The following is a 144,179-nucleotide window of genomic DNA, read 5'->3' as shown; positions in this document are numbered from 1 at the left end:
GTAACCAAAAATGCAGTGTCTTAACACCACAGAAGTTTATTTCTTGCTTGTGTAAGCTCTTGGGAGGGTTCTCTGGTCTGCGTGAGCAGCTCTCTCCCAGTCTTTCAAGGACCCAGGCTGCTTCTGTCCTGTGGCTCTGACATGCTCTGAGGCTTCATTCCCCTAGGGTTGGTGAAAGAGGAAAAGAAAATGGCCTGGAACGGACACAGTACACTCCTATGTTCCCAGGAAAAGTCTTGGCTTACATATGATGAGTTCAGCTCACTTTACTTCTAGTTTCTGTTTAAGGTTGAGTAGGTAATCAAGGAAAAGGAAGACTAAGTATGTCACTTATCTTCCTTGGATTGGATTGGACTGGATTGGATTGGACTGGACTGGACTGGACTGGATTGGATTGGATTGGATTGGATTGGATTGGATTGGACTGCATTGGATTGGACTGGATTGGATTGACTTGGCGCGGCTTGGCTTGGCTGGGCTGGTTAGTACATGAGTGGTACCTCAGCTGCCCACCCCACCCCAGGCTTGACTAAGTATGGAGATCTTCATTGGTTCCAGTGTGAGAAAAGGGTGTAGTCATTGCCTGCAGGGTGCTGTTCCACCTGGGCCTGGCTACTTTATTATTCCCCTCTCCTTCCTCCTCCCTCACCATAATTCAGCCCCCACAGCAGCCATATCCAGCTCCTGCTGCTCCCTTAGCCCACCATGCTGGAGCTCAGTAATGCCTTTGCAACTTACACACTCTTCCTTCTGCATACAATGCCCTTTCCTCTTTGCTGTGCCTATCAAACTTCAAGGTGCAGCTCACATGTCCCCTGTTCCCTCCTTTCTCATCCCATAACCCATGGAGCGTGCATCCATTAAAGCACATTGCTCTGTGTAAGGTGTGTCTGCCTTCAATTAGACAAGCAGTTCTCAACCAGAGGTGATTTTTGCCCCCAAGGGACAGTGTCTGGAGACATTTTTTATTGTCACAACTCAGGGTGAAGTGGGGGGAGAGGGAGTTACCGGCTCCTGGTACAGGCCAGGAATGCTGCTAAACATCCTACAATACACAGGACGGCCACTGAAAACAAAGAATTTTCTGGGCCAAAACATCAATAGTATGGAGGTTGAGAAATTCTGAATTACAGGGTGGGTTCCTCAGGTGAGGGCATTCCATATCTTTGGAATCACCTTCACAATGTCACAATGCTACTACATAATGCACACAGTAGGCTCCCTAAAAATGTTAAGTGGAAGGAGAGACAGATTCGTGGGTCAGCAGACAGTGTAGGCTAAAGAACAGCAAAGCTAAGCTTATCCCCTGAATTGTCCTTGGCAGGCAAAGAACCTCCAAATGCGAAGCTCCTGTGGTCCAAGAACAACTGGCCAAACTGCAGGAGCTGCCAAAAAGAGACCCCAGGAGGACAAGGACTCTTCCTGGAGGTGACCTCTAAATTAGGCATTTAGCACAATACATAAGCCGCTATTTTAATATACAGTTGAAACTGATGTTTTGGGGGTGTTTGGGCTTTTGTTTTGGTTGTTTTTTTTTTCTTTTTTTTTTTTGCAACTTATATTCTGCTAATTGATTTGTATAAATTATGTTTATCAATGTAAATAATTTGCTGGCTGAACTTGTTTGTTTTGCTTTATGCATCTTCACGCCCTTTAGTCCCTAGGAACCCTAAGGGACAAAGTGTTACATAAATTGGTTTAAAAGTGTATGATTAGCAATAACATAGTTTTTAAACCAGATGTATTTAATTGTTGTTTGCCTGCTGCTACTCAGGCAAGAACTAAGTAGGTGATTATTAGACCCTGCCTCACGTCACTCCCAGGGTGTCCCCTCTCCCAGGCCCTGCAGAACCTCCAGTCAGAAAAGCAGCGACTGCAGGGCACACCTGCAGCACAGGGGTAATCCCCTCCCTCTCCCCTCCTTGTCCCACGGACCCCAGCTGTCCCTCCTCTGTCGCCAAATGGGCCAACTTCCACAGCTGAGCACAGGTTTCAAGCGCAGCCCCTGCCCGCTGGTTACTCCAGGACTGTGGCCCAAGAACTCAACAGATACAGACTCAGAGGTCTTGCAAGGCTCTCTCCCTGTGTGTGCCCCAAATGCCACCAGGCCCAGTGAAATCTTCGGGCTTTTGACAAGCATGTTCAGCTGAGTTCAGTTCAGGCCAATTCCAAAAGTTTTATTGAACAAACGCTCTGTGCCAGGCACTGTTCTAGGAGCTAGAGACTTAAAATAAAGAACAGAACTACTGCGGGGGGGGGGGGGGGGGGGGGGTGTGGACACGGACATGCTGATAAACAGTTGCAGGGCTGTGTGTAAGGGCAGTGAGGGCAGGAAGTGTGAAGGGCTACGTGAACAGAGCCCAGCCCTGGCCATGCCCATCAGAGAAAATGTCGGCTAGCTGTAAGGGAGAAGGGGAGGGGAGGGCAGATGCTGACCTACAGCCTCCTAAGTCCCCAGGCTTAGGTTCCCGACAACTTTGATGACAGCCGTGCACATGGTCCTCCCTCTTGGACTTCAGAGTGAGCCAGCTTCCTCCATACAAACCCCCACGATTCCATTTCACGGGAGGGGGTGGGGGGTAGATGGCTAAGTCAGGCCTATCAGGAGTTGAGCCCGCTGGGGCCTGGGGGTCTTATGCAGACTAAACATTTAAAACCCTGAACTCCCACAGATGTCAGTCTGGCTGGACGGCACAGTCGGACACCTCCAAAAGGCCGTCCACTCACTGTCTGAGAATAAACAGGACCACAAACTGTTGGAATTTTTTCTTTTTTGGTGTGTGTGTGTGTGTGTGGCTTTTTTCTTAAAGGAAAGAAAGAAAATGGCATTTCCTTAACCCAGAGGTCAGAGGTTCAGCCCTTCCCACCTCAGCCCACACACACACCAATTCCCTCAGCCCCACGAGTGACTGCAGGAGACAGACTTTCCCATGACTCTGTCCCTCCTCACTCGCACCCATCCAGATGCTATCAGTGCCTCTGATCCTTCTCTTCCATGAAGACTGACCCTCACATGTCTGGCTGCCAGGACCTCCTCCCTCCAGGAGTTATTATCTCAATGTTTCAGATTTGTTCAAAATCACATAGCCTGAGTGACGAGCTGCAGTGACCATCCCTGACTGTGCCTGGAGCCGAGGTCTGTCTCCTCAGCATCACTCTGGGTGGGACAGCCCTGGGAAAGTGGGGGTTCAAGTTTTCCACATGAGGCAAAAAAAGTGGCCCCCTCAGTCCCTGCGGCAGCCTCCTTTTGTAGAGCTGTTGTTCCAGAAGTGTCCGTGTGGCTTTTACGCAGACTTTCCCACAAGACCACCCCAGTCCCCAAGTAAATCACTGCATTAGTAATCCTTTATATGCTCACATTTCTCTCAGGTTAGGGGAGGGATCTAACAAATAAGGACCCAGAGGACCCAGGATCCCAAAAGCTCCAACCCCATCCCGTAAACCTCTGTCTGACCCCCTACAGCCTTTCCCTCTCACTGCCAAGTAGCACAGCCACCTCGGCCCCTGCCCAGGGCCTTCTCTTTCTTTGCCTCTCCTTCTCCCAAAGGAGATGTTAACCTGTGACAGCTTGAGGAGTCCATGCGGGAGCTCCCGTGATGCCTCCTTCAGCTCAGAACCACCAGAACATCCTCAGTGAGGGTCTTAATTATGATGAAGTGTGAGTCCATTTTCAAACTTCCTGGAATTTAGAGGGGCCAGTGTGCACATCCTTAATTTAATTACTATTTCTTATTTATCATCCTTTCATAAGCCTAGGAGATTTGAGCCTTTAAAGAATTAGACATGTGTACCACTAAGATCTGCAACTCAGAGTGTAACAGATTAATCACTGGCCTTTCCCCTTTAAAAAAAAATTTTTTAATGTCTTTATCATTCCTCCTTCTCCCTAAAATGCATTTACCCTGAATTAACCTTACAGAAAAAAATCCCTCCCTTAGAGAGCAAGAGGAGGGCAGGTATATTAACAGTCAACTCAAAGCCAACCTTTAACCCCCAGCTCTTTCATCGGAAGATTGACCATATATTAAGCAAAAGGGCCAGGCCGAGGGCAGCTGCAGCCACCTTTGGCCTCTCGTCCTTATCACAGATCAGGTGCCTCTTCTCCCAGGCTGGCTTCGGTCCAGAAGACCAGCTCAGCCAGCACAGACAGTCCCCCGTGTCCAGGCTGGTTCCAGAATCCAGAAACTTTCCCGTGGCCTTCAAAAACAGGGCTACCACCAACACCCCAGACAGCAAAGCCACCAAGGGCACTTGCTCTGCCATAGGTGGAGAGGCTGTGGGGTGGATGGACAAACGCTTATGGGATGAGGTTGGAGCTACTGGATCCTGGGTCCTCCAGGTTAGAATTGATCAGATCTCTACCCCTTACTTGAGAGAACTGTGGGTATGTAAAGGATTGCTAATGCAGTGAAACTGAGTAATCCATTTAAGATTGGGATAGTTACCTAGACAAATCCATATAAATTAGCAATAGTTCTAAACTGTCCCCCACATGGGTGATGAGGCAGTCACCCCTCAGGGTGATTTTAAGGCTCAGGGAAGATTGGCACACTTTCCTAATTCCCTCTCCCCCAAAACATTTCTCATCTTTTAATTTGATGCCCAAAATCCTTTCTGTAAGTTAGAAAACTTTTTATTCCACTATTGGAGCTGAGGCTATAACATGCCCCAAGAGGTAACCCCTCGAAGGCTTTGGTTCATGCCTCCAAGGCCTAGATAACGTCTAGATCTGGTCTCTGAGGAGCTTTCAGAGTGAGGGCCAGAGGGCATGGGGGCAGCAACCTCCGATGGGAAGTGTCTGGTATTTGACAAGCCTGGACTGAAATCCTGGCTTCACCCTGTACCAGCTGTGTGATCTTGACTGAGTTAACCTCTCTGAAGGTCAGTTCCTCCATGTGTAAAATATTTAACTCCCTGGTTTATCATGAAAAGTAAAGGTAATGGCATAATTAAAGTGTCTGGCACATAGATGGTTAATTTTCTTCTGTCTCTTGTGGGAGGAAACTTCCAAAAAAGGGAAAAAGCAAAGAAAATGATACTTGTTTCCCCATTGAGCCCAGAACCAGTATGAACTCCCCTGAGATATAAATAGGAATTCATTAGTGCATAAGCTAAATAACTGGGGAAATCACACATTCCTAGGAGGCTCGTGTGATAGCCTACTTAGATCTATATGCTATACCAGGGGTCAGCATAAAGAGCCAGGTAGGAAATATTTCTGGTTTTGAGGGTCAGTCTCTGTGACACCTACTCAACTCTGCCATTGAAAGCAGCCACGGACTTAAGCAGACACAGATCCACAAAAGAACAACTGTGTTCCAACAAAACAGTATTTACAAAAGTAGGAGGTGCTCCACGTACTCCAGGTTTGGCCCCTGGGCTGTAGTTTGCCAACCCCTATTCTATACCAAGTCCTGCATTCTGCGACTCCTTCTGAGCATCACAGGGCTGCCTCTGAAGATCTTACCATCTTCCATGCTACAGTGTCAAGGAGGACTGAAGTCTTGGGCATGGTCACCAGTCTGTCAAGCCCTCCAGACAGCCAGAGGGTTGAGTGAGTTGGACCTTGTTAGGGTTTTTGGTGACTACTGCTAATATTCAGGGAAATACACTGAGTTTGAACCACAGACTGACTGCCCGTGTGAAGCTGGGTTTAGCTTCTTTAAGGAAGAATCACAGGGTAAGGGGCCAAACAATATGCAGAGCCCTTTGTTCCCTTCCCATCCACTCTCTCAGTGCATATCAAAACAAAGCCAGAAGATGGTGCAGGAACCATCGCTCCCATTTTACAGGTCAAAAAACTGAGAGAGCAAGGGTGAGGAGATTTACCTGCCCAAGATCTTATGCCTAATTGTGGCTAATTAGTATCAGAGCCAGAGATGAAATCCAGTTCTTGGTCTCTCTACCATATCACAATATCTCCCTCTGCCCAGTTTTTCCTGCTTTTTCCTTGATTTTAGGACTTGCAAAATTGGCAGTGAGCAGATATCTCCCACACTGAAAGGCACTGAATTTTTTAATGAATTAAGAAGCTTATATAGATAGGAACTAATGGCTTGCTGTGTGTGATTTGTGGTGTCTCAGGCATAATTTCAAAGATTATATCTTATTTTGAATAGCAACCTTAGCAGTCTGGAAGCAGGGCTTGGCAGATGGGAGCAGAGAAAAGGATGGGGGAGGGGGCAGGCACGCTGCTAGGACTTTTCTGCACAGTATCAATGTCCAGTCTCCCCCACGTGGTTCCTGGCATCTTCTTTCCTCATCCAGGCAGATCATTAAGCAGGTAAAACTGACCTTGATCCATTTATGAAAAGCTCTCAAAATAGCAGCTGGTCTAAACAGGGCACTGAGCTTCACGCGCATCCTGGGGGTACCACTGGGCTGCTGCTTGGATTCTTCCTACCACAGCACATCAAGGAGAGGAGGATTCTCCAGCTGCCAAAGTAAGGCAAATGTGATTTCTGTCAGGAATATTGGTTGATCAAAGAATGCAAACCTCATTCTTGAGCAAGATTCCTTTCCCTCTCCAAATGCCCATCTCAAACGTCTGCCTCGCCCCATAGATACATGCACAAACTGCCTCTAACTCTTTGAAATAAGAGCTAGATACAAATCTTAAGAAATGACTGATGACTAACATAGACTGAGAGCCAAAGCTACACCAGACGCTTTGTGTGCCCTAACTCATCAGTGCTCATGGTCACCTCACACTGAGTGATTATCATCCCCATTTCCAAGATGAGGAAGGAGGATCTCAGAGAAGGTGCAGCTTCAACCGACACTTGGGATTTGAACCCAGGTCTTTGTACCTCCAAAGTCCTTCTGCCTTTGGTGATCTGTGCTCATTAATGGAACACTCTCTCTTTCATACAGCTCAGATAAAGTTTCACTGGGAAACTGCTATTTCTGGTGGCTCATCCTCCCTCTCCCTGGTCTTCAAACCTCTCTCTGGTCTTAAAAGCGAAGGAGGAAAGCAACTACAATAATCCATTCATGTTACCCCCTTTTATAGAGCATCCTTGGAAAGACCCAGAGATGCTAGACACAGAGAGGTGTGTCACTGCACCATCCCAGCCAGGGTCTCATCTAGAGCAGCAGTGTTTATGCGGGGACTGCAGTGATAGGGACAGAAGTCCACAGGGGCTTAGGTGAAGATCAAAGCCAGAGACGAACTCTGGTCCAAGGGGAACGGTAGGCCATTAGCCCACACTCCCCTGTTCCCCCCATTACTAGAGCATGGCAACAGACAGTCCCAGAAACCAGAGCCAGAATCACTGCTCGCCGAGGCGATTTTGAATGCATCTGACTGCCCAGGTTTCACTCATCTCCTCTGAGGTTTCAGAAGATGACCCAACCCCAGGGTTGCAGACCCAAGGCTCACCTTCAAGGCTGCGGGTACGAAATATAACACCACTCCCTCTCTACCGGCCGCCGGTCAATCCCCAAGGCCTCAGACAGCCCACAGGAGCCCAGGAGGGGGCTGCACACAGGCCTGACCAGCAAGAGAAGGGAGCACATGACACTTCGGGGCTTCTCACACCACCACGTTAAAAAAAATCATGTGATAGGTCAAATTTCATTCATTTCATCTGGTTTATGGAAAGCAAGTCTGAGGGTTTGGGCAGGAAGACAACACAGAGGAAGGTCCCTTAGGTACAGAAACCCAGACAGCCTCTGTGCACGGAGGGGTGGGGGTGACATACTGTTTGACAAAGGTGTCATGTGATATTAAACATGGTCTCAGACCTGCGAACACTGACCTTTGCCCCCATTCAGCCCCACCCCTTCTCCCCCCAGCTCCCCCTCGTTTCAAATCTGAAATGTAGATTTGGCTTGAATACCAAATACCTTCCTCCTACCAGAACTGAACATTTGCACACCCGACTGCATTGAAATGATACAATGCCGGGGTCAGAGTAACACAAAATACTAGGACCACTAGACATAACACAGACTCTTTATTTCTAAACACCATTCTAGCAGTTGGCAGTCCACAACCCCCACCCTCAACCTCAGGCTCAAATGTAAGAGAATTTTCACTTTATCTCTTCAGGTTTGTTTTGCCTTCACTTTCATTATTCATTCAGTGCCTTGGTGCTTTCTTTTCGCTTTCATAAAAAAATATTGGGACCTGATCTAGAGCTTCAGCCAGCCTTTTGAAAACAGCCACAGTGTAGGGGAAGGCACCTTCAGATAGGGTGTAGAAACCTGTTTGCAACTTTGTAGAGTGTAATTCTAAACCACAGGGAAGAATATCCTTCCTCCCTGTGCAGCTAAAAACTTTAACAAACCACAACTGCTTTTCCCACTCAGAGGCCAGATACCCCCTCCAGCTAAAAAACTGGATTCTGAAGATTTACAGGAAGATTAATCACAAAGAGGATATTTTCTCCAAAGCACTCACTTTTGAGTTCTGAGTGTCTAGTTGTGTGTGTGTGTATGAGTATGCAGACATGTGTATGCATGAGTACATATTTATGTGAGTGTATATAAGTGAGTAAGTATATGTAGAGTGAATTAAGCATGTGCAAGTGTGTATACATGTGTATAGGAGTGTATGTGTGGATGTCTGTATGTGTGGGAGTGCATGTAATATATGTGTATATGTGTTGGTGTGTGTTCACGTATGTGAGATTATGAATGAGTGTGTGAATGTATGGTAGTTCATGTTGGTGCGAGTGCAAGTGGGTGTGAAAGAGTGTGTATCAGTGTGAGAGTATGTATTAGTGGGTGTGTGTCTGGGTTTTTAATGGAGAAACCCAACATCTGATTAATCAGCAGGACTAGGGGTCTATTGACTCCATCTGGAATCTGCCCTCCCCTTGCTCCTTGGGCAAGGTTGGGGTTGAAGTACCTGGAGGTGTGTGATGGGCCAACAGTCAAAGAAACACAAAGCAGTGAGCACTTCAGGGAGACAGTTCTGTTGTTGAAGACATGCTGATGTTTGTGGACTTGACCCTGAGTCCCGGGAAAAGCCTACTTCAGAAGGGAAAGCCTATGACAGGGTGGAGCCACGCCCTAGAACGAAGCAGTAGAGAGGGTGGGACTCAGCACAACTGTTTGCCTGCCAGCTCCTTGGTTGATCTATCTGCCCCAAGTGTATGGGACCTTCTGCCGGAAAAGACCTCTCTGAATTAGCAGAAAGATGCAGGCCTAGGGCCTCCTGCAGTCTTCATTTGTGGGGCAAAAGACTGATACACCCTGATACATCCAAACTGGTTCAACCTCCTAAAACCCTCCTCATTCTGCCTCTACCTCAGCATTCCCTCCAAGCTTCTGGGTCCCCAGCACTCTACCCACCAAGTGACAAAAGACTCTGGAATTAAATTTTCCTTTTTTCCCCACAAATTTATGCTCTTCACACCCCCTTATATTTCTAATTTTCTAAACTCATTTAATTATGTCCAGAGTAATTAAACTTGCTATCAGGGGGCATCTGGAAGGAAAGTTAATACATTTTAATTTGACTTATACAATGAATATTAGATCCCACATACAGCGTGGGGGGAGGTGCTTGTACACACACATTCTTGCATAATATGCTCCTGGGGCTCGAGGGTTGCAGGAGTTTTCAGCTCAAGGGTTGCAGGAGGTTTTCAAGGTGAGCGCTGGGAGGATTCACCCAGACATGCTAGGAGACCATGGATGCCAGTGTGGCAAGGCCCCGGGTGAGAAGGGATTAGTGGGGAGTATTAAAACTGGGCGGGGTGGGGCTTCTGGAATCTTAAACAGCCTTTGGACAATACAAAGTCCCTGTGATTTAAAGGAGACAAGATCTTCCTCACTAAGAATGGAGGATTTGTATTTCCTTTTAAAAGCAGAAAGGGGTGGGGCTAAAAAAAGAAAAAAGAAAAAGATGGGGCCTGTACTGGTCTCCCTTTCAAACTGAAATTTTCCTGGGGGCTCTTTTCCTGAACTAGCCTGGCAGGGAAAGATGGGCAACAGCAAATGTTCCCACATTCCCCTTCAGAGAAGGGGTAGGAGATGGGGTACTTGCCCACCATAAGTATACACCTTGTTTCTGTCTACACACAGCCCACACTCCTTGTAAACCAAGAGGAATGAGTCCTTATGACCTAGAGAAAACCACAGGCTAGAGGCACCAGGTCTTGCTCGACACTTAACAGGCTGTGTGACATTGAGCAAGTCCCTATCCTGTAGGTTCCCTGTGCCCAGCTAGCCTCAGTTTTGTTACCTGTGATGTGCAGAGTTGAACGGAGATGCTTGCCCAAGTCCCTCTAGTCAGAATATTAGATGATTCCGTGCCTTCTTGCTTCAGACCTCCTCCAGGGAATGTACCTCCTGGAGAGAAGGGGTTATAGGCCAAGATATGCTGGCAATAGAGTTCCCCAGCAAGGGACACTAATCCACATGGGGACAGTTAGCATAACTGGAATTTAATCAAATAAATGGCTAAAACTTAATTGTTAAGTGGGAGGCTGCCTATGCCATCTGACAGATGGCACACACCCTAATCCTACAGCTTACTGTGCTGCTGGATGCCATCTGAGGGACAGGGTGGGACCCAAGCGGTTCCTGCTCACCTCCCAGTTGGCCCCAGACCACTCAAGTTCACGTACTGCTGAGGCCACTTGGTACCAGAAGGCCCCTTTATGCTAACACGCAACCCAGACAAAGCATGAGAGGGGTGAGAGATCCCTGGTGGGAAAGACTCATGGTAAGAGAACACACCTCCCTGGAAACAGATGTCCTGATCCCATAGCACAAATTGCAGTATCACATCCCCAAAATACAAGCCCTCCCATAAATCATTCAGGGGAGCCTGTTTCGTTTTCCTGTTCTGATGAAAGTGACGCGTGTGTGGGGCTCAAGGCCAAAAGTGCCGCCACACTCGAGCACCTCCACACTTCCCCACAGCTTACTGTAAAGGGGCTGACCAAAACCGCAGCGGCTGGAACCGCTTCCCCGCCTGCCCTTTAGAAGCTGGCATTCCCCAGGGTTCTGTCCTTCCCCTCCTCCTGTGCCAGCCCGACAGAGCCCTCAGGGCCCATCCTTCCTCCCCACCTTCCCAGGATCAACCCACATAAAGCTGGGAGCTACGTCTCAGCTTTAAATTTCTAGTGCTCCTTCTGCCCTTCTTTGAGCATTCTCTCCTATTCTACCTGGCATTGTTCGTTTAAGCCAACGTTTCCTCTCTCCTCACCGTATTTTCTTTAACCAACTTTATTGAGGTGTGATTTTATATAATTAAAACTTTCATCAATTTTCAGTGTACAATTCAATATATTCTGACAAGTGTATTCAGTCATGTAAGCACCACCACCACCATGCACAGAACACTTACTTACATTCTCTCGCATCCTTTTGCAGTCAACCTCCTACCCAGGCCCCCTGATTCCTGGCATTGTGTGATCTCTTTTCTATCACAACTGTTTTGTCTTTTCTAGGATTTCATTTAAACAGAATCACTCTGCAAGTACTCTTTTGTCTGGCTTCTTTCACTTAGCATAGTGTCTTCGAGATTCATTCATATTGTTGCAGGCATCAGTACTTCAGCTCTTTTTATTACTGAGTAGTATTCCACTGTGCAGCTACATCTCATTTTGTCTGCCTAGTTGATGGCTATTCCAGTTCTTTCTAGTTTTTCACTATTACAAATAATGCTGCCATGAATTCTGAAGTACAGGTCTTTGTGTGGATGTAGTCTCTCATTTCTCATTAGCAGAAAAACTGCTGGGTCATACGGTCAGTATATCTTTAACTTTATAAGAAATTACCAAACTCTTTTCCAAAGTGATTGTACCATCTTGCACTCCTATGAAAGAGTTCCAGTTGCTCTGCATCTTTGCCAAATCTTGATATTTTTTATCTTTTTAATTTTAGTCATTTGAGCGTGTATGTAGTGGTATCTCCTTATGGTTTTAATTTGCATTTCCCTAATGACTAATGATGTTAAGCATATTTCCATGTGTTTATTTTCCATTTGCATATCTCCTTTGGTGAACTGTCTGTTGTTCAAATCCTTTGCGCATTTTATTGAGTTGTTTGTTTTCTCATTAAGTTGTAAGAATTCTTTATTCCAGATATAAGTTCTTAATCAGATATAAAGTATGCAATATTTTTTGCAAACATTTCCTCCCATTTCCTCCCAAACATTTCTGTCTCGTCTTTACATTTTAACAGTCTTTTGAAAAGCAAAAGTTTTCAATTTTCATAATGCTCAATTTATCAATATTTTATCTTATAGTTTGATCTGTGTGTGTATGTGTGTGTGTGTGTGTGTCCTATTTAAAAAGTATTTGTCTAACCCAAGGTCACATAGATTTTCTCCCATGTTTTCTTTTATAGTTTTAGCTCCTCCATTTAGGTCTTTGATCCATTTCAAGTTAATTTTTGTCTATGGTGTGAGATGGAGATTGAAGAGTTTTTTTGCACATGGACTCTAATTACTCCAGTTCATTTGATGAAAAGATTATGTTTTTCTAATAACTGCCTTTGCATCTTTGTAAAAATTCAGCTGATCATATATGTGTGGATCTATTTTGAAGTCTCTTCTGTTCTATTGATCTACATATCTATCTGTACACCAACACTATAATGTCTTGGTTATTCTAACTTTACACTGAGTCTTAAAATCAGGTAGTATAAGTCCTCCAACTTGGTTTTTCTCTTTCAAAATTGTTTTAAATATTCTAGGCATTTGCATTTTTATATAAACTTTAGACTCAATTTGTCAGTTTCACCAAAAAACCTGCTGATCAATCAATCAATTTCTTCTCCCATTATGTTTTAAGCTCCTGGAGGACAAGGAACCTATCTTACATTTCCACATGGTTCCTGAGTAATGCTCATTCATCTGCCTCTCTGGGGAAATATGGCTATAACTGGGGGCAGGGGAGGCTGAGGGCAGAATGGGAGGAGGTAGATCTGAAGGAACACAGGCAAGGAATGGTGTGGCATCAAATGCCGATACGGGAACAAAGAATGGGAACTCTTGGGTGGTGTCAAGAGTGACTACTGTCACTCCTAGTGTGTCACTCTAGGAGTGGCACAGGAAAGCGGTGACTAGAAAGAAGGGAAGGTGTCTCTCATAACCCTAGGTCACTGTGCTTCACAGTCAGGGAAAGTTCCAAGAGGCTTAGAACTTAAAATTCTAGAAGGGGGAAACTATGGTTTCTGGAGGCTGGAATCTGGTGATCAGTCACCAAGAGATGGAATGGAAGTTGACTGCATTTCTGATTTCCCTTAGAAAAAGTTGGAAAGGTCTTAGAGATCATCTAGTACATGTTTTACAAGTGATCAAAACAAGAACTGGAGAGACTGAGGTCATGGAGTTAAACAGTGAATTAGCTAGGACTAGAAAACAATACAGGTCTTCTGTCCCCCGGGGTCAACAACCTTTCCACTATATCGCAACCACTTTTTTTTTTTTTTCTTTTGAACTGCATATCCTCTCCTGTCAACTAACAGAGCCATTTGCATCCACAACTGGAACTCTACGAAGTTAATCAGCTCTAAGCTGTTTCAGAAATCTAGAGGCTGGTCTACAGGTCTCCCCTGATGCTTCCTCCCTTTCTGGTCACCCATCAGCATAAGCCATTTTCAAGAAACCTTAGTGGTTTCTCCTCAAAATCCCCACTGGGACCAAGCTCCCTTTCTCTGCCATTCATTTCAAACCAACTTTGGCTTTCTCAGGTACTTTGGTGAAATGGGAAGGGCTCTGAACCAGAAGTCAGGAGACCTGGTCTCTGGACTACCTACTTCAAATTCACCAGACAATCACTGAACTTTTCCAAGCCATGGGTTTTTCTCCTCTGTCAAAGGAGGATGATAACACCCACCCTATCTGCTTGAAGGCATTGTCAGGATACGGTGGAAATAGACCAGAAGTACCCTCAAATGTCTAGAAGGTGGCATACAGTGGAAGGCTTAGGGATGAAGATAACACACTCCAAAAACATGCTTTTTCTGAAAACTCATTGCCAGAAGCAGGAATAACAAAGGAGGTTTAGGAACTTGTCCTGCATGCACACTCTCTTCCCTCATTGAGCTCCCTTCCCACTGCAGGAAAACCTGATTCCTTTCATTCTCAACGTACGTAGAGGTTTGGGGTAGAGGAGAGTGGACATTGCAATCTCTGCCAATCTCTCCATCTCCCTCTCTCCTTCTGGAAAGAGGCCTCTCCCAGAGATATTTGAGCTCACCTTTGCTTTGGTCTCGGGAGCTCCCTCCCACTTCCAAGTAATTGTGCAGCTCAAGTTCTCAACTTGCAGCACCCTTACTCCACCTCCCAAGTCAGTCCAGCGTCCTGGCCCATCTCTCAAGAGGCCTCCAATTGTACCTCTGATTTACCTCCTCAACAGCTGCCTCAGACAACACAGGGTTAAATTCCCCATAAGCCTGCCATGCCGAAACGGAGGTTGCTCACTCACTGAACAGAGTTTTGAGTGCACCCCCTGACCCTCTAAGTATTATTTAATGGGAAAGAACTGTAACATTATCAACAATCACCTCCTTGATACCAAGCACAGACCATCCTAAAATATCCCAGATAAAACTCCATCTAGCCCCCAGAGACATGCTGCTTTTGTTTGCCTTTCTCTCCCCAGAAAAGAGATTCCCCCATCTCCACTGAGACTGAACACTGGTCTTGTAGAATAGCTTTCTTTCTGGTGATGCAGGATTCGACTTCCATTCCTGGAAGGTCCCAAATTCAGTGTGCCTGAAACTGACCCTAGACTTTGCTTATCTCTAGTGCTTGGAGCAATTTAATCACTAAATTAAGGTAATATCATTGTTTTTCTAACCACAAATGGTGTTAAAATGATCAGTGTCACTAATGAATAGCTGCATCTCCCTCCAGCCACCTCCTCCCCTCAACATCCTAACACCCCCCTCCCTACCAAGGAGAACCAAACTGTCTCTTTTCCTAGAGAGAGTGCCACATTTCCATGCAAATTGAGTGTCCAGAGTGAATGGGATGGGGGCGGTGCCGGGATTTTCTCCTCGGTTGAGTTGCTGGAGTATTTGCATAATAAAATGCATTAACAGCTTGGAAATAATCCTCTACCCTGGATGGCCTAAAGAACTACTTTCCAGGCCCTCCTGTGTGAAAACCCTGGATGGCATTTGTAGGTAACGGAGCCTCTGTATATTTTTCTAACTATCATTATATTTTTCTGTCTCCAAAACGTGCCCCCAACCTAGAATATCATAAAATGTTGTAGGTTTCTTAGGATATTTTTGTTATAAGAAAATCCTTAAGCACTCAGTAAATTACACCATGCATGCCTTTATGCATGAGGATTACACTGGGATGAGTAGAGGTTTGCATGAGTGGACAGAGTACAAGCTTTGGAAACCAAAAGACCCTGTTTTGAGTCTTCTTTCGTGGATGAGTTAGGGAAAGTCATACATCCTTGCTAAGCCTTGGTTTCCTCTGCTGTAAAAAGGGGATGTGGTAGGCTACCTTCTAAAATGACCCCAATGCCCCAGCCTTCTGGTATCCATGCCCTTGTGTAATCCCCACCCCTTGAGCTTGGGCTGGACCTTGTGGCTTGCTTCTAACAAAAAAGAAAATGGCAAAAATAATAGACGTCAATTTCAAGATTAGATTACTAACGACTGTGACTTTCTTTCTCTTTCTCAACTCGCTTACTCTGATGGAACTGGCTGCCATGTTGTAGCTGCCCTGCAGAGGACCACATAGCAAGGACCTTAAGGCAGCCTCCAGTCAATAACCAGTGAGGAACCGAGGCCCTCAGTCCAACAGCTCACGAGGAACTGAATCCTGCCAAAAGCCACTGAGTGAGCTTGCCCAGCTGGTCCTCCGGAAGACTGCAGATCTGTCCTTACCTTGACTGCAGCCCATGACAGACCCTCAGCCCAGCTAAGCTGCACCCAGATTCCTGATCCATAGGAACTATGAGATAATAAATGTGTGTTCACGTAAGTGCTAAGTGCTGGGGTGATCTGTTATCTAGCAATGGATAATTAATACAGGAGATCAAACCATAGAAGCTACTTCACAGGAATGCTTCCTCCTATGAGATAATAGGACTTTAAACAGTAAAGCACCATGCAGACCATATATTATCATATGTTTTCAAACTAATAAGTAAGTCATTTTCCTAAATGCTTAACTTACTTTGTTCGAACAACCAAAGGAAGTTCTGCTCTCCCCCAAATGTCCCCATCCGTATATTTTCCAGGAGGTTTTATCCCTGTGACAATGTCCACTTTGGGGCTTGGGGTTTGTTTTGTCCGGACTGTGGGCAGTACCACCTCACAGAAGATAGTGGGTAGACAACGGTGGGAAGTGAGTTGAGAGCAACAGGAAGGCTGTCACACAAAACTGCTCTTACCGGAGCTTTGTCACTGACAAACTCCTACCGTTAATAAATAATAGTGATAAGAATCATAACAACAACAGCTACTACCATTTACTGAGCAACCACTATGTGCAAGGAACTTTGCAAACATTCTTTCACATCCTCACCACAACCCTGAAAAAAAATTCACAGGGTTTAAATCGCTTGTTCCACACTAAGCAGTTAGAAGACATCAGAGTTGAGGTTAGGAGGAGACTCATCTTGTTTGTATTTATTCCTTGTCTTTTATGTATGTGTTCCTCAATAAACTATTTATTAATAAGGTGAGAACTTGTTTTGCAAACTTTTTTTCCCCACTTGACACTGTATCAGGAACATTTTCCCACATCCTTAAGTTTTTGGTGAGAAAACAGTATTTTTAAAGGCAGCATAGTATTCCATTATGGAGCAGACTTACCCTACTTTATTATTCAGCATTTAGGCTGTTTCCAGGTCTTTTGCTATCATAAATTACACTGTGAAAGCATCCATGTACCTACATCTGTCATCACATCTCTGATTATTTCCTTAGGATAAGGCCCTAGAAATCGGACTACAGGGTCAAATAAGACAACGTTTTTAAGGCTCTTTTTTGTGCATTGCCAAACTGCTTTCCCGAAAGGTTGTACTAATTCATATTCCCAAGGAGATAAACACTTAAGTTAGAAAGCAAAGGGAGTTTTAAAATGTGAGATAAGCCTGCACCTTGTTTAAAGGAACAACTCCTTAGGTTCCCTGCAAAGGCCCTCTGAAAACCCCCGTGAACCGCTGGCTGAGGAAACATTGTTCCACCTTTCTAACTGGCTGGTTAAACTCCCAACGTCCCAGATGTCATTTCATTCATGGTTATAGGAGGGGATTGGGTGGGGTAAAAGGGGAAATGGAAACATTTGCATGATAATAAACCTGAAACTTAATAATCATGCTTTTACAAAACGTGTATATGGTCCTTTCTTGAGGCGGCTTTTCCAGAATTGGATGACCTTCTCCAAGGGGATAAGGATATTTTTCTCTGCCAGATCTTAAGCTAGGGCATTGAAATTATTTCTATATACATACACAAAAAGGAGGGAGCTGAGGTGCAAATATTTAGTCACCCAAAGAGAGGAGAAAAGATACCACAGTGGCATTAATTATCTAGATAGTACTCAAGACCAAAAGAAGATTCAGGGAAAAAACATTTTAATTGTTAAAATTCTCTACCCCACTTTGTTATGCGTTGACATAGCCAAAGAATCACTGGCCTATTTTAACCTTTGAACATTTCCATTTTGCTTTTGTAAATTGGAAGAGAGAAAGGAAAAGACTATTCAGAAAGACAATGGGGGAAGGATGGCTATGGGAGAGAGACAGAAACAGAGGAGGGGGAAAAGGCTATTTCAATTCTCCGTAGTTACTTGGATTTTCAAACCATAGGCTAGGTCTTATGAAATGGAAGTCAGTTTCACCACATACAGGCCAGGTAGGTCAGGGCCTGGCTGGTGTGGTTTTAAGGGGACAAGAAGGTTTCAGTATTCTGCTCTTATTTGAAACGCTTTGCCTCGGTCCGGGCAGGCCAACTGCTATAGAAAACGACCCCAATATCAGTGGCCTAACATAGTAAAACAGTATTTTTCACTTATATCACAGTCTGATGTGGGTTATCCAGAGGGTGGAGGAGGAAGGAGGGCCTACTTCACACTGTCATTCAAGGACCCAAGGAAACGTTGAACTGAACCAAGACCACACCGTTCTCATCCATCCGCCTGAAAAAATTTGAATTTTTACAACAAAAAATATAACTGTATATAAACTGTATGATTCAAATAGATTTTAGAAATTATAAAATGGCTGCTCAGAGTACTGTGCCAACAAAGCATAGAGAGAAGGAAGGCCCAAGTAAGAGAAGCTAGGAGTAGGAGTAGAATTAAGTAAAAGGGAAGAGACTTGAGGGAACCACCTGCACTGCTCCCCAATTCAGAAGAAGTTTAGAAGAAAGGGGAAAATGAGTTCAAGCCCTAGAAAGAAGTTGTCATATCCCTACAAAGAGTAGATATTGGCAACAGAGAATAGTTGTGCCACTATAGGCTCTTTTAGACTCTTAGACCCACTCTCAGAACCGTCCCTCTAAGAATAAATCACCTAACTCAGGACATCTAGGATCCTGGGCATGAAACATACACACTCATCTCTTAAGGCTTCTGCTTTCTATGGTCACATGTTTCACACTTAGCAGCCCAGTCAGAGCATCAGTTGGAAGGGAGGTTACTTACTCATCCCAGGCCTAGAGTGAGGGATTGGAGAGGATGCGAGAACTGGGGCAGAGGCCAACCACAGTCCCAGCAGACTTGCACAGATCATGCCTCCTGCACTGGGCAGGTGAATGCTGGACGGGGAGGCCGTGGGGAGCAAGAGGTGGTTTCAGGGACATCAGGTGCAAGATCAGTTAGACCAGGGCCAAAATAGCCTCTGGATAGGAAGTTCCTTAGCTACACAGGCCTGGGGACTGTGGGGAGAAGACAGTTCATCGTTTAAATTTCAATATTTGTCTAACAGAGACCTAAAGAGACTTCCAGCAAATACATAATTGCCAAGAGAAACTGGAGCTTTCTAGCATGTTTCTGTATCTCTCGGTGATGCCTTCACTGGCCCTGGCTGAGCAGCACCTTTACACTAAGTTGGTGGACACTGTCCCTCTCAGGGTGACCACCTCGTCCCAATTTGCCCAGGACTTTGCCAGTTTTAAAACTGTCTCAGTCTCAGGCAAATCAGCATAGTTGGTCACCCTAGTTCTTCTACACAATTTTGCTGACTGATCAACTGGGAGCTGTTTTACCTAAAATGACAAAGGATTTGGACTGAACCACTGACATCCTCACCTAGAGTCCAGATAAGGGCAGGTGAGGGCTACTGTCTCTGACTGCGGCACACAGGAGCATTATCTATACCCTGAGGAGGGGAGACTGGATTTACAATTTCAGCCTCTTGTCACAGACTTGAGAGGCGCCTGAAGATAATCCAGTACAACCGTCTTAGATGGCAAATAAGGAAACGGAGATGGAGAAATCTTAAGGAACTCACTTAAGCCTGCCCAGCAGAACTGTCCGGGGCCAAGGCTTCTTTTGCAACCTGGCACTCTTTCCACCACACCACCACGAGTCTGTCACTAGAACACCCAAGCAACCGAATTAATGGGTCCCAAGAGATGAACCTGGACATCCCTCCCAAATCCTATGAGAAATATTCCCAATAGTCACCACCAGGGATAAAGGAGAAGATGGTGGAGGCAGCCTTCCCCTGGGGAGAAGAGTGATGGATAAGATGCGACACAACCTTGAGCCCCCTTGTCCTTCTGGGGCTCCACCCCCAGCCTCCAACCTCTCCTGACCAAGGTCAGAGCCCCACAGCACCCTGTACTCTCCTCCCATCCTAACGCCTCCAGGTTATTCAGGGATGGTAAACAGGTGAAAAAAGGGGGATGGGGTGGGAGTAATAAGTCAATCACCACAACCACCTCCCTGAGAATCTCTTTTAGTTTATTGGCAAATTTTGAGAAGCCGAACAAAATACCTTGCTCAGGTTGGCTCCACAGAAACGTCATTTTTGTTTTCAAAAATCAAGCCAGCAGCCAAGCAACTACTTCTTCAACCAACGAAGCACCTTCTTACAAATGTCTTATTTTTAAAGGGAACTAAAAAGGTTTTGATCACTTGCAGAAAGGAGTCTGTGCAGCTGGTAACACATGCCCCTGGGGAACATGGGGCTTTTAAAATCATTACTCTTATGGCTTTTCCCGTTATTATTTCAGATTTATTAAGCCTCAGCTGTCTAAGATGTACCTGTAGAAAGGTAATTTGGGTTGGGTATCGTTTTAGGAAGTATGTGGAAATTGCCGTCAAAGCGTAATTATTTTATATTCTCACTCCTCCCAGGTCTCCTTCTGGACTCAGAGACAGGCACTGTTAGACAGATGGGAGTAACACAACACAGGTTACTTCTACCCCTTCCAATTCTGGGGGATTGAAAGGCCACTTCAGGTAGATATGTTTCAACCCAAAAGGCTGTGACACTGCAAAGTTAAACCACCTATGCCTGTTTACCTCTGCACCTCACTCCCTCCCAAGGCACACCTCGTTCTAATTCTCCTCTCTATTCTCTGTCCCTGCAAATCTTCTCCATGCTCCGAGACCCAACTTAAGATCCCCCCCCCAGACATCTTGCCAAGACTCTCTAACCCACATCATTCTCCCTTCTCTGAAATCATGTAGCTCTTAAAGTAGCACTTAATTGCAAAATGTGTTATACTGTGCTTTGTTTCATGAGTTGAGTATACAGAATGCCCCATGTGAAGGCAGCGTGTTAATGGGAAATGCTCAGGATTTGTTGAACAAATGAGTGAATAAGAACTTGACTTTTGGAATCAGAAAGACCTGACTTTACCTCTTACTAGCTAGATGATCTTTATCAAGTCACTTAACAAGTTCAAGCCTCAGTTTCTTTATCTGGAGAATGGCAATAATACTACATGGCTCAGAGAAGCAAATGAAATACACATAAGAGGTGCTCAAAAACAGAGCATGCCCTTTGCCTTCACCAAGTACCCAGCTGGGTGGCATTCATTTATTGTCTTAACTGATTTGTATTCCAGAATCTTCTTTCTTTAAACAGTGTTCATGCACTATTTTAAACAGTGTTCTACCATATTTTGATTAGGACAAAGTGTGGCCTACCAATTGTGGAAAACTTTCCAGAAACCAAAACTAAGTCTTGTAACAAAAAGACACGTGGAGGTCATGGTGTAGGTGTGTGCTGATGTGCCTTCTTATACTAGAAGGACCATTCCCAAAACTTATTACAGGAAAATGTTTGAGTCACCTGTCATGGCTCTACTGTAGTTCATTGTTATTTTCCTCGAAATACCTTGTACTGTATCCTGCACACAGGAAGACGTGTGTGCACTCCATTTGTATTTGTAAACTGAATTATAGCCATGGTTGCAAAGTGTTGGGAATTTAACTAGTTGGGGTGGGATGGAAATGTTTTCAAAAGCCGTTTAATTCACTATGCTCTAAACTATATTTCAGCAAAACAGAACTCCAAAAGATCACCCAATGCTGCAGCCAAAACAGCCCTGGGCCAAGCAGTGTTGAATGGTGTCCTTTAAGCCCTGCCTCATAAATACTCCCAGCCTAATGAACTCATGCCCCTACACAGCCCCTGACCTGGTCTACTAACCCCAATACATGTTAAATTTATGATTTCTAAACAAGATAAAAGACCCGGTTGGATTTATTTCCTTTAAAAAAAAAAAAAAAAAAAAAAGACACTCCATTCCTGACCAAATTGAGACCCTGAGCTGGTTTATGTGCTACTAGCACCTACTTGCCCATCATTTAGGCAAAACTTCCTTCTATAACTTCCCTGGTGTTTTTTGGAGTCGCCTTCCTTCCCTGACTGGCCTGAGCCTACTCCTCTCACCACGGATTGTTCACGGCTGACTCCGGCCCTCACGGATTCTTCCTACGGCTATGCCAGGTGACGCCCCACCTGGCAACCACGGAGCTGTGTTCTCTCGGGTTACCCTCCCAAGTCCTCCCCTCCGGGGGGAGTCACACTGAATCTTAGAGTCAGAAGTGACTTTGGAATTCATCGAGTCATTTTATAGATGAGAAAACTAAGGCCCAGAGAAGAAAATGAACCAAAAGAGCAGAGACTAGAGCCCGGTGTCTTGGCTCTGAATCCAGTGCTGTGCCACCAAGCACCCAGCCTGAAGGCGTCCTCAGCAGCCCCTCCCCCAGCACACATTCCAGCGGGATCACTTGTGAGGCCCAGGGATGTGGCCTTCAGTGCCAGCCCAGCCTCTAAACTGTCTGCCCAGATAGGCTTCGTGGGCCTGCCATCTCCCGCCCATCGCCCTGCAGCCTCCAGGCTTGTCTCAACCGACTTCCCTGCACCTCGGCTTCTCAAGGTCAGACTCCTTGCTTCTAGAATACTTAAAGTGAGATGTACGAAATCTGACAAACTAATCCACCTGGGGAAAGGAGACTAACCACTCCTCCCAGATAATCTGAGAATGTTAAAACAAAGGCTTTCTTGGATTTAAAAAAAAAAAGCCTCTGAAGAAAATGGCTTTGCTGTCCCAACCAGCCCAGTAACTTTCAAAGAAGGCACTTGAAACTCTGGGGGTGATGGAGCAAGCTGCCTACCCTCTTAAGGGTAAGAGGTAGGAGCTGGCCAGGCCCAAAAGTGGCCCAGAGGATGCAGGTGGTATGTAAATCCACCCGCTCTCTCAGCCTGACTGTGTCACTGGCAAAGACCATTAACAATAGAATCTGGGTAACAAAATAAAGTCTAACCTTGTTTTCCTTTGTGCTTTGTCTAGTTTCACTTGCTCAAAGAGGTCTGTGTGTAGAGGCCTTGGACTGGGCCCTTCAGACCAGAGCTCCTGGTTGGAAACGGCTGCAACACCTCAGCTCCGAGAGCCGCGTGCAGATGCGCTGCGCGCGCCACTCCGTTCAAGATGGCGGCGGCGAGCAGAGACGCTGCGCCCAGCACTGAGATCTGGAGCCCTGAGCGGCGCAGGGGCCCCGCCCCAGGAGAACTCCGCCCCCTCCTGGCTGGCCAGATCCCTGCAAAGCAGCCCCACCATGGCTTTTTGGGGAGAGCACGTGCTCCAGAGCCTGAGCGAGCACCTCTCCGTTTTCCAATCAAAGAACAAAACTTCTGAACCAAACTCCGTCTCCTTCTATCGGCTAGACCCACATCTGGTAGGAGGACCCTTGTTGGGGTCCAACTCGAAAGGGTCAGTAACAAATGGAATCACGGAGAACCACAAATCAGCACCATGACCCCAGTGCTCACAGTTCTCCCTTCCAGGAAAGGGTCTGTCCTCAATTCCCATCACCTCACCACGGCAGCCTGAGCACATTAGCACTTTCAGGAGCCACCCCCTACCCAACACTTATCACACTGCACCCAACATCCTCCCACCAAGCACCTAGCATGAGTCTAAACCCAGGAGGGGGCATGTCCAGAAAGGACAAGATTAAAAACCCCAAGGAAAGTCTGCAGGATGAGTCCCAATCCCTGCCTATTCTCCTAACCAGTTCTGTGGCCCCTAACCAACACTGGACTTCTCTGTGCCTCGGTTTACTCATTGGAGAGATGAGTCTAATGTCAATACCTGGGTAGCATGAGGACAAAATAAGAAAAACTCTTCAACAAAGGTAAAAATAGTTTTCAAAGGTATGATTTTCTCATTATGTTATTAGTAATAATATAATTACTTCCTTGCCCTCCTCCCAGGTAAATACATTTATTTGGAATCCTTTCAGGGAAATCCCAGATTTACCAGGTAGCTCATATGAATTGGCCTCCCCTCCTGCTTAAATTCTCCTGCAGTTAAGCCCAGCCTGTACCAATTGATGTTTTTATAAATAAGATAAAAAGGGAAGAAGATCTGACCAGGACTCAGGACTCAGACAATGAAATCATTTGGTGAAAAACAAATTCCAATAATCTGCCTCCATCACCAAGCAAATACATGCTGAGTACCACCTGAGAGCAGGTTACAGCAAGATCTCAAGGTGTGGGGTCCTGTGCCTTGGTCTCAGAATGTAACTTCAAGTCCCTTACGTTCCTTTGTTTTTTTTTTTTTTTCCCCCTGTGGCTCTAAGAAAATGAGAAGGAATTATTGTGTGTGTGTGTGTGTGTGTGTGTGTTTTATATATTTTTAAAGCATATATTGACTTTGCCTCATATTTTTTTCTTTTTTCCAGGTGCAAAACACAGAATTTGACATTTTTATGGATTACAAAATGATCACCACTCCTTTGCTTTTGAGGCCAGTTCTTGGCCTTCAAGTTCTGAAAGCCCAGTGGTGACCAGACAAAACTCTTGCCCATACTCTGTTTTAGCTCAGTACTCACACCTCTTCTGTCCACAGATTTGACCTTCAGGGCCTGACAGGTGTGGGGTTCTTCGGGCAAAGGCTGTGATTATACTATCTGTGGCTTAAAGGCAAAAAAAGAGGGAATTCTAAATAAAAAAGAAATGACCACACAAATTAACAGACCAGGCATGATTTAGAATTTGTCTTCCCCAATCCAGCCTGAGCACATATTTGAGAGCCTGATCTGCTTTTCCTAAAGGGCAGTGTGGGCAACGTGAAACTTTTATAACGGTAAAAGTTGATTTCATAAACTAACAGTAAAGGGCCAGGCCCCAGTAGGGTACATTTTACCTGTCCTTGGAATGCCCCCATAACTTGAAGAGACCCTACTTCTTACACTTCCTTAATTCTCAGAAATTATTCAAAGGTGGGAATACAATTAGAGGGAACGGCAAGCACGAAATTTGATGATTTTTCCCAGTCTCCTCTCCAACAGAAATCTACCAAAGCAAATGGCTGAGGGCGCAGTTCATCCTGAAAGCACTCCTATCAACCACCAGCCTTAAAATGGACATAAACGTCAGGTCGGTTTCACAACCATTTATCCCACTCCTGGGATAAAACACATAAATAAACTGGAAATGGACACTTCTCCTACCCCAGGGAGGCGATCCCGCCCTGGGGCTTCAGGCACACTCCCTTGTAGTAAAAGAAAACCAGCCCTCCTCTGGCTGAACCTGTCTGGGATGGTTTCCTACTGTAGCCTCAGGCCCCAGAGATCAACCTTTTGCCCCCACAGGCTGCAGACCCCTGGGTAGAGCACTTGCTTCTGGGCTCTTTCCTTTCCCTCTGCCCTCCTCCATTTCCGTGCCCTTGTCTCTCCCACACCAGCCCTGCCCTTTACCCTGTGCTTTCTCTACTTGCCTTGCTACCTCTTTTATTTCTTCTTATTTTGCTGTTGTTGTTTATTCTTCTTGTTGTTTTATATTTGGGTTTTGTTTGCCTGCTTTTTTTTAAACAGTTTTTTTTAATTGTGGTAAAATATATATAACATATTTAATCTTTATCATTTTAACCATGTGTAAGTGTACAATTCAGCGGCATTAACTACATTCACAATTCTGTGGACCCATCACCACCATCCATCTCCAGAATTTGTTCATCAACTCCAGTCTAAACCCTGTGCCCATTAAACAACTCTCCTCTCCCCTCTCCCCAGCCCCTGGTAACTTGTATTCTGCTTTCTGTCTCTATGATTTTGCCTGTTGTAGGTACCTCATATAAGGGGAATCATACAACATTTGTCCTTCTGTAACTGCCTTATTTCACTAAGCATAATGTTTTCAAGGTCCATTCACACTGTAGCATGTGTCAAAATTTTATTTCTTTCTATGGCTGAACAGTGTTCTATTGTGTGTATACAACAAACTTTGTTTATCGATTCATCTGCTGATGGACACTTGGGTTTCCACTTTTTAGCTATGCTGAGTAGTGCTGCTATGAACATGGAGTACAGATATCTGTTTGAGTTCCTGCTTTCAATTCTTTTGGATATATGCATAGGAGTAGAATTGCTGAACCAAATGGTAGCTACCTAGTACTGATGAGATATTTCCAAAGTTTGTTCCAGGAGAGGGCACTGAACGAACTTACTGCCTTGGAGGGAGGATGAAGCAAAGCAGAGAACTTGAACTTGTTAGAGAAACAGTGGTCTACAGATCGCACTTTATGCCATTCTCACACAATACTGAAACGTCTACCCTAGGACCTGATTTCACTTCTACCTAGCTGGGTAATCTCAGAAGGGCTCCCCAAACCACTCTGAGCCTCAGCTTCCCAGTCAATGAAATGGAGGTAACAGCACCTGTCCTGCTTGTATCATACTACTGTGTTGCTATGAGCATCAAATGAGAGAATGCTGGTGAACTGTTTTGTAGGCCAATAATTACACAAATGTAGCAGTAACAGTAATAAGAAAATGACTGGGAATCTAAGCAGAATTACAGACCTTCATGAACTACTTGTGCCTCCTCCAAAAACCTAGGGCTGCTTCCCCAGCAATTCACTGCTATCATTTAAGCATTTCTTTTAGGTGCAAGAATCGTTCCTTCTGATTCCACGTGGCAGAGTAAGCACCTAGGGCTCTCCCTTCCAAAGGAAGCACCTGGAGAGATGGAGCCTCAAAGGCCAAACCGGAAACTGACTAGAGCCTGGATCTGAGCTATCTGAAAAACACAAGCATTTTAATCTGCACACTTGAAAACATTAATTAACGATCCCACCCCCACCCCTTCCTCAATCCCCTGACCATCTGAAAGCACTTAGATCAATCTGATGGTGTCATCTGAATTTTGAGAGCCTTATGAAAAATATTCTCTTTGCTTTTAAAAAATAGAAGAAAAAAATAAGTAAGGTACTCACTCCAGAGACCTTGATGTAGGTGGGCTGTCCTGGTGAGTAAAATCCATCCTGGGAGAGGAAATTATCCCACCAGAGGTCTTGTTGGCTTTTGCAAAGAGCCACTTACATCTGGGCATCTCTACAGATAATTGTGTGCAGGCACTGTGCTTGCTCCAGGGAAAGTCACAAGTGTGGGACAGGGACAAGTGGAGAGATAAGACATTTAAATGTAATGCTCCAATTAATAAAGCCCTAGGAGACAGACTCCTGGTATATGAAATAACCTGGGTTTAAAAACAAAAAACAAAACCGTCGTTGAATAATGCAAAGTTGTGCTGTGGCCTCTGCAGCTGCAGGACTAAAATACTTCCTTAGATGCTTCCACTCCTCTCGCTCAGGGTGAAGTAAACTAGGCTCCACTCATAGCTGAGAGTGGAATCTCCAAAATTCATATTCTGCACAGAGCCCTCTTCTCTGTTTTAGTTGAGTTTAGATGAGTCTGCCAGCCAAACCAAGACAGGCCCATCTCTTTACCTGTCCAGACTTGAGGACCGATCAGCTGGCTATTCTTTAACTCATTCACACTTAAGTGTTACCTCAACCCAGACTTTGCAGTGTAAGCATTTTCTCCTAATTGTGTTAGGAAAAGATTTTCATCTTATTAAAGGAATTTCAGGCATCGCAGGTTAGTGGCAGCAAAGTTAGTCCAAGAAGCCCCTAAAACTCACAGAAGTCTTACCTGGCCTGCCTCAGGGTCAGCAAGTTTAATCACCTAAGGTGGCCAGGGGGGTCCCTATCCTCCTCCCCTTCCGTCTCTTCCCTGCTTCCCTAACTTCTGCTCTCAAGGAAGTTGCTGGCAACATATTTCTGGAGAGGGCTAGGCAGGGGCAGACCACCCTTATGGTCAAAGCTTCTTCTAGGGCTTCAGCTAATACTCTCAGAGCAAATGTATCCCCTCAACAGACCCACCATGCCTCCATGTGCTGGTCACCCGTTCCATCTCCAGCCAACATCACGGTGACCTCAATAGTATCTAAGGGAGTATTTAACAGTGTGTCATGCTTGTGCCCTGACAACCTCCAATGTATCCCTATGCTTCCTATGATATTTTTTCCCTTTAATCACAAAGACTTAACTCTTTCTGCCCCCACAAAAAAATAAATAAATGTTTGGAGGACCCTTTCTTCATTATAGAAACCCTAAATGGTAGATGCAAAATGAGGGGCTTATACAACAAGTCGAAGTGTGGAGTTGGCCATACTTCTTAAAAGTTAATGCAGAACATAACTCAGTATCCCTGGGGAGGGGCTGCAGGGTATGTAGTTCTAATGGGCTCCCAGGTGATGCCTACTCTCCATAACAGCACTTTGATCCACTGATAGCACTTTGAGGGGAGAGATCTCTTCCTGCAGAGACTCCAGGTGAGGAAGGTGGTGAGAGAAGGGGAGAGCTGAGGATCAGTTTTCCCGTCTATTGAGCCCCACAGGAATGGCCACCTGGGAGATGCAGGGTACAACCTCACCATGTCAGCTTGGGAGGGAAACATAATTCACCTCCTGGGGGGGTGGAAGCAGTGGCAGGAAGTCCAAGTACACCCTGCAGGCTGTTTGTGCCACCCGAGGAAAGAGGAACTGACCTTTTTCTCATGGGGAAGTGCATCTTCTCTGCTCCAAACCACAGGCTCACAACCATACTAGCTCGAGTGAAGTTCCTGCAATGACCATTGGGCGTGGGCCTGCCTCTTCTGGCCTCCACCCACAGGCGCTCCCTCCCCACCGGCTTGGCTGGCCCATTCCACGGCCCTGCTGCAGGACCCAGGCTCCCCACCCAGGAGCACAGCCCCACTTGCCTTCCCATGCCTCTAAGTGTTGTGCCTCTAAGCCCAGGCCAGGAAAGAAAGCTGTGTACACTGACACTTAAATTAGATCCTTGCAATTTTCTCTCAATCCTGGTTTGCCCTGTGCTTCTTTGTCACTTTTTTTGTAATAGCTAAAGTTACTCACCCTCCTTTAAAGTAGATTGTGCAAAAGGCATAGGCCAACTTCTGACATATTCCCACAAGCAAAATTAAATACCAGTAACATGTGTTTTAGTGAATTGGGTCCCTCAATTTGCATCTTATAATAAGGATGTTATCATACTGGTTTATGGCTCAGCTCTTTAGTTTTTATCTCTCTGGGGCTAGATTCCCCCTCATGAGTTCAATATAAGTCTATGAACTAATGCAATTTTTAAATGCTTTTCTTCTGTGTTAACATGAACACCCTTATGAGTGAAAGGGTTTTACTCCCCAAAGTGTACAGAATGTTTGCATTCACTGGAGGATGGGGTGGGATATTAGCCTTAGTGATATCCGTGGCTGCTCTTGAGTGGAAGGAGTTGAGTCAGTAATCCGGTCTGCCACTGCAAAAAAGCCTTTTTCACCTCTTTGCACTGAGACATAATCTCTGGTGTGTTCATTCCCTTACATTTAGATTAATTATAAAACATTGTCACCAGAATATTAAAGTAATGTTTAATACACAGAAGGGAATAAGGTATTCTGGAAAATGCATAATTTCTCTATGATGATTTTGCCAGTTGCATGCAATATGATCTTTTGATTGCCAGCTATAGAAATATTGTGACTAAGCTTTCACTAGCTTTTTATTTTTGCAACCATCCTGTCATAGCACTTTGAAAACTGTAAGCTTGGCCCATCAAAAAAAAAAAAAAAAAAAGTAAGGGTGCCCATGCTAGAGAGTTCTCTCAGCTTGTTTCCTAAAGTGGGTGGTGAAAGGGGAGGGTTTGCAGTGTACAGGGGCGGCTTTGGCTTCACCAGTGAGAGAGTGACCCCCACCCTCTGTACAAGCCCGAGACACACACACAGATGCACACACACGCACACACACACACACACATGTTCTCTGTGTCCCTTGAAGGTGTCAACCTTCCTAAATGGAAATCTTAAGTCTTCTAGCTTGCTTCAGATTTTCCAAGCTCTACTGCAGTCACACACCCAGGAGGGATGGTCTGAATCAACACAGAGAAGCAGCAAGTGGAACGTTCTTTGCTGGCAGTGGCTGAAGTGGGACCGACACTCCTTGGGGGGACTGCTCCTGGGAATTGGTTACCTCGGCCATCTCCCTCGAGGTCACTGGGCTCCGTCCTTGGCTGTGTTGGTTAACAACCAAGTGTGGTTACCAGCGGAGGGCTCCTGTCCTTCGAGGTCTCACTTCTGGTCTCTGCAGGTGAAACTTTTCCACTTGGATAATAATTTTTTAAAATAATAATGATAGCAGGAGGAGCATTCCAGCCCTACGCCTTCACGTGAGCCCTCACTATGCAAGCTGGTGTCCCCATTCCTATGTCACACCACCTAGAATGCTGGTAGAATTCTTTGAGCTTTTTAAAAACTGGAAGGAATTTTTAAATATGTGTTCTATTTATCCTTGCCACCTAACGGCAATACGCCCAACACCTGTCATCTTGTTTCCGTTCTCTTCAAGGCTTCCTAAGCCTTTCTGACCCCCACCCTCTGCTCTTCAAAAATATACTGGATGTATATGTGAAAAACTAAGCCCTCTCACCCCAAAAGGCTCAGAGTCTGGAGGCTTAATTACCTCTCCATTTGCAACACAGAGGCCCCTTGGGTCAGAATTAAATGTGATTTCCAGTAGGAGAGGGGATAGGTTTACTCTGCTCCTGCCCATCCCACATCTGTTCTGTAGACACAATGGCTCCTTAGGCTGAGAAAGGATAAACCAAGCTTCTCTAGCCCAGCTTTGTTGCCTTGACCTTTGACTCGTGGAGAAGAAGGGTGGGAGCCCGGAGTGAATAAAATTTCTGAAGGTAAGACTCTAGAAATCGGTGGGTGATAAATATCAAAGATCAAAGCCCAATAATGTCCTTGAGATCATCATAGCCATTACAGAAAAGGCGCGTTTTCCTGTCTGGATGTGTGTGGACAGGCAGCACACACAAGATATGAATATGCATGTGTTGTAAACAGGTGTATACATAGGAATTAGAGGTGAAACTCTACATATGTACACACTTCCTGTACAGACACTATAATTCTGACTCCGAAGGAAAATGGAAAGGGTGATTATACGCAAACTATTATATGAAACAATTGTATGGACACTTGCGTTTCCTAACGAAGTGTACATGATTTTCAGTGATTATCATTTTGCAGAGGTGCCGACGTGGAAGAGGGGATACCTAGCTAGAGAAGGGAGCTTTGTCCTCTGCTCCACCGCCTGCATCTCACAGGGGCCATGCTTTCCTCCCTGTCCCCCATCAAGGTCTATAGGGAACACTTAACTTTTTCAGTTACACTTTATTTCAGTGGGAGGGGAGATACAGGCCATACTGTAATATCGAAATGTTTTTACACCTCAGGGGAATGTTTCCAGGTGTACTGAACCCCTTGGGAAGCCCCGGGCCATTCACGTAGCATGTATTTACATCCTGACAATCCTCCTGAGGGGTGGGACCAGTGCTGGGGCTTGTGGCTGCGGACAGGTCACAGGAGTGGGGAAGGGGCTCTGGGAGACACAGTGGTGAAAGGGAGAATTTGAAACCCAGTACCAAAAATTATTCTTTACCTGCCTTAAAAGTCCTGATTTATGACCCAGACATAGACCAGTCCTGCTTCCAGAAGGAACAGAATGATAGACAAGGGGCGCGAGGCATAGAAGGATACCAGATTATATGACTGCGATCCAAAAACACAAAGGTCTCTGTTTTTGAAATGTAAACTCCAAGAGAGTGAAGCCCCAGCCTGCTCAGCCTTATTTTATGCAGAGAACATTTCTCTGATTCTGGGTAAACATGCTTACTTACTTTCAATTCATGCCTTCATTATGAAATTCATCTAATTTTGTGGCCAAATGACAATAAAATCATATTATTACACCATATGTCCTGTAATAATTACAGGACATAGCATGTATTGACAAGCATGCTGCAAAGAAAAAAAGCAACATAATATAACTTTTACAAATAGTCAAGAGAATTAAAAAATTCGTTAATCTTTCCCCCGACAAAAGGAAAGCCCTTGGAGCCTACTCTTGTAGGTTTCTGTTCTTTCACCAGTTGAGTTTATCATTATGCTTGAGACAATGGTAAAGTGCTAAATGCTTCATGAGACATGATGTTTTCCCTTTGTATTATAAACATGGTCCATCTCTAGGAACTAACTGACCTGCTTGAGCCTCAAGGTCTTCCTTCATCTTTAGGCTCTTCGTTGGGTGGGCTTCTAGCAGTAGTCAACAAATACGGAAGACCTGTTGTGGGCTTCCACAGACAGTCTGGAACTGCTCTAGACTAGGGCAAGTGGGGAATTTAGATATACCATTGAACAATGTGGTCATTGTCTGCATGAATGTAATGAAGATGACTACATAATTTGACCCAAATACTATACTCATAGCAGAGCCCTTCCTCTAGGAAATTGCCAACACTTTCAAGGATCACTTCCTACTGGTCTCCTGGTCTCTGAGTTCCCCATCAGTCCATTCCATACCTTGCCACACTCTGCCTAAAACGTTTCTATGGACATGATTTTGAAAAACTTTTTACTGACTATAATACAACCCCCTTTAAGCCTATTGTTAAAGGCCCTCCATAAAATAGCTCCAAATTAGCTTCCAACCTTACTTTCCATGATTTTATTAGACAACCCTTCTCTTCCTGCCTTACTGGTCTAACCAGCGCCCTCCAAGCACCACAGCACTGCCTTGAATCGGTTTGCCTCATCCTTTCTCTTTATCATCTAAATCCCAGCCTGCCTTTGATGAACAACTGAAAGCCCAACATCTTTGTGGGTCCCAGAGAAATTATCTTCCTTCACATTCCTACAGTTCGTGTCTCTCACTTCTGAATTAATCATATTGCACCTTTTAATTGTTAATTATCTGCTTGTATGTTTATAGTCTTATCCCCTCATTAGGACCAACCATAATCCTTTTGAAGACAGGAGTGGGGTCTTATAGTTTTTATAGTTGCCCGCAGTACCTAGAACACTACCTGGCACATTGTAGGTGGAGAAAACAAACTTAGCTTATGTTGATGTTCTGAGAGAGATCGTAGGACTGCACATAGGAGAAGTAAAGATTTCTTTGCCATGCTCTGTTTATATTGAATTAGAGGCAGGTAACCAGTTACAGATCAGCTCAGAGGGTTGAATACATGGACTAATCCCCTGTGTAGGTCACTTGTCTTTGATCACAGGACAGGAACTCTGTTTCTATTACTACCATCCTTCTAAATGATCTGCTGTTATTTTTTTCCCAATAAGACTGGGCCAGAGGAAGAAACATCAATGCATACTCATCTCCACCATTTGAAAACCACTTGTAAGTGTGCATCCTACTGATGAGGTGGAAAGAATAACCTTCCCATTCTTTTGGGAGCTCTGAAGCCCCTTGCCTAGGACTGCTGTCTGTGCTGGCAAAGTGAATTATATATTAGCATTTTAAAAGGCCCACTGTTCTCACCACATCAGCTTAACTAAGACTAGTTATTTAGGAGGAGTCTAATTAATTTAATTCTCCACTGGTGGCCATTTCTGACTGGCGATGACTGTGCCTTTTACCTCTTTGCATCCCTTCCCCAGCACTTAGCTCTGTAGGTTGCTTCTAGCAGGGACCTAATAAATATTTGTTGATTGAACAAATGAATAAGCTTTACTGTAGATGCACAAGTGAATTCCTCATATATGCTTCACAAAATCAAACAGGTCCTCCCAGCACCAAGGACAGACAGAAATGCAGGCACCATAGGAAATACTGACTCTGGCCTTGCTCAATAGTTAACAGAACCAGAACCCATTAAGCAAAGCCACTTTGAGTACTCGTCCTAATCAGTTTAATTAGCACTGTTGTCATTTTTTTTTCATATGACACCCCCAACTTTGGCATTACATGTGGTGACGGACTTGTAAAATGAGATCCTGGAGGTCCGTACGTAGGGGTTAAGAGTAAGGATTCCTGAATCATATCACAGTGGCGGTACCAACAGGTCACTTTAGTCTCTCTAAGCCTCAGTAAAATGGAAATAATAGTAGTACCTACCCCACATGATAGTAATGAAGAAGAAATAAGAACACGCATGGAAAAGTCTTACTGTTGTATCCAGAACATAGTAAATTCTCAACAAACATTAACTGACATTATTGTTTCTACTTTAACATATTTTTGTCTTTACCAAGCTCTGGGCAGTCTGCCAGCTGAGGATGAGAAGAGTTAGAGATGTTCAATCAGAGGTCACATTTTGGACATGGCCTGGCTCTCAATCCCCAGGCAGCTGAAGATGTGCGATCTTCGCGACTTGGTGAGATGCACAAGGCCTGTGGGAGAGGGCTGTCCTCCAGTGCTACCCTCCAGCAGCGTGAGGGGTAGAGAGAGACCTCCAACCCTAAGGTGCACCGAAGTGAGAAATCTCACCCTGAGCATTGCAAATGCCACCATTTCCAAAATTTGAGCATTTTAAAAACATGATGACAGCTTTAGATTTCAAACAAAAATCACTGAAGCTTTTTTCTTTGACATAAACTTATAAAGAAAATGAATCTACTAACCAAAAGCAAAGGTAAAGCCACTCTTAAGATGGACCACAACCCCACTTCCCCACAGTCATCAAGACTGATTGTCAATACCTCCCACCCTACATAGAGTCCAGAGCATTCTGATGGATTGTACTGTTGTGACTGTTCTGTGCTGCTGGGTGATAGGAGGTAGGAAACAGGGTGTGTCTTTCCTTTTTTGGAGGGAGAAATGGGCCTTGAATGGGTATAAGTACAGAGAGAGGGCACCAGATGGGTGAGCAAGGCAAAGATAAAGCCAGGATTACAACCCAGAGTTGCCAGCTCAGAGACCAGCACCGTTCACCAGCCTGAACCAAAAACACCAGGAGTCTACCCCCAGCCCATCAGCCTGTCAGAGGGAAAAGAAAATGTACGCTCAAAGAAGCTGAAAAATAAAAAGAACATAAATATGGCAAAGTGGCTACCAGAAAATTCACACAAAGGGGACCCCTTTAAAAGAAAATCTCTCGTGTTCCTGAGTTCCGAGTTTTGGGTGAGTTTCTGAAGAAGAGTATTTGCATTTTTGTTTTTCCCCTTAGCGTGGGGAAGCCAGCAACAGGTAAAATTGGGCACTCTGAAATAGGGCATGTGAGCAACACTTCACAAATCTCAGCACCGAAGGGAGAAAATCTTCATGTACCTCTCCGTAGGCTTGCTTGCTGTGTGTCTGAGAAGAGAGGACAAATCAGCAGGGAGACAGGAGCAGAAGGGACAGTAGAAGTTCCCCGTTTGCATTACCGTTTCAGGAAATTCAGGGAACTATCACCAGGGAAAAAAAAAATCAGGCAAATTACTTCCTCTCAGACCATCCTCAACAGGGATATTTGATTTGCTGTTGCTCTGTGAGGCTTCCTGCTGTCCTGCTCCTATTTCAGGGATGACTTTGCCCGTGCAGGCTCAGAACAGCTGCTGCACACAGCAACTGCAGCCCTATCGGGCCCCGAGACATTCAAAGTAAACCCATGTCCATTTGAAGAAGTACATGTGAATCAAAGGATGGTTGGCTAGGAAAGAAATGGCAGCAGAAGAGCTGAGTGCAGCAGATCTGATAACAGTGAGGCAGAATTTGTACATCTCTAAACAGAGCCAGGAACTCCTGATCAAAGGGGGAAATGACTAAGATTTCATCTGGCACAGAAAAAGACTGCAGCCTAAACAGCATAGTGAGTGGAATAAGCCTCACAACCCAGAGTTGTCTACCATTTCAATCAATCCTTCCTTTAGCTCGTTGCTATTTCACTTGCTTTGAACTCAAAATTAAATACCCCTAGTAACAGGATTCAGGTCGTGCTATTGGCTATTTGAATTCTCTAACAGGATATGATGAGGCCTCGAAATGCAAATTAAGTGGGCGTTTCCCTTAAATCCTGCCTAGAGAATGGAACAGATTGTGAGATCTATTTAAGACATTTGAGATGAATTTGGTTTGGTGAGTAGTTCTTTTTTATGCCCTTTTAACTTTAAATGCGGTCTCCCAGCAATTCTTGGTTCCTAAATTCATTTCTACCATCAGAGGGGTGGATTAAAGGAGGAACCTTTCCAGGTAGTGACCTAAATGTGCCCTGTCATCAGTATGCCGCTTACGAACCCTTGAAATATGGGACACGCTTATGTATTCCCCACTAGGACTGGCACCAAAACAAGCTTTCGATTTCATTCTTAAGTCCTTCTGTAATGCACACTTTTTCTGCCATTCCTGCTTCTGAATTTAGTAGGTCACGAGGGAGAGATTTGCAGTTTGAATTCCTTTGCACGGGAGCTGGAGGCTTGGGTTCCGATTCTGGCTCAGCCACTAGCTGTGTGGTTTCAGGCTTGGCTCTCACTTTTTTCAAGCTGTGTGATCATAGGTCCTTCACTTAATCTTTAGGGCTCTGTTGCCCTGATCTGTAAAATGAATGATTGCCGTGGTTCCTTTCAAGCTTTAGTCTATTCTTGTCCTACCCAATTTCTAGAATCACTAGGAAAATTGATTCTATCATGTCTGTAAAAGTGCTTTATAAACCTTATTTTTAAAAATATAAAGCAAGGGGAAAGGTAATGTGATTTAACAATGGGTATCTTAATTTACACTAAGATAGGAAGGAAAAGAATTACTGCTTCTGGATTTTGCTGGAATTGAGACGTTCTTTAGGTTAATGTCACCCTGGAGGAGTGCACACTGAAAAGTGCTGCCTCTGCTAGGGAGTCAGAGAAAAGTAACATAATATTATTGTTTCCCTGTTGATTAAGAACTCAGGATGGAGCCTTGAAGAAGAAAGGTGTGCTTGCAGTACACCTTGTTTCTGAACTTCCAACTGAATTCCATATTTACTTTACAACCAATATGCAAATTCCTCAAATCTCTTCCCTCACACTACAACCAAAAATGAGCCCAAGCTATGTGGCATGTAAGAAGAGAAACGACACCTACAAAATACTTCCATTCTGATCCTCTCTACCACTACTTCCTGGGGACACGGATTTATAAAATAAGAATTCTTCATGAACACTGAGAAAAAATATGTTAATAGGAATGATCATCTTCAACATGAACACTATCTAGCCCTCAAAAAGAGAAAATTATGTCAGCACACACAAAACTTGAAAGATATTTCTTACTGCTTGAAAGGTTTGGCTCTAATACAAATACTCTTGGAAACGCCAAGCAAAAATGCCCAGGAAACATTCTACCAGGTTTGGGGTGCTCATTTAGACCTCAGTAGGATCCAAGTTTTCTCTCCTTCCCTAAGAATTTTCTTTTTTTTTCTTTTAAAAAGAATTTTATTGAGCTATAATTGACATACAATAAACTGCATGTATTTAGAGTGTACAATGTGATTTTTTTTTTCTTATTAGTCATCTATTTTATCCTAAGATTTTTCTTTACCACTGGTTTGGATACAATCATTTATTTCGCCAGCACCACCAATATTCAAAAGGCCAGGTGCTAGGTGCTGTAGGAGCTACTGAGTCTCTGCCATCATGGACCCAGACAGTTAACGGATCTTTTTCTTTAGTGTGACAATATGGACAGACCACAAAATTAATGTCCATAGACTAGGCTTGGGAGAGTAAGAATAATGTCCCATATTTGGTCTCTACCATCCCGAGAACCAGGGACAGTGTCCTCTAATCTGTGCTCGGTGCATGCTGGGCAACCAATTAATCTCTCTGCAATTTGAAGTTTCACTCTCAGGAGAGGGCACAGTGAGGACCCCAGTCAGATTTGTCAGTCCCTCCTGCTGCTTCCACCATTCACGGAGAACCATGACCTTGACATATTGCACAGGGAGATGTCTTCCCAAATCATCAATCTTGCATGGGTTTTCAAAAGTTCTAGCCCTCACATAACACCATCATTTTATAATGAATTTTTATTTTCTTTCAACTAAAAAGGATACGGGGGGAAGATATATGGGGTTTTGGAGGGGGTTGTTTTTCACTTGTTTGTTTTAATGAGGGATCTTTCTTCTGCAAAAAGGGGAAAAAAAGATATCCTTTCCCCACTCCCCCTCTCCTCCCCCCAACCCCTCCCGCAATCCCACTTCTAGAGATATTCATTTATTTGCAAACTGACTCCAAGAAGAAATAAGAGGTGGAGGTGGAAACAGACCAGAAATGAGAGTATAGTGAACACCAAGGCTAAAGTTGTCCCCAAATCCAGGAATGTTTGTTCTGTCACAGTCGGGTTTCCCTTTGAAAGCAAAGTCACTCTTTCTAGGTATTGGCAAGGAACTTAGCGTGTTCAGGGAGGATGCTATCACAGAATCCCTAATGGTCTTAGGTTTCAGTAACACAGAGGCATAGCATGGGGCAGGGACTGTTCCTCCAAGAAATAACCCTTGTCTGGAAGTCCCATCTCACCTAGATGGGAGGAACTCTCAAAAACTCATCCAGGCCACCTTGTCAATCAGGGTTATTTATTTGTCATGGAAAAGTCACTGGGGAAAGGAGATGATGGCAAGAAGGGCTGCTTGCTCCAATCTCCCTCCTGCAGTATGCACAGCTGTTGGTAGGAAGAGACATCTTTGGGTTCCTTACCAGTGGACATCCTTGATCTCTGTGTATGAGCCACACACGTGTGTGTTCATGAACATTTGTGGCCTGTGTGCTAACGTGGGGAGAGACAATCCCTTTGACCGGTCACAGAGCTCAGTGGAATTAACTGGGCAGGACACCAGAACACCTTGCTTCTCTGCTCTCTTTCTCATCGATGTGGCCTTGGGCAAGCCCTTCACTTCGGTGAGCCTCAGTCTCCTCATCCACAAAGAGGAAGTCATGAGATCTGTCCCAATGAGGATCAGATGAAATAATGCACGTGAAAGCACTATATAACACATAAGGCAGCACACGTCTGTGAGGAGTCATTATTTATAATGAATAAGCAGGAAAGAATCCAGATGCCAATTATTTTTCTGTCTTCTCACTAGGCTAGGTAATCTAGCCAGAGGGTGAGTGGGTAAGATTTTCCCCACTTACGTTCACAGCCAATATGTAAATCTATAACACACAGGTGTCTGAGTTCTATTATTTATAAACCTATTTTAATATGCTACATTGTTTCTAATTCTCTTCTGGATAGCCAGGCAATAGAAAACACCAAACTGAGAGAAGTTATTTGCAAATTAACTGGGCCAGAAGGAATTTTTATCACTCGCTTGTACACCTAACTTATTTGTGTCACTGATTTCTAAGGAATGGGGCACCATTACGACCACAGTAGTGTGTTCTGATGTGGACCTCTTTCCTCCTATTATTTTTTTCCCCTTATAAAATCGGCCCCAAATTTCCTGATGTGAGTAATAAAGGAGTTTTATGTTTTGTTTGTTTATCTGCATTAAGATATATTTGCTGAAGGTTTGGGAACTGAAAATTAGAATATTTAATAAACAACTACTGATATTCATCACCTTCTTTGGGATTTACCACTAACCCAGTGACATTATCTTTCTTGAGCTAAATTAAAAGACAAATTCAAATCCTGCATGGTAGCCACCAAAAGCATATATTTGAAAAACAGAATTCAGCATGCCATATTATGCATTATTTAATGGTATGCAAATTATAAGTCAGACAGTTAGGAAAACCACACTTCAGCATTAATAAACAGCAACACTACTACTACATTAATTATGATATTGCTATGATTTATTCCCAAGTTTTGCATTTTGATTCTCCTTGAAAATTTACACCATCTGATAAGCAGTAACCTATTTCCCCTCCTACACCTCCTACCCATTCCTCAAATCTGTTCCTCCTTCCCACCCGATGGCTGTCTGCAGGAAACGGGTACAGAAATACAGTCCTAAACAGCTGCACTGCCTTATAAGCATTAATAATTAAAGAACAAGAAAACACCACCTAAAGCTCCAACGTTTATTGTGTCAATGTTAAGCACACTTTTTAAAAGACAACATAGAATGTATAGAAACAAGGGGTTTAGGGAACTCATGCTCATTTCCACAATACAGGGAAGTAGGTTGGCTGGTCTCAGAAGGGCCAGGACGGCACTCAGGACAGCGATAGTCCATGGACCCTCTATATGGGACTGATTCACTGTTCCAATGTGGGTCTGTTTTTTTGTTTTTACTTTTTATTAAAAAATATAAATAAAATGGCACTGCAGGCCCGGGCAGGAAGGACGCTGCAGGACTCTGTCTTCGCACAACGGCTTCTTGGAGGCTACTGTCAGAAAACATCACAAACTAGCAGGATGACAGACCACGCAGATGTCGGCTGGGCGGCACGCATCCACCCCGCCCCTGGGGGTTCAAATTTTCTCAGAACTTAAGGGCTCTCGAGCTTCCATCCGAAAACTGCCACACATCTTGAGCTCTCTGGGTACTACGCCGAATGGGGGTGTGTGAAGAACCTAGAAAGAGGTTGGAGACAGAGGAGGGGGAAAAAAAAGTACAGGTGTGACTTGGCCCAGTCATTTTCTGTTCTCTAACTAGCTTTCTAAAATTATAACTTAAATCAAGCACAGGTTGAGCCACCGGCATCTTAAACATGATTTCAAACTCAGTCTCCCCACCTCCCCCAAAGCTCTGACCCATGCCTTTCCCATGCCTCCCTCCCCCCGCCTTCCCCCAAAGGACCCAGACCCCCTCCCCGATCAAAGGATAGTCCTAATAAGCTGGGGTCACACCTGGAAGGAAACACTTTCCCTTATGACTGAGAAAACTGAGTAGGAAACAGTCCTTTGGTTGAGGAGAACAGGGGAGGGAGAAGGGAGGGGGGCATTTCCTTAAAATAATAATAAAATTATAAAGAAACAAAAAAATCAAAATTGATGTAAAAGCAGCACAACGAAAACATGAAATGTCATCAAGTTCAACGTCAAAGCAGCCAACGATTTACAAGAGGCGAACAAATCTCTGAAGAGGAAACCAGAACTCAAAATAGTTGTTCCCAAATGGCACCAAAAACTGCCTGTAGTTTCTTTCAAACATGCAGTTTTCTTTTCCTTTTTTCTTTTTTGTAAGGGGGCAAGCAGTGGTGAAGGGAAGAAGGGAGTGGTTATTTTCCTCCGGGGTTCCTCCCTTGCTTTGTACATTGACTTGAAGCAGCAGAACTGGGAGTCCGGATGTGCCGAGGAAGAGGGCTACCACTGTGGCATTCCAGGCCTCGTTGCCATGGCGACCCGAAGCAGGGGCCTGGGGCCTCCTTTCCCCTGACTTTGCGCCGCAGGAGGCCCAGGATCTGGAGCTCAGCTGCTTTCTCGAATCCCCCCCCCTGAGCAGTGGAGACCTGGGCTGAGGGGCCTGCTGTGTCCAGGTGGGCTCTGGGGAATTCCATTCCCGGCCCAGCCCTAAATCACTGTTGTTGAGGCCCCTTTCGCTGATACCCCCGTCAAGCCCCTTTGTCAGACCTACTACCAATATTTAAAATCCTAACAGACAAAGTATAGCTAGCATGGGCATGTACCACGTTCACCGTTATTGAAAAGCACAGCCCCCCTGTGGGTTTAGGGGTCCTGCTTTAGAGAACAGACTTTGGGGAAATGGCTTAATTTGTCTTTTCTGCCATCTCGTAAAGATCTGATAAACGCTCCCTTTACCACTTTACATAAAGGAAAAACAGTATTTGGATCAATCATTGAGTTGCGTTCGGCCAAGTTTAGGTTCTTGAGTACAGTGACCCACAGGAACTGTATTGGTCTCCTTTCCCATGTGAAAGGGAGGAATTGATCGCATCCCATGATCATGAATGACACTGGGAAATAGAGAGAGAGAGAGAAATAGGCCCATCCCCCTAAAGGCTGATTCACTGGCCATGTGTTTTACTAAATGAAACAGCGGGCTAATGGGATAACAAGATGACAGCAAGCAAAAGTGCAGACCCAACAACCCATGTCTACAATTTGTAGCCAAAGCAGCCCTGGAATAAATGTTTATAATCCCAGTTCCATCTATGTGTTCTGATATCCATTTCTCTAAAAATGGGTTCGTTTATTCTTAATTGGGAAAGCTGCAGGGCCTTAGGAGACACTTTGGAAATTTTGCTAAGTGGCTAGTGCCTTTTGAAAGTTAACAGTCTTTTAAAAAACATTTTTCCAAGTGTTTTAAAGAACCCTGCCAATCCCATCCTTATACCAGCGAAAGTCCCACATTTTTTTTTTTTTTAAATGGGAAGTTGTCTGAGAAAAAGAGCGTAGGTTGTGTACATTCTTGAACACACCAGGCCCAGGGACAATGGAGTAACAGAAGCATAATGAAGAACACACGATTACAACACAGTCATAAGAAATCAGGTTTGTGTGTATGGAGCAGGGGAAGGTTTAAAACATGAAAACACTGTATTTCCTCCCTCGCTCTCTGAGAGTAAAGCATTTGAAGCAGGACAGGATGGGGCCTGAGGCTTCTCAACTCCTTTTCAGGAAGGCCTGAAATATCCCAGTACCTTTTAACAAACTTTTAGTGTCTGTGAATAAACCATCTCATTTCCTTATTTCTCCAAATGAAATGATATCTAACCCCCACTGCTACTTCCTTTCAAGTTCTCACTTCAAGCATTATGAATATATACAGTATGAACTTATTGCATATACAAAAAAATGGTATTTAAATAAACAGTTCTATCACAGAATGCCCTGGGAAAAACTCAGCTACTTCACACTTCCTGCCATGGCGGGTACAAATGAAGAACCAAGCATTCACCTCACTTCTTAGCAACCTTTAAAATATGTTGTCTCGCTCTTTCTGTAGGTCCTAAACAGAGAGAGGATAGTAACTGGTTTCAGGATGAAGGCAGTACGTGTACTCGAGAGTATCTGGGTTAAAATCTGTGAGAAACAGTATTTACTGTATTCCTGTTTATTAAGTTGTTCTCAAAATGAAGATAAAAAGGAACATTTTAGGCTTTAGGAGTTCAAGTAGGTAGAGAACACTGCATTCAACACGTCAGGGGTGTCACACAAACTTAATTTGAGAATTTTGAAATGTGCTCATGTCCTTAGTATTTCCTCGTTTTACAACTTTACCATTAATTCATCCTACTGTTGGAAATGTTTTCTGTTATTTTATATTGAGATTTTCAATTTTAGGGTTCCAGATACAAGATGTCATTTATAAGTTATATTCTTGTTGCCTAGGTTTCCAGGCTTCTATTGTTCACACAGCTTCAGAAATAATATTTTATAAGAGGGCTTCCATAAGTCAGGAGACTGAGAACCCTGAAGAACCTGTCTCCCAATAAATTTACTTAACTTTGGGACCATGTAAATCAAACATAATCTGTGATTTATCACCAGATGTTTGCACCCCTCCTCATTCCCCATTTGATTTAAGAAATTTGAGCATACAAGCATACAGTATCCACCATTAATTCTGTCTGTCAAGATGCAAAACCTAATTACACTAAGAGCATCATATACTGAGAAATTAAAATGAATACTGTATATAAAACCTGCACAGCTGTACTCATAGCTCCTAATAAAAGAGTAAGAGGAACACACAGAGGTTTTATGGACATTTAATACGGTGGAGCAGAAGTCACCATGTCTGTAACTGGCATGGAACTTGAAGAATATTTCTATCTGTCTCAAACAGCATTCTGGACTCACTTGTGAAGTAACCTCATCTAAAACACATATATCACCCCTCACTTCACTGCCAATTATCAGGTTCTGCAAATACCCCCTCATTCCATTCCAGCTCCTCCTGTACAATGCTCTCCCGAATCATCTCTTACCGGATTCCTCTCTGCCTCCACTCTCTGCTTCCCACCCAAATACTTTTAAAAAATACACTTACTTTCTCTATATTTTAGAAAGATAAACTATTCTTGCCTCAGATAAAAGGCATTCTGTGAAAAGGCCACCTCACAAGGCACCAGGGCCTAAGAACTGAGCAACAGAAATGCTACCACAAGACAACAGAACGGCTTTTGTTTTGGTTTTTACAAAAATAAGAACAATATTGTATCCATTCATCTACACTGGGAACAAGGAGACAGTACCACAGAGGTATGTGTTTTAATAAAGCAAATAGATGCTGCAACATGCAGTATTTCTAAAACTGACAACACAGATTTCTAAGGAGGGGTTTTTAAAATAGACCTAACTTGCTTTTCAAAGACGTGGTTTCATTTTATAAACCAGCTGGTTGGCCAAAAGATAATTGAAGGGTATTCCCACCCTTATTTGCTACCAGCCAGGAAGACCCTATAAAAACAGCTACAACATCTGCCCCATCTAGGGTTCCTACGATCTCAGAATCACAAAGCAAATCACCATATATCTCAGGAAATCAGTGGCTGATTCCACAGATTTGGCCAAAGCTAACTAAACTAGTTACTGCTTGCTAGCTTGCTTGCTTGCTTGCTTTTCTCTCTCTCTCTCTTTTACCTGATGCCTTCATTTCTGGATTTTTAGATTTGAGGGCTGGGGTTATTTTTGGTATCAGGAAAGACTCATGCGGAAACAAAAGAGCTGAATTTTTTTTAAACGTATTTTACATCATGTTCTAAGATAGGGCAGGATGGGAGAATAGAAAAGAACTTTTAGACAACAAGAACACAAAAAAATCCAAAGGGAATAAAGGTTTAAGATGCTATTATCAGTAAGTTTTTCACTTATATCTGAACGGGTTACTGCTAAGAGATGGAGGGAAAGTTTTTAACATCAAACTGAAAACACTTTCCATTTTTTGAAAATTAGCCTAGAACTATAAAGTCTAAAAACTACTTCCATGGCTTGAGATATGTCTATTTTAATAGAGTAAGTACTTTATGTTCCTTTAGGATATAATACACGCATTAAAATGCCCATAGAAATAATCTTGAAAAAGACTGACTGGCCTTCTCTTAAAACCTGTTATTTTCTTGAAAGAAATTTACAGAGTGTGTCAAATGAGGACACAAGAAGCTTACATTGTGTACTTTAATTTTTTTATTTTTTTCAATAAAGGGACAAAATGGGTGTATGAACAGGTTAATGCAGACAACTGCCAAAAAAACACAGACAGTGGTTTTTCCAATAGAACTTAACAAAGACCAGAAACAAATACAATAAAAAGCCAGGTTGTAATGACCTTTGGTCATCCAAATAAAAAAAAATAAAAACAAAGAAAAATAAAAGATCAAATTAAGTGCCTCTGTTTTGAACAGGGCACATAGCAATAATAAATAGTGACTCCCATAGTAAAAGATAAAATTTCAAGTTACGACAAACAGCTTTCATTACAGGAATAGAAAAGGCCAATAACAAAATATTCTGCATTGCCATTTACAAAAAAGTATTGACTAAAGCGGGCTTTCTCTTTAATATGCTTTGCATATGAAATTCTTTCCAATCTAAATATAAAGCACCATTTAGTTTTTGGCAATGAAAAAAACTGCAAAACATTGGTTTTTTTTTTTTTTTTTTTTCCTTTTTTTTTCTTTCTTTCTTTTACTGCATATGAAGGTAAGATGCTGGAATGTAGGGTGATAGAAGGAAAGGGACAAAAAGCACACTACATAACAAACCAACGTTATTAGCTTGCAGTACTGCATACAGTATGGCAGCAGGAAAAAGGAACAAAAAAGGATATGTACAACCCCTATGACAGCCATCCGTGTGACATTCTAGCAGGCTCCCCCAAACCGCCATTATATGGCTTCTCAGCTGTACAATGTCACACTTTTTTGTTTCTCTTTTTTTTTTTTGAAGCATACAAATAATTTGCACTATATTATCCTGCCAAATTAAAAAAATATACTGTGGCAGCCTGTCTTTTTTTTTCCACTACCAAAAAAGGTACATTGATACCTTTTAAGAGAACAAGCAACAGTTAAAAATACAAGCTTCAATATAAATACTATAGTGCCTAACACTAGATGAACATTTAATTCAAATACCATTCTAGAAATACAGAAAAAAGACCATAAATGTGTTTTAGCATAGGAATCAACATGAGTGTGCATTTTCCTATATTTAAGTACTATATAATCTTAAACCTTTCCCCAATGTATGTTTTTTTTTTTTACAACCTGAAGAGCGGTGTGTATCCAAGGCATAGAATTTCCACTACCATTTTTAAATGGATAACAAGTCTTGTAACACCACCAAGACAATGGAACCCTAAAATGCAGTTCCCCCCTAAACATAATGAAGTGTTTTTTAAAAAAATTTTTTTTCTTAACATTTATCTTTTAAAAAGTTTTGTACAAAAAAATCCTTGCACTGTAGAAGCGAAAGCAATCATTCATTTTCTATGTTAAGTGTATTCTGTTTTCCATTCACAGCGCTTGCAATGTTGAGTTCGAGTAAGTAAGCTCATTAGTCAAGTAAATGGCTGGCAAAGTTTTTTTTTTTTTTTTAAGCTTTTTTTTTTTTAAATGCTCATCAATGAGATTGTGTTCAGATTATTTTTTTCAGCATTCTTGCAACTTTTCCCTTTAGTATAGACCTGTAAACTGGGAAAATTGTACAGTGCACTTAATTGTCCTATCTGAGCAGGTTTATTTTATACTCAACCTCTGTATCTCTGATTAGAGAAAAGATACAGATATTACAGGCAGAGTCAAGTGCTATTTGAACACCAACTGGGGCAGATGCTAGCTTAATAAAAAAGAAAAAATTAAAAAAATAAAATAAAAACAATGAATCCTCTTCCATGTTAACACAAATAGCACACAGTGTATGGAAAAGAAATGAAGTACAAATTTTAGGGAGCACAGACATATATACTGCTACTCTTAAAATTCTTTCTCTTCTTTTTTAAGAATGTCACATTTAAACGCAAGTCTTAAGAATTCATAGTTAATCATCATTGTATCAATTAGCTTATACACCTGTTCTAGTTTAAAATGGCAAATAGTACCATGTTGTGCTAATAAATCACATATTTTTTTTCCTCTGTAACCCTCTGTCAAACCTTATTGTCAGTCTCTTCTTTTTAACATGCTATTATAGGTCTTAAAGTTTATCGTTTGATTGTCCATTTGACAACCAAGTAGATCTGGATCTATTTCTTCTGGTGCCAGAATTTTTTTCAAAAGACACTATTTAAAACAAGTTATCTTCATAAAATGAATTCCTTACTAATGTATTTAATTGTGTTCCAGGGCTTTTGCATGTTGCACATTCAATTTAATCATCATTTAAAAAAAATAAAACTTTGGGCAAAAGAGCCCATTTCTTTTAAGCTCTCACCAGGAGCAAAATAGCTTTTATACTGGTATAATCAGTTTTGCTTACAAGATTAAACGAAAGGGAAAATGATGATTAACTAGGACATAATGGGTCATATTTTTAGGTAGCCATTGTTGTGAGAAATACAATATAGAATTATACTCTAGGTCCTAAGGTTTGTTACCTCACCCAATGCTGAATTAAGCTACAAGTTTATAACAAGTAGAAAGAACCATCAATGTGGTTTTAATAGATCCAAGGCACTCATATTTTAAAACCAAATGATAGGATAAACTTGTTTTATTTTTCTGTTAATTTGTCAATTCAAGGCCTTTCCTTCATCTCCAATTGATATATTTAACCCTTTAGAGACAGACATTTAGCTTGTAGAGATTTTCTTTCAGTGCCATCTATTCTGTCTATAGAGGGTTAATCCAAGGACTGTTTTTCCTCCTCACGTTATGAAAGAAAACTGTACATGATATGTATTACAGAATGTATGCAGCATGGTTTTTTTCTCTCTCTCTCTCTCTTTCTCTCAGAACGGAACTGGAAACAGCAACATGTTTTCTCAGCAACGAATCGGGGACAATTTAAAATAGCCATAACATACCATACATGCTGTCTAAGTTTAAAAAAAAATAAAAAACATACACAACATGTAAATTATTGCACAAGAGAAAGGCTCAAAGTTTGCGTAAAATGCAATAGTATTGCCCCATACAGGTCATGCATTCAAACGGTGAGAACATAAAGGAAAAAAAGAAAAAGAAAAAAGAAAAAGAAAAAACAGAAACAAAAACAGGTGTGCTGGTGACAAGCACTCTCATATTCTTAGCTTCCGTTACTTCTGTTTGTTTGTCTGTATGTTTAAATCACACGGGACTAGAAAAAAATCCTACAGGGTGTGGGGCTGGAGGGCGATGGGGAAAGGGGGAGGGGTGGTGAAAAAAGGAGGTGGCAGGTGGGAGTGAGGGAGGGGTATTAATATACCTCTATTCAGTTTTTATATCATTATTCAACACTCGATCACTGTGCCATTTTTTCATGTGTTTCTCCAGGGTACTGTACACGCTAAAAGGCATCTTACAAATTTCACATTTGTAAACGTCCTTCCCCACCTGGCCATGCGTTTTCATGTGCCTGGTGAGCTTGCTACTCTGGGCACAGGCATAGTTGCACAGCTCGCATTTATAAGGCCTTTCGCCCGTGTGGCTTCTCCTGTGGACAGTGAGATTGCTACAGTTCTTGAAGACTTTCCCACAGTACTCACAAGTGTCGCTGCGTCTGCCCTCTTTTGAGCTGGGCCTGCCCGGGCCCGGACCACTAATATGGGGCGTGCTGCCTCCACTTCCCGTGCCGCTGCGCCCCGAGATCCCTCCGTCCAGCTCCCCGGGCGGCGTGGAGAAGCGCAAGCTCCCGTTCTCCGAGGAGTGCTCTGACGAGGAGGCGAAAGGCGATTGTCTGGAGTCTCCGAAGCTAAGGAAGGGATCTTTGAGCTGCCTGGAGGCTGCGTAGCCGGCGAGCCACTGCGAGTACACGTTCTCCGTGTTGGGCATCGCGGCCGGGGGCAGGTCGAACTCCTTCTCGAGCTTGATGCGCTTGGAGAAGGGGCTCAGCGAGCTGGGGCTGCCCAGCAGCAGCTTTTTGGACAGGCCCCCCGAGGCCGACTCGCCCGGGGAGCAGCCGCGGCCGTTAACAGTGCCATCGTCTATGCGGTCCGACTCGCCGGCCACCGAGTCTTCGTCGCAAGTGTCCCTGTGGCCCTCGGCCTCGGCCAGGTGGCCGCGCTTATGCTTCTCGCCCAGGACCTGGTGGAAGGCCTCACTGAAGTGCTGCATGGAGCTGAGCACCATGCCCTGCATGACGTCGGGCAGGGCGCGGCCCTCGTCGCCCACGCCCACCACCGCGCCCCGCGAGCTGTTCTCGTGGTGGCGGGCCGCCTCCAGGCTCAGCCCGAAGCCGTAGTCCACCCTCTCGCTCTCCGTCAGCTCCTCCTCCTCCTCTTCCTCCTCTTCTTCCTCTTCCTCGTCGTCCTCCTCTTCCTCCTCGTCCCCATTCTCCGGGATCAAGGTGGGGTCGTTCTCGCTCTTGAACTTGGCCACCACGGACTTGAGCGCGCTGCTGGCGCTGCCCACCAGGTCGCTGGTGCCGGGTTCCGGGGAGCTGGCGGTGGAGAGGCCGTCGTCGGACTTGACCGTCATGGGCGAAGACTTGTGCATGTGCGTCTTCATGTGGCGCTTCAGCTTGCTGGCCTGCGTGCACGCGTGGTCGCACAGGTTGCACTTGTAGGGCTTCTCGCCCGTGTGGCTTCGCCGGTGCACCACCAGGTTGCTCTGAAATTTGAACGTCTTGCCGCAGAACTCGCATGACTTGGACTTGACGGGGGGCTGGGAGGGAGGAGGGGCGGATTGCAGAGGAGGGAGGGGGGGCGTCGCCAGGAAGGGCGGCTTGCTACCTGGCTGGAATGGTTGCAGTAACCTTTGCATAGGGCTGGGCCGGCCTGGGGACAGCGGTGGGCTAGACGTGTTCCCTGCCAGCTCTCTAAGTCTCCTAGAGAAATCCATGGCGGGAGGCTCCATAGCCATTGGATTCAACCGCAGCACCCTGTCAAAGGCACTCGGGTGATGGGTGGCCAGGGCCATCTCTTCCGCCCCCAGGCGCTCTATGCGGTGGGGGTCCAAGTGATGTCTCGGTGGTGGACTAAACAGGGGGGGAGTGGGTGGAAAGCGCCCTTCTGCCAGGCCGGAAGCCTCTCTGGATACTGATCCTGGTATTCTTAGCAGGTTAAAGGGGTTATTGTCTGCAATATGAATCCCATGGAGAGGTGGCTGGGAAGGACATTCTGCACCTAGTCCTGAAGGGATACCAACCCGCGGGGTCAGGGGACTTCCGTGTTCGCTTTCTAAGTAGATTCTTAATCCATGAGTGTTCTGTGCGTGTTGCAAGAGAAACCATGCACTGGTGAATGGCTGTTTGCAAGTTGTACATGTGTAGCTGCTGGGCTCATCTTTACCTGCAAAATAATACAACACCAACATCAATGTTTAATCACCAAGGAGGGCATCAGCAGTTGCTTATTTATGTTACACCTCCAGCCTTCCCTGCCCCCAGCCCTCCACCCCACGGCCTAAGTAAGCCCAAACTGACCTTATCCCCTGGGCCTAGATGGTGCTGGTACATGTGGTGGTTCCCGATAAATACTTGGCAAATCAGTCTTCCTGCCATTTGACTCAGTTTAAGAATTTTAAATCCAGTCTTAAAAGCAGAAAGATCTAGACCAATTCAAGCTCAAGGATGAGGATCCCTACATTCTAGGGAAGTTCAGCAAACATCTTCTGAACTTTCCAGTCTTTCACCAGCTGTGCTTTGGGGCAAGCCATTTCATCTCTGTGCCTCCGTTTCCTTGTCTGTTAAGTGAGGGGTTTGGACAAAGTGACCTAAGGGAAACTTTCCTGCTTCCTAAGTCCCCTTGGGTGGCAGGTGAACTTTCTAAATAGGCAATCATTTCATGGCGATAGCAAAAAAGAGAAGGTCAACTCATTACAATTCTATAAGGCCCTGGAGATGCTTTTAATCTTAGCCTGAAACACACTAATTGTTGATATTGTTAAAAATGAGAAGGTACTCATGAAATAATTACGTGGAAGACAGACTAGCAACATCCTCACAATCCCAGCCTGTGTGAGGGTCAGTGAGTCCCAATTTTGGTTCCACAACACCCCACGAGGATTCCCATTTTTATCTCAAGGGATGCTGCAGAAAATCTCAAAAGAGAAATTTAATTCAGATTTAACCAACAGGCTGTATCAAATCTTCAGGAGTTGTCCCCTCAGTCAAACAAATGCAAGTCTTGAGAAGTTAGGTGGAGTGTCTAGTGCCAACTTAAGCAGACACAGCATCCTAGTTTAAGAACAGTTAAAGCAGCCAGCACCATGATGGGCAGCAGGCTGAGAAATGCTACACTAGCCTCCTCCTCATTATTTTGAGAGGCTAACAACGTGAACCAAATTATACAACATCCTGCGCCCTCCGCTGAGCTTCAGCTCCAGTTGAGAAAGAAACAGAAAGATACAGTTCAGCTAGTCAACTCTTTGGCCAGTAGCCAAGCCGTCTGGAGAGGGGCCCTGCTTAAGTCACATTATTTCTCTCTGGCTGAAAAGAACCCGAGAGTGGGAAATGCGGCTGTGGCAAAGAGGGGCCAGCTTGACTTCCCAATCATTCCTTTTCCGAGATAGCTAAATTAAAAAACACATATAAACCAAGGGAGTAACTAACAGTTTACCAGCCAACTCAGCATTAAAAAGGGCGCAGATGCTGGTGGCCAAAGGACTAGGGTGAGAAAAATCAGTAACTTCCCAGGAACTCCAAAAAAGACACTGTATAAAACACAAATGAGAAATGCACTTTAGTCCCCCTTTTTAAGAGGAGTTCCTTAAGGCCACAGAGAGTATTTGTCAGTAACTTTTGAAAAAGGAAAAAATTCACCATGGAGTTAAAGAATGGGAATGAGGAATTAATCAATTACAACTCCTCCATTTAGCAAGTCAGAAAGAAAAGCTGGCAGCGTCTTCTCAGGAGCCCCAAACACTCATATTCCAAAACAAGTCAGCCTCACTCAAGCACTTGTCTGAATAATGGACTCCCTGCCCTGACCTTGTAATTTACTTTACAATGCATTTATAATCTCACTCAATATATCCCACTCCTGGGTAAATCTCTTTAACAAGATTAGATGATAAGATACCAAAATTAGGTTTCAAACATTTGCCTAATGTGGAGAGGAAAAAAAAAAGGCAGAAAGATTTTGAAAGAAAACGCTGACATTAGTATCACATTATCTGCCTATTTTTGTTTGCCTCCTCTCTTCAAAGGGAAATAAAAAGCATCATTGAGAGTATTTTCATAAATTTTTTGTTGTTGTTGAACAATGACTTGGGTCCTAAATAGGCAGGAAAAAACTCTCTGGTTCCAACTACCGTGACCCTCTGTGGCTTTCTCCTTTGCCTCTCTAGGACTCTGTGTTATTATCATACATTTAGCCTGACAATCTGAATTGGGTAAGTAAAAAGGAGATTTGTCAGCTGAAGCAAGTCCTTAACACTTTCATCACTACAAATGCCTTTAAATCATATTTTACCTTATAATATTCTCTTGAAACCCAGGACTGGACCCATAATTAGCGATGCTAGTTTTGCATGCACCCTGAATGCGGCCGTTGATAAATGCCGAAATCTATAGCACTACATCAAGGATCTCATCTGGATCCTTTTAAAAAGGCTTAAATGAGAAAAGTCCATTTTATTTTGCTGCCCTGAGCTTCCTAAAATTTTGTTTTCAAAGCCAATTATGTGATCACATGTTAACACTGTGCTCTTACCCTCCCCTCTCTCTCATACATCAGGTCACAGAAAAGGCATTTTATCTTATAATGAGCATACAACATACAGTTTTCACTACCCCATTTTAGTATTCCCATCAACCAGATATTCCAGATCATGAGGGCAGCTAGTGTAATCATAATGTCAATGAGAAGGGCTGTTATGATTGAGACTAAAGATTATATGGAAAGAGCTGCTTTGAAACTGGTAATTATTACCAGTCCACTAATAGCAAATGATGCATTACAGTTTCACCATATAATCTGTATTTCACTCAGCTCATGCCAGTGCACCATATTATATTACAGTGCTCACAGATTCTAAATTCCTAAACTGCAGTCATCAATAAATGTGTTACTTGCCATAATTTGTGAAATTACTTTGTTCATAACATCTTTGATGGTTTAGAAAGACCAGAATTGATTTCCTGCGTGGCAAAATTAGGGCTACATTGATTTATTGACGTGTAAAATATAATAATATTCTTCATTTACTCTGATGAAAATCAACTTCTCAATTTGAGAGCCTCATTGGGCATTCACGGGGATTGTTTTGATTTAGAGCAATAAATGGAGACCTGGCCCCGAGCATGGGAACTCGAGGCATCAAAATGGTTAAAATCAGCTATTAGCTCACCTACAGCTTTTACTTTATTTCATTTTATCGTATGGGAAGGAATGACCCCATTTCTAGTTTGTCACCAATGCTCAAGAGCCACGGTTTAGAAGAGCGAGGTCTGATGAGAGAGCCCTGGCTCTACTATCTACTAGCTGGTAGCTCTAGGACAGTCATTTAATTTCTCCGAGTCTTAGGTTTCTTATCTGGAAAATAAGCGTAAAAATAGCACCTTAAAGAATCGTGAGGCTCAAATAACAAACGTATATAAAAAGTTCTCTGTAAACTATCGGGTCCAACACGAATGTGAGTTTTCATTATTGCCAGGTTTGATCAGTTACCTAGCATGATGACTAACCACACATCACACACCCACAAAGGCTTCTGGAGGAAAGACTGGAATTCAGAATCCAGGCCTTCCCAGGCCAAGGGGAGGCCCTGGTTAGAGGAAAGCAAGATGGGGTGATCTTACGGCCCCTGCCCGTCCCCCCACCCCCCAGCAGGGAGGCCACAGGGTAAGTGCTACATGCTCTGAAGGTCAAGGGCAGCTGGTTAAGGCAGCTGAGTGGGGGTGCGGGTCAGTTTTGCTTCAGAACCTTCTGGATCCCTGCAACCCATTTCTACATACCTTGTTCTGGTCACTCCTAAACTGGTCCTGCCAGCATGGGCACCAGCAAACTAGGCTCCCTCCCCCCCCCACTGCCGGAAGCAAGCAGAAGACAGGGGCTCCTTATTGGGCTACTGGTTTCTCACCCCCTCAGACCAAACTCCCTGCCCTCAGGAGGATCAAGTGGAAGAGGGAGCAACGGTTTCCCAGGCAACAGCCCTTGGCCACCAGCTCCACCCTCCCCTCTACTGCCCAACTCCCTTCCTTCCCCTTCACTCCAAGGGTGGCTCTGTTCCCACAGCCAAGTAAGGGCCCCAGGCACCCCCAGCAAAACGGGGAGCGCTCTCCCCACCCAGTCGGCATGTAGGGACTTGAAACCCTGAGTCCAACCCCCTAAACTCTCTGCAATCAGTGACCTAACACAGGCTTCAGCCCAGCTAGGTTGGGGGGGGGGAGGGGGTGCTTTTAACCGCTACACCGCCCAGCCCTCGGGACCTGAGGGCTTGTGAAATTCGTACAATAACTCTTTGTTACCTAGGATTACCTAGGAGTTAATAAAAATAAACAGCTAGCTTTAGTTTGATCTCAGGGTGCAGGCCCTGCCCTGCAGACACCATTCACAAGAAGACTGGGTCTAGTTGACCTCCCATCTGGAAACCAGTTGCCTTTAAGGCCCCAACTCCTGCATCTTGCTCTCTGTTATTCCCTTTCCACAACATGTTGCCTTTCTTTTTTTCTTTCTACAACAGGTTTTTTCATTTACTTTCTAAATAAAAATATTTTCCTTAAATATAAATTAGATGTCATACTTCCTCTCTTCTTGCACCTGCTTTTCTGTGTTTGGGATGGAATCAACCCCCTGGTCCCCACCCCATCCCACCACCCACCGCCCCCCCCACCTCACCCCCCCACCCCATTCGACTTTTTAGCCATGCATGACTCATACCATTTATTCCTACAGAGAGAAGCAAACCTTTTAAAGCAAAATCTTTCAAAAACATTTTTTTTTCCAAAAACATTTTTATAAACATACAAATCTAAATTTCATAAAAACGTCCCCACTATAAAATTTGGCTTGGGATGGTGGTAGTGGTACTGACGATGGGCGGGGGGTGGTATCTTTGAATTTTAGCAACAATGCTGTGCATTTTTCTCTAAATCTAGGAGAAAAACAAGAAGAAATTATATATGTATGCACATATATAATGTACGATGCATATGTAAAAACATACCATGTTTAAATACACATGTAAATGCATGTATAACGTGCATGAGGATAACTCTAGAGTAACTCTGAACTTACTCCTTTCAGTTCCGGCCTCTGCTAAACACCTTGGCCATGGAGTAAATTCAAAGTCCTAAATGAGGCCATGGGCGTGAATGTCCAGCAATAAAATGGGCCCTGAACACACAGACATATGCAGTCACCAGGAATGAGCCACACAAGACCCTGGGGAGGAGACCCACAGGGATGAGCTGCGGTCGGCCCCCTGTCTTAAGTAAGGACAGAAAGAAAAAGGGGAGGGAAGCGAGCCACTCGGGGCTGAAGGGACTGGGGAAGCCGGGTGCCAGGTGGGTAATGGAATATACATATGCAGATGCCAATGTATTTTGGAAATAACTCCTTTCAGTACTTAAAAAATAAGGAAAATTTCCAGAAACTCTCATCTCTACACACATGGACATTTGTAGAAGAAATAATGCTCAACTTACAAATACCCTGCGGGGCATATTCTGCACTCATCCCGGGCGTGGGGATTAGAGCTCCGTGTGCAGAACGAGGGGAGGAAAGGCCCCTCCAGTGCAGAAGTTTATCTGTGAAAGAAACCCAAAATCAAACAGGAGAGCTATAAACAATGTGCATCGTAAACCACAGGATATCACATTTCAATTCCATTAAGATAATTAACATCATCACAACAGCCTTGCAGATAGTTCACAGGCCCAAGGCCTGTATCAAAAGAGCAGTGGTGAATTCATTCCCACAGCTCCGTTTTGTTTTTAATTTTGGTCTTTTTTGACAAAGGGGAAGGGAGTTTGTTTTAGGTATGGGGTGGGGGGGGTTCTTTGGTTCATTTGTTTGTTACTGTCTGATTATTGTCTTAAGAGATATGTAAATAGCAAGGGGAAAATTGCTAGCATGATTGGCAGGCTGGTAAAATGTGGGGATTTATCTGCAAGGCTGGTTTACATGCATGCATTTACTTTACTTATAGACAGGCTCAAGACAATATGGTAACAGGAAATGAGTGGATTTGTGAATCTTTTCTTCTGGAACAGGGTCCCACTCTACCTTTCCGGTCTCACTCTTCCCATGCTGTATTTATGACAGAACCTTCAATAATAGGGAAACCTTGGGCATCTCAGGACTTGGAATTCTATCCTTGGAGTACCCCATATAGACATGGCTTCTTACAGCACAAAGCAGTGGACGACGAAGATGAGACTTCAGGGCTTAAGATAACTTTGGCCAAGTCTTCACCTTAAGGGTAAGGAATCCTACCATTCAATGACGAGGAACGAACCAGCATTCCAAAACTAGCAGCACCCAGAAAAAAGTGGCCCACCTTCTCTACCCTATTGCACTGGGCTGCACTCTGGTGAGGAAAAATGACTTCTCACACTAATAAACATAAATCTAGCTGTAAATCCAGCAGTTCCAGCACTGAGCATTCTGTGAGAAAGGAAATATCTGGTTTGTGCAACCTGGGGGCTGTAAGGTTTATGTGGTGAGTTCCTAGCTTTTCCAAGTCCACCGTGAGCTAACCCAGCATGGAGAGGTCAACCTTGAGACAGAGTGGAGGAGCGATGGAGCAGGGACACTCCGTGTGTCCTAGAGGCTTGGAGTTTGTGATGATTAGGGAGGCAGGAGAGAAGAAAAACAGACTTTGATGGTGAGTAAACAGAGTATGTTTTCCATTCGCTTAATATTAAGAGCACTTAGAAGAGTTGTCATCATACTCTAGGATAGCGGGCCTCAAGTGTAAAACACCTCCCGTTCTCCTTCTACAGATCACACTGCCAAGAACGGCCAGGGCAGTCGGCACAAGGTTTCCTTTCATGAGGAGCCTGGTGGGTAACAATGGCGTGTTGCTCGTGGACGCTCTTACACAGAGGCATAAATCTGTTGTTAGCGGGCCTGCCCAGGGAGGCAGCCGTGAAGGCTCCACCTAGCCCCAGACCATCTACAGAGGCAAGTCCTCCTCCCTGACCCCAAACAAAACAAATACCACAAAATGAACCCGCAAAAGCAGGAAGACTGATTTAAAAACAAACATGTCTTCATCAGACTGCTTATGTTCCATGCATTGAGAGGCGAGGGTAAAATTAACTGCAGATTTAGTCATAGTGTTTTTCAACGAGAAATCTGAGAATCCATTTTTGCACTTGTTCTTGCCTCAGCTATTTAATAAGTTTGTTTGTCGCCAAGACTGAAGTCCGTTTCTTAGGAGACCCACACAATTGTGTACTGTGACCCCAGCATAAAAGCAACACGGTATCTGGATCCTCACACGGGGAGGGTCTCATTTCATATTCCCTGTCACTAACTCTGGAAAGAGACCCTGCAGTGCTTCAAATAGACCTCCAGCAAGAAATGGGAGAACTGTTAACTTGGTCCATGCCTGATCACTTACATGCATCTCCTACTGTCAAACTCATCTACTAACCCACTGGCCTAGAGCAAGCTGAGCTTCTGGGGGTAGCAGCCTGGCCTAGTTCCCCATAGCACTAGGCCACAGGACAAAGTGAGGCCTCACCAAGGAGAGTATCTGAGTACCTGGCACCATGATTTGGTTTTGGTTTTTGAGTTGTAAAAAACCTTAGAGATCATCAGGTCTAATGCCTTCATTTTACAGATGGGGAAACTGAGGCCTTGAGAAATTAAGTGACTGGCCCACAGCTATACTGATGGGTAACCACAAAGTGAAGATTAGAATTAGTCTCCTGACTCCCCAGTCCAGTGCTCTTCTCTGGGATATCCATCTCTCTCCTCCCCTCTGTTTTTCCCACCCTGGTCTGTACTGTTTAAGAAGTACCAATGAGGAGGGATCTCTTTTTCCTGACCCATTTGGAGGAACAACCTCTCTTGGAGGAGAGTCCAGCCCAGGGGTGCTGAGCGGACATTTCAAAAGGTTTCTGACTTGGTTTCAAAACTGGAAAACAACACCTGAGCTACTTCCTGCGCCTCTTGGATCACCCCCACTGTTTTCATCCTCTACCTCTGCTTCCCCCGCAGAATGAGCCAGCTGAAGAGAAACAAACTTCCTATCAGCCTAACAAGCTACTGACATTGTCTTTGTGAGAGAGACTCATACTTGCATTTCTCTTCCTCCATGAAGAGCATCACACCAAAGGCAACAGGGACCCCGGCTGATTCTGCAGCCTCTCCCACTGAACACATCTCTGAACGTTCTCATTGGTAAGTAGAATCAACATTCCCACAGGAACTGGAAATGCTAAATTGTTAATAGCCTCCCTAGGGTTTAACTTCTTGCTATGATGCTTTCCATTATTTCATCATGGTTTAGGCAGAGTAGAGTCTCACAATTACTGCTTCTAAGCATCACCCAAAACCAGCGCGGCCTTCCCAGGCTGCCCCTGACTGAGGGGCTCTTCTCCTCCCACCCGCATTTGCATTCTCCCCAGGGAGAGGTGGGCTCCGGTGGCTGGCAGGGAAGTGGGCAGTCTAGCGATGCTCTCTTTATTTCCTTGGTGGTACTCTCAGGGCAGTGGTTCTCAAAGTGCAGACCTAGGCCCAGCATCAGCATCACCTGGGAGCTTGTTGGAAATGCAATGTCTCAGGCCCTTCCTCAGACTTAATGAATCAAAAACTGGGCTGGGGGTGTGTGCAGAGTGCAAGAATCTACGTTTAGCAGGCACTCTAGGTGATTCGTATGCACAACCCAGTTTCATAAGTGCCATTTTAGGGTAAGGGGAGGCATGGAAGCTGGAAGCTTTGATGTCCTCCCCGCAGCCAGAGATCCACTGGCTATGAGGCTGTTGTCCCTTCTGTCTGGGACTCACTGGGGCTCACCTCCTTTAGGACCGGAGCAAGTGTGGGGAATTCCTAAGGATCTCTCCATGTGGAATCCAAGGTTCCGCCCTCCCTCACTGACCAGGACAGGGAACAGGCCCAGGCTCAAACAGGGAACATTCTTTGCATAACATCCAAACCAACTTATGTCAGGCAGATGGTGTCCTCACTGCTTCCATAAAGCGGAAATGTTTGCAAATACAGCTGTGGCACACTGCACGGATGCAGCAAGCACTGGACTCCTGTTTCCCTGTTGGACTCTCAAATGCACTGCCCTCTTCTGAATCAATCTTTTCAGATGTACTTCTCTGGTGAAAAGCATTTTAACCTGTTCTGCTTCATAAAAGTCTCTCCAGACCCAGCATTTCCACTTAGGGCCTCAGAAATGCCATATGAATTATTAGGTTGCAATGTTTCCTTAATGGCTCAAGAACAAATAATGAATCTTATTTTTCAGGTCTCGTTAAAAATCTGCAACAAATTGGGAACGGTTTTGGTAGAATATGTTATGCATTGGTCACTTTACATTTCCATATGCCTCAGGACCAACTTTTGACAAAGAACTCTATAAGCCAGGTGGGATGTCCCTGGAACTGAAGACCATTAAATCAGGTTTTAGGTTTCCTCAAGAACACCTCAAAGATTTGAGGAATCTCAAAGGTTCCTCTACTATTGCCCTGTTACTTGTTTCTGAAACTAATCACTTGGTGTGTCATATAGCCCACATTACTGTCTACCAATCAACAAGTAATACCACTGATCTACAAATGTGCTGAAACAGCTGAGCACAAAGCATCATTTCCAAAACACTGAATGACTGCTCCAGGTGCTGACTTTTATCAGGAATTAAAAATCTAGGCCTCTTTAGAGGAGTAGATACATGTATAGCTGTTTGCTATTCACTAAAGTATATATGTGCATTTATGTATTTCTTTTCTTAAACATATATTTCTAGATAACTTCTCTCTTTTCCCAACAAGATGGGGCACAAAAGAAGTAGAGCCAACCCCAAGAGAAAGAAGGTTACCCTGAGAAGCATGACCTCCCACTCACCTTGGGTCTTCAAGAGAAGAATGGGTGACAACCCACTATGATGGGGAAGGATCTCTATATTGGTGACAGGCCAAAATAAAGGACCCTTACCATCCCTTCTAGCTCCAACATTCCCAAGTCCCCTCTCCACCCCCAGCCAGTAGCCAACTTACAGATTACACTTAAAATGAATCCCAAAAGTTTGTAAAGTTTCCTGAACAAACCAATTCCAGTTCTATCAATATTACTGGGTCTAGATCACAAAAGTAACAATGGTGCAGCTAGTCTAGGATAGAGGCTTCTTTGTCTAACTGGAAAGCAAATCCACTGAATGTCCTTCTAGCTCATGACCCTCCATTTAGGACAGGATACCAGCCCCCATCTCTCAGATCCTGTGACTTTAATTAGAGTATTATAGAGCCAACATTAGCAATGCCTGTGTCTTGAGTTGTGTCAGTCTGAACTGAAAATGTGCCAGCTTTATCACTGCTTAGACTTCTTAAATAACCTTTCGATATTGTCAAAATTGCATTCCCTTTTGTTCTAGAAATGAGCATTTACACGAGCATTTTCCCCATCACTATGTGTTTTCACCAGCTAAGATCTTACCGAATCGTGATGCTCCATACAAACGAAAGCAAGCCAGAATCCTACAGACATCACGCTACAGAATTTCATGCTGAAACTTGTCCATGGTCTTTATATTTGTAGATACTTCACCAGTGACTTTAATCTCATCAATCACTCATTTAAAAACTCTTTTTGTCTCTCTTCTTTGACCAATTCTATCATCTCAGAGCCTTAATTATCTAAACAACATGTTACTAATTTCACCTTTTAAGAGTTCTCACCCTAGGCATCCACTCTATGAGTGAGGAGGAAAGATGACATCTTTCATGCCCTTTACCTACAAAAATGCAAAAAATGCAAGCCACCAATCTGTTAGGCCTAAACAAAATTTTCTGCAATCTGTGTCTTTAACATAAGCAAAGCATATAATTCAAAAAAAAAAAAAAGGAGCTTGCTTTTCTGAAGAATAAGCCAAAGACATTGTGTTCCATCTTTGTGTTGAAATGCAGATTTCCCACTAAAAGGCAAATCCTTCATTTCAAAAGGTTGAATAGGATGGTACTTAAAAAAAGAATTCCAGCTGGTTAAATTTAGGGTGTTGAAAAAAGTTCATTCCAATAATATTCTTTGGCTCTGCGCCCAAAGTATTTTCACTTGATGGTGAGTTAGATAAATTTTTATTACATTTTAAGCTCTTGCCTTAGAATGGTGGAACTTCTCGAGGAGACTGGAAGGGCAGCTGCATAAAAAGACAAACTCTTAGGACAGTTTTTTTTTTCCTTTGTTTAACTGTGTATTTCACTATGCAGAAGGTGTGTACCCAGGATAAATTCCATTCATTCGTTTTTTTCGCGCATTCATTCAACAACTATTTACTGCGTGCCTATAATGCCCAAAGCAATGGGCTACCTCTGTGGGCAACACAAAGAAAACGCAGACACAGACTTCCCTACAGGAGCCTCCATCTAGTAGAGAAGGCAGGCCTGGAAAGGAATCGCTCTGCTCCAAAGTAGAAAGTGTGTCATAAGAGAGGTACAGATAAAGTGCAAAAGAAATTCAAAGGAGACAAGTTACTTCCATTTGGAAGGGAGGAGAGTGGCTTTAGGGAAGAAGTAACTTAGGAACTGGACCTGGAGAGCTAAGAGGAAGGACTTTCTAACAAAAGAAAAAGCAGGTATTGATGCCCAGAGAGAAGCAAAGCTCGAGGTGTACCCAGAGCAAATGGGACCCAACAGGTAGTACATTTACACCAAAATATTATGCACCAATCCATTCTGTTGATAACAGAGGATATGCTAAATAAACCCTCTGAGGACTTTTGTGAAGGATTCAGCTTCCACAACTTGTTATTTTCAAACGTCATGTTTTCGTACAATAATGGACACAGCCCTGTGGATGCTGGTGAAACTATGAAAGTTCGTCTGTCCTGTTTTGTTTTTCCCCCCAATCTTGATTGTTTTCCCCCTGATGAATGCTGGGTGGTCTGCCAAGGCCGAATTTATTGTGTTTTATTCCTCTGAGTCAGACAAACAAGTTTTGATAGCCATTTTCTTCCTTGCAATACTGCCTCCCCGGCTTAAATAATCTATTTCAGATGTATCACTGCCCGTTTCAGATGGACTTGTACTTGCTGACACATTTTCAACAAATGACTATGCAAGAAATGTGGAGATCTTCCCATACCGCTGTGTCTCTTGAATCATCAACTTGACCTTCCCTCCAAACGTCCCCTCTTTCTTCTCTTCAAAGCCACGGGAAGAGTGGTAAACTCACTCCCACTCTGAGTCCTTACTGGAGGAATTTGTCTGTGTGTGGTGGGGTGAAAGGGAGTGCACATGTGTGTGCACAGGCTTGCCTCTACCTGAGGTTATTTTCCAGGTTATTTGGGGGGATTTGGGAACTACATTTAAAGAGGCCTTGCCCCGTGCATTCCTTCATGGGTCCCCCTGAACCTCTCTCCAGATTCCTTTCTTCCTTTAGGATGTTAGGGACTCATTCCTCTGGAGAGACTGCTAGAACAAATTCAGGAATTTAAGTTCTTCAATCCCAACTCTGCCATTCCCCAGCTAGGTATGACTTTGAGTAAATCCCTTCCCCTTTCTGGCCCTAAGTTTCCTCATCTTTAAAAAGAGAAGACAATTAAATGGATGAGTTCCTTCTCCCAGGCCAGTCTTGAGTCTCCCTGAGACCAGGGCAGGAGTCTTAGATGCAGTTAAGAGACCTACTATGGGCCATCCCAGAAGCTGGCCAGGATGGGCCTATGCCTGCTATGACCTTGCAGGGATGAGGAGAAACCTACAGGCCAGGGTGGGCTGGGTCTGGTCCCCAGGCTTAGACTCAGAGAGTAGGCCTGGTGGTGGTTTTCAGCCTCCTGGGGCAGAGTCTTGCAAAGCTTACCTGTCTGAGTTTCAAGCAGGAAACCTAGGTGGGTCCTGAGCCAAAGAGACTGAAGGTCAGAGAGAACCAGGAAGAAACTTCCCACAAACTCAGGCTAAATGTCAAGGGGAAAGGTTTCTGCTGCCCGTGCCTGAAGGCCAGTGGCAAAGCTTGGCATGCCAGAGCCTGGCACCCACTGCACCTGAGGGCACACACAGGACTCTAAGAAAAGCCGAGTCCTCTCCCAGCCACCCCAAACCAGGGAGGCAAGGCCCCAGCGTCCTGTGGTCCCTGCCTCAGCCAACCTGAAGGGTTCCTGGAAAGCCACGGGTAAACTGAAGTTCTGTAAACTGAATCACATGTGCTAACGGACATAATTTCAGGGATGCTTCATCACCCTTCCAGGCTCATCGAAAATTGGCAGGGCTTCTAACACTTTTACCTTTTAAGTGCTTCTTCCTCCACCCCCTCCCCAACCTCTCTGTCAAGTAGTTAATGATCTGTAAACAAACACTTTACATTCAGTGGGGGAGCTCACTATTTAAAGGAACCCTGCAGTGAAACCTTTTGAAAAGTTAACAATCTTTCTGTAATGTGAAAAATCACCCTCTAATTTATCAGTTTCCATTGATGAGATTTTGTGTGTATTGGGCTTTCTTAAAGTGGGGCTCAACCGCAGTACCTTTGTGGTTAGAAGAGGGGGTGAGGAATGAAAGAAGCTGGAGTCCTGAACCTGTTTCTTTCGCCCATATCAACCAGTCTCATGCAAATGTATTCACAGATCCCACTCACCCCACAGAAAAGGATGGAAAATCATAACCCCAGCACCTGGAAAGCCTTGAAAACTACACTTGCATCCCCTGATGTAAGGATTCATTGACTGGAGGAATGAGCATTTTCAGTTGAGAGGAGGAAGGCATTTGGGTTGTAAAGGTGGATCCAATGAGACTGACCATTTGCTCAGCAAACTAATTCTGATAACACTAGCCAGGGCAGAGAAGGGCTTCTCTATCAAAGCAAGCAGAACATGCAACTCCCAAATTCCTCTGAAGAGGCCACCCGGAGCCTTTTTATCTGTGTCAACTCACAACAAATGTAATTTTTATGCCTCCATATCACTATTTTCATCAGTCCCAAGAAAATACCAGAATAAACTTAAGAAAACCAAGCTTGGCACTTATAAGAATACCCCTGATATTTTCAGGTGTTCCTGGGGCTTGTGGAGGAGGACGTTTGCGGAATGTGGGCAGCGATGCTGCTGGAGGGGAGAGGCAAGGTTGGTAGATGTGAACAGGCCCAGAAAGCTGGAGAGTTTTCTGGTTTTATCTTTCAGGACTGATGTGTGCAGCCTTCAAAGGAAAAGGGCCCAGAAGCACAGGTAGCCTCCAAGCCTGGCTCTTCTTAAGAAAGTACGTTGTGGCCTCTGTGGAGAGCTTTATCTCCTTCCCAAAGCCTTCTCCTCACATTCTGAACCCACAGTAATCCTATGGGATGAGGGAAGGTGTTATCCTCGCCTCCCTAGGTGTTGGGAGATCTCAGAGGCATCCTGCTGCAGGTAGTGAGAGCAGGGCTGGAACTCAGAGTCCTGCCCAAGACTTGGGGACCAAGCGTTGCCCCTCATCACCACTCACTCACCTCAGGAGCCCTCCGGGTGGGGAGAGGCAGAGTGTCTGGGCACTAATCTTACAGCCACTTGCAGGCAATCACTTGCCTTCCTGGAGTGATAAATGTGCTGTGAGTGTCCAGGGAAGTGGGGAAGGCACACCCTATGGGCCTAATGCTCTGTGACAGTCTTGGCCAAGAGATTCTTAGAACCAGAACTGGCCATTCTCCAGAATTAAAACCTATTATGTCCTATGGTTAACGCAGAACTGCTAGGAAATTATGAGAACTAATTTAAGGCTTCAAAGCTCTACAAACGTTAGAAGAAAAAAAAATGGTCTAGCAGGTCAGGCTCTGACATTTCTTCAGGAACAAAACTAGGCTGCCCTCTCGCCTGAGGTGAGATTGAATCAAGGAGGGTTCTGGGGCTTTGAGGCCAGGCCTCGTCCCATGGCAGCCAAGTCCTTCTTTCAGAAACAGGCCTCTGCCCGCCCACAGGCTCCTCCAACATCTGCTACCGTCTGCTCAGTCCCTCAGCACCTTCCTCCTCCGAGCCCTGGCCTCAGCCCCAACCTCTCTGACAGCCCCACAGAACAAAGGAGAGACAGACACAGCCTACTGACTGGAGGCCTATTTTCTTGCCTTCAGAGTTATCTTCCTGGCTTTGTACCCAATTTCAAATCCTTCATTTATCCCACTGACCAACCTGGAAAGAATTTCCTGAATAAAAAAGGAGATGTCCATGTGTACCATCTGCAGTCCAGCCACAGGGTGGGTGCTGCTGGCTGTTCTCGGGCTTACTAATTCTGTTGATTCAACGGGGGTAACACCCAAGTTATCAGACTCCTCCAAACTCCTCAAACCAAGAGCACACCATCCTTTCCACACACTGGACAGGTCCACTTCGAAACTCAGCTTGTGGAGACCTGGCCTCTTTGGGCCTTGGGGCCACAATCCCCACAGACATCAAGGGGGACCCCACGATAGGGGAGTCCCCAGGATCATTTCCTGTTTTGAATCTAAGACTGCCTGGGAAACGAGGTCCCAGCTACATTCTATTTAGTTGTTTTTTGTTTTTGTCTTTTTTTTATACTCTATTTCCACGCAGCACCAGCTGTGAGACCGACCCGGAGCCACCCATGTCAAGGTCTCCCGGGTCCACCAGGATCGGAGACACTCCCCTCTCCCTAATAAGCTCCTCGGGCTGAAATCCTTTTGCTTCCAGAGCCTCAACTTTCGACTGCTGGGTAGAAAGCCCCCTCTGTCACCGACCCCCAGATCTCCTCCACCATCACGCTCCAACCCTGTCGAGCGGTGGGGAGTGTGGACAGCAGGGCTGATGCGGTTTCAAAGAGGCCGACCAGGCAAGAACCATCCTGTACTCCTGCCCAGGCTTTAACGCAATAAAATGTCTTTTATCAGTGTAATTCAAGGCAAAGAGTCAAGGGTCTGTCACCATTTTAAAGAGGCTTATTACATGGCCACAAAAATTTGCCTCGGGCTCAAACCTGGCATGGAAGGTATCGGCGTGGGACAGGTTCTTTTGATTTGATTTGATTTTCTTACAAAATCTGAAAATGAAATGCTTCTGTCCCTCCCTTCCACCAACCGTTTTTTGATTTATGGGGAGGAGGAAAGAAATCTGAAGTTGACAGGTTGGGACAACTCCACTCAGCTTTCTCACTCAAAAGCTGCTTTTGTTAAACCAGACTTTGCATTTATGGCCTGCGGCTCTTGGCTGACACGGCGCTCCTCCAGTGTGGAGCAGGCTGCGGACTTCCCCGGGAGGAGGCCTCACGGGATGACGCTCCCCCTACCCTGCTCGCGCCCGGCAGGGGCACCACAGCTCAGGGGCTGGGCGCACCAAGGCCCCTGCTTAGACCAAGGCAGGGCTGCTGAAGGGCATCCCACGCTCTGTCCGCAGCCTTACACTGTGTTTGGGTCTAGGGCTCTATGGGATCATTCCGTATCCGCCACCCAGTCCCAACTAAAGTCCAAGCCTTCTGAGAACCAACAATGCATGGTCTACCTCTCCTCGCCCAGCACCATTCTGGGCAAAAAAGAGCCCCTTAATCAACAATCGTAAATCAAGTGCTGTTCAGTGAACTTTTCTTCCTGGAGGGCGACTCTAAATGACCTGGCTGGAAGGAGCTGCCAAGGACCTGGCAGTGACCAGGGGAACCTTGCCTTCCTGGAGTCGCTGAGGTCTCTCCTGTAAATGATTCACTAACCAAGGAGCCTCCAGGTCAGCCTTGACCCCGGGAGACGATTACAGCCCCTTGAAAGTGGCTGCTGGCCCACTGGTTCACTGTACAATTTTGACAACCTGTGACTGTATATTTACTCAATGGTCATTATGGACAATCAAGTTAATAATTCACTTTCCCAATGCTATGTAATTATACAGTTAGAAGAGTTACAATAGATGTCAAATTTCCTTAAGTCTTCTGATGAATTGGTCCCAATTACCTAGTCTGGGTCCCTTTCCTCTCCCTCTCTCAATTTATTTTTAGTAATCTCCCACACTTTTCTCTATTCTCACCCCCCACCTACACCCCCATCTTTCTGCCGTGAGAGAAAGAACAGTGTGAAGTCCTTCAGTTCAAGTAATCCTATTTAGAACACATAGTTTTGCTCCACTAAAAGGGCTTAAAAATAAGGCTAACCCTGGAAGGTGCGTGGAAGCCTGTTGGATGACCTCATCTGCCTCCCTGACTCCGATGCAGGAGAACGCCTGCAGCAGCCCACACCTCATCCCCTCGTTGCACCAGATCCTGGCACAGCCCCGCGGAGGCCCAGAGACGAGAGTACAAAGCCCTGGAGGGCTTGCTCGATGGGGCTGGGGGTTCCCAGCCAAATGACTGGCATGGCCCTGCCCAGCTGCAGCCCCAGGCCCAAGCCCAGCTTCCCCCCTCTGTTTGGGACGTGCCTGAGAACATGAGAGACACACGTACACCCTGAAAACAAAAATGAGGCAGGGATCCCAGGAAAAACAGAAACATTCAGAACCCCAGGCCTCCTCTCCATCTCCTAAGAGCTAAACCCGGCCCTTCACACCTCTGTTTTGTGGTCTTCACACATACACCTCACCCACCACAAGCATATAACCTGCTTTCAAGGCTCAAAGTAATTTCTGCCCCCCCAATAGGGCAGTGTGGTCAGCTGACCCAGATCACCCCAAGCTACAGGGCCTGGCAGGGAAACCCAAACAAGACAAAGGTCTTTGAGCACAGCTGATGAAGGAGGAGAGGGACAAAGGTGACAGGAGGTGACTACAGCAGAGACAATATTTCTTCTCCATTTCAATGAGCTATGATTTTTTTAAAGCCATTTTTTGGATGCTCCACCCCCTACATCCTTCTCTCTCCCACACGCTCCAGCACATACAACCCAGGGCTCCTGTGTTTAAAAGGTCTTCCCCCACCCCCACTCCCCTGCCCCACAGAGGACACTAATTTTCTAACAGACTCCCCACCCCAAAATTTTATGTTATGGTGGGAAAGTCTTTTGACCATCATAGTGTTCTGGAATTATAAGAGCTCAGCATGCTCTCTGAAGAGTGAGTTGGGAAAAGCCTCACAGAAAAGTCTCAAATTCATGAAACCCACCAAGGTACAGAAAACATCTCTGGAACCTCCAGTCAGTTCTAATCTTGGTGTCAAAAGAATGGGGAAGACTAATGTTTCCCAGCTGAAGTCTCGGCTATCACCTTCAGATCTAACATTCCATTCTTCAGGGGCACTCCTGATACCCAGAGAGGGGGGCAGACCTGTTAAAGGGGGGATTTCTATACCTTTAGAACATTTGGGATTGTTCTATGTAGCAAGTTTGGTTTGGTTGGAGGTTTTTTTGTTATTTGTTCAGGTTGTGATTTCTTTTCCTCCATTAAAAAAAAAAAAAAAGATTGGAGCTGTATTTGTTTCCTGTTGGTGGTGCGGACAGAAGGAGGGTGTGTAGTGGAGGAGGTGTGCGGGGGGGTGGGGAAGGCTGATGCATGGAGCAGGGCCGAGAATATCCGGAATTGGAGAAAAGTGAGAAATGGAGCTTTTTCTTGGCTTGCAAACAGTTGTAATTTCTGCCACTGCTTAGATCCTGGGCACCAGGCAGAGAGAGTGGGAAAAGGGACATGTGACAACTTTGCCACAAATCAGGATTTGGCATTTAAATCCACAGGAAGCAAGAAGAATAGAGGGACATCTTATTTATAGATTTGCAGATGAATTGAATGAGATAACCAAAATGCACTTCTCGTGTATCTGAAGGAGCAATTCCATTTTCAGACTTGGAAAGTTTCCCATAATTGACTATCACCCGACCCCAACAGCACGCTGCATCCCAAGGTTAAGATCAGCTTCCTGAAAACCGGACAGAAGGCTGCTGCTTCAGTGGTAGCTCAAGAATCCTACTTTGAAGGACAGGTTGGTACCACACTACATTTAACTGGATTCAGTTCATCTTATTAGACAGTGCCTTGCTTTCTGGAATATGTAATCATCTCTTTCTGATGACATTTTAAATATCCAACTAGACAAATAATTGCAGCAATAATTGATAGCACAGTCAAGCTGGAAGATCACTGATTGGCAGAGTCCCTACAGAAACAAATCTTCTTTCTTTCAAACATTACAGGAATGATGCTTAAATCTAACTTTTGCTGATAAATGCTCAAAATCTGATTTACTGATAAAGGCATGGCAAGAAAACCTGCACTGCAGCCTGTGATTACTTTGTGCACCGTTTGAGAAGAATCAGGCAGCGTGATTTATATTATTTCCCATGAATAACTTCAAGGATAGTGTGGGTAGTTGGGGAGAATCAACGGGGACAAGAGAAGTGCTGCTCTTAATACTGCACTTCCTGAAGGACGTTGGCCAACCCTCAAAGTTTACAGCCCCTTCCCCCTCTGATGTGTGTCCCGTGTAGAGAAATGGTTTTGACAGGGGGAACACCCAGAAAGGAAGGCACGCAAATGATCAGTTCCACTCAGGCCTTTGAAAGCTGGTTTAAATCAATGCCTCAAACCAGGACTTAAATTCCCCTGCCCTGGGCACAGAGCCCTGGACCAGGTCAGGAGGCCTGACCTCAGACAGACCCCCAGGGATCTCAGGCAAGTCCCTGGGGACAGATGAAGTCCCCTTCAGCCCCCAGTCTGTTTCTCCATCCAAGGTAGAGCCCCACATCAACTGCTGTCTACATCACATGTTTCGATTGTCATATTCAAGTTGTTACGGTTTGGGTCAGCGCTTTCAACAATTCAGACCCTGTGGAATGCTGCGATGGTCAGAAATAACTCACGGAGGAGGCTTGTCTCTGGGAAATGTCAAATGAGCGAGCTGGCATATTAGCAGACACAGATTACAGGAAGGGAAATCTAAAACAGAAGATGTACCTGATTGTTCCAGCCAGTGACCAAGGCAAGAATTCAGGCATGGGGTCTGAGCATTTGCCCAAAGCACTAGCATGAGAATTTCTGTTTATTTCCCCCCATTTTTCCTATGTTTCCCCCTATTTTCTTTTCTTCTTCCTGTTCTTTCTTTAGTCCCTTCCTTCTTTCTTTCTTCTTTTTCAGGCAGAGGGCCAGAGTGTGCTTTTTTTTTTTTTTTTTTTTCCCTTGAAACTGAACCATTATAAAAGAGTTCACCTCATACCTTCTGTTAAAAATCAGGAGCTTGTTAGATGTAATGATTATCTGCGCTGTGACACTTAGCGCATGTGAGGGGGCTTGTCGAACAGCGTTCCTCTAATTTGGATCTCCTCCATTAATTAGAAAGCCCTCCGAGTTTCTGCAAACGCAGGTCGCTATCGACAGCGCATGCTTTTGATGCTTCGCCTGTGACAGTTGTGGGGCTCTCCTTCCAGGAGCTGGCAGGGTTGAACAACTCTGACAGTGTCAGAAAATTCAGTCACCACGGCCGCTTCACAGGAAGTTACAGGCAAGATGACTGTCTGTACAGTCTGTTTCCCCACAGCCAACGTGCCTGATGAAATCTGCATTCGAGTCCGGCTAAAAATAGCCCAAATGTCATTCCTCTTTCCCCGCTCCCCGCTCCCTTTTTCCTGCTCTCTTCCCCTTTTTCTTCTCCTTTCCACCTCTGCCTCTCTCCTTTCCATCCTCTTTCTACATCTCCCTTCTCTCCCCTCCCCTCCCTTCACTCTTCCAAGACTCGTCTGCCATTCAAAACGGTCGCACTCACCAGAAAGGGAAGTAGGTTTTACAGATAAACCAGGTTGCTTTTTATTGAAACAGCAGTGATTGTGGAACAGAAACTACTCCCCCCGCCCCACCCCAACACACACCCTTTAAAAAAATATTTCCTATTTTTTAGCGCTGGTCAGCAGCTGCACCTGGTGAGGTGGAGGTCAAGTCTATTCTTCCAGCGAAGCTCACATGTTTTTTCTTAAGGGACGGAAGATCTCGTACGGGGAGAAAAAAGGAGAAGGAAGGAAGGAAAGGTTAACAACTCAAGCCAAAACGCACACGGGGCTGAGGTCTTCTGCACTCATCACCAGGAAAAGTAAGACCTTAAAATTTAGGACATCGTACTTAGGAACAGCTCATTACGTGCTGGTCAGGGGGTGGAGGGGGGTGGGGGTGGTGATGTGTCCATGACCATGTGTGCATAAATTTGCATTTATTTCATCAAGTTCATCTAAGTTTCACCAAGCTCAAGCCAAAAAGAAACCCTCTGTGGCATTTGCCTAAGACTTGGCCAAAAAAGAGACCAGTATTTAAATCAAAATAGGAAATATAAAAATCATTTGCACAGCCCTCCACCCCCAACCAACAAGGGAAAGCCCTGGAAGAACAGCTATCCCTTGCCGCCACTGTTCCCAAGGGGACCGGTCTCAGGGCCAAAGCCCAGTTCCTTCAGCAGACCTGCACACAAACGCAGGAAGCTGAGGGTAATGGAGCCTGGTCTCGCAGTTGCTGGCTTATGAAATGCGAGGGGATGGAATGAGGTGGGATGCCATAGGCTAGACTGATGAAGTCACACAAACCCAGAATAAGCTAAAGTCACATCAACCAGGCAGGGCGGAGCAAGATAACCCCAGCAAGACTCCCAGAGCCTGCATCCTCACCAGCCACAGTGGGCAGCTAACCCCAGGCTTCCACTGACATCCTGCTGCTGTCAGCTTGGCCACTGGCCTCCAAACACCAGTCCCGGGAAAGCCCTCGGTGCCTTTAAGCTAACTGGGGAAAAACAAACAAACAAAATAATAATGTGAAAAGTGGCAAAAACCAATCAAGTCATTTAAAGAGAAAAACCCTCCATCCAACGTCACAAAGCTGCCGAACATTAGGTTCCTAGGAAACTGTCCCAGCAACCTAGATATGAGAAACAACGCTTACTATTCTGAGGTGAGAAGTAAAGCTGTCTTTCACTCAGGACAGTCGAATATGGTCTATAAATACCAGCACTGCCCCTTGTGAACAACGGGCTGAGCTCAACCCAGAGAAGGCAAGTATTTCCCTAAGGTCACACAGCTATTCCAGGTCCCCCCAGACAAACCCCTTCGCCCAACAGATGGTTCTGTCTTCTCTTGGAAATACATGTTGCTACATCAGATCCCCGTTTTCAGAATGCTGGGGAATAAGACTGCACATTGTAGTGTTACTTTCCCTACTTTCTTTTGGCAGCTCTCTGCTCTGGTTCACTCCTTCCACACACCCACATATGCGCACGCACACGTACACACAAGATCCGTTTAGTATGTATAGGGATCTATTTCCATATCTACTCAAAGTTTCTAATGCCGTTGCTCTGTCAGCAGGTCAAAAGTAGAGGACAGTGGCAAGTTGTTCTCCATTCTGAAATGGATTTGACTGAAAGGCTGCTGAAAGTCAAGACCTCCTAGGGAGGTTGGTCCTGGGGCTTTCAGGGTCACAGCTCTGCAGGTGGACCATGGCTAATCTGCAGAGACTGCCTTGTGACTCATTCTCTCCCCCACACATAAAATGGAGACACCATTCACAGCCTTACCAGCCTACCTTGCCCCACCTCCAACTGGGCACCCATGCCTTCTTCCCACACAGTGAGAGAGAACACAGTGGCCAGATGCTAAGAGTCCCTTTTATGGACATATGTGTAGTTAAGTACTGAAGTGAGTGAGAAATTCAAGAAAGCTAGGCTTAGACTATACATGCATGCTCACGTGCACGCTCACACACACACACATTCTGCATGCACGTGGGCAGCATGACGGATTAGGTGGTAGACGATTATCAGACACACGGGAGCTCCCATTCGACATCAGGACTGGGTCTGGAATATCTTTCAGAAAGAGCTTCATAGCATTAGACTGTTGACCAAGGCATCATCAAAGCATTAGTTGGTGGACCAAGGCATCGTGGTATGACAGAGGAGCACCCCATGGTCTCAAAATGACCACACCCCTACACAGAGCCGCATTTCTGCCCAACACCCTGTGAAGCCACTTGTCTCTCAAACCTTGCCCTGTATTCCCCACTTCATGTAGTCATCCCCTTCTCCGCTCAAAGAAACGGAATCAGAACAAATTAAAATTTAATTTTAAGATTACTAGTCTATCAGAATGAAAAGGACTCAGGAAATTCAAAGCTCAGGCAAACGTCCCTCCTATAAATCTAACTTGACTCTTCAGACATGTCAGAGTTCTATGAACAGGGCATTTGCCCGCCTTTGACCGGTTACTCGCCACGGGCCTCCGCCACAGGCAGGAGGGGGAAAGCCAGGCTGCACATCTAAGTGTGTGAAGTCCTAACCTTTTACCTATGTAATGATCTACTTAATATAATATTTTGTCTTTAATCAGACAAAGAATAAGATAATTTGATATCCCATAAAACTGCCTAACCTATATTTTGCAAGTCAATTAGGAAGTCCTTTTGCATTAATGTCAGCACATCCCATGTTGCATCTCCAGTCAGGCTTTTGAGTACCTGTGGCCCACAATGCCCCACACTGAGAGGGTAAGAAGAAAACTTAGCAGGGGGCAGGGGGTGGGTGGCATGCAGTGGGCAGTGACTTTTTTGTCATCTGTATGGAAACTGGGAAATCATCTTCTCAAATGGAGATTATCTTCCCTTGGGATCCTTCTGAAGGGCTATAAATAATAGAACATACTAATCAACATTATATATTAAAAATGAATACAGAAACAGATGAAAGAAAAACTAAATTATACCATTATAAAATCCAAAGTTTAAAAAAAAAAAGAGGCATGAAAAAGATGTCTTAGCCCATTCCCTTCAGTTTAGCCCTACTCTCTGGCAGCCAAACCTGCCTTAATAAGGGCGTTCAAAGTAACTGTTTCTCACTCCCTGATTTATGAGCAAAGGAATGCAAAAAGCAAGAGGCCTAATTTTCAATGCAGCCATTTCCCCATCAGCTATTCTATCTAAGGAAGCTGCAGAAAAGTGAAGACTGGAAATTTATGAACTCTTTATGAGAAATCTGGATAAGAATTTGGTCTAAATATATGAGAGGAACATGGGCATATGGTATAAACATAAGATAGGAATGTTCCCTACTCCAGCTGTCCAACGATGTCTACCTCTAAGTGTCTTATGACTCAGTTTTCCCATCTCTAAAATGGAGTCCCCGAACCAAATATGGGGGAACATTACAAAGAACAATTGGATGTTAAACTCTCACACAGAGACCTCCCTTTGCTATTACTTTTGAGCTGGTTTTAAAAAAACACAATAATAATACTTATAATGCATTCTCATTATGCAGAAACCTTCACATTATCCTGAAAGAGTCTGTCTCATTGGCTGTTTCTTTCTTTCCTTCTAGGAACACAAGGAGTGAACTTGGCTATTTCATCAAAGCCTGTAAAAGACACCTGAGTCATCATTTTAACTGAACAATTTGTCCAAGAATTCAACCTATGCAAGGAAGAAGAAGCCCGTCTCTGTGGTGTGTTGGGAAACGCCATTGACTTCTCCCTGATTCCTCTCCTCTGTCCTTGGCAATCCAGTTACAATCTGACAGCACTTAAAGATGACAGTACTTGAGGTAATAGGACAATGCCATAACAGGATTACAGCAAATGTGAAAGAAAGGACACACGTAGGTACTGTCATTTAGGTAATGTCATCTATGATCAGTTTTTGTTTCATTTTTTGCTGACACAGAAGTCAGTATCACTTATACAATTCAGTGTAAACCCTGTTACAGCTGTAAATAGTTGGCTTCCCCGATGAAAGGAAACACATATTGCAGGGGGATTCAGTGAGACTTACCCAGCTTTGGTTGATGTGAAAATAATAACAAAAAAATTTTCAAACCAGTAGCCAAAGAGTCAAAATTAGCCTGAAGTCACTACCACCCCAAATTAATTTACCTTGAAAGAAAGAAAGAAAAAATTGCTGTTGGTCATAAAAAATAAGTGACCAAGAAGTTCCTAAAGGATGGCTTAGACCACAATGAAGCTTTTGCTTTACAGAGTTTGGAGAAGATAAGGTGGAAACACCTAACACTCACTTTGTGGAACTGGCCAACTGTAGTCCACCTGCCAACAGGGTCCTTGTTAGTCATTTACACCACTTCTCATTCCACTTCTTTTTGTCATTTGGCCCACAGCACAACCAGATCCACATAATACCAGCTTTTGAAAGTCGGTTCTATTCTACTTTCTAATTAATTTCTGCCACTGTGAGCTTTTCCCCAAAGCCACCAAGTATCCTAGAAGCTGACATTCCCTTGCACTGAACAGACAGCTACCCTGCCTGCTGCTAAAATGCCCTCCTCATTGTCCAGGACAAAGGAGCCATGCTGTATGCCAAGTGACCAACCATGAACAAAAAAACCTGTCTGACCAACACCTGTCTCAAAAGAAAATTCTGGCCAGAGGAGGAAGTAGCATGAAGGAGGCTGAAAAGATGTTCTGACCATTTCAAATCCTAACAGAGGCTAGTCCTCCTCTAGAACATTCTGGGTTCTCTGCTTTCCTTTTGACTTTCTGTGCATCCCCAGCCAAGCTTCTGAGCCCCTAGACCTCCTTTCACCTCCCAAATGCCTATCTAATATTCCTTTTATCAACTCTCCTCTTAAATCATCCACAAAAGTTCATTCAAATTCAGGCTAGCTTTAAAAATCCCCAAAGTAGGAGGGTGCTATTAAAGAGAGTTCATAAAGATGTGAATTTTGGCGCCTGCCTTGATCCATCACACACCGTCTGAATGATAAATGCCATCATGAAAATCTAGCCGTGCCCTGAACAGTTCCCCACGTGGACGGTCTGGAGGAGAAGGACAAGGGTCCACTGGGAACCCAATGGAATCTTGATTCCAAATTTTTTTCCTGTCCACTCCCCATTCATAATAGGAGTGAAATGAAAACTTTCTGAGACTCTACCCTAATAACAGACTGAGTTGCTAATCTCCTACAATGTTTGGTTCCATTCTGCTTGTAAAAACCCTGTAGTCAACCATTCCATCCTCTAGAACATATCTGTCAAAGGAGAGAACTCAGCATGAAGGACATTAAAGAGAGAATTCCAACAACCGGCCCCATCCCTCCCCTGGAGGGATGTCACCCTAGAATGCTGCCTTTGTCCTATGCTCAGAACATTGACAGCCTCACATGGTCTACAGGATATGGTCCAATGCCTTAAGCCTCCATTCCAGAGCTCCATAATCCCTCTCCAAATTTCTATTCCAGGCTTAGCTCCCTCTATGCACCAAGGAAAATACTCTGCCCAAGTAAACATCCCTTCCGTTCTCATTTCCTTTCAGGCTTTTCTTCTTCCTCTCTGACTTCCTGGAATCCTGTTCATACTCCAAGGCCCAGCTAAAGATCTACTAGTCACCTTAGCATCAAGAATCAACCTCTTCCTTCCCCAACCTTAAGGAGCACTCATTCCCTGTACCACCCTGGACTCATAACCAGTCCTTACATCGCTGGTTACCTCTCTATGCCTCTACTTAATTCTACATCTTTCCAATGTGCTTCTTAAGTGGGGGGACTCTGTCTTCTACTTATTTTTATTTTACTTCAAAGGACCCAGCATAGCATGTGATATATGATATACACATATCCTAGGAACTCAACAAATAGGGGTTAAATGACGGATTTGCCTTCCTAAAAGGAAAGTCATTTTTTCAAGTATCATTTCTGTTCATAATGACAATTTTAACCATCTCTGTAGCCACAAACAGTTCCCTTCTGATATCTGCTTGAATTTCCAGATAAAAAAGGCAAGTGGCAGTAACCTGCTATGCTACACAAAGATTAGCCTTAATATCCACCCTCTTTAAACAGCCAGCCTACACCCTAGAGAAAAGCAGTAGTGAAGCACATGCACCAACCACAGCATGTGCCTGGTTGATTGAGTCTGGCTGTCAGTTACCAAAAAATAACATCTTTATGGGAAACCCATCCTTAAGGTTGTACAATCCTCTAGCTCTATTTCAACCTTGGTCAGCTACAAAGAAGTTAGGTTCAGCTGGAGCACACCCTGAATGCAAAACATTAAGCTCTAAAAGCATATTTTTAATATTCTCTTGAATCCAGCACCACCAATAAGGACTTCGCTTTGATGCCAAAGTGCAGAAAACACGGATGTTCTTGGCCACCGTATCTATTGGCTATGGTAAAGGGAAGGCCCCGCAAAAACACAGCCACTAATGTAACTATTATTTGAAATGTTGCCTTCAATTCTCCAGGCTGGGCTGACTGTTCATATCAAAGCACCCATGGCATCCTCTCTCCACATTGAGAGCCAAGACCTGGAGTCTGGCCATGTGGCCAGGTGCGACCCAACACTACACATGCACGGAGGTTTTCCACGTAAGGACTCAAATCTACACAGCCTTAGCACAGAGCTGGGTTCAGAGAAGGCACTCCCCACAAGTCTGCCAAATGAATGAGGAAAGTCCAGATAGCACATGTATGCTGACTACCTTGGAAACTGCATGAGAGATGATTTGGCAAGGAAGATGGATATTAAAAACAAACAAAAACTCTCATTTACGGGAATTCACCAGACAGTCACACAGTTGGGATCTCCACCCAAGGAGAAGATACATCAATGAGTAAGACTGATTCAGGCATGTTCTCCCCTTTTATCTTTTAAAGCTCTCTGGAATTCCATGAAATAAATCCCTCCCCTTACTGTCTCTCATCTCACACACTCACAAGTGCTCACGCGTTTTTCACACAAGTACATGTGCTCTGCTCCTGGTGGAAAATGTCATCTCAGTATGCTTCTGTCTCTTTCCTAGTTATTACCAACTTCCATGAAATCTCCGAACTCAGAGCATTCTGAGTTCCCGGAAATATACCTTAGTGCCCCCTCCCCGCTTCAGAGACGCCTGGAGTCTTGAGATGACGCAGACAGTTAAAGGCTAGAGATAGACAGACAGACAGCCTTCCATGATGGTCCAACTCAAGTGGCTGGTTTTTATTTTTTAACTTTATTGAGACATAATTTACATACAATAAAAGTCACCCATCTTAAGTATACAGTTTTATGAATTCTGCTAATTGTATACAGTTGTATAACCTCCGCCAAAATCAGATAGGGAATATTTCCATCACTCTAAAAAGTTTTCTCGTGCCCCTTCACAGTTAATCCCCTCCCCTAATCCTCTGACCCCATTTAATCATTGATCTACTACCCATCACTGCGGTTTTGATTTTTCTAGAATCTCATGTAAATGGAAATCACACAGCATTAAACCTTTTCTTAATTTCTTTCACTGAGCAGAGTGATTTTGAGATTCATCCATGTTGTTGGGTGTATTACGATTTCGTTCTTACACTGAATATTCCATTGTATGGCTGTACTACAATTTGTTTATCCATGCACCTACGTATTGACATTTGAGTTGTTACCACCTTTTGACTATTGGGAACAATGCTACAATGAAATTTGTGTATATGTGTCTGTATGAATGGATGTCTTCATTTCTCTTAGATAAATATCTAGAGCAACTCAAGTTTTGAGAACACAGAAAAGGTTTTGAGTCTGAGAGTCCAGAAAGCCCCCATTTTGTCACCCTAGAGCCTGCTCCATCTCTATCCCATACCCCGAGGACTTCAACTCCAAAGGCTGCAAGATTGCAGCCATCTGTTTGGTTCAATTACCCAATGTCACCTTATTCCAAGCAGAAACCTCCCCACTATTCTAATGGAGTGATGGGAAGTGACCCCAAAACATTGTTATAATAGGCATTCATTTGGACTGAGGCCTCTTCTGAGCCAAGAGTAACTATTATATGTGGTGTTGAGAGCCCTAAGAGCCCCCATAGGTCAGAGAGGGGGATGGTTGACCTCCCCCACTAGCTGTGTCGTTGAACAGGTCCAAGGGTCCTGGAGATAACTTCTACCTTGCCAAAAGGCCTTGGGAAGTAAGACAACACCAAGGCCTCCTTCAGAAGGCCGCCAGCTGTTGCCCAGTGCGGTGGACAGCAGAGAATCAGGGGGACACATGAAGCGTCCCCCTGCCTCCCCTCCCCCACCTTCACTGGCTGTGACAGGGCAGGGCTGGGGGACAGCAGGTGACCAGGAAGCAGAAGGATCTGTGAAGGAGCTGGAGCCTTGAGACTGGAGCTGCAGTGGCCCCGGGCGGTGGCAGGGGCAGACTGAGGGAAGACACAGGGAGTGGAGAGAGAGTGCAAAACAGAGGGGGCAGCCACCTTAAACGGAGAGACAGCAACTCAAGGGGAAGAAGCTGAAGCAAACGGAACAGAGACTGCTGCAGGCAATAAACTGAGAAAGTGAAGCGCCGTGAGTGAGGCGCACCTACATTACTTAAGACACCCGAGCAGATCCTTACTCCTGGGGCAACAGATCTCTTAGCTACACAGACGGAGGAAGCGCGAGGCGGGGGAGAAGATGGTGCTGAAACGGTGGTACAGGAGCGTGGGAAGATGGGAGGTTGGGAGGAGTGGGGAGCCCTGGCTTCTCATCTGTGCAATGCCACCACCTGGCCAGGTGACTGTGCCAGGTCTTATCACCTTATCTGTGGACCCCAGTCGCCCCTCGGTAAACAAGAAAGTTAGAATAAATTATCTCTAATTCCCTAATGTCTTATAAATCTTTTGCCATTTTTGCAGAGATGGGAGTACAGGGACAGGAGGGTAGAAATGGCCCAGAGCTGGCTGAGATGAAATATCGAAGGCGAGGAAGAGTATTCATTCCAACTACCTAATCTTCATGTGGCAAAGCCAGACTCGGGGAGATACAGACTGGTTCTGTGATGACAAATACTCCTGGCTCACTCCCAGTGTTTCACCACCAAACTTTATTTCTTTAGCTAGAATTTAAAAATGGACTCATCTGTAAAATGGGAATAATAATAGTATCTGTTTAATAGGGTTGTTGTGAAAGTAAAATGAGTTAAGATTTGTAAAGTACTTAGAACAGAGTAAGTACGTACATTTTATTGTGAAATAAAACATATGCCTCCTGGTATTTATTAGTTACACCTCAGCAGAAATGAAGTCATCAGCCCCTTTCCCAAGAGGAAGATGGGGTCAGTAGAAAAGGGAAGAGGGGGAGAACAGATCAAGGAACGTGAGGCTGGGAGCAGGGTCAATTGGGGATGCAGACTCCAAGCTATTGTGCTGATAGGTGTCTATATGACTGATGGATGGACAGACGGACAGATGAAAAATGGCTGGATAGTGATGAGGTGGGGAGAGTGCAGACAGGGAAGCCCTCACCTCCTTTACAATTTGGGGAGGGATGATCTAGTCCACCTGCCATGGCACACAAATCATTTTATCCCCATGGAGTAATAAAATCAAGTTCTTCACCAACAAGAGAGAATTTTGAGAGAGGCCACCTGAGCGAACAGCCACAGAGATCTGCCATTCCTCTTCCACCCCACCCTCACCCCCGCCCCAATCAGAGGCCAAACCCTGCCATGGGGTCTTTGATAAAAGCAACTGTTGGCTTGCTCCAGACCAACTTTTAAAGTTGCGTTGACCTGGTGGGTTCTGGCTAAGAGTAGATGCCATAGCTCTTCTCTGGCCAGTCTGGGACTCTTTACTGGCATCAGCAACCTGCTTGTACTTGTGCACACCTGGGCACAGATCAGCCCTGTATTTCTCTTCAGCCATATCCCTCTAGATAACTCCCAAGTCCTGCCTAGCTTCCTTTCTTAACACAGGGATGGCATGCAGGGTCCATCAGTAAATTAGGGTGAAACCCCCTAGAAATGAGTCCAGTTGGCCAGTGGAGGCAGTTAGGTTGTATTCCAGGCTGGGGTGCAGAAATTATGATGGTCCCTGTGGTTTGAGAGTCTGGGGCTTCCCAAAAGGTACATATACATAAAAGACATTTGGCAAACTCCCTTCCTGCCCAGAAACGGGCACTTTAATACTCCTCCCCAGCCCAAACCCGCTGCCGCAGTGGGAGCCTGGGGCAGAGATGGCACCCTTAGGGCAAACTGCAACTCTGGGTTCTAAATGGCACTACTGTTTCTCTGAGAGTCTCTAAAATTTCAAGGATATTTTCATTTTTCTTAGAATATTTTTTAAAACACCTAGGAAACAACCTACAAATCTTGGAAAGATTGCCAGAAAAGGGGGACACAAACTAAACAGAAGGGGACCAGGGCCACCCTCATGTAAAAACTCATTTCATGATGAAGCTTTTAGGATAACGGGGCGGGGGGCGGGGGGGTTGACTGAAAACTCTGCATATATGGAGGAAATGGATTAGGGGAACATAGATTTGCTCGTGAAATCCCAGAACACTAGGGCCAGGAAGGGTTCCCCAAAGCTGGAAAAACAGATTAGGATCTATACAATGGAAGCCCAATAAGCCCTTTTACAAAATGCCTTGCCCGGCGAGGTGGGGCAGGCTGCTAGAGACAGGGAAAGGGTGAGAGCTGACCATCCCACAGGTGTTACTAAAGGGGCAAGTGCTGAGCCCTCTGAGGCAGGCGTCCAGGCCAGAACCAGGAGCTTTTTGAAACGACTTCCCAGCAGAGACAGAGCTGGTGCTGACTGCCTGGTGATAGGTCTGCCTAGTCCTCTGGTCAGCTCTGACACACAGCAGAAGTGCGCTCTGAGCAGCAGTCAGCAGGAGCACAGGAGGAAAGAAGGATGGGTCCGTCCTCCACTTTGCCACTAGTCTGCGACACAGATTCGAGCCAGTTACCCCTCTTGGAGGTCTCCCCCTGTACAAAACTCTTGCCTGTCAGATGTCTCTCTCTTGGCATCCATCAGGGGCCTGGGCCATTTCTGGAAGGCAAACTCTGATCACACAGAATTAAATTACAGGACAGCCAAGCCTCTGCATTCCACCATAAGCTCTCTCCATGCTCCTTCCTCAAATCTCCCTCACTGTGCACCACAACAGTATTCCTGAAAAGCAGTATGGAAACTGGATTTTTGTAAACCAAAGCCCATTCTCCCATCAATCAATCACAAGAGATGAGTAAACACAACCTAGCACTTAATTTCTGTCTTCACGATACTGTCTTCCCAATTATTTCATGAGAAGCTTTGCTTCCAAAGAGACTACCAGTTCTCCCAGGAAGGAAACATGCTCCCTACTTCTCTCCCAGCGTTGGGCACACGGAGTGCTTAGCAGACACCTGTCGGCCAACAGAACCTAATTCTCTTTAACTAGCATCCTCTAAGCTAGAGCTGTGAGTCTGTCTCCTTGCAGGCTTCCTTTTCTCTACCAAAGTCCTCCCGTGGAGTAGTTAATGACCTGCAAACATTTACTGAGCTAGACAAACATTCCATCGAAAAGCAATACCACTGAGGATCCTTTTGGAAAGTGAAAAAAAAAAAAAAATTTGTAAAATGAAGCGTCACCTTTTTACGGCTCTGTTTGATAAATTCAGATCTTTCACAACATGGACGACAAGTATTCAGGGATATATAAGCTGTCTTCAAGTCAAACCCTAGAAACTAGGGAACTATCAGAGAGCTTGGAAGTCTAGACTCAAACCTCAGCTCCTGAACTGAATTGGAATGTTCCAGGTAGACAAATTCGTGGCCTCTGAAATCAGGAAATCAGCTGGAAACTCAATCAGTGGCTGCAGGTACCACCTACCTCATTGCCACATCCTCTAATGGTGATGCTAACGGCCCTGGTGAGGACAATAATAGCGATAGCTGCCATTGAACAGCACTTTGCATCTTCCAGAGCAATTTAACAAGCTGCCCTTCCTTTGAAGGCCTTCTAGACCAGTCTTCTACCCCCTCTTTCTCTTTGCTACCACCTTATCTTCAGCACACACTTCCCCCAGAGGACTCTGTGACCTCTTTTGTCCCATTTCATTCTTTGCCAATGACAGGACAATGGTCTAGTACAGAAATGCTCAAAAGGGTCCCATGCTTGGTCCTAAATTAAAACTGCTGCATCAGCTGAGGGCCACCACAAGAACCTACAAAGCTCTGGGCATTGCTGAGATGGCAGGGACCCCCGGGGCAGCCCCGAGAGAGCCAGTTCTGGTCCTCTGGGGAAGGACATGCTTTGAGTAAGGCCGGGGTGCGTCAAAAGTCCCTGGAAGTGGGGGTGGAGGTTGGGTCAGACTCTAAGCCAGAAGGGCCTCTGGGTAGATGGGTGTGTGGTTCTTCAAGGGGACACCACAGCTCTGGGCACAGAGGTGGTGAGTGGAGATAATGCCCACAGTGATAACCAGCAGGGCCCTGGAGAAGAGGCCCTGGACACTGCAGGCTGGGCACAGCCTCCAAGAGAGCCCACAGGACATGTGGCAGCGTGCTCAGAGAACTCCGCCCCACCGGCGACCCCTATCAGTGCCGACCAAGCACACAAGATGTACACCCAGGCTGGGCTGGACACAGGGATCCCCGCAAGGTTGCAGGGCGTGCTCTGAGGAGGTGGGGAGGTGACAGCCTGCAAGCAGTGCACCATGGTGGTACCAGGAAGCCACCACAGAGCACTGGGCTGCCCCATACCCACTTTCCTTCCTAGAAGTGGCCTGGGACATTCATCACATAGCCACCTCTGGCACTTGGGTTTGTTTTTCAAATTTCAATGGCAAACAGGTTTAGTGTGCTGCAGAAAAGTGAGCAGGGGTGATCTGATCCACCCACCTCTCACCAGCACATATGGTCAGGGAAGAGGGAAGCAGGCGGATGAGGGAAGAGGGACAAGGAAACCAGAAGCGGGTGGTGCTGCCGAGGTCACCTGCAGGGCCAAGGTCAGCCCAGACTCACCCCACTGTCTGCCAGGTTGCTGATTCTCCGAGGAGCCTGGAGACTTTGCTGCTAAGGGAAACCTCCTGGATTTGCATACTAAGACATACGTGCTTTATGCACATTTCTGAATCACCCATAAACTTTGATCAGCCTCAGGTGACTGTCCAACTCATGGTTAAACCACATTTCTCTAACAGAACAGGAAGCAAGTAGAGTGAGGGGCGTGAGGCAGGGGCAGCAGCTCCTCCCCATTGTCCCCTGCTCTGACCCTCTCTGCACACGGGCATCGAAAGGGAAGGACATCACAGTGGCAACCCACCTGGGAGATGACCCAGGGCATGTCCCCTGGAACTCAGGTTCCTAGGGCTGTTGTCACCGTTTCCCACCTTTGGGCCCAAGCCAAGCTGGAGGACAATGTCTGGCACAGAGGCTGGGGAGGCCGGGGGAGCTCAGGCCAGCCACACATGCTGGGCCAGGTCAGCAGACAGCGCCCTTCAGGAGGCCACTGGGGGCCCAGGCACCCCTCTTCCCCTGCCGCACTTCCAGCCCACAGTGCTGAGGCTCAAGTGAAAAGACCCCCCTGCCTTATGCTTCCGAACGGTACCTCTGAGAGAAGACGCACATTCTGTAACACCTCTGAGTGAATGAGTCAAGTGGGACGTTTCTTCCCAGTGGACAGGAAAGTTAATTAGCTCCATTTTACAGGTAAGGAGCCTGAGGCTCTGTGGAGTGGGTCAACTTGTTTCAGGCCACCCAGCCAACAGCTGAAGGAACTCAGATGTACCTGGCTTTACAGCCTTTCAAAGGGCTGCCTTCTCAAGACAGTGTTTGCCAACCGCCCTGCACCTACCCACCAGCCCCAGGGACCATGAGACCCCCAGGACCATAGTGTGGACCACAGTAAAGAAAACTGCTCAGCCTTGAGGGGGGAGGCTGCTGTGAAACAGCTCTAGGGGACAACACCTGGGCCACAGCGTGCAGTGGGGAAGAGGGGCAGAGGTCAAAGCTGCCTGGGGTTCTGCCACCTCCGTTCTCCTTCTCCTCCTCCCAGCCCATAACCTTTAAGACTCCAAGACCCTGTGTTCACTGCCCCACACCCAGCTCCAGCAGCTGGCTGGCCTCCAGCAGGACTAAGACTGAGGGAGCAGGCGCCAACCTGACTCCTCCCGGCAGACCAGCCCGGGCCAGCCCCTCCGGGGGGCACCCACCCCACTGCCCGGCGGCTTGCTGGCGAGCTGGCTTTTGTCCCTCGTCTGGTCTGCTGCAGCTCCCCTTGCTCCTGCCCCTTCTCCTCCTTTCCATCCTCTGCCCAGGCCTGCCTAAGGCTGCTTGCCAGAGCGACTGCATGTCAGGGCTCTGCCCAGGGCACTGAGGGCTGGGACTCCCACAGTCCTGCTTCTCTGGCCAGGGTGGAAAACCCAGAGGCCTGGAAAGATCTGAGGGTAGCACCTGGGGCAGCAGAGGGGCTGTGTTCAGAGAGGTTATCCTGAGTGTGCAGCTCCCCAGGTCCAGCACAGGTGGAGAGGAAAGGGGACAGGTGAGGTTCCCTGGGACCAGTCCCCTTGGGCTGAGCTACTCTGACTTCTCCACCCCCAAACCACACCCCTGCAGGCTGACAGACATGCCTTCAGAGCATGGGATGGGGAGCGGCCGTGGCCTGGCCAGAGCAATAATCCCTGGCAGGAATGCACCCTGGAGCAGACAGTGTCTCTGGTAAGGAAGGAAGGTGAGGCCCTGTGAAAGATGGGGGAAGAGTGGAAAGGACGAGGTGTACTAAGGACAATCCACTCCTCCCAACCCCTGGGGACCAAGTCCAGAGCCAGGCTGGAGGCGACCTCTAGAGACGGCACCGCCAGCAGGCCAGGTATGAGACTGGCACGTCTGGAACTGCAAACCCAGAGCTCAGAGTAGGGCACGTGAGTTCAAGCCCTGGTGGGTCAGCAGAGTGGGCACTCAGGCTCCCAAATTAGATTCTGGAATCTTCATCTACCACCACTTCCTGGCTATGTAACCCAGGGCAACTCTTCAACCTCTCTGAGCCTCAGTTTCTTTTTTCTTTCTTTTCTTTTTTTTTTTTTTTTTTGAGCCTCAGTGTCTTCATCAGTAAAATGTGCATAACAATATTGTATTGCCAGCCTCCTGCTGTTACCTTGGAAACTGATTAAAATCGTCTGTGAAACACTCAGCCCAGAGTAGGAACTCAAGATCTGCTAGAACTCAGTAAACTTGCCCTGCAGGCTCACAAATACTCCTGGGTCTCCAAGTCCTCATCTGCAATGTGGGAAAAGCCTCAACTGCTTGCCCCAATCACAGTCGGCTAAATCAGCAGCAGAGTCTCCAGCCACCACATGAGCCTCTTGCAGGCGATACCTGTTTCTGGAAAGGTGTCAGTGAATATCCAGTCTTGCACGTCTTTACATCATCATTGCAGAAATATTACTTTCATTCCACTTGCTATGTAATGGCACCCAATTCCATTCATTTGTTCCAAACACGTATTGTTCACGGTGGGGAGAATAAAATAAAATGAAACTCATTCCTTGACTTCAAGGAGCTCACAGTCTAGCAGACTAATCCTTAATGATCTGTAAATAGATATGTAAGTGTCCCAGGAAGCCGTGGGTCCTTCAGGGAAATGAAGGACACCTTTGTAACAGGATTAGCCACTTCCAAACGGTTTATAGGTTCTCTTTCGGTGCTCACCTGAGTGACGAGAGATAAAGGCTATTCCAAAAGACCACACTGCTTCCTTAATTACAGCAGTGTGCTCGTCTCACATGAAAATTTAAGAAGGGGGATCAGGAAGACACATTCTGAGAAGTTATACCAGCCTCTCTGCATTCCAGAACGGCCTCTTCTTCTGGTTATTTTACTACTGAATGACAGAACGGGGTAAAATTCTGTTTCCTTCTCCACCACTTGTGTTGCATTAGGTGAAATCACAGGCTAACAAGGTTTCAGGGAGGAAAAGCCAGATCGAAAATAAGCCTCACTCCATGGAGAAGTTTCACCACCAGAAGTCCTGGAAACCTGACAGCTTTGCATGCTGCAGCAACGCAACTCAAGACTATCAGAAACATATAAATATTTGTACAGACACTTATCAAAGCAACAATCAGCTATCAGGTCCCTCAAAGTGAGCTGATGTGCTTACAGTTTATGGTCTTGATTTGTAAAAGTCGGTGAAACAAAATCACACACAGCAGATTTGCTAAGTTCCAAAGTCAGAGAGTAGGTAAATACTGCAAGCGTGTTGGCTTCCCTCCCTGGCTCACTTCTATGGGCTGTGAGCAAACGGAAAAATAAACCATCGGAAAAAGTCTCGGCCTAATAAAATTACACGGACAGATTGACTTCTTCGTGGAATTCAGGAGGGGAGCACGGTGGGTCCTTGCTAGCACATGTCTGTGCTCTGCTGTGATCACAACTCCTGGCTCTCAGGTATTGTTCTGGAATTGCCCCCCGTCGGCTTCCTCCCTTCATCTCCCACCCACATCAGAAAGTATTATTCACACTCAAGCCCATGCTTTCTAATAGTAAAATATGCATTTAAATAATACCAATCAAAGAAAACCAGTGTGGCTCTGATCATGGTAATATAGTAGAGCAGAAAAAGCACTTAACTGGTAATCAAAAGACAAATTCTAGTGCTGTCACTAAGAAGCTATGCAACCAGGAGGAGGTACTTCATCTCTAAAAGAGTCAAGTTTCTCACGGGTAAAATGAGACGGGGGAAGGAAGGGGTGAGTGAGACGGAGAGAACACTGGTCGGTCCGGGGCTCCCAGAAGAAACAGCAAGGCTTTTTGCTTGCTTACTTTCTTCCAAACACCCACCTGCTTTGGGGCCCAGGGCCCATAGAGGGTGGATGGCTACTTGCTTGGAGCAAAACCAATGTCTGTCATCTTAATACGCATGGAATGTGTTTAAATAGGATCAAAGCCAGTCAGGAAGGTATCTGTGGGGAAGGGAGCAGACCCAGATCCACTCACTGCATTAGCCTTAGGGGTGGGAGCAGGGGAGGAGGCCACCTCCTGCAAACCGGGTCACCCCCAGTCCCAGGAGGGAGCAGCCCCACCGCCCATGATCATGTCGGCTCCGTCCTGAAGCCCCAGCAGTCTCCAAGTAGGTGGAAGGACAAACTGAGGTCCAACCAGGAGACCCAAGACAGAAAAGGGGGACAGCTGCAAAGGAACCTCACTTCTCCAAGAACTTCGACTTATTGAAATCCTCACCCACGCCACCCACCTCCGACTGGCCAGGGGATCCAGGCTGCAGACGTCTCCCTGTGACACAGCCGGCTCTTGCTTCCTTTGCACAACATCACAGTTTCCTCTCTCCCGTCTCCTCCACTGTCCCCAGGACGAGGCACGAGCCGCCCACCTACCAGCCAGATTCACCATGCACTGCCCAAGGCCCAGAAGGAATCTAAGGCACTCAGGCCTGAGCACTGTCCAAACTTCACAATTGGTAGTTCCCACACCCAGAAGTTTCCACCCAGCACTGGAAAGCCTTCATCAAATACCCAGATGGCCCTGCCAGAAAAACGTGACATTTTGTGAGGGCTAATTTAACCCACCCCAAAGATTTGGAAGACAAGATATAAACCCAATGCCCATTGAGCAGGGCAGTATCCTGGCTCTTTTGTCAGAGTTTAATTCTTTTCGTAAACTTGTAAAAATTAAACAATAATTTGCATCTGCCTAAACCTTCTGAAAATTGATTAACTGTCATTGACTTTTAGAAAGGAAGGGAAAAAAGAAGGAAAGGAGAGAGGGAATGAAAAACACTGAGTGTCAAGGCTCAACCAAACCAAAAATGGATGGAAGAAAGGAAGGGAGGGAGGGAGGGAAGAAATGAAAGACATTGAGCGTCAGGGCCCAACCAGACCAAAACCTCACATTTCTCACTGCCTGCAGGAAGCATGCGCGGCTTTGGGTGGCATATTCTGAGAACTCTCAAAGTATCATTGAGCTTTCACCACCCCTGTGCCACAGGGCCCTGCTCTCCTTTTTGACTCACACTTGCCTGGCAGGAACTCCCCCCAACAAAACAGAGGTCTCTTCCTCACACAAAGAGCCCCAGGGCCCAGGACTCACACTGCATGCCGGTCTCCCCAGCCATCCAGGCACAGCCGCCGCCTGGAACGCATGTAGGAGCTATGAGGAAGCTGCACAGCCTTCCCAAGTTCCGCTGAGTCCACCCTTCCCTTTCTCAGCCTCCTCGGGGCTCATCCAGCCCAGCCATCCACTGCAAAGGCGGAGGGGGCCGCCACCCTGAATGCCAGCGTATTACACACACCTGAACCTTCCACCTTGCCCACTCTCCCAGAGAGGAAGGTAGAATAAAACAAGTCATCCTCAGTGACCTGGGTTTTACATTTACACTACTGTTCTTCTTGACATGGGAGCTCAGCATCCTGGAACCCAGGAAAAGTAAAGTCTAAAGCAAAAGCCAAAGAGAAGGTCAAGGGTGCTCCATGCCTGTCTCCTCCAAGCCCTCCTCCTCCTCGAGCCTCGGCTCAGCATTGCAGCAGGTCAGGGATAAGCCCAAAAAACAGGTGTTGCTGTTCCCAGGACACGTACCTGAGGTTATTTACTGAGAAGCTCCTCTGAGTTAACACTGCCCCTGGTGCTTTGGGACTATGGCAATAAATTCTTGAAATTATATAGAAGAGCTGAATGTCAGGCACATTTCGGTTCCTGCAAATTCTCAAAGATCAAACTAATCCCTGTCACTTGCCTCCCCTACCAGTGAGCACCCACACACAGCTTCCCCATGGATGGGAGGAACTGTGGAGGCCTGGATCCAAATCCGACGTTTACCCCCGAAGCTGTGTGAGACCAGACAGGCCCTTTAACCTCTCTGGGCTTCAGATACCACCTCCCCTGCCACTTCACAAGGTTACTCATGAGGGGAGACTCAAATATAACGATGCTCATTCAAGGTCTTATTCCAGAACCATAAAAATACACTGTGGGGACTGTCCTGGTGGTGCAGTGGTTAAGAATTCACCTGCCAATGCAGGGGACACAGGTTCGATCCCTGGTCCAGGAAGCTCCCACGTGCTGTGGAACAACTAAGCCTGAACGCCACAACTACTGAGCCTGCACTCTAGAGTCCACAAGCCACAACTACTGAGCACGTGTGCCACAACTACTGAAGCCTGTGCACCTAGAGCCCATGCTCCGCAACAAGAGAAGCCACTGCAGTGAGAAGCGCACACTCGCCGCTACTAGAGAAAGCCCTCACGCAGCAACGAAGACTCAACACAGCCAAAATTAATTAATTAATTAATTAATAAAAATCACTCTGTGATTTTATTTCTAGTCCCGTTATTAAGAGCACAATGGATGTTTGAAAGGGATGGGCCCAATTTCTCACAAACCCCAAAAGCTAGGGGGTTGGCAGGAAGGGGAGGAACAGCTACTGGGAGATTGCTTCAAGGTCATCCTTTGCAGCCCCATTCTCCCAGATTTTTCCAGATGCCATCTGCAGCAACAACAGCCCCACAAGAACATCCCGCTTTGTCAGGACTTGTAGGTGAAATGTGTTGGAGCAGCTGTCAGCTCGGGGAAAATCACTCATCAGGTAGTCAGCCGAGTGGGGCTGCTTTCAGCTGGACAAACACTGCGTGCACAGAGGGAAGGAGAGCCTTCCTGTGCTTCCCTTGGGCGCCAAACCCACCCTTCTTTCCCTTCTTGTCCCAACCAGCAGGCCTCCTTCCCCTCAAAGGCACACCTCTCACCCTTCCTTCCAGCTCCCTCAGCTCTCCGTCAAGGGACAGAGACCTTCCAGCCATCCGGGCAAGAGTACGGTGAGATCAGCACCCCTCCCAGCCGCCCCACCTCCCGGGGCGGGGGACACAGGGTGGCTGCTCGGTGATGAGGATGGTGAGCCTCCCTCTGGGCCTTTAATGTCAGACCAAGCCATTCGTGACCGAATCCTAACGGGAGCGAGCCACTTACAGACACGGCCAGGAACGACTCTGCCCGAGGGAGGCGGACAGTATGCCCAAAACAACAACGGGCAGGAGGATTTGCACCCAGCGAACAAACACCCAGGAGTCGCCGCAGACCTACCTGATTCATCTGCCAGCTGCTGCGCAGGAGGCGGGGGCACATTTGGTGAACAACCCACGGAGGTGTTGCAGGGTATGGGAGACCACACCGGGCTTCACAGCCCGGGTGAAGTCAGATGGTGTCAGAAGACACTGAGTTATTCGCAGGCAAAGGATCTGCTGTTAGCACACCTGAAAAATCCCTTTTTTGCTAGCACTCCTTGGACACCCCCCCCACACGACACCACGGCGAGACGGGAAAGAGCACCTGGGCCCGACGCGCCTGTCCTATTAGGCAAATGTCGACCTTCTCGTCTCGTCCAAGGACAAGGAGGGACGGTGGCTGACCTGGGACTGGGGCTCTGCGCCCTTAAGTCCCTCTGCAGCGGAGAAAGTCACCTTCGCTCGTAAGAGCGATGGGCAAACCTGCCACATCTTATGCCCCAGGGCTCTGGCAGCGGCTTCCATCCTGGGCTGTAAAATCCCTGGGAACCCTGAGCCAGCCCTCCTCAGATTCTGGACAGAGCTGGCTTGGAGCGCCACAGAAAGAGACCCGGTGTGCCAAGCCTCGGCCGTCCAAGGTGACAAAGACCTCACGAGAGTGTCTCGCCTTTTCAGGCTCAGAGAGCCGGCCCAGGCTGGCCCGCCGTCTCCCAGGAAAGCCCAGGCTGTAACAAAACGACCCAAGTGCCTTTGTGTGTCTCTGCTCAGAGGACTAACGATGAAGGCAGCTCACGAAGGAATGGCCGTGCCCAGCAGCCTCCTACACTGCGAAGGCCGCGGCTACCACTGATGAGAGAGTCCCCTCATGTTTCCTTCTAAATGCCTGTCAGCCACTTCAAATAATGTCTATAATGCTGAGATTTATACATGTGTACTTATAAATGTTATTTCATGATAGCTTCTGCAAAACTACCTTTCCGCCTAAACATTCAATTAATGTAATTAAATTGCTACCTGATGGCATTATCTAATTTAACTTGGGATCCAAACGATTGAAAAGCACGTGCCTTTTAACACCCTGACTGGTAAGGCATGTGATGAACGGAGCTATAAACATGTTGGCATAACTGAGCTGTTTAAAAATAAATTAGCAAACTATAAAAATAAACACTTACATACATATGTACTCAATTACGAACTAACTCTAATTTTTGTTCTGAAATACTGTCTTTGACCTCAGTCATAAACAAGCACTATTAAAAAAACATAATATCTCAACAGACAGGAGGCCAGGGATTAAATGCTCTTCCAGTTCAGCAGAATGCAAAACAAGGGAAAAGGAAGAAAGGAAAAAAGGAAGGAAGGAAAGGGAGGAAGGGAGGGAGGGAAGGAAGGAAGAAAGGGAGGGAGGGAGGGAAGGAAGAAAGGAAGGGAGAGAAGGAGGTAGAGAGAGAGAGAGAAAAAAAGGAAAGCCTCGTCCGTCTTGAAAAGCCAGAAAAATGTGTACGGAACGTACAAAGACTCCTATGCTCGTGTTGACTTGAAGCTGCTTCTGTTTGAGCCAGGAAAGTTAAAACCTGGTGAAGTGCTTTTGCATTTTCAGATGTTTTGGAGTCTCTCAAGAAAAGAGGGCAGGCACAGGGGAAGCTCTATTTCCAAATGCAGCTGTTCCAACAGCTCGCTGTCTGCATAATAGTTGTCTCTGTTACACAGGGCCGCCTCTCCACCTGAACTAAGCTCGCTGTCCTACGTCTGCTACTGCCTCTAAGTCCCGAGCTCGTCTCAGACATATGGCAGAAACGTGGAAACTGTCTTCCAGATAGCACCCGACAGAAAAGGGGGGTGGGGGGGAGGAGGAAGCAACATCAAGCTGTAGAAACTGTACACGGGACACGCTTTCACACTAAGCCAGGGCTCCTGTAACAAAGGACAGCATACTATGGGATAATTACTATGCATTATTATTACAGTTTCTCAAGCAAAAGAACCAAAAAAATTTCACAAAAGACATATTACACACGCAGATTTCTAAAGCTTTAAAATCGTATGGTCTTCGGTGTTGGTTCCTGTGGGGTTACAGGGTAATGCCCTAACGGAGCAGGACAGATGCAAACACAAAAAAGAAATCACAATAAACCTGAAATTCTCTCATGTCATGGTACTCACTGCCCTTTATTTCACACACAAAAGTTGTTGAGCAATAGCTAAGTAGTTATTCATCTCAAAGAGCTAAACTAACATGCGGACTGCCCCAGGGTTGTTTACCTCCTCCCCCAAACAACTGCAAAAAAATTATATAAATAAAGAATAAGAGGAAACGCAAACTCAGTCACACTTGTCTTAGACCGTGGCAGAGAAGGCTTGATGTGAAAGAGGAGCCCAGGGCAATTCTCTCGTTGGAAACACAGAATTGCGCCCAGGCCGCTCTTCCTGCAGTGGCAAAAGGGGCCACACACAGCCCAGGTACTGAGTACGACATTTACAAAACGGAGGAGGCTGTCAGGTGCTGGGAGACAAACATCTCAAGACACATTTCTAAAGGAATGTGGCGATTAGGTATGGAACAGCCAGTGTGAAACGGTGTTGGACTCTTCCATTTCTGAAGATTTTGCTTTCCTCCAGGATGGGAAGGAGATGATTGATGGGCAAGGACAGAAACAAGCCTCGGGAACATTCACGTGGGCAAACTGGTCCAAGAGGGGTGTGGCTGTGAGGAGGTTCAGGAAGAGGCTGGCACTCACATATCTGGGACCGTGGGAGTGGCTAGAGGCCTTCGGATGTGCCTGAGAATCTCTCTGACAGCAGGGCTAGACCTCCAGGCTGGCAGCCTAGACTCTTCTATGAGCTCTCCCTTGGGTCACCTATGATTCCAGAATAATTTGTTCTACATGTGGCAAAGCCAGCACCATAAAGGAGATGAAAAACCAAGGTCTGACTTGAGGAATGTTAAACTCATGCTCTAAATGCTGTCATTTCAGATCTTTATTGAGACTTGAGGGCAGAGGAGCTCCTCCTATGATAAGGAAACTGTTGCTGACAAAAGATGCCCACCTGTGAGCCGTAAAACCTCGAAGATGCCCTCAAAACAAAGGTGGCTCACAAAGAAATGCTGGCTCTTATTTCTTATCAGACTGCTAAAATCACTGGCTTCGGGACTAAAGATTCAAGCTGAAGCCAGGGCAAAAAAGCAATTTGGTTGATTCAGATCCTTGCAAATTACTCCCAAATAATTTACTTGATCTCAGCTTTGGCCAGCTTGGGTGTTATGAGGATTCCAAGAATTATTCTACTTTTCCATTAGAGGGCTCTCCACTCTCCTTTCAAGGAAAAACACTCTATCTGTCAGCCAGCTTCTTTCCAGGAATGGGGAAAGGGAGGAGGAGGATGAGGGGAAAGGAGGACAATAGGTTTCCATAAGAAATTCCATACCCAGGGCTGACCAGCAGATCTGTCACAAAGACATCTCCGGAAAAGGATTGTCTGAAGGTATAAGACACAGCAGTGGATTCCTAAAAGAGCCTCAGGCATCTGGAGAGGGTGCTGTCTAGGGCAAGAGCTTATACATGCATTTCCAAATCCCATGGTTCTCCAGCAGCTCCTGATGGTTTACCTGAACTCTGAGCAAACAAGCTCAGGGAAAGAAATGCGAGAAACAAAGCACAGGGACTTCCCCGGCAGTCCAGTGGTTAAGACTTTGGCCTTCCAATGCAGGGGGTGCGGGTTTGATCCCTGGTCAGGCAGCTAAGATCCCACTTGCCTTGTGGCCAAAAAACCAAAACATAAAATAGAAGCAATATTGTAACAAATTCAATAAAGACTTTAAAAATGGTCCACATCAAAAAGAAAAAAAAAATTTTTTTTTTAAAAGGAAAAGAAACAAGGCACACATTGCTGAGCCAAAAGTTGTCTCTGGTAGCTAAAGAAAAATAGAGAAGGAAACTGGGTAAAAAGTTCAGAAAAACACCTTCCCTAAAAAACTACAGTTAGAGTTTGACATGAGTCATCTTGGCTATAAGCGGTCTGCTAGAGCTCTCCTAACTGCCCCACGAGGGCCACTCTCCCTTTCCTCCCAGTCTTTCCTGAACAGGGGAAGTCTAGCCTCCACCCAGGGCCCTCAGAAAAGGAAGAAAGGGGAGAAGAGGAGGAGGAAGGGGAGAAGTGGGGGGGGGGGGGAGAAAGAAAAAGGGGAGGAGGGGCAGGAGCGGAAGGAAGGGGAGGAGGAAAGGGAGGGAAAGGAGGAGGAGCTGCCCACAGCTTGGACTGGGTACCCCTTCCTCCTGAGCACCTCCAATGCCTTCCCCATCCCAGAAAAGAGCAACTTTACCCTTCCAGACACCAGACCAAACATCTTAGGGTCCACCTTACTCCTCTCTTCCACGTCCAATTTGTCAGCAAATCCTGTTGGTTTTACCTTCAAAATACGTCCAGAATCCAACCCCTTCTCACTTCCCCGGGCCCCTGATCCCAGCGGCCATCATCTTGCCTGGATTTTGGCGACAGTCTCCTGACCGATTCTGCCTCACCTCCCCACAGTCAAGCCTTAAAAAGCAGCCAGAGTGACCTTCTGGAAACTAAGCCACACAATGCCACTCCTCCAGTGGCTCCCATCCCCCGTGGGGTCAAAACCAGAATCCTCACAACAGCCTACTAGCAGGGGCTGGCTGGTCTCCTCCCCTAGGAATCCAGCTCTCACCCCTCTCCCTGACTCCTTCCACTCTGACCACTGGTCCCCTCCTCCTCCACAGGCAGGCAGATGACGCACAGGTCTTCACATCGGCTGTTTGCTCAGCTGGGAACCACCTTCCCCTACAAACCCACATAGCGATTGCCTCACTTCCTGGGAGCCTTTCCTTCTCTGTACTGCCGTCCTCAACCACCCCGTTAAAAGCATGCCCACCACACAGTCCCTATTTTCTCTCCAAAGCAGTCTGACCAGCTTCTGATATGTTCTATAACTCACCTGTTTATTCATGTATCATCTGTCTCCCCAGTGAGAATATCCCACAAGAACAGGGGCATTTGAATACTTTGATCATCCCTATATGCCCAACACCAAGAACAGTTCACGGCAAATGTTCAAAAAAATTGTTGAAAATCGAATGAGTGAACCTCCAGAATTCCAACCTGCCAGGAGGCCACTCAACCCAGGCAGCCTGATTTGGGCACATTTGGGCTTTGGAGTTTGAGTTTGAGCCAAATTTTATCCTCCTCCCAACCCCCAAGGGGCCCTGAGGCCCAGGGGGAGGAGCATCTTGCATTAGAACATAAATGGAGGGGTTCAGCTGGCTTGGAGATAAGAAGAATGGCTGGGGGGGGGGGGTGGCTCTTGAGAGGGGCCAGTCAAGACCACATTAGGGTCTCTTCCCTAAGGCTTATGAGGACCCACGAGAAGAAGAGGCTATGAGCCTGGGGAGGTGTCAACCTTCAGACCTCCCCCCCCACTCCACTCAGTGGTCCCCATACACTCCTTGCAACCAGCCACCTGTCCAGGCACACAGAGATGCAGGCATGCACACTAGTGCCGTGCAGGGGCCCGGGGCCAGGTACAAAGCCCAGAGAAGCCAGCTTCCTGCATGGCATTACTCTTCCTCCATCTGTGCTTTCAGGCTCTCCCTCCTTCTGGTGGGGAGGGTGTGGAGTGGGCCACGGTGAAGCGACAAATCCCTCACACCTGAGAGCCCGGGATCAGCCAGGAAAGCTAAAGTACCTTTTCCCACCCTGGCGCACATTTTGACAGGTGAATACATGCTCCCCGGTAGGCAATAACAAGGAGAAGTCTGAATTTAAAGAACTTGCCAATTTGAAAAGTAATGCCATTCTCTGTGACTCCACTCTATTCTGTTACCAATAAAACACTTAAAGATGCTATTCATGCAGACATAAAGTGCTAATGGCCACTTGTTAACATGTTTCATAATGCTAATATTTCCCTCTGATTTCCGACAGTTCTTTTTTTTTTCTTTCTTTCTTCTTTTTGGGGGCTATTTTAAGTTAACAGAGCGCTGATCTGATTTGAAACTGAAGGCTTAAAGAGCTACACACTACGTAACTGCACTATTAATGACAACCATTGCTTTACATGTTGCACCGTTTCATGAAAACAATCATCACTCAGTCAAGAGATTTTCCAAGCCATGGAAAAGCTGTAATAAGTTGAAAATGCAGCAGGCATAGAAGAAGCTCGTAATGTGAGACCCTGGGCGGGGAGGGGGGTCGGGGGGGGTGCCTTTAATTCTTCTCCTAGCTTTGTGCGCTCTGTCTCTAAGAAGAGGGATGGTAAAGTAAATGGGAATTTATTTTCTCTTTCCAAACAAACAAACAAATAAGAATGTGAGGTGCTTCATCTGCTGCACCCAACTCACCAAGCTGTCCTTCCAGTAACGGGTAAGTGTTCAAAGGCAAAAGAATGGGTTCAGTACTTAGTATGGGGCCAAAGACACAGTAACTCTTCCCAAGAAAGATAAGTATCTCGGTGACTCCAAAAGGAATAAGTGCGCAGCCATCCGGGCCTGCAACTTTATGCAAACAACTTGGAAGGTTAAGAAACACTGGCTTTGGGAGTTGCAGAGGAAGTTCTGTATGCAGCTGCCCTGGAGAGCTGTGAGAAGAGGAAGCCTGCTTACCTGGGATGTTCTGAAGGGGGTGATTCAGAAGGCACCTAGACCCCACATCTAACGCTGTGGAGTTGCTAAAAGTGGCTGTCTGACGTGCTAGAAAAACCATGGGTTTGGGACATACAACCTGGATGAGAAATACAACCTATTTGGGTTGCAGCTGAGCTCTGCTAGGTAGCTGGGTGGCCTGGGCAAGTCGCTCCACCTCTCTTGGCCTGGGTACTCTAGATTTTCTGTCTGCGTGTCTGGCCCTTAGGTATGAGATCTGCACCACCACCTCTCTCCCCAGCCCCCACACCCTTTCTCCTAAATGAGAACGCCTCACGAGCAGGCACTTGCCTGGTCGTGCTCACCTCTACGTCTGCAGCACCCAACCCAGTGCCAGGCATTGGAGTAAGTGCTCAATAAACACGTGCTGAATTTTAAAAATGAGATTAGGGGGCATCTTCTTCTCCTCTCAGCTCTAATTCTTTGATCCTGTGGAAATGAAAGCCTCCAATAACTTCACGTTGTTTATCTCATTTAAGAGGCTTCAATGATGCAGACACCAAGGGCATCCCTGGGTTACTGAAAGTTGGTTCAGAGCCTGGAGAGGTTCACAGTCCGGTGAAGTCAGTTTAGTTTCTTTCCGTTTCTCAACTATGAGTCACCTTTAATAAGGGGCAGGAGAACAGGCAGGTTTTACGGTGAGGCACGTCCCCAGTGAAGGAAGACACTGGACCACGCTGCCCACCCACGTGGCAGCCACTCAGTACCCACAGGGAGAAAGGAGTTTCACGTGTGAGCCGTCTCAGAGATGAACCTCACCCAAAAAAAGAACACCCAGGGCAACAGCTGACAAGTCGCACGTGACTACACCACCACCCCGGGTTACTCCTGAGAGAGGCAGAGAAAGGACAGCCCACAGAACAGTCCCACTCTGGGGAGAGTTTTGAGGACTCACGCAAGCCCCCAACCAAAACCCACATGGAGTCTTTGAAGGGTGATGAATGACGTTCTCTTTCTCATCCAGCACTGCTATTTGAAAGGCCTACACCTGGCAAGAGGATGATCAGAGTAAGGGGCTCACCCCAGCCCTGCCCCAGTGCCCAATCCATGCAGCTGACCCCGCTCCAAGATGGCAGAACGTGGGAGGAGGAGGGGACCAGGAACTGGGTCCTCGGAGAGGCTCTAGGTGGAGTTCCTACCTGCGGGGCCCACCCCTCAGGGGCGTTCACTGCCAGACGATGAGGGAGACGCTGCTTCCACGTCCCACCTCGCGGCTGCTCTGCAGACCACTCTACAGCAGAAGCCACTGCCCAGTGCCCTGAAGCCAACCACCCCCGGCAACGCCTTCGGCAGGCGTGGGGGCTGGGCCAGCCTCTGGCAAGAACTCCGGCCTCTCTCGTGGGAGCGTATCTTCAGGTCCTGCCGGGATCGTCCCTGTCCTGCCCTCTCCCCTCTGGATCCCCGCACCCTCCAAGGACTGGCGGCCCACGCTCACCCCAGCAGAATCAACTCATCCCTGGCCAGGATGGGAAAAAGGCTCCCACCGCAACTAACACCCTCATCGTGCCCGTATGAGGAAATGAAAAGCGAGAACCAGCTCTAGAACGGAGTACAGCTGGGTCAACACCAACAAAGGAGTCCCGTGCCACCAGTACCCTGGAGCACCTTCCAGCCAGCAGTGCTCCAGCGGCTCTCCAAGGGGAATGTTTTCACGCTTGGCCACCTCCTGGAGGTAGGAGTAGGCAAAAAAGTAACACGAGAAAGATCACAGCTCAACTAGAAGGCTGTGGGCTGCCCTGCTGAGTCCCTGGACAGTCCTGGGACTTGGAGAACAAGCCACCTAAACATAGAATTCAACTGAGGTTCTTTTTTCTTATGAAAGAAATCAGAGTTGTGCAAATAAATCTAGTTGCTCTGGATGACTCTCTTTACAACACACTGAACAGGGTAACACGAAAAGAGGATTTCCCTACTCAAATATCAAAGGTCTTGCATACACATACACCAAAAAAAGAGAATCACCCGAAGCCAGCTCGGCAGGAGCCAGAGCTGCGAGAAGGAAAGCAGTACTCAGTCCCTCTGAACGCAGCCGTCCTCCATTCTGGGAAGCTCTGGGCTGTTCGCAAGATGCAGCTCCCAGCTTCCCACACCCCCAGGGGATCCCCTAGCTGCCCTCCCCGTGTTTGCCCAGCCCTAAGGAGCCTCCTCGCACCAACATTCAGGTGAGAAGGTGCAGGAACTACAAGCAGGAGACCTCACTGCTTGGCCAAGAGAAAAGGCGACCACGGAGCGAAGGCCGTAAAGACACCACCCCCACCCCAACCCCAAGCTCTCATCTCGTCCACAGGGAGAAAGGCGGCAAATAAACTTGCTCAACCTCAGCACCTTCCCACCTCAGGGAGCCAAGGCATCCCATTCAAAACCTGGCCTTTCCGTTTCCCATCAATCAGCCAGAACGAGGTATGAATTAAATACCATAATGAACTAGCAATATGTGGGGCATGAAAACACACACACAAAAAATGTGATCCCTGCTCTCAAAAAGCTTATAGTTTGGGGAGGAGAAAACACCAAACCCACGAGAAAACTAGGGATGCCTTCTCACCAATCCCAGAGCAACCCTTTCTCCAAAGAGAGCAACAGTCAGGGCTGTGCCAGGTCCACGCTCAGACTTTCTTCGCTACCTGCAGAAAGGGCCTTGGAGATCCAGCCCAGGGGAAGGCAACATAGAAACAAGCCTTCAATGCACGTATGTGGGGTCAGGCTACCTCCTTCTTCCTTGAAACACAGCCCAGTGCTTTCAGGCAAGGAGAACGTGGCAGGGCACCGCGGGGTCTGACATGGACACAGTGGTTTCCAACCGACTTCTGATAACCCAACTTCCCAGCTGCCCCATTTCTGCTCTTGACTTGAGACTGGAGGCAGACGTTCCCAGGCCACTTAGCCCACTGTGAGGTCATACTGCGGGGATTACCGAGTCACCTCTGGGCTGGGCAGAACGGGAAGTGAGCACGTCAGTCCAAGAAAGATCCAAGCAGGGGATGTTCTCTGGGCTCTGCTGAGCCCCCACCCACGCAGGGGTCCTGGGCTACAAACACCCTGAAGCCTGAAGGATAGGTGGCTCCTCTCCTCACCACTTCACTTCCATCTTAACTGACTGAACTGGGGTACACAAAAGGGAGGCAGGGACTGAAAACGCAGCCTTGTGGCTATAAGCCTGCGATTACTCATGCCATGTTTGTGTGCTCTGAAATGCTTTCCCATGTCTGTAATGCTCTTCATATCATCCTACACACTCACGGTCACCTCTACTCACCCCAGCACACAGAAAAGACGTGCTTATGACGTGCACTTAGGCTTTGTTTTACTATTAAACACAATGACTGACTCCTATTATTATAACACAGGTTGTGCTGGAAACTCAAAAAAGACTTGGCTCTGCTGGCTTGCGGGGAATCTGGGCTCTGCTCCTCCAAAACCTATGTTCTCCAGATGTCAGCGGAAAGTTATGAACAGCTCTCTCCCCAGCAGTAAGTGAGGCAAGAAAGGCCACTCACTGTATTTCTCAGCCTCCATGAAGTTGTCACTGGGAGAGAAGCCAAGAGGGAGGAGGCACCTTCAGAGACAGGATCATAACTCTCCATCACCTGGTAAAGCAGAGAGGTGGCCAGGGAACTTGGGACAGGAGGGGAGAACCGCGTTCAATATGCACAAGGACAGAGAAGGGTGTCTGGGAAGAGAGAGGTGTGGCATCAATACAGTTGGGAGTGAAAGTTTAACTGGATTTAAATATGGCTGACGAAGATCTAGGGTTCCTAGTGGACATCAAGCTGAGCATGAGTCATCAATGAAGCACTGTTTTTTAAAAAACAAGCAAAGATACCCAAGTGCAGATGTAGGAGTAAGGAATGTGGAAAACACTAAGGCATCTTGTCGTACTCAGCAGTAATTAGACTAACGTTTGAGTAAAAGATTTTGGAAACAGGAAGTTCTAAAGAGAGGTACAAAAATAATAAATGGGTTTAAAAATAATAGATCTATGAGGTCAAGTTTAGGGATTAGAGATTACTCAGGAAGGAGCCATGGCAGAGAGTAGAGCAAAGAATTCTAAAATATGAAAGGTTTCAGCCCAGAGCGGGTGATGAGATACTCTGTATTCTCTGGAATGAAGAGGAAACGGGTTTAAACCCGAAGCATAAGGGATTTAAGACAGACAAAAGGAAGGATTTCAAGAATAGGAGAGATGTCTTTAAAAACAGAACCCTAGTAGAGGAAGAGGTTGGGTCGGCCAATTCTCAAGACCCATCTGCACTGAGAGAGGCACCACCACCCCAACTCCATCTACCCCATATGTCTGATGATCTGGATACAAATGCCATGCTATTCCACATGCACCTGGTGCAAACTTCAGAACTGCCACAACACGGGAGCCCAATAAAGAAACACGGTGGGAAGGCCCCTTCAAAACGGCAGAGGACGCAGAAAGGAACGGGGCAAAGCAACATGACCGCCCTCTGCAACGGCCCGGGTGGTTGGTGTTTGTTGTTTGGGTTTTACCATGGGATCCCTAGGTTAGCGTGGCCCAGAGAGCTCTGGGATCTTCCCCCAGCAAAGCTCCAGTTCTGAAAACCATTAGAGCCATCACACATAAAAGCGTTGGGAGTGGCTTGGGTCTCTGAGAATAAGCCCAGGCGGGCCACCCTGGGCCCTGCTGGGCCAGGAGACTTGGGACAGAGGGCCAGGAAGTGAGACCCCAAGCTCTGTCAGTTCTATCACTGCCTGGTGAGTAACCTTAGGCACCTGACTCCCCTCTCAGCCTCAACCTGCCTCATCTGCAAAATGACACGGGAGACAACAGGACTTCACAATTCTACATCCACATGGAACATGCTTAATAAGTGTCCTTGCACAAAGGAAAATGTCCATGCCCAAAGACGTGTACTGACTTCTGTGATTGTGCAGATACTCTGGTCAATGAGGAACAAGAACCTTGCCCTAAAAGTTAATTTTAGGGAAAGAGAAATTTTTTAAAACTTTTTAATTACTGAGATGTAGCTATCTTAATTTAAAAAGACAAAAGCAGGCCTAGGTTTTCTTTATCCGGACTCCCTCCGACAGGGCTGGGCCTGACATCTTGTCTGGTTCCCTCCACCAGCATCTGCTCCCCCACTGCATAAGGCACTGGAAGTGAAGGTGGCATGGATCAGACTTTCAGTTCCACATGGCTGTGCTGCAGCCACTGGTGAAGTGAGTCCGAAGACGTGTTACCACTTCGTACTAATAAAATGTATTTACTTTGTAAGTGCCCACGTTAGAGTAGACTCAAGACTGTGCCTGTAAAATGGCATTCCAACTCACCTGAATTTCAATACACTTATTCAAGTGGAAAGTAAGAAGTGGGGCCCAGCATGGGAGGGCATCGCAGGTGAGAATGTCAGTTTCTCACACACACGGACCTGAGGGACAAGCTGAGACGCACCACGCGCGTCTGAGAAGCACCACACACCAGAGCAGGTGAGAGACGCTGAGGAAATATTAAGAGTCTGCTCACCATTATGGAGTTCCCTTAGAAGTCCACCTGGAACCAGACGTAAGAGGGGGGGCCACAGGGCATCCGAAGGACCCAGCAGTTACTATTCAGGCTCCAGCCACACTGAACGGACCCCATCAACAAGCTTCTTGGCAAAAATCAAGACACAGTCGTTCAAGGCAGCAGTTCATGGGGCTGCTTGTTGCTGACCTTCCGTCACTCAAGCTGAGACCTGAAGCCACAGCACCTACCAAATCTGTCTCCCCACAGCCCACAGCAAAATGAGAGCTGTGGCGGCACACGTCTCTCAACCCGTGAGAGAAAATGAAGAGTAGTGTGATTTCTCAATCCTGACACTCTGGTAGAAGTTTCTTGTCTCCCAGGCACACCAAGGGCCCTATCAAATACAGGCTACAAAAAACAGTCGGTGTGAGAGTGGGGCAAGAAAGGACCGTGCGTGTTCAGAATATGGGCATCAACATCTTTAAGGGATTGTTCAGCCTTTTTGATGCTGTAACCTCCACATGGAGAGACATAAAACACAAAACATCACACCTGTCTGGTGCCGTGCCCTGAACGATCTCCAGGCAGCTGAAGGTCAGTACATCAGACTTTTAACGATGTGAAAGTTAAAGATGAAAACCATGTTGGAAAGCTTACTTCACGTGGTGCCAAAAACGTGTCTATACCCTGTTAGGAGGGATGGGTGTGGCGCATCGTCCAAGAAACAACACTCACGCCACAGGCAGAAAACGAGGTCCCCCCTTGCGTTCTTCCCTTCCTGACGTCCTTCCTTCCTTCTCAGGGAGATCCCTCCTAAAATCTGACATTCTTTGCAGCAGCAGTAAGTGAACCACTCCAGAGAGTGAGGCTCGAACCGCTGAAATCCTGGGCAGATGTCTGAGACCAATTCTGTTCTGACACATGAGGTCAAAGCCACTGGTTTAGACACTCATGTGGGCATGGGAACGTGCTTATTCAGACAAGGGCTCCAGGTCACATCCTGTATTCTCCTGAATTCCTCCAATGACAATAAAAACCCACTGGGCGTAAAAGACACTTTTATAGGGCACTGCCATTTGCCAGCCTATACCTTAACCATTCGTGGCTATGCTTACTTCACTCTCTCTTGACACAGAGCATAAAAGTTTGCATCTGCTTACTCTCCCCTCTCTCTGGCAGAAAATTCATGTCACTGGTAAGCAATTATTGTACCTCCTTCAAATAACTTAGCTTGAATTTACACTTATGGCTGAGGTATTTATGCACAAATGTGTATCTGATGTAGTATTATGGCTTCTTTTTTCCAAAAACTGAAAAATTCAAAAGGCGAAAGATAACACACTATACCTTGAATGGCATGGCCCATGGGTAAAAGCCAAAAAAAAAAAAAAAAAAAAAGGCCTTGCAAAATTATTTATGCAAGAGTATTAAAATTTTCCTCAAAAGTTCCCAGGCAAATGGGTGCCTCTTTAATTTTCACCCTTACAATAAACTCTTCTGCAGGTTTTGTTTATTTTGAGGAAACATTTCACTTTTTTTTTCCAAGACATGAGGTGTGAATGATGCAAAACAGTATTTGGATATGTAAACTGAATTATTTGCATAATGTATTACTAATCAGCGAGTATGAATTCTGGAGTCTGAGGAACTGAAATCAAGTGCCACAGAATTTTTTAAATCTAAATGATAAAAGTAAAGAGGATTGCCCTTCTGTGGAATAATGTACACATGTGCATTCTGCTTATAAGAAAGAGAAATTATCCCCAGAGTTTTGGGAAGCATTTTTTAAAAGTGATATTGATGTGCACTGCTTTGCTCTGACTCAACAGGACAAGGCATAAAGGTCCTGAATTCACAGGCACAACCACACCAGGCACAAGCACCAAGGATAAGATACTTGCGTCTAAAAGAACAAAAACCCTCCTCCCACCCTTCTGCGGGTCTGCGTGCTGGACCTACGGGGATCCGAGATATAAAGCAGGACAAGAGGCAGCCAGATATTCTGCCTACATCACCCATCAGATCAACTCGGTCACCACGCTGCAATAAGCCAGAAGTCATCCACACCCTCCTTCTGCTTGTTTCCACTGGTGTTTTCATGCAAGCTTAGCCCCTTCTTTGCAGAAACACACTGGTGTGAATGTGCAAACAGTAGAAAGATGATTCCAGCTTCATGCACTTCCTTTGCCAACCAAGCACAACCAAACCAAGTTGGAGAAACTATTTGTCTGAAAGCTTTTTTGAAGAAGGAATAAAACGGGGAGAAGCTAAAAAGGAGGTGTAGCCCCACAGTCAGCCCCAGACAGCAGCACCTTATTTCCCATTCCTTCAACTGTGGCCTATCAGGTCCCTAATCACCCAAGAGTCCCCTGCATGCTCAGAACTCCCACAGGTGCACCTTTGAGCACACACATACGAACACAGGCATGCAAGCACACACACCGGTCCTGCAGGGTGCCCACTTACATTTCTTCAACAGCTGCTCCTATTGTCTACTGCCAGTGAAGCCAAACCAGCCTAAAATTTAATTTAATCTGCTGTAAACCCAAGTGTCAGGCACTTAGATGGCAGCTAAAAACGCCACTCTCAAGATAACTGACTGACACTTGCTAATAATAGCCGCTGCATGAAGCGCGCGGGAGCGGACATCTTGTGAAACCGGAGGGCCCCGTGCCGGGGGGGCGGCCCGGAGCGGCGGGGCTCAGCTTCCAGGCAGCAGACGTGGCAGAGAGCAGGCCCAGCCTGGCTCGAACGTGACGTGCTGCACCAGGACCGCCAGCGACCTCGCTTTCAAGCCATGAGGCCACCGTCCTGGCTGCTGCTGAATGGGAGAACGCAGTGCCCCTTCGCGACCATGCCATCACTGCACCGCTGCCTTTCATCTGTCAGGGGCCGTGCCCCAGTCCTCTCTGTACTGCACTTTTCGTCCCCTTCTTCCTTAGAGCGTCGTCAGCCTCCTCTAAGACAAACCACCTTTCTCTAACAGCCAGGGCGCCAATGGCCATGGGAAGGCCCAAGAGCCTTGCCTTCCTCAACACTACCAGGGAAGCCAACCCTGCCCACCTGCTTCTTCCTAACGCCCAGCAGGATGAAAAGAGGCACCAGCGCTAAAACTCAGTCAAACTCCACCTCCAACTCTTCTTCATGCGCCGAGAAAACCATGGCCTCTCTTTTCTTCCAGGAGGATGCAGCACAGTGCAGAAGCTAAGACAGCCCCCTTAGCAGTGAACCTTCCAGATACAAGACTTGGGCTCACAGGTCATTTCCTCACCACAGGACACCTGCCTCTGGGCCAAACCCTTGGTGAAGAAACAACACCCACCAAACAAGGCCATTCTGCTCTTTACCACTCAGGCAGCGCCTTTATTTTTGGGAAAATCTCACATATATACCAAATTAGCAAGAATGGTATAAATCAGCTCACAGGTACGCCTCATCCAACTTCAACCACTAGCAACTCGTGGCCAATTTTATCTATTGCCAACCCTGCCCACTGATTATTTACATTGATTCCAGACATCCTATCATCTCATCAGTAAATACTTCAGTATGTATTTTTAAAAGATAAAGATTCTTTTTTACAAAACCACAAAACCGTTATCACACCCAAAAATAAATAAATAAAGCGAAAGTAATTTCTTATCATTAAATAGGGAAGTTACTTTAGACTCTGAAATACTTCTTTCCATCTAGGTTATGCTTCGGAGCGTCCCTTTCACCAGGGTTCGAGACTGAAGCTGCCAAGGAAAGCGTTGGGAGAATCAGTCTCTAAAAAAGGGTCACGGACTTTGTTTAGAGCTATCTTGCACTTCAGCCCAAACTCCTGCCCCTTGCAGTCCCTTGCCCTACTGGGGGCCAAATGCACCCTCCAGAAGTCCTCTGTGAGGGTCCTCACTCCTCTCAACACTTCCCAGCCCCCGAGTCTTCCTTACTCCCCCACCAGGTGGCCCATCACCGCATCCAGCAGGCAGGTGCACTCCCAGTGTTCAGAACAGGTATTTATTTTTCTTTGAAGAAAGTGTTCTCCTGGACAGTTCTGCACAGAATTCATTCACAGAGCATGTCTTGGATATACAGCTGACTAGATATGTCAGTTATGTTCCAAATGGGTTTTCACAGGTCAAGGTTCTGCAGGCAAGAGCAAATACTATTTTTAGACAGGATAAGGTCACAGTGCTTTTAGAGACAGTGAGGTCTACAATAAAACCTATTGATCAGCCTCAGGAACTACTGCTCCAGAGAGACACGGAGATTGAAACAAAAATTGCCTGGCCGTTTTTTCTGTAGACTCGGTGGGTAAAAGCTTGTTGGACTTAATATCTTTCAGGATATAAAATAAGTAAGAAGTAACTGTGTACAGATTACTGAAGTCTATTTAACCAGATGCAGAGGCGGGTCACGGGAAATATACTCTTGGCAGAACTCTGAAGAAGGGACTTCCAGGCAACAAGTGTTACAGCCACCGAGTGAGAGAAAGACCAGCCTTCTCAACTCAGTGAAGGCAAAAGGTACAGGCGGCCATATGTGATTTCAGCTTGAGATTATTGTCCCTAAATTTGCAACTATGCCCTTCAATCCAGGGCTATGTCAATAACAGACCCTCAAACACAAGTAGCATGAAGATGCTATTTGCCTAAGTCAGAATTCGATGAAAAGAGGTATTCACATGAACAATTTTTAAAACTTTTATACTAACTTAATGGAATCATAGTAAATCTAAAGATCTTCCTACTTTCTCAGTGTCTCTCTCTATATGTATATATAGAGTGTGTGTGTATATATATACACATATTATATATGTAATATATAGTTATATATTGTATATAATATATATATTATATATGTAATGTATATGTGTATTCATGTGGTATGTATGTACACATAAAATGTGTGTGTGTATATGTTATATCTCATGATGATAGTGTTGGGGAATTTTTTCAAAAGACATCATAAGTCTTTTACAGGTATACCACACAAGACTCCAGTAAGAAAAATCATTCACTGCCAGTGAAACTTGAGAAATAAATTTAGAAATCATACACGCACACAGGAGCCGAAGCAAACGAATCATCCAGGCACGGAAAGCCACTGGAAAGTTATTTAACTAGCCCAAAGGTTCATGAATTTACCAAGGTTTTAGCAACAAACCCTAAAGTCAAATAGGACCTTTAAGTAAAGACATTAGTATAATGGACTATCACATCTTAAACTTCAGCCAGAGATCTAAAACTTTGAAGTCAATTATGCCCTCTCCATTGTCAGCAGTGCTTGTGATGGTTTTGGAGACTCAGGACCACAGGAACTAGTGTGAAAACAGTAGGGTGCCTTCATTTATCATCTGCTCCCATCTCAGAGCCCAGCTCGCAAACAAAATATGCCATAGTAAACATAATCCACGTATCACATTGTGACACAGCTGACCCCATTAGTAAGCCAAGACTGTCCCAGCAGCAGCATCCTATCAGACATTAACAATACAACAGCTGATACATTTGCACAATACAGTTGGAGGGGGGAGAGAGAGACTATCAGGCTATGAAATCCTAAACTTCATATCTGAATACATATTTTGTCGCCTATCTCTTTGGCATGAATGCTATCACGCTCTCTCTTCAGGTAATAACCGAAGGGAAAAATAGTGCCTCTAGGTGGCTGCCATTCATTCGGTCTGTCCGTTATCTTCGTTTGGCTTAAGTTAGAGCGAAACTTTTTCCTCTTCACTGTTGGGTTTTTTCCCCACCTTTTTTTTTTTTTTGCCCGAGACAGAAGAGCATGCAAAATCTGAAACAGCTGATTATCAGTGCCCTAATATAATAGAGCATTCCTAATAAAAAAATTCCCAAAACATTATAAATTAAAGAGGCAGTAATTTTAATAAATTATTTTTATTGATGCTATAGATCTCAAGAGTGCCTGTGTCCTACAAAAAACCACATATTTCACAACTGGTTCATTTCCCCCTTATTCTTAGCACATGGGATAATAAAAGAAAGTTTCATATAATCATTATCCAAGGGCCAAGTATGAATGTTGATTTTCAGCATGCTTCTGAAAACATCATCTTATATCTAATTTAATACCACATATCAATGGTATTTGCTGAACAGCATGGAAAACGTGCTAAAAGTCAGTGGTAAACATCAAGTTCAGAAAAAGGATTGCAAAGATCACATCGCAGAAGCAGCCATATGCTTTTACCTACATGAGGAATAAAAAAAAACATTTTTCCTTCAATTTATGCTGTCTTCAACGCTAACAGAGGGAGAGTTCTTCTAAACATGTTGCATCGGATGCCTTTAACAAGCAAGAATTTGTAACTCCAAGAACTCAGCATATGTAGGTTATGTCCATACAGGGAAACCAGCTTTTGGGAGAGGAAGAAGGAAAATATCACTGAATTCAGTCAGTTAATTGAATTTAAAACACCTGGTTGTTTGAATTCAAGTGATTTCTTTGTCAAACGTATTTCTATTTTGACATAGCTACAGTTGCCCAAAAAAGCAAACTAGGAGAAAATACACATTACACTCTTTGGCGTTTATCAAAAAACAAAAAACAAAAAAACTAGCTTGCTACAATTAAAAGATGGAGAAATCTTGTAAGACTGGAAACTTCTGTGAATTATCACCATTCCATTATACCATGCTCCCATTTTGCTTCCAGCAATTGGAAAGTTGCTCTTAAGCTTTCTCCCGCGGGATCGTGAGCTCAAGCCTTCATCTTCAGTGTAGCCTCCATCTTTGAGGCGAATCAAGAAAATATTCTGGCCTCTTTGCAGGGGAGCCCCATTCAACAACTAGATTCCAAAAAAAGAGCAGGAAAGAAAGGAAGTTGGGAATCTGCCTGTGGTGTTCAGAGTAGGCTAGAATATGACGAGGGCTTAGAGGCCCACCTGGCCCAGACTACCCATTTTACAGATGAAGAAACTAAAACGCCAAGAGATGAGGGGAACCCAAGGTCTCACAGCCCAGGGTCAGAAGCCAGGCATACTGGTTTCCAGACCAGTGTCTTTCCACTATCATTAAAAGTCAAAGTTTGGTTTTAGAAAAATCCCAAAAGACCTGAATCCTCACCATCCCCCAAACCAGTCTTGGTAATTTTTCCATTGCCTTCACGGAAGAGTAAATGTCTAGTACAAATTTTTATTTTACCTTTCTCTTTTTTTTTACTTTTTTATTTGGTAATCAAAAATAGTTCATCACAATGCTCTCAACGGAACTGTCTTCCTCTTACAGGCAGATACTCTAGTTTCCTAGTAGTGAATAGTAGCAGAGCTGGAAACCAGAATATTGTTGTTGGGTTTTTTTTTTTAAGATTATAGCTTTTCTATAACAATGATTTCAAATTCTAGGTGCAAAACAGGTATGGTTTCTCTCATCCTTAACTTCTGCAAAATCTAGATTGGATCAAATTTAGAATCTGGTTAAAATCCCGTATTTTAGGACAATGTGTTCTAACTGAAAGCTCTGGGTTGGCTATATTGTGCTTTTTCTTCCCCCAAAGATTTTTAAATAGTTTTCATTTTTAAAAGGATTTCAACTTCGAATTGTGCCGATGCCAAAATCTCTATACATCTAATCAATCAATAAATAAGACAAACAAAGCAGCATATGTTTATCCTTTACCATTTGGGGAGTGTACATTAATTACCGCAGATTGTCTCCTATGCATCTCCCCCTGTCGCAGACAGCAGTGCTCAAAAGGGTCCACAAAATAAAAATGTATGGGGTAATTAAATGGATATTTATAATTAGAACTTAATAATTTGCATCAGGGACAAACGAGCTCTGATTTTAATCTGCAGCGCATTTAGATTAGCCCGAAGATAGTGTAATTTGCTGGTTTATAGGCCTCCTCTCAGATTAGGAAATAATACCAAGCCTTCCAAGACAGCGCGTCTGTGTCAGGAGTGTGTTAAGGAAAAAGATGCAATGAAAATGTTTGACAACGTGAAAGCAGCCATAAATTACATGACAACTGTATAAAAGTCATGATGAAACAAATAAAGGGCTGACCTATAATGCGTCTGATTCATTGTGACACACACAACTCCCCGCACTAATCTCTGCCCAGCCAACGCATTCTTAAGCGGGGAACTACTTAGCACCAGGAATGCTGTAAATTATCACTAGTCAACAGCATTGATTTTTAGTCGACATTTCAATCAGGTTGAAGTAGAAATACTACCCAGCTCATCCAACAGCCTCTTAACCAGTCCGCTGCCCCTCTGCGGTCTCCTCAGTTATGGCTTTGTTAAATTTCCATTGCTCTCGCCATTCTGTATTTATTACAGCGTTGCCACATCCAGGCACTTGGCCTGAAGGGTCACCGGCCTGCCTCTCGGGACATTCAATTCGTGCTTACCTTAACGAAGGCAGAGCCAAAAGAAGAAAAAGAAACAGAAAACCACCGTCAGAGAGGTGGCCTGATCTTCTAGAGAACGGAGAGAAAACCGGGGAGGCAGGGGCACGGGGGCTCTAAAGCAATGGTGTTCTTCTTTTTATCACTTGAGCTTTTCAGTCTAGGGGTCCCAGCAAACAAAACTCAGAGCTTCTCTTCTGAGAAGTCCTGAACCCAGGGTGTATAGAGATGTGGGGAGCCAGGGGAAGGAAGGAAGCACGGATCTAGTCCCAGGGCAGAGTAAGAACTGTAGTGGAAGGTTTGGGGTTCTCTACCCACGTGTATTCCCAGCAGCCACCTCCATTCCCTGCTCCCCACTCAGAACACCACCTGGATCCATGCCAGCATCAACCTCTCTGTGCTGGCTCTACCTAAACAGCCTCCTTTGGTTCGAAGAGAAGGGTTACCACGTGAGCAGAGCTCCCAGCTGACACTTGTCAGCTCCCCCATGGGGCCTCTGCACACAGTAGGCGCTTCTTGACTACCCAATGAGTCTAAAATTATATAAATGGTGGTCTATGGTGGCCCAGCCAATCTGAAAGGATGGGTAAGAAAAGGAAAACCCTGCCATTTGGTTTTGGAATACATTATGTAATCCCTCTGCAACGAACCTCAGGTCTTGCTTCAGCAAATATTAATGGTGTCAGAGCAGCCTGCGGAGTGACTGGGGGAGGCCACCATGCAGCTGAAAACTTGCCTTGGGGAAAGCCACATGTACATCATGTGGAGCTGTTGACTGTAGTTTCCATTCAAAAATTCCCTCAAGTCTCCTCGCATGCTTTCCGGACTCCCGCCTTACCACAGCGCTTGTTCGGCCAGACATGAAAACCTCCTTGAAGCAGATTATTACCGCTCAGAATCCCCTACACACACACACACACACACACACACACACACAAACACACAAACACACACACACACACTCTCTCTCTCTCTCTCACGCGCTCTCTCCCTCACAGTGTAATTCTGATTCTCCAGACCCTTTAAAGGTGTGGTGAGTGAAGAGAATGCCAAAGAGACAACCGAACAGAACTGCTGAAAGCCAGACTCCACCAGCTCTTCCTTAAAAGCCCTAGCTGGGTTTCTTGGTCAGTCTTCTGCTGTCTCCTAACCACATCACACACACGTAGTAAAACCCCCTCCCTCATCTTCTCAGGACCCTCACCCCACTTCTGGCTCACTCCGGACAGATGGAGAAGTGACTACTTGCAAAGCAGAATTCCTTACATTGCTGTTCTTTCCAACAGCTCCAAGACTCCGCCACTACGCCCAGGACAGCCGCCCAGGGACTGGCTGGGAACATTCCTCTCCTTCCCAGAAGATTGAAAAACTCGACCACAGAACCCACAGGAGGACCAACCGTCCAGCACCAGAGCTTCCCGCCCAACTGGTATCCCAGCACCACTGCAGAAAGCTGCAGACCTCATGAGAAGGTGGTAGATGGTAATGACTGGATGCCAAAGGACAGAATCCTTAATAACTGTGAGCCCTTAAGGAGGGAAGTTATTTAACCCTTGGTGAGCCTCAATTTCCTCCTCCCCTACATGGGGCTAAGAGGACTTCCCTCCTGGGCTTGCTGCGGGGTGGATTAACGATGGGACAAGACCCGCAGTATGGCAGCGGCAGCGCCCGGCGTGCACCCGGTATAGCCACACTTTTTCTCATTAACTCCTCACGTCGGCCCTGGAAGGGAGGTTCTTTGGGTTATCTCCAACTCACAGGGGTTAAATGGTTCACCCAAACCCTCCCTACCAGTCAGTGGTGAGAAAGGACTCTGAACCCACAGCAACTGTGCCACACACCCAGGCACATTCTCCAGGTGAGGCAGCACATGTCTGCAGGGAGAGAGGCCAAGCATTGAGGGAGCTGCTGATAGAGAGAAGCCCCCCACCCACTGCCCCACCACACCAGATCTGCTAGGGCTCCTGAGTTTTCTCCACCCCAGGACCTTTCCCACAGGAGCCCACCCTGAGACAGAAAGAATCTGTGAGCACTTCAGAGCCCTCCCTGCCCTGTTCTCTCATCCCAACCTGCTCACCCCACACACAGGGAGAAACAACGTCGAGGTCCCAATCCTTAAAGGAGAAAAATGTTCGAAGCCGTGAATCATAATCATAATAGCAACTGGCTTTTCTCTAGTGTTTACTTGAGAAAACAGGCAAGCATCCTCATATAATGCTGACAACATCCCACGAGGTGGGTCCTGCGACAGCCCCCCACCCCATTGCTGATGAGGAAACCGGAGCTTGGAGAGATGAAGAAATCTGCCCAAGCTCACACAACCAGAAACGGCAGCGCTTTTTTTTTGCCATTTTATTCCAGGCACTCACAGAGGCTCAAAAGAGAAAAAAAAAAAAACACACACATATTTTTAAGAGTTGATTTACCCTCTTTCAGGTCCTCTTCCTTTTCTTACCACGCAGGTTACAAAGACAACCTCAGTGAGAGAGAAGACAGCATCTAAGGGCTTGGCTGAGTTAGGGGGGTTATCTGTGGAATAAACCCAGAGACCTCCAAATTTTCCCAGTTTCTACTGGCTCCTGGACGAAGATGGGGAAAAATTCACCTCCCTTGTGAGGCTTCAGCCTGGGGAAGTAAACATTATTTCATCATATTTTACACGGATGTTCACGATGGTGGTGCCTTTTCCAGTCCATGATAGGGGAAGAAAAAAAAAAAAAAGATTTTTTATTGTGTGAACTGCATTTTGGACAGGCCTCCAGACCGCTTGGAAACCCCAGTGTCCCCTACGTGGAATTCTCTGGACCCAGTGTTAGCCCCAGCAGCCCCTCTGGTGGGAGCCAGAACATGCCTCCTGCCAGCGAGTAACAGGGAAATTCAATTACCTCGCCACTTGTGGCAAGAGGGCAAAAGACTGCACGTTAAAAGAGCCAAAAATGTCAGGAAGTTATTGGGCTGATGACTCTTGCTTGCCAACACTCGTAAGTGAATACATAATGTCACAATAAACTAAAAAACACAGCAACAGACCAAAGAAGATAAGATAATCGAGAACAAAACAAGCCCAGACACATGGATTTGCCATCAGCCCTGCTCGGGAAATGCCATGCTTCCGACAAGGCACTTTTCTCCCCCACCCCTGCCTTTCCTGCGCCTTGCTTGTGTGTGATCTTGCTCAGCCACCAACAGATTAGTTCACAGGTCCTTTTCAACAAGGAGTTTAACTTCAGCCATTTAAAAAATTGGTTTTTTTTAAGCCACCAATTTCCTACCTGCACACGCAGGCCCACCCGCCAGCCCCGCCCTGGCTCCGCGCACAGACACTCCGGCACCCGCATTCACACACGCTGGTCTCCTGAACACACCAACCCTTCCGATCCCCGGCCCTCGGGTTACGGGCGTTATCACAACTCTTTTTTTCCCAACGGCAAGCCAGGAAAGATGATAGAAACTGTATGTAGCCAAAAGACTGGCCTCAACTGGTTCAGGGGGGAAAAAAATTGAGCTGTGTATGGTTTTTTTTTTTTTTTTTCTTGCCTTTAGCCAAAGACCTGGGAGCATTTGATGTACAGTCGGCAGGTATTTAAAAAAAGAAAGAGAGAGAAAGAAAAGAGAGAGAAAGAAAAAAAAAACCCACCACTGAAAAGGCTTGGCTGCACTGGGGCCCTGACACGCTCTCATCTAAAGCTTGGCCCTCGGCCAAGTTCATCTGTTAATGGACAGCCACAACCACGGCCGGCACCTCCCCCACCTCCCCGACTCTTCTCTGTTCTCCTACCTCCTTCGAGCTCCTAAAAACTAGACATCGATTATGTCTGCGCTTTTCCCTTTCTATTCAAGATAAACAAAGTGCTTCAAGTTCAGGGCACACCCTGGGACCCTTGACAAAACAATCTATCATTCTGTCTGCTAAACCAGTCTGGCTACACCACAGCCGGGAGCGCAGTGCTCCCAATGTACAATTTTCCCTTTGTGTTCCTTTCCTCTTGCCACTAACCTCTTTTCTTTACCACCTTCTCAGGCGCAGATGGGCTTGACCACTTTGCTTAAGCCCCTCCCGGTAACCTCAGAAATTAAAGAAAAGAACAGAGCTCCTGGCTGCCCCTCCTCGGGCTCAGGTTTTCCTCCTCCCCCTGTGGCCAAGGGGCCTTGGACATATATATGCATCCTGTTAGACTCACACCATCCTTTGGACCCTCTCACCACAGACAACTCACCCAGAAAATAAATGAAATGCAGGGACTGCTCCCTCTTTTGTTCCCTGCAAGAAAATTTTAAGTGAATTTTGTTTTAAATCATATCCATTAATTTATCCTGACTCACAATTAAATGCAAGTACACTTTTTACAACCGGTACGGAATGTATTAATTATAACTACAAATGGTCAAATGAGAGCATAGTCCCTCCTAAAAATATTAATAAAATACATAATAAATAATATTAATGAAACAAAAATAGATTCATAAGCCTTGGCCAGGGCTTTTATTATTTCACACAAGGGGAAATGCAGCCAGCGAAACTTGCTACACATACTTTGGCAGGACTCTGGCCAACCACCATCACTGAACTCTGAAGAGTGTGTTTGGCGGGGTGGAGGGGTGATGCAGCAGTGCCCTGGTGCTGGGGGTTTTGTGCAGATGCCACCTTGAGAGACTGATTGATGGCCACGGTGCATATGCAGGGCCCGTAACATCTCACTCAGCCCTCCCATGTGGTTGGGAAAAGTTACCCACAGGCTGCTTCCCCTTCCTAAGGCAGCCCGGGCTGTTACTTCAGTGACCAGTGACCACTCCTCCCCTGGAAGGACAAACGAAATCCTCTAGACCTAGATGGAATTAAAGGCTCAGGATTCATGCCCCATCAGCACTGTTTACTGCACCGGCGCTGGAAGCTGCCTTCCTGCCACACCACCAGGCCCCTGCTAACCTATCTTCATATCCCGAAGCCCCTCACGTCACCCCAGCACTCCCTGCCCCCTCCCTCTCCCCCCAAATCCAACACACCCACCACACAATCGAATCTAATTAAGATCAGGAAAAAATTTGCATTTTCTTTTCACTGTACCCCCAGTAATCACAGAAGTTCTTCAAATTTTGAGAATTTTGTTCCTCTGCTAATTATTTCCCTCATTTTGCATTTCAAGGCACAAAGACAGTCTATCTCACTGGTGGTCTATTAATAGTTTGAAGTTTTGAGCATCAGAAGGTAGGATGGGTTTTTGTAATTTTTTCCCTTTTAAAACTATTCTGTCATTTCCAGTTTTGTAAAAAGAGTTGTTTTGTCGTTGTTGTTGTTTTGTCGTTGTTGTTAGTGGTGATGACGTTAATGTTTCTTCCAAAAGACAGCTTAGCTGTTCCATTCTGTATATTAGGATTTGGTTGCCCCCTTACAATAGTTACTCTCTGCCTGGTTTACAGAAGTTTGGGATGTGAGCGGCAAAAAAAAAAAAAAAAAAAAAGAGAGAAAGAAAGAAAAGAAAGAAAAGAAAAGGAAGGAAGGAAGGAAGAAAGGAAGAAAGGAAGAAAAAAAAGGGAAAGGAAAAAAAGAAAGAAAATTCCTTGGCATAAGCGTATGTTTGCTGATCAAATTTCAGATCATGTGTTGTTCATTATTATGACTTTACTTGAAAAACAGTTTGCCACAGTGAAATGGATTTGCTTTATATGCTTTCTACCCCTCCACTCCCTTTAAGTACTTTGAAAAACAGTACACTTTTTTTAAGGTACATTTAAAGCATGAACTGGTTTGGATTAAAATAATGTTTCAATGTCCATAAATTCCCTCAAAATACATTTCTTAAAGCCTTATGCAAAGCCACACATGATTTTGAAGGAGCTAATGAGATTGTCCCACCAACAAAATTTAATGGTGATTTAAGAAATTCTAATACTTTTCATTTACTTCCTGTAGAGTTATTTGTGTACTTGACATTTATACAGTCTCTCCATTATATAACAATCTACTCTGGGTACACTAGATGATGCCAGTCTATTAGAATGAAATTTGTACTCCATATAAGCAGAAGTTTCCAGTCGGTTTCGACTTACCATTATGTTTCAATGTAAAGTGCTATTACAGCGGAGTATAAAGCACAGCTACTCCATGCCCAGGGTTTTTAACTCTAATACTGTAATCTTTCTTGCTGCTTCTAGGGCTGTGTCAGTGTTTACATTCCTGGAAGTTAAATAAACCGACATGGCAAAACTCCTGGACAGACTGAATAATAAGGCTTGTGATGACTAAATTGTTTACTTTTTACCTTGTTAGGATCCCTTTCTTGTAAAGTTTGGGGGAGAGACAGAGAGAGGAGGAATGAAGGGGGGGGGGTGTGATAGGAGATAGAAAGAGAGATTTACACACTGGCTTCCATATGTCACAAAGACCTTCCTACCCGCAACCAACAGGAACGAAGCAGCCTGCCTACGTTAGTTTTGCCTTTTTCGATTTGTTTTGTTTTCTTAAATACCGGGTCATCTGAATACCCCCTTGCCTACTACCTTCCTCCCAATAAAAAATATGAACATTTTTTTGTCCATTTTCAAATAGCAAATTATCCATTAGATTTCATCATATCTTAGTAAAGCAATTACATCAAGAAAATGATAGTGCGTGTGGAATCAATTATGCATGCAGTTGGCCGGAGACCAAAGGCTGTGAAGTCGGAGAGGGCAGAATCGCTCGACACACACAAATAAAAAGCCCCTGGATCTCACAGATGGACCCCATCAGTTCATCTTACTGCCTAAAAAGTTCATGCACTTAATAATTTATTTGTGTTCTGGATACTGTTTCCCAGCTGAATATTAACAACTTTGAACTGAAGCATGCTTTTAGCATGGTATAGATGGAAGTCACGGTAGGGCAGTGCTAGGGTCCCTCGGAGGTTAAAATTGTAGTTATGTTTCTTACACACCGTTCATTTTCCATCACAATTTATTTTCTTTCATTAAACATTCCTTTTAATCAGAATATCAATTTCAATGTTCTGATTCTGCTTGTTAACCAGTGATAAACTCCTAAACCAAAGATGAACATCAACAACACAGCACAGGCTATTCAACAGCAAAGGCAAACACACCAAAATCACAGACTCTCAAAAATCGGAAACTGTTCGTTAGCACCTTGTTTTCACAACCAGGGCACTTGTGTACTTTGAGGGAGGCACCCAGTAGCCCAGAGACCACGATTTACTTTAGTGAAGAGGGGAGGACACAGAGAGAGCAGCTGAGAGCAGAAGGCCCCAGGAAAACTTACTCGAGCTAAAAGATAAAGAGGTCAGCCAAACCCAGGCCCAGGACATGGAGGTGCAAGCCATCTATTCAAAGCAGAGACCCAAAGCATTGTCAGAAAGGTCTGTAGTTTGTAGGCACCTCTCCTCCAAAAGAGCCTGATGTCTTAATACACTGGAATAGTCAAGTCTCTCCATCATCAAACTGCTAACAGTGAAAATTGCTGGACAACTTTTGGGGGGGGAACAGGGATGTACATATTTCTGTACGTATCTGGATGTGCCTCAATCATACACTTAAATTTTACAGTCTTCTCCCCAAATGAGAACGACTTCCAGCCAACACTTCCACAAACTGTACTTAACGTTAAAAGAAAAAGGATAAAACATATGTAATTACTCAAGGTTAGACTTCTAATTCCTCAATTCACCAAAGGAAACTTGGCAAGAAGATGCATCATTTTGCTCCTTTCTACTGGGGCATCTGAGGAGGAGAGCCACTGAGGCAGCTAATACACAAAACATGATCAAAAGTGATTAACAACAGCTTCATATGCAAATTGCATTAATGAAGGAGTGCAAAGTCATCATGTAAATTAAATATGTCAAATCTCTTGGTGAACTTTCAATCTTGAGAAGAAAAAACACGGCTTTAATTTTTTTACATCATCAATTTTGCAAGATTGAAAATCTAAGAATCTTGGTGCTATAAACAATTTTCACCTTTTTTTTCTCCTTCAGCAGGCTGACAGGCCAGCCTGATGTGCACCGAATGTACATGTTAATAGGCCAATCAAAAATGCAAAACAATTCGCAATTACTGGAAGGACCTAATGGTCATTAGAATTTACAACTAGGTAATGAACTGAAGTCTGCCCACACCATGCATATTCATAAAGCAATTTAGCCTTTGAAGATTAAAGAAGTGCTTAAAATTCAAATGAGCTTTAGCAAATTATCAGTAAGATTCATCCAAAAAGCAAAGGGTTTTTCTTCCTATGATTTCCTCATTTTTTTAATGCAAAATTGTTATATCTTCCAGACTGAGCTTAAACTAAACATTGAGCTTCTAGTGAAGCCAAGGGGGCTAAGAGACAAACAGAGGCTGCAAACATCGTTACGGACTTTGTTCATAAAACTAAGCCCTTAAGAGCCAAACCTATCTCTAAACATGGTAATTTATCAAAAACAGCCCAGAGTTGCTCACAGGCAATACTGCACAGTCCTCCAACAAAACAGATTAACGCAAGTCCCATCACCCTCCCAAAAAGCCTTTTTCCCCTCAAGTTGAATCTCCTGTGTAAACATCCACTATGGTATAAAAACAGCTTTTTCATCGGCTTGGAGTGGCATTTATTTTAGAAGTTTCTGCTTCCAAAGGGAAAAGAGCAAGAAAGGAGAGGGTATGAGGCAGAGGAGCGAGATGTGGTTTAATCCTGAGGAGTGAAAATCTTGTCGTTGGGTATTTATCTTCCTGGGGGTATGCCCAACCTGCACTGGCAGCATTTAACCCAAGAGGAACAGGTCAGACAGACATCAGCTGACATCCCGAAAGTTAGGGTGTCCACCCAACACCACCCTACCCCAGTTCTTAGACAGCATCGTGGGAATTTGGATGTTCATGCGTCCCAATTACCAATCTGGAGAAGAAACTAACTCACACCTTACTAACCTCACGACATTTAAGAAATTCTAGTGACAGAATTTCCAGTGAACACCTCGCCCACTGCCGTCCCAAACACTCGATCCAGGTGAAAGCATGGAAGTATATGTAAATCCCTTCTCAGCTGGTGGACAAGTCAGACTGAGAATAACAGCTTTGAAAGGACCACGTGCCCGTGCTTACGGCTCCAAAGCTGGACCTAAAGGGCTCTCTGCTTTGGTGACTGTGCTTGAACCCCTACTGAAAATATTCCAGTAGCTTCTCTCTGCCACTCTTCTCCCCCTCCCTCCACCACCCGACCTCAGATGTTTTCCTAGAGTAGATCTTACCTGAAATGCAGGTACATCAAGGAAGTGGGAAAGAGGAAGAGAGAGAAGAGAGAAAACCTCACGTACTATCCCCGATTCCTCGACTCTCTTAATCCATAGACCCTGCTCAGAAACACACCATATTTTAACGTTTATTAGAAAGAACAGGATGCAGAGCTGTACAGAACCCACATTCACGACCATCTGTATGAACCACAGGTCCGCAGTCCTGACCAATTCCGTTTGACACTAATGTTACTCTACATGAGTAGAGTTCAATGAGGGTTGATATGGGATGTGACAGAGTAAATCAGAATTAGATTAAAAACAAAAGTTTAGAAACCGATGCTACACTGCAGAGCAAATGGGACTTGAAGGCCAAATTTCCCCTAACTGCCTTCAAGTCATTTTCCCTATTAGAGCGTTTGCCTGCCACCCCCCTGCTGGCAATGCCACGCTCATATCAGAAAGTAGAGTGGAATGCATATAGGAAGCCTTGAGATGTTCCTCTTTAGATACAATACCTATACATTTAACATATAGCAATTAACTTCTGGTCAGGAGTCTGCAGGCAGCAAGCTGCCCCAAGTAGGTAGTGGAGGAGGGGGCCCAGAGCTGGGACAAGCACAAAAGACAGGTCCAACAACAATGCCTGCTGTCAGCAGCTGAATTATTTTTATACAGGAATTTTTATCTCTATTGTACAAACAAGTACGTGTCTGTGCAGACTTGTTAAGCAATCCACTTGTATGTAGAATAAGATTTTTTTTTCTTGCTTGCTACCAGTCACACAGCTCCAAGATCAGAAGAAATACATAGTCTTTGAAGCTGCTCAAATGTTTTAGTTAAAAGGACAGCAGTTGTTTTCAAAGATCCAAGAGTATCTTTATCAGAATTAAATTTTTCCTTATTGATTTTTTCCCCTTAACATAACAAAAACATAACATGAGAAGGTTATGATTTATTATTAAAATTTTTCTCAGCCTTTAAATCATTCTTCAGTAGCCAATGTTCACTTTTAAATGTAAAAGAATTTTTTTTTAATCTTAGGATGGGATGGAGTAGGAGAGAGAAACTCATGAGATTTAAAATTTAACACTGGTTAATGCATTGTTTTAACTATGAACTGGAAGACTTGGGGGGGGGTGCTAAAATGAGCAGTAAATGGCTCATTGTGAGCTGCCCCTAAATGTAAATAAATCATGAAATCCTGGTATCCCCTGAGTTGTAAAAGGAAATGCTTCAGATATTTTTTTTTTGACCCAAAGAGAAACTCCATATTTAAAACCTAAAAAGCAGACGTGGCACGTAGTACCCTGTGCTCCAGCTAAGGTAAAAATCCAAGCTACACCTTATTTCCCTAAAAATTGGTAAGATGTGATTTTTTTCTGCAGTTTTTTCTGCATCATTACATATCAAGAAAATGAACAACTGATGAATATAAATCTATGTGCCCCGATGCTTAGCAAGAGGCTTCCCTGTGTTTTTTAGAAAGTTCCAAAATAAAACAGTAAGTGGAGAAAGGGGGGATACCACAGTTCCTGTGTTCTTTTTTGAAAGCACCTTGGCAGGTTTCACAGTAATTCCATTCTTCATTTTAATGGGAGTTTTTAATCACTGGACTCACCTCTATCTAAAACTAAAATCAAATCGTAGGTGTAATTGTTCATCGCCAATGCTAACAACAGGCAAAGATACAAACAGAAACTCATTGTGAGTGACCACAGGTCCCCAGGCATCCCCTTCATCAACACGCCTGCTCCAGGTCCCCACTGGGAATTCCCTGGCGGGGCAATTCCATTCTGAATAACAGGCTGCCAACCCTATCTGGAAAAGGGTGTGCACAGCGTATTCTCACCTCTTTTACAGGAAGTTTAAACCTAATCATCTCACCTTTAGTGAGTATAATTTGTTGTTTAGCAAGCCAAGAACTTGGTATTTTATCTATCTAAAGAGGTCAAAAAGAAAAGAGGAGGGCAGAGAGGGAACGAGCTGTCGCCCAGCCTAGCCCCTGTGCAGGGCCCTAGCTCAGAGCAGCAACCTGTGCAGGTAAGCCTTCCAGCGGCGTTGCATCAGATCCGCTCACATCGGTCCCCAGGGTGAACCAAGAGATGAAACACTCCAGTGCCCTGTCTGCAAACTTCTCATTCGCCAGTTCCTGGCAGCTTATTTTTCTGAGTGTTTTGTTTCAGGAAACGTTGTGTATTTTTCTTTGTACGTTTTGTGGATTTACCACAACCGGTTCTGACAGCTGTTGATTCTGTTAAATGAACACATTATAAAAATCCTCTTTAAAACCTCAAGCAACAGTGGACTCAAAAATAATGGTAAAATATTTTAATGGAGTTCCAGTTGAGAGTTGGTTAAAAAAAAAAAAGTACAAATGAAGGTACAGCAGTCCTTTAAGTCAGCGCTAGATTTAAACTGAATGTCTGTATGCACGCGCGTGCGTGTGTGTGTTTAATGGGGAAAGAGGGGTGTTGCAAATCACCACAAATATTTACACTGTTCTCCCTTTGTTCAAATCACATACTTTTAACAGGAAAAGCTGGAACTGTGGCTATTTAAAATTTTAAATATTCAAACGCCTGTAATTAACCACATGAAACAAATTATGTCGCATTTCTCCATACCAGCACATGCAGAAAAATTCGGGTGGGGGATTGGGAGGTGGCAGAGCCAGGGAGACAACTCCAAGAAGAGGAAAGGATGATGTTTTCATTTTGCTATAGATCAAAGGAGAACAAGAATGGGAACTGTGGCATAGCCAGCATTTTTACATCACTGTCTTTCACACTGGGCTATCTAAGTTTACACAATTCCCCAGACTAACTGCATATTAAGCTTGCTGTGTACAGCTTTATTATGGTGCGCTGGTGGAAGCAGCATTAATATTCCGGCTCCGCATCTGACAGGGCATTTACATGCGCCCATCTGAGCGGCACCTGAGAGATCTTCCAAGGTGCAGTAGCTGTGCGCCTATTGTAAAGGCAAATGAAGCTCACCTATTCCCTGCTGGGGTCAGAAGTGACCTCACCACCCTCCATGCCTCAAATCCTTCCCTTGCCAACCTAACTCAATGCCACCGCAGAATGACGAATGAGCTCAGAAACAGACCCTAAGTTACCAACCCTGCTAAGAACAGCAAAAGCCTTTGCTGAAATGTTTTAAAAATGCATAGGGAGTGCAGCTGGCCAGTAAAAAGCAGAGAGACAAATTCCAGTGAACCCAATATGGAATATGTTACATTCTAAAACTGATTAGAAATACAGTCTGATGTTTACTGGCTTCAAATTGAGTTTGGCATCAAGCATACTGGCTTTAATAATGCTGGCATTTTTTTTATTATTATTTTAAATCTGCCTTTGGTCTCTAGGAGCACATGTGGAGAGCTAAAGCATTCTTATTCGTCAGGTTACATTTCCTAGAAATTAAGTTTGTGACAGAAAATGACTCTAGTAGCAATAATATGGTCCGTGCTCAAATTAATTAGGTCATTGTTGTAAAAACTACATGGCAAATTACAAAGGTAAATTTACTGATATTGGCCAGAGCTCTATCCCCTGGAAGGAAAGGGGAGAAGCAGTTTATTTTACCTGGGTAGGAGCAAAGAACAGAGGAGGGAGAGATACAATGGCCAATTTTCTGTTGGTATTACAAATAAAAATACTAGTCATTATCCATTAAATTATATAGTCTGAATATATTTTATGAACTTTATTAATGTCCTCCAAATTGACACATAAAATTAAAACCTGCTTGATCTGAGATAGTGTTAAAAATGGGCCCTAAGTTTAAATCTTTTTTTTAATCTTTGTAATAACAACACTGCTGACATAACCATGACCCAAATGAAACCTGAACAAGCAGAAAGGTACTAAAGATCTGTGGTGATTAAATCTCTTGCTAAAAAAGTGGCATGGTGCCAGGCTGGGCCCGGTTGGATGCTAAGTGCCTTTTATTGCACAAAGCTGGTACTACTGTATGTAAAAACAGATTTGGGCTTGGGGTAAATTTCATCAAATGATTTCTTTGTGCACTAAGGGTGTGAGTAGACCAACCAGAGTAGATTAAATTAACATCGAGTGACGCAATCTCAGTGCATCTCCCTAGCTGTGCTACTTCAGTTAAATTTCATATTTCCCCCCCAAAGAAAGCCAAAACTTTCTTCTTTCCTCACTGACTATGTGCAAGGTCCCCATTCAACTATTCTCCTTTTTGAAACACTTTCACTAAGAAATCACAAAATTGTGAAAAATGCTTCCCTAGGATTTGCACGTTTGTTATATACTTCAATTTAGTCCCTCTACATTAGCCATACTGCACTGAGGCTGCCAGTGTGAAAATAATGATTTTCCAGGACTCTAAAATGTGCCATTAATATGCATCCAACTCACCTCTTCCCTGAGCTTAAGGTTTGCTGCCCTGACATTGCCTGCACGTGTCTATACCCAGTTGCATTTTCCAGCCCATGGGCAGCTCCACAATTAAATGCCACATTCACCAGGAGAAAGGTGTGCAAAACAGATTTCAGATCCTTTAAAAGTAAGAGGCACAACTTGCAACACAACAAGGAATGGGGTGATCTGAGAAATTACAGCACTGTTTTTTTTAGGCTTTCACAGAATAAACAGGGAGGATGGGAGGGAAACTTTCCCCCTCTGCTCCTGTTCTTGAAGTGAATACATATTTGTGTTTCCAGTAAAAGGCCATTTTTACATTAACTGTCTGTAACAGCAGGAGACAGGAAAACTAACACAATCTCCACATCACACACAGGATGATCTTCATATCACGTGGCCCTATTCTCAAAACTACTATTTATAAAAGACAACTAGGAAAATACACAATGCATCTTTTCTGTGTCACCGAAAAGGTAACATCGGAAGAACTTTGGGATCTTCCACATTTTAGATTTTTTTTTCTTTTTGGCTTGCCGAAGTAAATTTAGCAGCCATGCGGGCCACTGTGTTTAATTAAGCTTTCAATAGTCCTCTGACAATGCCAACAATTGTAAGACACTTCTGCGGCTCAATCATGCAATCGCTGTGACAGTTCTATTTACAATTTGTCTTAGAAAGAGTTTCTCTGACATTGTACTTTGACAAAACATCCAAGCTGCCAGTTCACAACCTTTCTCTGTCTTATTTACAAATACATCTTGTATATAGGACTCCCAGTCTCATGAACGTGAGCCTTTGGGTAATGGCCTCACAAACATGGGCTCCCAATGAAAGTCCTAGGTATTTATCAGGAAACAATATTCTTTAGTCTCTGGATGTGAAGGTTAAATAAAATGTTCTCCAGTATACTGGGTTTTTTTTTTTATTTGTTTGTCTTTTTTTTTTTTGGCTGCCATGCTAAAAATTCACTTCAGAAGTCCGTGGTTTTTATTCAGAATCACACAAATAAAGAGAATGAAAAATAAGAGGTTATAATAGGATACTATACTTTATAGTCTCATTTACAATTATACCATAAAGTATATCTTCCAGTTCAGTCTGAGATAGGAAAGAATTCAAATGGGTACAAAAAGAAAAGGCAAGTTGAGTTTCTAAATTCTGAAAAGCATGAGTATGTTATACTTGATTTACGTTTAAGTAACATGCTTATGTGTTTCTGGATTGAATTAGTATTTCTCCTTTCACAGAACTTCTGTCTTACGCATTATTATCTAGGTATGAGGTATATTGTCTAGGCAAATAATTTTTAAATACCTTTATATCAATATCTGTGTTCATGATTTTAAGGAGAAAAAATGTTATATATCAATAGCAATAGACTTCACTACACTTTACAGGACTCATTATACTTTCTCCCATTCTCTCAAAAAGCTAACTTTATGACAGCCCAACCCTAATTTAAAGATTTCTATGTGCAATAAGCCAAAACCTCAAAGCTGACACTGTGGGATAATATTTTTTGGCCTTTTCTATAGGTGAATAGCAGTTCCATAGTCACTAATCTTCAATGAATATTTCCCCCCTCATAAGATATGAGACTAGAAAACAAAACAAAACCTCAATTAAAAGCTCTGACTGTCAGTCAGAGGCTGCTGATATCTGATGGTGGGTATTTAACCCACACATTGATGAACTGGGCCCTGCACAATATAACCTGCTCGTTTCCAGTTAAATTAATACTACTTCAGTGGTCTCAATGGATCACAATCACACAATAGTTTGAATATTTGAATAAAATTCAAAAAAAACCAACAACCTGATCAACATATGTATGTGTACTCAACTAGGTAAAATCATCCTTTCTAAAAAATACTCAGCTTTGAGAGGCCTATGTACAGCCAAAACCCATACCAGCTTACTGAAGACTTAAAGAACAACACTCGATCTCCTATGTTTGAAAGCCCCGAATTCTAAGCTTTATTTATCTCAGGAAGAAGATCTGTCACTGTTTGATTCCAGCTTCCTGCCTATAAAATGGCACAGAGCACACAGTAAGCTCACATCCAACTTACATCACTTTAATAAAGCCTTTCATACACAGTGCATTTAAATAACTACCTTTTATATGGTTGCCAAACATATTCTTCCAGAGATTCATCAATGTATCTCTTTCCTAATACAGAGCATTGCTTCTCCTTTCTTTTTGTGACACAATTCAAATACCTACTGAATGATTACTCTTATTGTTTCCTTCCTCACCATAAAAAGAAAAGCAGACTTGGATTGTGAGGACGTGCTCTAGAGAAATGGGCTGGGAGTACACAGCCGTCTTCCAGAACTTCGCTTCTGAGGCACCTGAGGGCCAGGGCATCTTAATTTATGTGCAATGGCAGAATGTTAATTTCACCATAGGAAATTCTTAATTCATTACTATGAATTATGAGAAGTCCTGACTCTAGTTACTGACATCTTGCTTTGAGATGTGACCATGCTATTTATGTTCAGCCAGTTCCAGGGTGGGAACAGGTGATTAAATACAATGAAAGGAATCAAGACTTTGTAATTATTCGTGCGTGAAAGGTTTACCTCACCTGGGTTGCAGCACGGGTGCACCCATTGAATACTGTAGATATCTTAGGTAGCTCTTCATCTCAGTGAAATTACTTAGCATTAGCCCTATAAGACATATTTTAAATGTGCTTTTTGAGGGGGCTTCTCTGAGCTCTCCTACTGTACTAGTCCTTAAAAAAAAAAAAAGAACCTTCACGATACCCAGAGAGTTAAGGAAAATCTCTCTTCTTTCCCTACGCAGATTTACAACTGCGACAGTGAAAAGCCTTCACTACAGGGCCTTCCCCCCAGCTTTCAGATTTGTCCTCTAAGTACAGAGGCACAGAATTTTCAAGCTGGTTAATCTGAGACTGAATAACCTATTTGGGACCTCAGTAAGAAGTGTGGTTCTAATTCTTGCTTGACAGACACTGTGTTTTGTCTTTTAAACGAGCAGCTCGATATGTAAATACGATGTTACATCACGCAAGTGTTACTCCATATTTGGTGATTTAGAAAGGCTTTGGATCTCCGAAGACGACAAATCCCCTTCCGCTTGCTCTTGCTTCATTAATCATGCCTTACACTTCTGTTCATTTTCCTTCCAGTCACAAGACAGCACATGGAAATGGTCATTGCCATACCCTACTAGGGGGCTGGGGGGGGGGGGGGGCCAGATAAAATCTTCACCTGCATGTCATATAAGCTACATGTGGTGGATTCGGGAAAAATATTTTCTAAATGCAGCTTCCCTGGCAGCAGATTTCTCACTTCACTAAAGAAAAAGTATCTGAGTGTTGTTGCAGGAAGCATTTAAAAAAAAGAAAAAGAAAATGCCACGTTTGATTTTAATGATCAAATTCCAGAGGGGGGAGGAGAAATAATACGACATTTAATCCCCTCTGGACCACTGACCCCCTACAGTTCAACTCGGTGGCCAAACACTGACCCACTACAGTTCAACTCTGTGGTCAAGCTAGGTAGGAGGAACAAGTTGCAGTGAATGAATTGATTCTATGCACCACCCCTCCTCAAACGGAGCAAACGCCCTGCCTTTGGGGGTCAGCGGCAGGGGGAAACCGAGAGGAGTGATCCACTGACAGGCACGCCGGGTTCGTCACCACACAATCTCCATTCACTTCACCCTGTGCATTAAATCACTGTTGTTTCGTTTTAAAAAATGTTCTAAGGGTCACTATATATAGCGTTGTTGTTTATCACTCAGAGTAGGGATTTAAGTCCCTCTGTTAGCCGTTAATTCCTTTTCCCTTGAGCTGTTCAGAAACCCACATGCCTAGCTACCTTTCTGCTAAAATTAACCAAAGGAAGCAGAGCTGTTGAATGTGTGTGTGTATTTTTCCAAGAGAATTTTTATATTGTGTTATAGCAGAAACAGTGGAAGTCTGGACTGGACATTTGTAAGGGTGACATGTGGTTGTGTAAACCACAAACAAAATCAAGATACATCTGTCAAAACCACATCAGAGACAAGAGAGAGCACAGAGAAGCATTTATCATTTAGCTGAGGAGGCAGGCTGCAGGGAGCAGCCGTTCCTGTCAAACCAACCTTTTGAAATTTCCAACATGCCCTTAAACTTTTCGAGTAAGCATGTCTGTGCGCTTCAGCAACTGCCCTCTCTACTCTGGCCTGGCCAGTCGAAAATGGCATCTTAAAGTCAAGGTCACGGTGTCATCCCACCACGGGGCTGTGTTTAATTACAGCCCCATACGGGCTGACAGCCAATATGGATCCAAGGCTAGCCCTGAAGCTCAGTTAACTCTTTCCAGCCCCTCTAAAACGCCCCTCCAGCCCGCCCAACTTCATGGACGCCTCGAGAATGAACTGCACCCCTAGAGGGGCCTGACCAGGTATTCTGACTCAAACAGGTCACTGGCTGAACTACAAAGGCCTATATGGCCACTCTGCCTCTGACCTGTCACCAAGGCTGGAAATGGACCTCGGAAACTGGGCTAGGTGTAGTAAGGTGCAACACTTAAAAATGAGACGGGGAGAGAAAAGGAAAGAAATTCAAAATCAGCAGATTCAGAGAGAAGGTATCAGGTGTGTGTAACCTATTCTGCCTACATCTGCCTCAGTGAAGTGGAAAATATTTATTTTTGTGTGTTCTGGACATAAGCAATAGGAATGATTATTTTAACATTACAGGGCTGTCATGGACAGTCACATGGAGAAATACAGAAAGCACTTCACCACTCCTTAGTGCTTGGCTACAGCGCCTCTGAAAATGAAAAGAAAACATGCAAACAGCTTTTCTCCTTGCTTCTCATTTACCTGCTATGTGTTCCTGTTTGGGGCAAATTCCTCTAGATGACGTTGATAAACAATCGTCATCCTCTGGCGTGACCTGGATGCCAACCTCCACGGGATTGGATGCTTTTTTCATCTCGATTGGTGAAGGGGAAGGTGGCTTATCCACAGCTTTTTCTAAGCAGAGGCTGCCATTGCATTGTTTCCGTTTGTGCTCGATAAAAATAAGAATGTCCCCCAACGGGAAGTTCATCTGGCACTGCCCACACGTGAGGAGGTCATGGTCCCCTTCTGGAGCTCCCAAAGGGCCGTGGTCTGGTTCATCATCTGTAAGAATGGCTTCAAGAGGTTCGGCTGTGGTTGAAGAAACAAAAGCACAATTATTAGAGCGCCAGAAAGGAGAGAAGAGGGGGAAATACATTCTCAATCCCATCCCATCCCAGCACATTATGTAAAGGATTTCTAGCCTCCTCCATTTAATGCCCAGAAAAATATGAGCACCTAAAATGTACACGGATATGGAAACTGTCAATAAGAAAGCAAATTTATCAATGAGGCAAATCATATATGTAAAGAAAACTGCCTGACTTGCATACTTCCAGAAAAAACACACACACATACACACACACACACACACCCCCAAATGTGTCTGGTTTGTGAGTTCAGAAAGAATGTGACTGTTAAATAAATAGTTAATGCGAAAACATAAAGTAAGCTTGAATATAACCACCCCCCAAAAAACTGGTAAAAACATGGATTGAAACCAAATTTGTTTCTTTATTCCTATAGAATGAGTTGTCTATTGTGCCCAAGAATAAAAGGAGAGGTGAATAAACACACACACACACACCCCCTTTGTGTTTGAACATATATACTCTACATACACAGAGACATGGCTTCATAAATTAGAAAGCTACTGCATCACAGAGAAAATGTGCCACATTTGTACTGCTGTAATAAGAAAAAGACTGCATTCACCTGTGAAACAGATCTAAATAATAATCACAACGCAGCATAATTCACACTGCCAAAAACCTTTGTGATCTCACTCTCAGCAGTGCCACAAAATCAAAGAAATACCAAATTCACTGGCAATTCTTCTCAGACACATTAGCTAAATGGGATACTTTCGAGTACTTAAGAAAATAAGCCAATTAGTCATTTTTTCATTCTGAAGAAAGGAATGCCTAAAATATTCTAAACATGTTTGCACTTGGTGGCCCCCATCACATAAAAATCAGAATGGTCAAGCAAATGCCACATTTCAGATCAAGGCTGAGAAGTCCTTTCTTTAGACTTGAAATACTTTGCTTAATGTTGTCAAAGTTGACTAATTTTCTGAATGAGCTCCAAAACGCTTCATTATGGGACTATTTCTGCACACATAATCACCAGCGGATGGTATAACAAGGTAGATATGTCTTTCATTCCTGTTTCCTTTTTTTTTTTTTAACTTTGCACCAAAATAATCCAGCATCTTTTTGAACAGTTTCTATCATTTTTTAAACTTCCAAAGGGGAAAAGAGAGTTGGTAAGTCTCTGCTCCTGCCTTATGCCTACTCTATTTAAAAAAAAAATTACAAAATACAAAACATACCCAGGATGCTGCCGGTTAATAAAACTGAAGCAGAAAATGTACAAGTCTTAAACAGTTAATCAGTCTGACCTTCTTTAGCAAGCTGCCAATTTCACATTTAATGAACTTAAAGCCACAGAGAATCAAAAAATAGATTTTAATTTGAGTGTAGAATATTGGAACAGATTTTGATAAAGTGCAAAAATCCAGTGAACTCAGGTTAAATTTATTTCAACCCTACCCAGGCTGAATATTGAGGGGGAAGATCTGGAGTAACTCCCAGATGTGCTGGGTGAAATAATATTGAGAGAGCCCTGCCTAGCTGCACCTGTGCTCAAGTAGGACATGTCATAATTTCTAGCCTCTGGTACTCCTCCTAATTTAACATAAGGTCACCACAGGAATATGAAGGTTATATTCCTACTAATAAAGACAGCAAAGTCAGCACTTATATTTCTTTGCCCAACATACTGACCAAAAGATAAATTTACATGCATACGTTTCAAATAAAAGGAGACAGAAGTGTTTTTGCATTGTGCTTCTATGTCATTTTTCTCCTATTTGCTTTCATTTTGACCAAGTGAGGAACTGAATAAGGAAGTCATTCTCCAAGATCCCTCCTATGTGAATTAAGGATTTTAAGAACACATTAACAAATGTGGCTTTTTGTTTTTGTTGTTGCTTAGCATTTACTACAAGTTCTAAGGTTTACAGATTGAAGAAAGACTCAGGAAAAATACTTCTTTTTGTTAAAGTTAGTAGTATATAGAACCTTTGCAAAGAACATTTTCTTTAACCCCACCGTTAAGATTTGTTTTTTATTCCCAAGTCCTGACACATTTCTGAAAATAGAAATGTTATTTGGGAGCAAAAGGAGATATTCTCCTAGGTATCAAATAGTTAAAGGTAATGCGGTGCAAAACAGACTTGGTTAAAGTCTTCTAAATGTAGTGACTGAACTGATTTACAATCAAAACCAGGAAATGAAGTGGTAATTCAGAGGTTGCTGATTACACCTCCACATTTCACCTAATTAATTTTATAGGAGGCAAAGTTCTTGAAAATAACAAGATGATCAAATGTACAGATATAAAACCTATAACCTCAACATTTTCTATGCTCTTAACGTAAATTATTGCTAATTAACAAGAATTATATCCTAATGTATGAAATACGTTTAACATTGGGCTCCCTGCTAAACATTTGACTAGTGATATTCAGAGAAATACCAAAATGTGTTTTTATCATTGCTACTATATTATTAAAAATCAGACGAAGTGGGGCACAAAGAAAATACAAAAATACAATTCTCTTGGTGTAGTCTACTGATTTGCATTGACATCTTTTCTCAGTGGCAATCAACATTTCCTTTCTGGGCTCTGATAATTTCTCTGTATTTTAATGCAAATTCCTCTTTCCCTAAAAACATTCCTAACCTCAGCCATTTTACCCCCTCCCTCAATTCAATTCCATCCTCCTTCACTCCCACAAAACGACCGTTTCTAAGCTCCGGCCTAAGCTCTGGCTACAAAGCGGGGAGTCCAGGATTGAAGTGGAAGGGAGTGGGCAAATAATCATAATAATTAGCCGCGAATTCTCTACAAGGGGAAAAAAATAGAAAATAAAATGCTTCTGCGTTCAAACAGCAAGACTGACTGAAACGTCGCAATGCCCCAGCGGCTGACTGAGATCTCTTCCCTCTCTCTGCAGTTGCAAGGGAATAAATTAAAAAAAAAAAAAAAAAAAAAGCCTTAGAAGAAATGTAGGGAAGGAGGAAGGAGCTAGGGAAACGAGAGTTGCTGGGGAGGGGGAGGGGGAAGAGAGCTCTGCCTTTAAGTTTGCTTTCCAAGTCCCTTCCCTTTGATTGTCTTACCAGGGAAAGGAAGCAAACCGAGGCTGAAATGTAGAGAGAAAAAGTAAAGAAACAAAAGCAAAGGCAGGGGCGACAGGCCCAGGGCAGGGGGCCCGGCGGCAGTGGGCAGCGTAGAAAGTGAAGTTGGGCTCCGGGACTCTGAGGCACAAAGCGAGCAGCGTGCTGGCCGCAGGCTCCGGCCGCGCTCGCTGCGAACACGTGCAGCGGCAGCCGCGGGGCCGGGCACCGGGGGCGGGAGGCGGCGGGCAGCCCGGGGCCCCGACTGCTGCCTCCACGCCGGTCCTGCCCGGCCGCGGGGACACGACGGTTCCCCAGGCCCACCCGCTGGAGGAGTGGGAAGCGAGGCTTGGAAAACTCGGCAGGTTAACCTGGTGCTGTCTCGGTATCACCGCATACACCTCACGCGCGGGTCCTAGAATTCATCCTGTGGCCACAGGCTCACACTTTTTGAGGGATCTCCGCAAATGCGTTTCTCCCGCAGTTCCCGGCACCGGTGTGCGCAGCGCGGCGGCGGCTGCGGTTATTCATTATTAATGACGCCGCTTGCCCGTATCATGATGATGATAACTATTACTATTGTTGTGATTTCGGGCTCGGAGGCGAGAGCTGAAGGAGGCGGGGGAGCAGGGGGGTCGGGCCGCAGAGCCGCCCTGCAAGCCCGCTGCGGCCGCCTCGGGCCGGGCTTCGCGCGGGGGTGAGGGGGTGGAGGAAGTGAGCCTGGAGACTAAGTGCAAACTTGCCGGATCCCGCCCTTTGGCCTTGCCGCGAAGCCAGAGAGCGCGCACTCCCCTTTCCTCCCTACCAAATAACGCCCGCCCGAGAGAGAACGAAACCTGCACCCCGCTCCGCTCCCGGAGCACGGGGGTGTCGGCCGAGCGCCCGGGCGCTGCTCCGCAGCTCTAGCCAGAAGCATTTTTAAAGTCAAAATGAAGAACAAAGACACAAGGGGTGATGGGGGGCGGGGGGGAGAGAAAGGGAATTCTGCCTAACTGTCCGTTTCCCCCACCCCCACCCTCGCAAAGCTCTTCCCTCCCGGCCGAGAAATGCAGAGCGGGGGTGGGGGAGGCTCTGGTACAGGTTCAAGTTCGCTGAGCTTTCTTGATCTTGTTCTGCCTCCTAGCGACCGAATGGTTCAGTCAGCCCAAGAAGCGGAGGATGGGGGCGGGGAGGGGAAGGGGGTCCTGAAGGCTGGAATGGCTCCCGCCCCCTCTGCGCACCCAGAAAATGAGAAAGGAGCGACCACCGCACCCCCTTCAAACTGGTCCCTTAACCCAAAGCCTTCCCTGAGACACGGGGACAAGGGGATAACCCACCCTGCCTGGAGTATCTCAGGATGGGCCGGGGGTGAGTAGGGGACGGGGGAGCAGCCCGGACTGCACGCCTCAGTCCGTCCTTTGAGCCCCCAACGCATCCTTCCGAAGAAGGGCCCGACTTTCCCGAGCGCGGCGAATACTGCCCTTCCTTCCCGCCGGTACCTGGCCGGGCTGTAACTTCACACCGCCGCGCGCCGCGTCTGCTCCGCATCCGGCGCGGCCGGGGGAGTGGGGGGCGGGGGAGAGCGGCGAAGGAGGGATGCGCGGGGGTGGGGAGAGGGAGGGCCCCGCAACGTGCCCGGGCGGGGGAGCTTTCGAAGTGTATGACAAGTTCCAGGGCCCAGTGAAAAATTCAGTTCCCTATGCGCAACCCCACCACCACCACCACACACATACATACATACATACATACGCGCGCGCGCGCATGCACACACACACACACACACACACACACACACACACACACACACCGCTTTAAAAAATACAGAACTGGGTATAGGGTGGTCCTTTAAAATTGCAGCAAAAATTAAAATAAGGGTCAAGAATGACGAGGGGGAGTGAGGTGGGCCCTCTCACGCCTTTCTTTCCCTTGCAGCCAAACTTTCCTAAGTGCCCACTGCCTGCCTTTCCAGGCGCATTCTGTTAGCCGGGAGACTGCCACCCACTTGCCCATCCCACCCCCTTATGTAGACTCACAGGGGCCCCCTGACAGAGCCAGGCCCGTGGTAGAGGGCAAGAACACAAGGGAGGCGTGCGTGGAGTCCCAGGGTTGAACACTCCCCAAACGCACACTCGAACATACTACTCCCCTGCCACCCACCACCCACCCCCACCTGGCTTGGCCGCGCTCAGGAGCTGGGGGCTGGTGGCCCGTCCCGGTGGGAGGGGGGCAGGGAAAGCACGTGGTGACCTCTCCGCCGCCCCGAGCTGGGGGCAAGAGGCGTCGGGGGTAGGGGACGGACAGAACTGGCTTTTACGGTTGCTTTGGAAAATAAAAATGCTTTTGCAAAGCCGAGTTTCTCCCCAGCCAGTTTCGCAGTAGGGTTGGCAAGGAGGAGGTCTGGGCATTCTGCTAGGGGGCCAGAGAGGACGCTGGACCCGGCTGGCGCTGAGTCGCTGCATGGCCTGCCGCTGTGCCAGCGGGCAGGCGGCGGGCGCCGGGTGGGCGATCCCGGGCGGGGCGGGGGCGCGGCGAGGCCCGGGCAAGGCCCGGCCGCAGCCGCCGCCCGCTCCCGGGCTGCCGCGCAGCGCTCGGTCCTCTGTCTGTTTGTTGGCAGGAGGCTCCCGCACACGCGGTGCTTGTAAACATTCAGACACGAGATTTTTCCCAATCAAAATCCACTTCCACTTTTTTTGAAAATCTTCCAAAAAATAGTAAGAGGAGGGAGTTGCTCGCTCCCTCTCTGTGCCGCCGGCGCTCTAAGTTTGCAACTAAAGAGGTTCTGGTGAAGGGGGTAATTGTACTTTTCCCCATCTATTAGAGATTGTGAGATTTGGGGGGGGTGGGGGTGGGGGGAGTCGAAGAGGAGAACGTTGCCGAAAACTGCCGGCGGAGCGTTTGGCGTCTGTTTGGGGGCAAGAAATTCTGCCCTCTTTTATTTTATTTATTCTATTCTATTTTATTTTTCGTGTCTTCTCACCGCCACTGAGGTTCGGCCGGGAGGGGCGGGCAGCGGCCACCCGGCGGCAGCGGCCAGAGCGCCCTCCCTCCCTCTCCCGCTCGCCCCCGGCCCTTGCTCCTGCCCTTTGGCGGCGGCGGCGGCGGCGGCGGCGCGGGAGGGCAAGCGCGAGGAGCCGGCACAAAAGGCTGCGGGACAAACACCCACCTCGGCCGGAACAAAAGGCGGCAGCGCCGGCCGCTGCTCCGGTCCTTCCCGGTCGCCCAAGCTCTCCGTGCCGCCGCGGCCCCTCTCCAGACTCGGCGGACGCCAGAGCGCTGGGGGCCCCCTCCCACAATCCCACTTTCTCACTATTGTGGAGATGACTACTTTTCTCCCGGTGCACACTTGCCCGTGAGCGCGCTGGTGTCCGAGGGCCAGTCTCACCTCTTTTCTCCCTGGGAATTGCTTTTTTAGACTTGGGCTCCCCCCCCTCCGTTTTTCTTCCTACGGCGAGTGGAAGCAACCCCCCCCTTTCCCCTCCAGTTCCCTCCCTTAGGTTTGCACGAGAGTTGTTAGCATCCACAGCATTGTTCATTATTTTGCAAAACTGGAGGGGAAATCATTGCATTCCTTTTCGAAGAGCGAAATAAAGCAGAGGAAAGCAGGAAAGAGGAGGAGTCAAATTCTTGTAAAATTAAATAAAATTAAAAGGTTCGTGCTACCCCCAAAGTGTACATACGGCTATGGTTCGGGATGGGATGAGGTTGGGTTTTTTCCCCCTCTCCCTTTAATCTCTTTTATCCCGACTCTCGGAGGTTCTTTCTCGTTAAAAAAAATTTAAATGCATACACACACCCCTCTCTCCCCCTCTCTCCTGCTTCTTGTCCTGCGCGCTCTCGTGATTATTAATAATTATTATTACTATTATTGGGTTACTTACGCGAGAATTCCCGTTTGCTTAAGTGCTGGGGTTTGCCTTGCTTGCGGCGAGACATGGTGGGCTGCGGGGCGGGCGGCGGCGGCGGCGGCGGCGGGCGGACGACGGCTCGGTTCACATCGGGAGAGCCGGGTTAGAAAGAAGGAGACTCCAGAGAAAATATCTTCATCAGTGCCTTTTGACATCCAAAATAAATTAGAAATAATACAAAGATGGCGCAGGGAAGATGAATTGTGGGAGAGCCGTCATGGCTTTTTTTTTTTAAGCAAAAAAAAAAAAGAGAGAGAGAGAGGAGAGATAGAGGGGGAGAGAGAGAGAGAGAGAGAGAGATGAAAAAAATGGCAAAAGCCCCCCTGAGCTGCAAGTTCAAGTGCGGACGTGACGTCCCTGCGAACTTGAACGTCAGGAGTCTGGATGGACAGAGACACACAAAACATGGGCAGGGCGAGCAGGAGAGAAGGGGAGGAGGGAAGGGGAAGCTCACACCAATGGACACACATCAGGGGCTGGACATGAAAAAGAGACCAGGACAAGCCAATGGCCAGTGCGGGGCGGGGGAGGTGTGGGGCGGGGGGCTCCGCAGACGCCAGACGCGGCCCCCGTGGGAGGGGCGGGCGGAGGGGAGGGGGCGCTGGGGCCTCGGGCTCACCAGTGGCCGCAGCGAGCGCCGAGGCAGCGGCGTGGCGGGGAAAGAAGAAAGGGGGGAGAGCAAGACGTGCGCCCTGCTTCCCCCCGCATGCTGACCCTAAAATCAAAGATTATTTAAAATTAAAAAAAAAAAAAAAAAAAAACAACGGAGTGTACGAGGAGCCCGCAGGGGCCGGGGAAGCGCGGGCGGAGGGAAGCCAGGTAGAGTTGCTCCCGGACACCCTCCTGCGTGCGCACACCCACTTCCCTTCGCCGCCGCCGCCGCGGCGGCCGCCGCTCTCGCGCCCCGCGTGCGGATGCCGGGGACCGAAGCAAAAGCCCTGAGCCCGCGGCTGCGCTTGGGAAACTTTGCCCGAGGAGAGGAGAGCAAAGAAAAATCACCCGAAGTTGAGAGCTGAGCCTCCAAGTTACAGCTACGCGGCGGGCTAGGGCAGGGGGGAAGGATCGCGCGGCGAAGCAGAGTCCAGCTCAAGTTTGGAGGGTTGCGGGTCCGGAAAGGCAGCTCCGGGACCTCCGGGAGCCCGGGCAGCCTGGAGAGAGGGGGCAAGGGCGAGGGAGGCGGTGCAGGCCCGGGCCGGAGGGCCGGGAGGGCACCCCCCAGGCCAAGCCTGGGGGCCAGGGATCTGAACGCCCCGACGAACGATCGGGTCTGAAAGCAACTGGGAACAAGGAGTCGAGGCTCTCAACGGTCGCGGAAAGAGAGAGAAAGGCTAAGGAATAAAAAAAAACCCAAAAAACAGGGAGCCGGACTCGGGGCATGTTCCTGCTCCGGGAGTGGAGTGCCCAGACCCAAGGCGAGGGAGGCGCCGAGGCGTCCACCTCACGGAGCCGCCGCCGGGGAGAGGACAAAGCCCGGGCAGTCCCGGGAGTGCCAGTCCCTGGGAACGTGCTCCCCGCGCCGAGGGAGGTCCCCAAGCCGGGTCCCAGGGAAAGGCACACCCCCACCCACTCCAGAGCTACTGCAGAAGCACCGAGGAACGGCAAGAAAATGTTTCTTAGGGGCAGAGCACAACTAGTCCAGTGCTGTTACCCGGGAAAAGAAAATGGGGAATGAAGAAGGAGCGATTGGCTCGCGGGAGCAGCGGGGAGGCCACAGTGCTGGGGTGACCGCCCCGGGTCAGCGCCACGCTCCCCGGGCGCGCCGGGCGGAGCCGCACATCCCGGATCCCGCACCCCCGCTCTGGCCTCTCTGCAGATGCTCCCGGAAAATTAGGGAAGACCTGTTGGAAATAAACCCCTGTCTCTTTAATGCACACACGCGCGCGCGCGCGCGCGCTACTGCTGTCAAAAAGCGGGCTTCACTCTGGCGTGGGATACTTTCAGTTTTACGTAAAATGTACAGCAACAGCACCCCCTGCGATTGGAAAGTTTATTCAGAAACGTGCCCGCAAAGTCCCCCGGCGCCTCCCGCCTCCCAGCCTCCCCGCCTGCCTACGCCACCCTGTAGCCTCAGCCGCCGCCGCCGCCGAGCCCGCGCTGCGCTTCCCAATCCGGAAGGGCAGGGGGGAGAAGAAAATGGACCCAGGTCCAGGGGAGGCGCGGAGGGTGCGGGGTGGAGGCGGGTGGCCGCGGCCCGCCAGACGCCGAGCTGCAGGTGGACGTGTGTGAGTGTGTGTCTGCAGGGCGAGCAGCCTTCCTTCCCTCTCCTCCAAGCGGCTCCGCAGCCCCTCGTGTCTTCTCTTCCCCCTCCTCAGTGTAAGGGACGTCATTTTCGTAAATTCACCTACCCGGTGGGGGGGGGGGGTTGTATTGTTTTAAGCGTGGGCCCCCCCGGCTTGCACGCGCGCACCCACCTCCCAGCCGCGCCGGCCAGCGGCTGTTTATTCATGTGTCGTCTTCGTAAAGTTTCAAACCCATTAGAAAATAACTGGTTTGCCTAGCTCGGCGAAGCCGCGGGCCCCTCTAAGGAAGAAAAGGAGGTTTTGATGCTCAACATTAGGAGAGACGTGGGCTGGACTGGGTTTGTGTAAATGTGATTTGCTGTTATTGTTTTCCTCCAGTTTAAGGGGGGAAAAACTCAAAACCTCTTTAAGAAGCAGGAAGCTTCACTTGCAGTAAAGCTCTGTAGCGTGTGCCTTACACCATTTCCCCTTTTTCACGAGTTCTTCAGAGCAGGTCAGCATCTCTTTTTCACTACTGTATATTTTTGTGTGTTGTTCAACTAGCCTTGGAGCGGTCAAAAGAATGTCAGGGGAGGGGGTGGGGGGAGCCGGACGTGGAGGAGAATGGTTGGAGGGAAGATGAGGAGAGGGGAGAAAAAAGTACAACTGGGAGGCCTTTGAAAAATAAATAAATAAAAGAAAAGCCCCTTCAGGTAACAATAGTGAGTCAGATTCTTTCGGAACCGAGCTTTTCAAATTTAAACATTTTTTCCAATCCATCCATAAAAGTCCATATATAGAGAAGTATGTAAATGGGCGAATGTGTGTTGTGGAAATATATATGTATGATTTATATATAATGGTGTGTATAAAGCTTTTCAGGGTTGGCTGTAGTGTAAAAAGTAATGACTTTATTACCTCTGAAAGGTTCTGTGGTTCACATTTAACAGTCTTCTGAATTACAATTCATTACACAATTGTGTGCTCTCTAAAACCGGCACCCTATCAGGGCCGCTATCTGTGGTTATTTCCAATAAATAAGTGGCAACATTTTATTGATTTTCTTTTTAAAAAAATCATAGGAAATTAAGCACTTAGTTACAAGTAGGTCTGCTATGTTATTGCACTTGTTTCAGATTCCAGGGGGTTCCTTCCGAAACCACAACTTAAAACATACATTTAAAACCTAGTTTTGCAGCTGCTTTCCCTGGGTGCCCATGGAGAGGTAAGTAGCGACGTTTCCACCATTAACATATATTTAATTTCACCATCAGTAAATGCCCAGAGTGAAATAGGAACTGCCCTCCACTCCCGCCCCTCCCCCAGCCTGATTTCACCCAGTGGAGACCAGGGCTGTGTATTGGCATTTGATTCCCTCCTCGTCACGGCCCCCCACTCGCGGTCCCTCCTGCTCGCCCTTACGAGTGACGCCCCCACCCTCATTGCTGCTGGATGCTCTCTAAAGCGCCCAAAAGCGGGGGAAGGGGGAAGTTTGTATGTGTGTTTAAAGAAATAAAAATATGTTGTTTTAAGAGCTTTGAAAATATTACGTAAGTATTGATTAATGATGCAGGTGGGTTTGTAGAGGGGTGAAAGGTCACTTTAAACGCGCACACTTGGATACACAATAAGTATATTTACTTTCCAAAGTAGCTTTCAGAAAGTAATAAATTATGACAACGTTAAAATTATTTTCTGGCCGTTCAGTTAACTTCATTTGGAGCTGTAGAACCTTTGCTGATTCCATTGAAGGGCTAATTACGCTCGGTGGGCTCTTTCCCAAACCTTTGGTGACGACATTGCGTGTAAACTCCAGGCCAACAGACGACCCCTCCCCTCCCCTCCTTCCCCTTACTATCTTGCCCGCGGAGGAGACTCCCCAGGACTTCCTGCAGTATATATTCTGCTTCTGATCTCCGTAGTTAATAGCCAAGTCCTGGTTTATGCTTTATAATGTGTTGACAAGTTTTCTAACAGACTTTCTGAAATAATGCACATATATTCACGTCGGTTAGAAACCCACCGTATTTTTAGAGTCGAGTAGATCTATACCCTAATGCAGTGAGAGAGTGTAAATCATAGAGGATTTCATAGTCCTTTCAGTAGTTTTCGGTATGAAGTATGAGCCGCGTGGCCTCCAGACGTAACCTTTTAGAAAAAAAGACAGTGCTTTTATTTTATGGTGTAAAGTGCTTTTAGCTCCAGGGCTCTGAACGTGAACGTGGTCAACAAACAGCTCCAAGAGGGAGACTTAATACAGCCCTAGCCCTTGTACGGAGGATCGCCTGGCGCAGGGGACTCGGGCTGAGCTGGAGAATGAAGGGTTAAAAGGTCTGTCTCGACGGAAACTACAAGATTAAAATAAAATATTCACTGTAGCCTTTAGCGGGAAACACCTTTATAGACTTCAAGATAAATAAATGAATAACAATAAATGACTAATACAATCGCTCCACCTTGCTTTTTACTTCATTCTTCTAATTTTTTTTCCTTCCCAGTGGAATTTCAGAAAATAGAGAATGGGCAGTCATCTTGATAAAAATAAAACTTAGGTTCGGATTCATCACTTGGCATAGGTTTGGGGGTTCTTAAGGGCGGGAGTGTTAGGGTGTTGTTAAGACAAAGGAAAAAATTTTAAAAAGGAAGGGAGATGCTGCTTGAAGAAGGGGATGGGCTTTGTGTGGGCACCCCAAATCAAAAGGTGAGCATGAGGGCCACAGTCCCTCTTCTCCCCAGTTTCCCTCAGTCCCCACCCCCTATAACATTTCTTCCTCCTCTGCTCCCAGTAGGATCAAGAGCCTGGGACCTAAGGAGGCCCCTGGAGGGCAGTGTCTACACCTGCAAAGGCACAGACTTCCCCCAGGGGGGGTTCCTGGGGGAACAGTTAGTATGGCATTTCTTCAGAGGCTCCCTGGGCCTTTAGCTGACTGGCAGGCTACTTCACATACCTGGATGGATCTGTTCCCCCCTCCCCCCGCCCCCAAAAAAATAAGGAAAGGAGGGAGGGAAGGAAGGAAGGAAGGAAGGGTGGGTGGAAGGGAGGGAGGGAGAGAAAGTAGGAAGTAAAAAGCTGAATCTGCTCTCAATAAGTCTATACTTACCTCTAGACTGGGCTGCTGTGTGCTGAGTCAACCGTGGGGGGGAGTGGGGAATAGTCTCACCACTTGAGTAAGAGGCTCCTTTGAAGACAGCAAGGAGTTCTGGTTGGAACACTGAAATACTCGATTTAGCTCCCTAACACTGACATCAAAGACACATAGGTGCTGGGTAGTGAAGCCAGTCCAATGGACCGCATTAGCAATGTCCAAATGCAATGCTTAGTACACAGTAGATTCTCGATAAGTGGTTTTTGAGTGAATAAATGAATAAATTCTATCACCACATAAATAAAACCAACATAACCATCCAAATTCTATTAGTTTCCCCCAAAGCCAATAAGGCTTTGTTCAGGCAACACTGTTGTAAGAGTACATTTTAGCTTAAAAGTGATTCCCACCAAGGATGGTGAGCTCAAAAAGATTACCCCAAAACTCAGAACACTTAAGAATACAATGCAAGATATTTTCATCACCTTCAGCAGCCTACATAATCAAATATCTTCCAAATAAACCAGTGTCAAGAACCCAGTATCATAAGATTCACTTTTTTAACAATGCTTTTTGGATATGTTTAAATCTGGTTTTCCAAATGAAAAGGAAAAAATACAATCAGTAAAACCAAAAATGAAAAATATCTCAAACTTCATTTTCTGTGCACCCCCCCCCCAATAAATCTTTTGCTTTTAACAAGGGCATTATTTTTTTTCAGTACATGCTTTTCGCACCCAGTCTTAAAAACAAGCTTCAACTATTTCCTTTTTTTTTTTTTTTTTTGCAGGGAGGGGGTAAATAAAAAGAAAAGCGATACAACACACACACACATCTGGTCTGACATTTTGTACAGCAAGTTTCAGCCCAATGTGATTTAAAACAATGTGAGTTAAAAACCTCTTAAAATTTGGGTTTATAATGGAAACACTGACAGACTCTTAATTATAGCAGCTCTGCCAGACACTGCTATAATGAAATAGTTGTGCTTTCATTACTATAGAGGCACTATAGTTAAGGGTCTGTCAGTGTTTCTATTATAAACCCCAAGTTTAAGAGGTTTATAACTTGGGCTATTTAAATGGCACTGGGTGGAATTCAAGTTATCAGTCCAGATGTGAAGTTGTTTTATAAAAGAATAACTCAGTGGAGGAAGAGCTTTTGGAGATATTTTCTCTCTCTCTCTCTCTCTCTTCCCGCCCCCCCCCCCGTCTCTCCTCCCCCCACCTACTTCCCTCCCTCCCACCTTCCCTTCCTTAACACAACATCACAGAAATGATTTTTACTGGTTTCAGATGGTCTTATTGCCAACTTCTAGCTATGACTTCACTGTCTAAAAGGAAATTTTATAGGCATTTAGTCCTTTATTTGGACAAGTACTCTTTGTCATTATTGTAATTTTTTTACTATTTTATGATCCTGGAATACACACACACAACACACACACACAAACTAAAAAAATATCAAGACTGTATGTCAAGGAATGCAACCTCATAAATAAACACAGGGCTATACATTCTAGGTTACATTCTGATGAAAAAGTATAAATTTACTGAAGAGGAGAAATAAAGCACCTGGGATCTTCTTTATCTCATCTATCAACTGTGTAGTAAAAACAAGAGAGGCATTACCATCTTACTTCAAAAATTTGTAGCTTTCCTGATATCATTTGGTTTGTTCAGAAAACAACAGCCAGCACTGTGCAGAAAGCACTGGACTATCCAAGGACTCTACACAAACACATACATGTCTCTGCTTGACTTTGATTGTCGACAGATTGGTGAAGAACTTATCTTGGATTATCGAATAGACCAGAATCTTGAACTATGTTCTATTAACCTGGTATACCATCACCACAATGTGTAATGTTTGTTAGTGATGATGTGGCTGATGCTGATTCTATCATAAGGAAAACAAAGATAGTGGTGGTAATCACAGAGATGGTAGTAGTGGTGATGGAGGTGATGGTGGTGGAAGTGCTAGTGATGATAGGGGTTGGAGATGGGGGTAGGGGTGGTTTCCCTAGTTGACACGTCCATCAGAGGGCAGTAGAAATAGGATGAAAGATGAAGTTAAAAGCTCCAACCCTTGCTTCTCCAACTCTTGTCCCTTTAGAAAAGCCATTCCATGAAGATGAGGTGGTAGATGAGTTAAAATGAAGTTTTCAAATGCATGCTCTCTGTGTCCCTCTGCCGCACACCAAGACATGGCCCTGGGTGGGTGTTTTTGGCAGACCCTAAGGCCATGACTTCATACAAAAAAAGACCCACCAAGAACTGTGCAGCAACCATAACTGCATTTAGAAACCTTCTCACTTGAGAAGAAGAGCAGTTCCTTTTCTCTGTTCTCTCTGACTGAAATCAGACCACCAATTAGGCCATCAAGGACCACAGGACCTTGATTATTCTCACTTCACAATAGCTTTAGTGGGTCTCCTCTCAAATTAGCTAGGGGACAAACGAGAAGCAGCCATCAAAACATGTCACCAGGCTCAAGCTCCTTTTCTGCCAGTTTCTCATAAACC

At 45.6% G+C, this 144,179-nt stretch overlaps 1 protein-coding gene across 13 annotated transcripts; it reads right to left on the bottom strand.

The window, feature by feature from the left end:
- Positions 1–39,512: 39,512 nt before the first annotated feature.
- On the bottom strand, positions 39,513–138,133 carry BCL11A (BCL11 transcription factor A). Of its 13 annotated transcripts, XM_057741577.1 has the most exons (7): positions 137,350–138,133; positions 136,970–137,065; positions 136,324–136,571; positions 129,045–129,374; positions 55,083–55,184; positions 48,040–49,782; positions 39,513–40,022 (listed from the first exon to the last, which is right to left on the bottom strand). In XM_057741577.1, exons 3-7 carry the CDS (start codon positions 136,376–136,378, stop codon positions 39,931–39,933), a joined length of 2,322 nt encoding a protein of 773 aa, XP_057597560.1. In that variant the 5' UTR covers positions 136,379–136,571; positions 136,970–137,065; positions 137,350–138,133; the 3' UTR covers positions 39,513–39,930. The 13 variants fall into 13 exon arrangements, with proteins under 13 accessions (XP_057597560.1, XP_057597566.1, XP_057597559.1 ...); XM_057741573.1 differs by lacking the exon at positions 39,513–40,022 and having other exon boundaries at positions 44,429–49,782; positions 136,324–136,495; XM_057741583.1 differs by lacking the exons at positions 136,970–137,065; positions 137,350–138,133 and having other exon boundaries at positions 49,640–49,782; positions 136,324–136,746.
- Between the last annotated feature and the right edge of the window lie 6,046 nt (positions 138,134–144,179).

Source organism: Hippopotamus amphibius, chromosome 7 (assembly GCF_030028045.1).
Source record: "Hippopotamus amphibius kiboko isolate mHipAmp2 chromosome 7, mHipAmp2.hap2, whole genome shotgun sequence".
Classification (NCBI taxonomy): domain Eukaryota; kingdom Metazoa; phylum Chordata; class Mammalia; order Artiodactyla; family Hippopotamidae; genus Hippopotamus; species Hippopotamus amphibius.
The sequence above is the reverse complement of the archived record's forward strand: the minus strand, read 5'-3'. Positions and strand labels throughout refer to the sequence as shown.

What these genes read in the sequence shown, in the direction of transcription:
- BCL11A (XM_057741573.1), bottom strand. Translation starts at nt 136,378, where the DNA reads ATGTCTCGCCGCAAGCAAGGCAAACCCCAGCACTTAAGCAAACGGGAA. An exon ending in CAAACAGGAACACATAGCAG is followed by an intron (nt 55,185 to 129,044) that starts GTAAATGAGAAG and finishes TTTCTTTCACAG; the next exon opens with ATAAACTTCTGCACTGGAGG. An exon ending in ATATGCCCCGCAGGGTATTT is followed by an intron (nt 49,783 to 55,082) that starts GTAAGTTGAGCA and finishes ATTATTTTGCAG; the next exon opens with GTAAAGATGAGCCCAGCAGC.